The sequence below is a fragment of the Physella acuta genome, unplaced genomic scaffold (assembly GCF_028476545.2).
Source record: "Physella acuta isolate Inbredline_101_S28 unplaced genomic scaffold, ASM2847654v3 ptg000489l, whole genome shotgun sequence".
NCBI classification, from domain to species: domain Eukaryota; kingdom Metazoa; phylum Mollusca; class Gastropoda; family Physidae; genus Physella; species Physella acuta.
This window is the reverse complement of record NW_026732008.1, coordinates 134,919-266,489: the sequence shown is the minus strand read 5'-3', so window position 1 is coordinate 266,489 and position 131,571 is coordinate 134,919. Positions and strand designations below refer to the sequence as shown.

General features: G+C 34.6%; 8 protein-coding genes across 12 annotated transcripts; all 8 read left to right on the top strand.

Annotated features, from left to right (window-relative positions):
• Positions 1 to 10,842: 10,842 nt before the first annotated feature.
• Positions 10,843 to 14,075, top strand: LOC131944329 (uncharacterized). The gene is made up of 5 exons (XM_059304885.1): positions 10,843 to 10,931; positions 12,399 to 12,544; positions 12,694 to 12,762; positions 12,959 to 13,024; positions 13,153 to 14,075. The coding sequence occupies exon 5, from the start codon at positions 13,170 to 13,172 to the stop codon at positions 14,073 to 14,075; it is 906 nt and encodes a 301-aa protein (XP_059160868.1). The 5' UTR covers positions 10,843 to 10,931; positions 12,399 to 12,544; positions 12,694 to 12,762; positions 12,959 to 13,024; positions 13,153 to 13,169.
• Positions 14,076 to 19,839: 5,764 nt separating this feature from the next.
• On the top strand, positions 19,840 to 28,059 carry LOC131944351 (uncharacterized). 4 transcript variants are annotated; one of them, XM_059304906.1, is made up of 6 exons: positions 19,840 to 20,237; positions 21,578 to 21,751; positions 25,546 to 25,609; positions 25,973 to 26,041; positions 26,370 to 26,435; positions 26,797 to 28,059. In XM_059304906.1, exons 4-6 carry the CDS (start codon positions 25,984 to 25,986, stop codon positions 27,714 to 27,716), a joined length of 1,044 nt encoding a protein of 347 aa, XP_059160889.1. In that variant the 5' UTR covers positions 19,840 to 20,237; positions 21,578 to 21,751; positions 25,546 to 25,609; positions 25,973 to 25,983; the 3' UTR covers positions 27,717 to 28,059. The 4 variants fall into 4 exon arrangements, with proteins under 4 accessions (XP_059160889.1, XP_059160890.1, XP_059160891.1 ...); XM_059304907.1 differs by having other exon boundaries at positions 19,840 to 20,318; XM_059304908.1 differs by lacking the exon at positions 21,578 to 21,751.
• Positions 28,060 to 51,652: 23,593 nt separating this feature from the next.
• Positions 51,653 to 76,379, top strand: LOC131944356 (uncharacterized). The gene is made up of 5 exons (XM_059304914.1): positions 51,653 to 51,705; positions 71,873 to 71,936; positions 72,294 to 72,362; positions 72,680 to 72,745; positions 73,016 to 76,379. Exons 3-5 carry the CDS (start codon positions 72,305 to 72,307, stop codon positions 73,951 to 73,953), a joined length of 1,062 nt encoding a protein of 353 aa, XP_059160897.1. The 5' UTR covers positions 51,653 to 51,705; positions 71,873 to 71,936; positions 72,294 to 72,304; the 3' UTR covers positions 73,954 to 76,379.
• LOC131944328 (uncharacterized protein K02A2.6-like) lies at positions 56,823 to 58,583 on the top strand. The gene has a single exon (XM_059304884.1). It carries the CDS (start codon positions 56,823 to 56,825, stop codon positions 58,581 to 58,583), a length of 1,761 nt encoding a protein of 586 aa, XP_059160867.1.
• A 5,600-nt stretch (positions 76,380 to 81,979) lies between the features above and the next one.
• On the top strand, positions 81,980 to 87,245 carry LOC131944357 (uncharacterized). Of its 2 annotated transcripts, none has more exons than XM_059304916.1 (3): positions 81,980 to 82,027; positions 85,314 to 85,559; positions 85,733 to 87,245. In XM_059304916.1, the coding sequence occupies exon 3, from the start codon at positions 85,750 to 85,752 to the stop codon at positions 86,644 to 86,646; it is 897 nt and encodes a 298-aa protein (XP_059160899.1). In that variant the 5' UTR covers positions 81,980 to 82,027; positions 85,314 to 85,559; positions 85,733 to 85,749; the 3' UTR covers positions 86,647 to 87,245. The 2 variants fall into 2 exon arrangements, with proteins under 2 accessions (XP_059160899.1, XP_059160898.1); XM_059304915.1 differs by having other exon boundaries at positions 81,987 to 82,027; positions 85,495 to 85,559.
• Positions 87,246 to 90,619: 3,374 nt separating this feature from the next.
• LOC131944355 (perivitellin-2 67 kDa subunit-like) lies at positions 90,620 to 94,097 on the top strand. The gene is made up of 3 exons (XM_059304912.1): positions 90,620 to 90,685; positions 91,799 to 92,050; positions 92,496 to 94,097. Exons 2-3 carry the CDS (start codon positions 91,808 to 91,810, stop codon positions 93,984 to 93,986), a joined length of 1,734 nt encoding a protein of 577 aa, XP_059160895.1. The 5' UTR covers positions 90,620 to 90,685; positions 91,799 to 91,807; the 3' UTR covers positions 93,987 to 94,097.
• Positions 94,098 to 100,628: 6,531 nt separating this feature from the next.
• LOC131944360 (uncharacterized) lies at positions 100,629 to 102,574 on the top strand. Its single transcript, XM_059304918.1, has 3 exons — positions 100,629 to 100,807; positions 101,081 to 101,146; positions 101,307 to 102,574. Exons 1-3 carry the CDS (start codon positions 100,756 to 100,758, stop codon positions 101,777 to 101,779), a joined length of 591 nt encoding a protein of 196 aa, XP_059160901.1. The 5' UTR covers positions 100,629 to 100,755; the 3' UTR covers positions 101,780 to 102,574.
• A 3,247-nt stretch (positions 102,575 to 105,821) lies between these two features.
• Positions 105,822 to 112,577, top strand: LOC131944358 (uncharacterized). The gene is made up of 4 exons (XM_059304917.1): positions 105,822 to 105,861; positions 110,597 to 110,665; positions 110,968 to 111,033; positions 111,303 to 112,577. The coding sequence occupies exons 2-4, from the start codon at positions 110,608 to 110,610 to the stop codon at positions 111,770 to 111,772; spliced, it is 594 nt and encodes a 197-aa protein (XP_059160900.1). The 5' UTR covers positions 105,822 to 105,861; positions 110,597 to 110,607; the 3' UTR covers positions 111,773 to 112,577.
• Positions 112,578 to 131,571: the final 18,994 nt, after the last annotated feature.

Below are 131,571 nucleotides of genomic sequence, written 5' to 3'. Positions count from 1 at the left end.
GTCGTTTATCTATTTAAAACAGTAATCAAGTTATATGCTTTTGAAAAACCAAAGTAGAATGTTCCACTATCTGTTACCGGAAATCGCTGAAAAGTTGATACAGAACTACAAATTTGATATAATACTTGTACATGAGATTTCATCCACCTAGCTATAACAGTATTCAAGTTATCGTGTATACAGACACACATACGCACACATAGACATGCGGACATAATTGCAAAGCCCAGTTTTTCCGATTCGATTTCGCATAGATATTATTTTTTGCGAGATAAAAATATGTCCCCTATACTTTGAATGTGATGAAGTACTGAGGTGTAAATCGATGAAAAGTGTCATTTGATTTTATGTGAACGATCATAATACTTCCTCTATACTCTGTATACGAGAAAATAAAAAGGAGTACAGTCTAAGGGAAGCAACAATGAAAATATTTTAAGAGAAAAGATTTTCATGATTATCTTTCTTTTTTTCCTGTAGTGTCAATAGTTTATGTCGTAAATCTCTCTATGCTTAACACAGGAATATATTAACCTCCATCGAATTATAGGGGCATTCATATATTGTATAAATTGTGTTCCATAAAATTACATCTTCTTAATGTATTTATTGTTTTGTTTTGTCTTTGGTCATTTACTATTGGTGCCTTTAGTTGGCGCTGTCCTGTAAGATCTGCACGAACAAAGTGTCATGGTCAAAAGGAAATAACAATGAAAATATTACACATTCAATAGAATTCCATGGTTGTCTTTCTTCATATTTATTTTCAGAGCCATAATTGTGTTGCCAACGTTATAGCTAACATTAATAAAAACAATACTAAAAGTGAGGCTACCGAATCAGCACCAATGAAGTCATCAACTTGTGTCGTTTAAACCTTACTAAAAGAATCTTAAAGTGGCTATTAATACAATAGTGTGAAGCTGGGTAGCCTACAAGGTGACAAGTTATTGTACACGGTATCAAGTGCACATACCTGTTCGGTTTCTTTGATACAAAACAAGGTATTTTAAAGTTTACAACTGAAATTTTAAACACAATTTTAACACGTTTTCTCTGCCGCCCACGTATTGATTTTAAAGTCCAGGCCAGCTTAAGATGATGTAACGGGCCTGTTAAGGGAATAAAGACAATATATATTAACATGCAGACAATAGAGAAAGCTCTATCAGAAAGAGAAAAAAACGTCAGACACGATTAGACAACTACATAAAAAAAAATAGGACCGGCTCTTTGAACTAGTGTCAGTGGGTGCATCACCGATGTAGATACAAAAGAAATCTCTAGGTGTGAGCTGTATGGCAAGGAACATGTATAGTAAAATTGTCTACCTTGTTTGTCAAGTAAATTGTTTGGATTGCTTCGATTTCCTGTGGCATGGCACTGTTCCTTATGATATGACACGTACGCATCCTTAAATACCTCGTTACACTGTGATACAACACAGTAAAATGCCCTCCATACAATACACTATACCCAACACGGCGTTTATTCCTAATAAAATAACGTTCGTTTTCTACAATATTTGCAACTTGGGAAAAAAGAATGTAATGGAATTGAAAAAAAAATAGTAAAAAGGCCGGTAAAATACATTGCTGAAATAATTTTATTATTTTTGTTTTAATCAAAATGTGTAGAGATTGTATGAGCTACCAAACTTTGTGTATGTGTGTGTATATGTGTGTGTGTATTTGTGTGAGTATGTGTGTATGTTCTGTGTATCGAGCTACAGTTTGCATTTTTATCTCATCACTAGAGCTACGGCAACATCTATATTTAGCATCGATAACGTCTAACAAGGATAACGCACTTATCGGTTATTCCTAAACACCTGAAAAAGGTGTGTAGATCTATGTGTAGCACCACGCGAGGTGTTTAGATCTATGTCTATCATAGTTCGAGGTGTGTAGATTTATGTGGATATTTGCTCGAGGTTAGTGTTAAAATGATTGGCACTTTGAAAATTGTTTCATTCGAGATGTAAATAGAATGATTTATAAATAGAATTATAATGAAATTACGTCTACTTGAGCTTGGACGTTTAGCTCGTGTACTCTAGTCTATCTCTGATGGTGTCATTTGAGGGGGAATTGAGAATAATTTATTTAATAAGCTTTCCCACACAGCTGGTGTTTATAAGTGTTTCCCCAATGGTTTGGGGTCTACGATCAGAAAAGCAGCTTTGAACAATCCAGTGGTAATCGATTTTTTGATGGGCACAAAGCCTAGAACAAGCAGAATAAACTTGTCGTCGAATTTAGCTCTCTTCACCTTCAAGATTTTTAAAAATCTGACCTGCGTTTCATAAACATCAGCTCTTTATTATATTATAATTAACTGTAGGCCAACCCGAATTATTCATCCTACCCGTAAATAAATATTTACATTACATTATGTTAACGTACAAATAGAGACGATGTAAGCGTCTTGTATACGGGTCAATTACCCTATCATTTCTCTCCTATTACTCACCTCAACTGAATTATACCCATATGAATTACCCAACCCTTTCTGTTAAGTACACACATTATACCTAGTATAAGTAAAATTTAAAACTCAGAGCACTTTTTACATTCAATACATTCCGGAAAGCGTCAGGTACATACTGCTAGTTTTGTATTTTTAAAAAGTGTTTCTGCTGGCGAATGTTCATGGTTATTATAACACACTGGTGATATTCCTACAATGTAACCATTTTTGCCACCGTAACCAACACACTTGGTACTGTGACATATCTGGCCATGGTTAGAAAATACATGCGTCAGTATTTCAATTGAATTCTTGAAATAGCTAAATCTATTATAGGTCTGAATCATCACATATGTGATTGCCATATGACTACACTGTACTAAAATGAGGCTAAATTCATCTACCAGATTTTTCATAATGCGTCTCTCTGACTTTTCACTATATAACAACATAAGTTTTCATAATACACAATTTAATCAACAACTCTGTTTTGCTTTTGACAGCTCCTACGACCCAGCTGATGTCAGGTTGTACACAGCTTATATCACATGTCGATAACAGCCCACGAAACGTCATGGAGTTGATAACTTAGCCCCAGGTAAACAGCTAATTATTTGTTATAAAAAAGTTGATAGTCTAAAAGTTACCTGTGTACAGAGTTTATTTCGGGCATCTTTTCAGAGTTCAACGGGCTTCACGAAACACGTCCGCAGTCTGCCTCTCTCCTGGACGTGTTAGAGAAATGTTCAATTTACTTGGAAACTATTATACTATTATACTTTAACAGACGTAAACTATCGTCGAAACTAAAGTGCATACCATCTGAAAGCTTTAAATTTCACTGAAGAAAAATGTCTGAAATAAACACTATTAATGTACACGTGACGTGTGGTCAATCTCCATTGTGGACCAACCACCTTGACATTTGTAATAGATAAAAGGAATAATAAAATAATCTGCAAAATAAATAAAAAATCTTCTTTTTTTCTGAGGTGTTGTTTACTTTTGTATTTCTGCTGCAAAAAAAAAAGACTCTTCAAGTCCAGGTTAAATTGTTTATTATGTGGACACCAAATTTATTGTGACTTTTTAATTGCTAAAAACTTTTTATTACAATTGACGTTCAGGGTAAATCGATTTGTTTAAAATGTGTGCGTACACAGATAACCCATTTGGGCCAATTAGAAATCAATAAAGATTTAATTTTAAAACTGTGAACTAAATATTTCATCCGCTAGAGAAATCGAATAATATAATTGATTGTGTATTTTATATTCTGCTATTATTTTGCTGTCCTGTGCTCTATATTTATTCTTATATCTTATTTTCTAAATGCCACATTAACTGGAAGTATGTGAATCTAAATGTGAATCCAAAACATTAGTTAATTAATATTTCCAGCACGCTTCAGTAATACAATATTATATTAAATTGTAGCTTGCAAGCGAAGAAAAGACTACTTTAGGAGATGATGAGTTATACAATGTAGCTCTTTACAAACCAGCTTACCAATCGTCGTTATACGCTAATTGGTTTGCGAATAATGGAAATGATGGCAGAATGAGTGGCTTCATTATGAATAATGGTTGTATACATACCTTGAACGAAAGTAACAGTTGGTGGATGGTGGATCTGCTGGACATATATGTCATCAATTCAATCATTTTAACCAACAGGTGAATTCACAAAACTGGTTGTGTTAATGTAATAAACAAAAAATGTTACCTTTGTTAATTAACAAATAATATATTTTAAGCACACTTATCTAATGGAAATTGTTTGTATATTTTATAGAAATGACAACAGCGAGGTTGCTGCGAGGTTACACATTTTCCAGATCGATGTGTTCACCAAAGATCCTAGACTGGTCTCAACCTTTCCTTTAGAGTCTGGAGACATTTGTTACAACCAGACATCAGCTGCTACTATTGGAACCTTCACATGGAACTGTAGCAAACATCTTGTTGGCCGCTTTGTTCGTCTAATCCGGTGAGTCTTATCAAAACGTTTCTAACAATAGACAGAGCTAATAAGCCGGATAATATTTTGCAGAAATTTGCAATATACTTACAGAAAAAGTAAAAGTGAATCTGTTTCTACAATAACAGTTTCTTTTCACGGACTAATTCTTTAAAAAAAAATTATGACATGTTTTGTTTATATTCTTTATAGAAACTGTAAAAACATTTAATAGTGTACCAACGTCATTGTGTATGCAGATTAGAAGCACTGTATCATTTATATTTATGTTTCTAATTGTAATTTTGTTTTCGCTTTACGAGCATAGGTCCCATGCTCTTTAGTAAAGCGTGAATCTTAGTTTAAAAACGGCTGCAGTTTATAATTTTCCGTCATGATTCGTAGCTTTAATATGTTTAGCATGCGAGGTCAGCACTATCGTGTTTGGGTCAAATTGTCCCGAAACAGAAAATTCGGACCCAGGATCCGCAATTACAATAAAACAATAAACAATACTTCAAATGATATGATAGAGCAAATAGCCGTTGCTGTTATAAGCGATTCGCCGAAAAAGCTATGATAGTCGTTATATGTGTTGCATCTAAAAAAATTATCATGCGGGACTTAAAGATACTACTTTTTTACTGAGACTCCTATAAGTAGTGCGTGTTCTAATTTTCTAATTCGTGAAATATATTTAGACAACATTAGTTATGTCCCCTGTAATTTGTATTGCAACGATAACCCTCACGGATTGTATATTTCTAACAGGTACACCCATGATTTTCTCAACTTCTGTGAGCTGCAGTTGATGGCCACATTAGGAACAACACAAAACAGCGAATTTAAAATGTATGACAACCAGAAACTAACAATGACGTCATTACTTGACCTCACAGTGTCCAGTCACGTGACCTGTGGCTCCCAATGTCTAGAGAAACGTTACACAGACGGTTGTGCTTCTTTCAACTGGTTCCCTTCTACACGTCTGTGTCAACTGTTGAATGTTGATCCAAGAGATACAACTCTTCTATCAACACTTGTCGATATTGCAGACGTCCAATTCTTTATAATGATATAATATATATGTAGATAAAAAGCATTGTACTGATTGCAATATTCACACTATAGTATTTTTTTTAAAAACATTTTTAAAAACTATACCTACTTATCACTTAAAATGGGTCTAAGACATTACCCCCAGCAGTCATTTACCCCCCCCCCCCCCCTCTTTCCCCCAGAAATCACGCCCTGACTACCCGTAGGAGCAATTACGCCCTGTCAGTGACCGCCAAAACCATTACCCCAACTCAGTATGACATATACCCCAACCTCCCTCGATAGGTTTACGTTTACGAGATGAAGATTGACATGAGTTTTTAAAGATAGCAATAACTATAGATTTATTAAGTATAGAAAAGAGATGAAAATACTTATACCTAAAATGTCGCTAATTAAATGGGTTGTTTATTTACAGAATTGTATTAATTATTATATTTATTTTTCAGTACGTATGGTAATGTTGTATAAACGCGTGTGAAGAAGAGAAATGTTAGAAGCGAATGACGCAAACGTTAATCTCAAATGTGTCTGCGCTGTTTGGCATGGCCACGGAGTAGGGTATATTATTTGAGCAGAGAAGTGTTCTACACATTAGTATATAGATACTATAGTATGTATCTATTTTAAACAGAAACATTTAACAGCAGGTGTAATAATTTAGAAATGACAAAAAGCTTCGAGGCTATGGAAATTGAATTTTTGAAAGTAAATATAAGATCAAAGCTAAAAATAAAATCGAAATTGTTTTGTTTTTTTACGATTAAACACGCACCTACCAATAGCCCAATATTAGATTATCCATGTCTTATATCAGTCGATCCTCTATGTACTACACAGTGGAATTTTCATGTTTTAGTACGGTAGACTGCCCGTGTCATAGCGTAGATAGATAAAAATAAGACTACACTGGTAGAGACCAGGCCTAATAAGGACGGTGGTAACTTGACGGTAGACGATTTGGTGCGAGAGTATGTGCGCGTGTTTAGTAAAATATTTGTAGCGTGAGTGACAAGTTAGCTTGACGCGACATTGTAATCGATGACATAGGACGCAGTGAAGACATTTGGGGTTTAGTCATAGTAGAAAAAAAAAACGTGTTTTTTTATCTAGCAGTGTAGTTCTCGTTCGTTCAGTTTTTTAGTTAATAATAAAGTTAATTCTATTTTATGATCGAAGTTGTTGATGTCGTTAGAGTCGTCGGAAAATAAGAGTGTTTCCGCCACATGTTTATAGTTGGAGTATTAGTATTAGAAGATGTTATTATATATATATATATCAGATAACACGCATACAAATACCCCCATCACAAAATGCTGTCTATTTACTATCAAAATATAAATGTTTATTTTAAAATGTTATTACTACGCGGAGGGGGAAGGTTAATACAATTTAATATTTAATCTATTATTATTAAATTTTGTCATTCCGTCTTCCCCTTAAAGCCGTTGAAATATTGATTAGGTATATAGTTGATAAAATATAAAGTATCAAAATGTAAATAACCGAAAAAGTACAATGGAGTCACAATTCTTTAAAAGGTACCATTAAATTAAACGTCAGTAGATAATGTATTGATTAATTAATGGAAACTTTGTGCATATGTTGATTGAAAAATCGATATAATCTACTAATGTGCTATTTTAGTGTGTAATCAATCGGCGTAATCGTGCGTTATATTGCGTAGTAAAGAGTCATATCTTCTGCCATTAGATCTATCAGAATCGCTAAGTGTCTCTTTGGTTATAAACATGCACTACACATGCACACACAAACATATAAAAACAAACACACACACATACATCTACACATGAATAAAACAAAGAACCCAGTTATCTGTACTAGTTTCTCTGTAATAGATATATTTTCGCAAGACAAGATCATAATCTATGTACTAAAAACATTGTACCTTTAGTCGTTATGTTACCTGCAAAGATAGAACATTGATGTATGGCAAACGTTCAGTTATTGTATTGTTTTGATTTTTCAATGACTAATAAACATCAGACGTTAATTTCAGTCTTTCTTGATCAACTGTTGAAATGTGTATGTTAATGCTGTTTAGATACTTCTAAAAATTGTATTCATCTAATTTGTATTCGTAATTGCCATATAAAAGTGACCATCCTTCAATACTAAGAAAGTATGATGAGTTGATGTGTCCGACAACGCAGTACAGAAGTTTTATTTTTTGAAAGTATTTTTTATGCTTGGTTTTTTCTCGATGCCTAATATATATTTTACTTCAACATATTTAACAAGTTCATTTTAAAAAATCCAGTTAGTTTCAAATGCTTATGCAATAAACCTTGTCGTATTGATTTATCTTTCGCTTTGTTAGGAAGACAAGGTTATAGAATGTCAAAAACATAGAGCCACAACATAGTCTTTAATCGATATGGTTCACTGACAATTTTTACAGGTTATTTTTAGAGTTTATTAAAGGGTCGTAAGTAAATAAACATATATTTATTCGTGTAAGATATCGTTGCAATTTTTAATTTTGATGTTATATTTAGTGAGAGGAGAAGCATATTTAGTGCAATGTGACCTAACAGATGATACGTGCATTGAAAAAAACAATTGTGAAAATGTATTTATTATCTTTATTTCAATCGTTATATTTATCATTGTTAACACGTTTTTATTAACTCAGCTTCGCGTGTGTTTGTTTGTTGTTAAAATTGACATCGAAAATTAGCCCACTTCTGATTGCTCTAGAGATCTGAAATTTGGCATGCAGGCTACTTTCGCCTAACAATTTCAGATGCAATCATAAAAACTAGCAATTAGAGACCGTAATTAGCTTAATTTAATTACGCCCTAAGGACCATAAAATTGAGGACATGATTTCTAAAGATACCGACAAGACTGAAGGCCTATTGACACAGTTACTTCGGCCCCAATCGATGTGAGCGCGCTGGCCGTGATCGTATAGTGGTTAGTACTTCGCGTTGTGGCCGCGACAACCCAGGTTCGAATCCTGGTCGCTCAAGATTTTTAGTCCGTGTATTTATAAACACTTAGTCAAGTCATACTTAATCAAGTCATTGGATAAAGTAGAAAATAAACTATATAAAAAAACTTTTTTTAAAAACCACGTTTTTCATGTGTAGCAACGGACTAAAAAGGAGAAAATAAAATACTTTAAAAAACTTAAAAAAAAAAACACGTTTTTCTTGTGGACTAAAAAGTAGAAAATAACTATTTACATACATTTGATGACAAAAAACGTGGGTCGGGCAGATGGGTCGGGAAATTTGATGGTGAACGTACCCACGTTTTTTGTCATCAAATGTATGTAAATAGTTATTTTCTACTTTTTAGTCAACAAGAAAAACGTGGTTTTTAAAAAGTTTTTTTTTAAGTATTTTATTTATATTCTTGACCTAGCTAAGCCATTCACCCAGCAGGGTTTAACATCATTTTAGGGAGGAGGTTATGTACATATTAGTGAAGTCTGAGTTGGAGATTCTTGAGCTTGGGAGAGGGGTTAATTTTCTAGATGAGGTTGGGGGGGGGGGTTAATTGGTAAAGGGAGGGTGGAAAACTGACAGGGGGTTTATTGTTCCTAGCCCTAGCCCTAGCCCTAGCTAGGGGGGTAATGTCCTACTTGGCTGGGGGGATTTGACAGAGGTGTAATCAATCCGGGTGGGGGAGGGGGGCTAACGTCGGAATGTATATGCCCAGGGGCAACTGACGTGGGGTAATGCCATGTTGCCATATTTTAAGGTATATTGCACGTACCATAAGATAAAGGCCCAGTTAAAATACTTAATTTCAATATGCGCCACTTGTAAGAACATATTAAATGTAATACACTACGTAATGTCTTTTAGCGCGCCAGATAGTATTTAAATTCAATCAAATGAAAAAAATAGTTTAGCAATCACGTGTATTTTTCCAAATTATTCTGGCTGTTAGCCAACCGACAAGTTATGTTTCTGTTTGATTAAGGTCATTTTTATATTCCTGATTCTGGAAAAATCCCGACCTTAATAAACTAAACTCAAAGAAAAAGGTAAGGTATAATTTTAGTACTGAATCAATAATTAGCGATCAGTTTGAATTTCCGTTCGTTGGGTTATGTAAGGATTTTAAAAAGAAAAGAAATTACGTTAGTAAAAATTGCAATTTATCGAGGGTTCTCTCTCTGTAGAAGCAAGGGGTATAACAGTTTGACCAGATGGAAAAATAAAACGGCACACGAGATTTATTATTAGGACTATAATAATTTCAAGCTTAAAATTGTTGCAAAAAGGAAATACACATTTTTAAAATCATATTTAGCGTATGTCAGATTTATTGCAGTTAAAAAAACAACCGAAGGCAAATATTTAGTAATGATAATGTAATTACAGAACTGACAAAAAACAGAACTGGTAATTAAAATATTATAAAGCCAACCTGGAAATCTTATTATGATTAATTTTTCATTTCATTTTTACGTTAGCCCTAATAACATTATTTCCTACATCATGTACATATTTAAGTTTCACCAGATATAAAGATATAAATATGTACATGCATTTCGCCTAGGAATACAATGTTGGATGCACCTTCAGAACAAAAATCATAGTGTCTCCTGCAAGCTTATCGGATAAGAATATCATAATTTAACTTTACATTAAGATCCCTCTCAATCTTTCCATTTACTTGAATAATACACATTAATTATAAGCATGAAATCACTTTTGCCGTTATCTACAGAAACTAATAACGGAAACCTCAGACAAACTGAAATAAGGAAAATTGGACTCACAAAGTGGACTTGAAGGTAAAATTATATAAACATTAAATTCATTGATGTGAACTCTGATGTAAATTTCGATTGCAGAACCCCCAAATTTCTATTTGGTTTTAAACGTTTCTCTCACGGATGTGTTGCTGTACCCAGCTATCTAAACTCTTATGTCCAGGGACTATACTTCTAGAATTGCGGGTTAGCAAATGTTATTGGCTGACTTACTTGACTACTAGCTAATCAATAAAATAAGAGTTGATACTATAGAAAAAAAACAGCTCTCTCTAACCCCAGATTAAGTCAAATGTCATAGCTCCTCTCTTTGCAGTACAGTATAATTATACTTTTCTCTAAAACACAGATACAACATATCACATTTGTTAACCCGATTTACACCATCCACCGCATATGAAATTGCAATCAAATTATTTGCCAATACCACCCTCTGACTGTATACGATAACCAGCAACGAAGTCATTTTTTGTCTCTTGGTTTTTGCTGACGTCAACAACAAGACATAATTAAAGACAAGAACGGTTTTTCCCAAATATAATTAGGTCGTATCAATTTTTTGCATTGTCTGTATAGAACACTGAACAGACAGACCATCCAAGAGTCACAGTGTAAACCAAACCTACTTCAATACGTTAAGTTTAACACCTGGTATGTGATGTGTATTATTTTATTATGGAATTTCAATGTAAGTATGAATAAAATCTATATAGAATATGAATGTTGTATATTGACAATTTAAAACATTACTATTTCAGTGGTTGAATTATTCAACTTACATACTTTATTTTAATACTTTTTACTTTCTCGTATAGGCCTACGAAGTACAGAGAAATTATTGTAATAGTGCAAAAAAATCGATAAATTTTCAAATATTGACGATTTACACCTCCCTTCGTAGGAAAAGCATAGTTTTGCAATCTTGTCCGTATGTCTGAGTATATGTAAGTGTGTGTGTGTGTGTGTGTCTGTGTGTGTGTAAAAACGATGAGTACCGTTGCAGCTAGATTGATGACATTTCATTTACAAGTATTACTTCAAATTTATAGATCTGTATCAACTTTTCAGCGATTTACGATAACCAGAAGTGAAACTTTTTCTACTTTCAATTTTTCAAAGCGTATAACTTGAGTACAATTTGAGATAGATAAATAAAATTTCACATATAAGTAAAAGATCTAATTATCTGCCTTTGTCTGAATGATGAGTAATTTCAGTCGACAGGAAGTAGTAATTTTCGCTATTTCCGATTTCTCCAAAAAAAAAAACGCATTTGAATTTAAAAGTACTAATAATATTCCGCACTATTATACACATTTTGTTTGGCGTTCACATGGTGCGCAAAATTCTTTTTTTCTAAGCGATTCTATCCTATTTTAAAAGTTTAAGTAATTAATAATTAAAATTAGTTTAACAATAATGTTTTTGTCCCAAGTTGCCATCCCCCGTAGTATTATATAAGCATATTCGAGAAAATTTAGAAAAGATCCCTCCCGATTTATTTTGTCAACAATGGGAAAGTAAAACATTATGTTAAAAAGCTTGACAAGATTTATTGATGCCCTACACTTCTGTTTTGCCTTGTTGTATGTATATATAGATTGTCAACACTTAACACATTTATCCATTGTTTCACCATAAATAATCATTTAACAAGAACTTTACGTTTCTTGTGACGTTTGTGTAAAGATCTAAATGGGGCCATTTATTGCAAGCGTCCCACTTACGGGACGCTTGTTGTACATTAATAAAAGTAAGTAGTTTTAAAAAGAGATTATTTTTAACATTTTACTTCATAAAAATATTTTACTGCTACACGTTTCAAATGAGTTTTGCAGTTAAAGTTATTAATGTTTTGAAGATTGTACACTTATGTGTGCTCGTGTTTTATTTTTTCCGCTACTTTGATAAGTTTTGCGAAACCGACGTTATAATATTTTCTAAATCAAAATATAAAAACACACGCAAATGCAATAGTCTAACAATTTCCAAATAAAAGAAAAATAATGTATGTATTATAAAGTAGTTAATTAAAATAAGTATGTTTTATATAGGAAATGTGTTAATGATAAGCACTTAAGAGGTTTAAATTATTTTATATAAAATGAGTATGCATGATTGCTATGTCTACATAATCTTATGTATTGCTCCACAGTCTTAATAATGATAATCCAAGCACAAAGGCTGGACCCTAAGTTGAGAAGAGTCGAATGTTTATCATGTATCAGGCCTCCTCTCTTCACACAGCTAATAGACCCAAGGGATATGCAGTAACCCGTTGAGCTTAGAATCAGCATTAAAGTAAAGCTTTCTTTATTAAACATCATAAATTGGTATACAATTATACTGACGTAAAGTTAATTCTACAGATATTATTAAGTTTTAATCTTGCTATTTTTCATCACCTTAATTATGAAATCCTTACTTATTTTTTGTATGTTTATCTACAGAAATACTAACAACGGAAACCTTAATTAAACTGAAAGAAGGTAAACTGGACTCACAAAGTGGACTTGAAGGTAAAACCATATAAATATTAAATCATTGATGGGAACACATATTTTGGTAATAACGTTTAAAAGATAATATGACATTGTAAAGCAAATACTTTGTCGTCCATTTTTCAATAACTAAAACATTTTTGTAAAAGTAGAGTATAGATGATTTATACTATATACAATTATTGTTTTAAAATATATGTATGTGTTTTTTTAGGTGCATCATATGCTAATGGTCCCGGTAAAGTTACCGAAACTAACCCAACAGTTCTCTTTCATCCAGGTGAGATATGACAAATACAATCTCAAATCTAAACAATTGTTAATATGTCCTAGTGTAAACGTCTAGTTGATTTTATTAAATCTGATAGTGTTAGGCAATGTAACCGTTTCTTTTTTAAATTTGTGTAGGAAATCATGAAGCTCAGATGTGCTATGAAGGAGAAGGTGATCTACACAAACATGTTACTGGCTGTAAGAAGAATCCAGGTCACAAAGGTTTTATACCTCTTAAAGATTTTAACGCAAGTTGTCTCCCCTCACGTTACCATGACGATGACCTCATGTCTGAGACAATTAAAACATTTGCAGCCCTAACTGTCCAGGTAAAGACTCAATTCACCAGTCTAAAGAGACCAGAGTTTTACCCAGGTACTCAAGATCTATATCCATTTTATAATGACAAAGGAAGTCAAGTGATGAGGTTAGGGACAGGGAGGATTTGTTGGGCGGACAAGTATACAGATAGTAAAGAAACTTGTCGTTGTTCCAAGTGTCAAGTCTCTGCAACACCCAGCAAAGTGTGGGGTGAGATTTGTGTGTTGACATCCGCACACGTGGTGTTTGATGACAGTGAGGCGAGACAGACCAGCTGTATTTTAGGTTTTGATGATAATACAAGACCAGGGGTCAGTCTTGATGGCTGGAAGGTGGGTGGGGCAGAAATTGAGAGAGACAGGTGTGTATTGATTTATGTAACATGTGACTCAAATGCCTTAGAGCTGGTTGATGAAATGGACACGGTGTGTCAGCGCTTCTATAGTCTTTGTGAAAAAGTAAAGGACAAATACGGGAGATTTATTGATGACGACAAGTTGACCGTTATAGTGTCACATCCTCATGGCTGTCCTAAACTGGTCTCTGTAGGACAATGGACACGCAAAGAAGAGAGGGTTGATGGCCATACCTGGACCAGGTACTGGTACACAACAAGCACATGTCCTGGCTCCAGTGGAGCGCCTATATTCATGCTGGGATATTGCGGGAGGTTGTATCGACATTCCCACAGTGCATCAAACTCGGAAGGAAATTATAGTGGGGAGTGGAGAGGCTGATGTAAATGACAGTTCCTTCCTGGTGTCTACATAATTTAAACACACATATTGGTGGGACTTATTATTTGATTGAACTGTTTCTGTCATAACGTTATGTTATTACATATAAAACTAATTTAAACATGTTGTAATTGTTATAAATTTATTATCTATCATTCTATTTGGTGTTACAAATGTTTTATTTTTAGTATAAATTATTTTTCCTTAACTAATATCGGCTAATTGTTTTCTTAGAAATTAACCTTTTTTAATTGGTTAGCCTAGTGTACCCATTAAATGTCTTGTATTTGTCTTAACAAATTGTACATACATAGCATTTTAATACTTAAAAAATAAAACATATTTCCTAATTTTTGGTTCAATTATTTTTGGCTTAACGGTTTGTTGAATTATAAATGATTTTAATATATATTTCTAAACAATTAATGTTTGGACAACTGTAGCTCTATATATTTTAAAATAATTTTAAAAATAAAGTTCATGTTTAACATTTAAGAAAACAGCTTAGGAAGAAAAAATGTAACAACACAATAATATCTTCTTACTTTATTCAAACTACGATCTGGAGTCGAGGAATACGCACTTAAGAATTATAAATGGTTCTTCTACTGTCTTCTAGCGCTGAATTTAATTAATCAGGCTTAATGAGATGTCCTCATAACAAGACAGGCCTTCACCTGGAATCCACAAGGCAGGAGGAGGAGAGGCAGACCAAGAAAGACCTTGAGACGTGACCTGGAAGAAGACACCAAGAAGATTGGATACACCTGGGGACAGTTGGAGAGACTAGCCCTGGACAGAGACGTCTGGAAAGCTCTTGTCAGCGGCCTATGTCACAGTAGGGACGACAGGCAAACCTAACCTAACTAACCTAATGATGTCCTACCATTCAATCATAGTTGTTACATCACATCTACCTGATATTTCACAATAAGTCTACCTGTCTTGTCACTTTATAAGATCCTGAATTCTCACAATCTCTGATATACCACAATAACTTTAAGCTGTCATAATATATCTACTTGATATGTTCAAATAGGGCTACGTGGTTTCTCACGATACATCTGTCATATTTAACTCTGTTTTAATATACTGTGTTTCAAAGTGTGTGGAATCTTCGTTAACATGTTCAAGTACTTTCATTCATTGTTTTTGGCAACATTCTAGTTAACACAGTTAAATCAAGTATCTATCTGATAGTCAGCAAAAGGTGCTATAACTGGAATCTTGTAATGTTCTGGTTGGTAGTTAACAGCAAGACAATTGCTAAGTGAGGGAGGATTTTATGTTCTCCTTAAAGTTGTTAAATATAATTTATAATTAAATCTTTTATTATTTTATTTTGTTATCCCGCCTTACCCGTAAATTGCAGTTGATATATTGAGTATATAACTGATAGAATAAATACATTTTCAAAAGGTATATACCTTATAAGGTTACATTTAAAATAATAGTCTGTTGAAAATGCTGTATTAACAAATTAATGGAAACTTTATTTTATGCACACGTTGTTTAAAGCATAATAAAAGCTATTAATGTTTCTATTTCTTGTGTAACCAGCGTAATCGTTTGTTATATTTGTTGGTAAAAATCCATATATTCTGCCATTAGATCTATCAGAATCAGAAAGAGTTTCTCTTTGATTATAAACATGCACAAACGCACACAAACTCACGCAAACACAACAAACACACACAAACACATACAAACACACAAAACAAGTACACACAAACACACACACACACGCGCGAATAAAACAAAGTAGCTGGTCAAATGTACTGGTTGCTCTATAATAGATCTCTTGTTGCAACACAACTCCAAGGAACTAAACAACATTCTTATGTAAGCCTTTAGACATATGTCTATTGAATTGTATGGATTTTTCAAATGACTTAGCATTTAATTTTTGACTTTCTTGATCAACTGCTTAAATGTGTATCTTAAAGCCTAGATGCGTTTAAAAATTGTATTCGTTTAACTTGTATTCGTAATTATAATATATCGGCAATCCTTCAACGTTATAAAACTATTACTTGTCAAAACTTTATGCCATGTACAGCCAGTAGACTACACCATCAGCCGGTTTTGTATTCTGGATGTTCTTCCAAAGCAGTAAACTGCTCAAGAACAAACTTTACGGTCAAAGTTGTTTTGTCTCGGAGTTTCATCCCATAGATGGTTTGCTCGCCCGAGGTAAACATGCCTCATATGCTCGGGGACTAAACACGGGACTTTTGGACTTATTTATTTTCATTTTCATTTAAGCATTTTTACTTTCTCGTATATACGAAGTTTAGAGAAAGTCTTGTAATCGTGCAAAAAAAAAAAAATCGAGATTTTTACAAATCTCGACGTTTCACACCTCACTGATACGGAAAAACATAATTTTGCAATCTTGTCCGTATGTCTGTGTGTCTGTCTGTGTGTCTGTCTGTCTGTCCGTGCGTAAACACGATAACTTGAGTACCGTTACAGCTAGGTTGATGAAATTTCATATATAAGTATTTAATCAAAATCGTAGATCCGTATCAACTTTTGAGCGATTTCCGATAACCGGAAGTGGTACTTTTCCTACTTTGAATTTTTCAAAAGCCTATAACGAGTACTATTTCAGATAGATAAATGAAATTTCATACGTAAGTAAAAGATCTAATTCTCTACCATCTGTTAAATTTTGAGTCATTTCCGTTGACTGGAAGTAGTACTTTACGCTACTTCCGATTTCTCAAAAAACTAATGTAAATTTTAAAAGTAATAATAATATTGCGCACTATTATGCGCTTTTTCATTTGGCGTTCACTTGGTGTGCAATTAATTTGTCTACGAGATTTTATTCTATTTTTAAAACTTTAAGTATTTAAAATGGATTAAAAATCATGTCTATAGCCCGAGTTCCCATCCCCTGTTATTTTATATAAGAATATTCGAGAAAGTTTAGAGGAGATCACTCCCGGTTTATTGTCTATATTTTAGGACATAATTTGTCTTGTTTATTTACTTAACCATATTCATAATTATTTAAAATGTTTATGGAATAGAACCGATTTGTTTTTTCTTTTCGAAGAAGATAAGGCTATAGAATGTCTAACACATCGAGCCACCACATAGACTTTAATCGATATGGTTCACTGCCAATTTTTACATGTTATTTTTAGAGTCCATTCAAGGGTTGGCAGTAAATTAACATATATTACTATTAATTCGAAGGTAGGGGGGGGGGGGAGAGGGAGGGGACTATTAGGGGTGGAACGCCTCAACCAACGAAGTACGTGGTGGAGAGGGGGCCCTGGGTGAGGAATATTACGAAATATTTATTAAGATTTTCTTAAAAAAGCATTGCAGATATTAGATATCGTTGCAATGTTTTATTTTGTCGTTAGATTTAGTGAGAGAAGAAGCATATTTAGAGCCATGTGACCATATAGATGAAATGTGCGTAGGGAAAATTTGTGGAAAAATTATTTATGCGATTTATTTGAATCGTTAAATTGGTTATTATTTATATGATTCACCCAGCATGGCCACCCACACCCAGCAGAGCTGGACATCATTTTATGAGAGAGGGTTATGTATACGTTAGTGAAGTCTTACGACAATGAGGTGAAGTCAAACTGGTTTGTACAACTTAACGTTATTAATAAAATACATTGTTAAGAAACAAACTACAGAGACACTAAAAGGTTTATTTCTAGATAGGTTCGACATAAAATTGAGACAATGTAGTGGAAAGACAAAATTGGTACGATTTTATAAATGCTTTCGTCTAAATTCATTTTTAAGCTTCTTTTGCAAATCGCCCACTTTATGTTTTAAGCTACGATTAGCAGTGCTTAAAAATATGAATATTTGTGTATGTATGTTTTAATGTGCGAAACTATGTGCCATACGCAATTACTACTGCAGATGATTACAGACTGTTTTCTTTATTAACGACTTGACATAGAAGTGTCACATTTAACCTTAAAAAACTCTTGTTACGTCTTCATAGTAGTCTATATATTGTAAAACACACCTTTCTTAATATGGTGTTACCTTCGGGAATTCCAAACAACTAATTTATTTTTTGTAAAGATTTATTTTTAGCTCGGTGCTGGCAGCGTTTGTAGCCTAGAGCTACAGGTAAACAGAACACCCCCACCCCACTACGTCACCTAAATCAATGAGTACTAGAACAATAGGTGTTTCAATTTACAGCTATTGACAACGGTGTGCCTGTTGCTCCAGCTTTATTCTTGATAAGTTTTAAACGTCTTTTATATTTTAAAATTTAGTTATTATATATATATATATATATATATATATATATATATATATATATATATATATATATATATATATATATATATATATATAAATATATATATATATATATATATATATGTTTATGTGTATATTTTTACAATATTTTCCTTTCAACGTCTCCATTTAACAGTAATAAATTGCCCAGTAGTTTTCTCTCTATAATTCTTGAGTAACTGATTTTAAAAATAATGCCTAGAAAGGCTCGCATTCTATCATTAAACAATTTGGTTTTTGCTAACACGAGTGTGGACTGCATTTTAGGTCATATCATAATGACAATAATGAAATAACATCAATAATTTGTAATCAAGTATCACATTCCCAAACAATCCAGAAGATAAAAATTTTAGAAAGATGAGATAAAAAAACAAATTAACATTATATGTCCTTATGTATTTAACTGTTTGTTTTAGTATGTTACACATATCTTAAGATGGTGCGAGGCCCTTTGACCACATGTGTTTTGACCATAGGGGTTTGACCATAATCGCTTTTGCCACAGTGGGCTTTGACCATAAGAGCTGTGACTACATGGGGTTTGACCACAGGTGTTTTCTCCGCAGAGGGTCTTTGATTACATGTGGTTTGTCCAATGCGGGCGTTTGATAACAAACGCCTTGTCCATATATGATAAGGATTAATGTTAAACATTGGAATTAAATACACATGATTGGCGATGGTTTAGTACGAACAAATATCATTTGTGAAGGATAGCATTACATCCTACAGTCGCTCCTCCAATGTAGCCCCTATGGTCAAATCCCATCTGTGGTCAAAGCCCCGCTGTGGACAAACCCCTATGGTCAAATACCCTATGGTCAAAGATCCGCTGTGGTCAAACCCCTTATGATCAAAGCACCTGTGGTCAAAGCATCTAAATAAAATACTGAGATTTCAAAATAACAAACGCTTTTGTAAGAGTATAAATATTTACAATTTAAAAGTAATACACTATTTAAAACTTGAAATCAATAAAATGAGAAAAACAAATTGGCACAAACATATATTTTTTACAAATTCCCCTGGCTGTTTGCCAACCGACGAGTTATGTCCTCTTTACGTTACGTCAATGCTTTTATTCCCAACTCTGGGACAAGTACGATCTTAATACATTCAACACAAAGAAAAAAGTAAGATTTATTTTTAGCAATGGATCAATAAGTATCGATCAAGTTGAACTTCCATTCGTTGACGTAAGTAAAGATTTTAAGAACAGAATAAACTATGACTGAAGGAGTCTAATTTATAGACGGATCTCTCTCTCTCTCTCTCTCTCTCACTGTAGTGGCATGTTGTACAAGAGTTGGAGCTGATCGAAAAATAAAACGATACATAAAACGTATTATTATGACACGAATAAGTTTAAACTTTATGTAGTCATTAGAAGAGAAAACGCATTTGTAAAATCGCATTGCAGTCGACATATATAAGATGAAAGAGTCTCATATGCCCCGGGCCGAGAACTCAATAATGGCGGGTCAGTAAATGTCTTTGGCTGACTAGTGACCGCCATTCAACCAAACAAGTATTGACACTACAGAAAGACCAGCTCTCCCTCACTTCACCCCCAACAAAAGAACATTTCATAGCTCATCTCTATGTACAACATGCTACAGATCTTAGCCTTATTATCACCATCCACCACCTATTGTCACTCAAGTCATTACCCACCCCACCTTCTACTTTTAACGGTGTATGACGACGTGAACACCAACAAGAAAGACAAGCAGGGATTTCCCCAGATCTATGCAGGTCATGTCTATTTTTAGAATCGTCTATTATACACAAGCCTAGAAACCAAGAGCTACCAGTACACATAGCAGACAGAGCTTTGAAGCTGTGTAAAGCAAACATTCTCTGGTATGTAAAGATACGATATCCAGTTTTAGTGTGTGTATTTTTAATTGTATCGTCTAATGCCACTATAGCGGATATAAAATGGTATGTCTTTTTATTTTAACCCAAAAAAATATGCTCATGTCTCGAAGAAATGTTAATGATTTTATTTAGAAAATTTAAAACATTATTATTTCAATTCTTTCTTTATGTTATAAACATTACGTATTTTATTTTTTATTTTCTTAAGCTCGTTAAATTTAATAGCATTAAATGCTTTTTACATATTTAAAAAACAATATTGTTGTATCGCTTGTACAATAAGGGGGGGTCATCCATAAATGACGTCACGCTTTTTTTTACTATTTTTACCTACCCCCTCTCCTCCGTCACACATCGTAACAAAAAGCCAGACCCCTCCCCCCCCCTAAAAAGACGTTACACCTCAGCCTACAAACACCCCTCCTCAAAATCGTAGTTGAATTTTTTGAAAACATGGATACTTTTCCAAATATTTGTCTGAACTCTGTCAAATTAGAATATTAGAATCTATATCAATTCCTACTGCAATTTATTAAAAAAAAATTCTAAAATGCGAAATAACGTCTAAAATTCGTTTTCTAATATTGCTTTTTATTTTCTCGTATATACGAAGTATAGAGAAAGTATTGTAATCGTGCAAAAAAAAAATCGAGATTTTTACAAATCTCGACGTTTTACACCTCACTGATACGGAAAAACATAAATTTGCAATCGTGTCCGTATGTCTGTGTGTGTGTGTGTCTGTCCGTGTGTAAACACGATTATTGAGTACCGTTACAGCTAGGTTGATGAAATTTCATATATAAGTATATATCAAATCGTAGATCCGTCTCAACTTTTGAACCATTTCCGATAATCGGAGGTGGTACTTTTCCTACTTTGAATTTTTCAAAAGCCTATACCTTGAGTACTATTTCAGATAGATAAATGAAATTTCACATGTAAGTCAAAGATCTAATTTTCTACCTTCTGTTAAATTTTGAGTAATTTCCGTTGACCGGAAGTAGTAATTTACGCTACTTCCGATTTCTAAAAAAACTAATGTAAATTTTTAAAGTACTAATAATATTGCGCACTATTATGCAAATTTTTATATGGTCAAACCCCCTATGATCAAACCCCCTATGGTCAACGCACCGCTATGGTCAAAGGCCCGCTGTGGTCAAACCCCCTATGGTCAAAGCCCCTATGGTCGAAGCTCCGCTGTGGTCAAACCCCCTATGGTCAAAGCACCCGTGGTCAAAGGTCCGCGCACCCCTTATTATCACCATCCACCACCTATTGTCACTCAAGTCATTACCCACACCAACTTCTACTTCTAGCGGTGAATGACGACGTAAACAACACCAACATGAAAGACAAGCATATATTTACCCAGATCTATGCGGGTCATGTCTATTTTTAGAATCGTCTAGGTAAACTTAATCCTAGAAACCAAGAGCTAAGAGTACACAGACAGAGCAACATTAGAAGCAGTGTTAACTTAACCTTCTCTTGTAAGTAAACATACTATAACCAGTTTAGCGTGTGTGTTTTTAATTGCACTGTCTAAGCCACTATAGTAGATATACAATAGCATGCCTTTTTATCTTAACCAAAAAGAGTAGGCTGTGTTCAAATCTTTTAGAAATGCTAATGATTCTATTTTGACAATTTAAAACATTAATATTTCAACACTTTCTTTATTTAATAAAGATTACGTATTTTGTTTTAATTTATTATTTTTAAAGCTATTTAAATTAAATAACAGTTACAAGCTCTTTACATATTTTAAAAACAATATTATTGTGTCGCTTGAATGATAACCACAACAGACGAAAAAATGTTTGGGGTCATCCATAAATCGCGGCACGCTTTTTAAAACAACGTTTACCTACCAATAACATGCTGTTACAGGTCGTCACAAAAAGAAACAGATTTAGTAGGAGACCACAAACAAATGTGGCCTGTAATGGATTGTACAGTACAACTTTAACTTTAGTATATATATATATATATATATATATATATATATATATATATATATATATATATATATATATATATATATATATATATATATATATATATATATATATGTATTATATATATATATATATATATATATATATATATATATATATATATATATATATATATATATATATATATATATGCTATTATTATTGCCATATCAAAGCAGTAATTTGTGCCTCTTTTAGTAAAGTATCCATTAAAGCCTGACAGTCCATAAGGCAGATAAAGTGCAGTGTTTCTTCCAGACTTTTTTCACCGTGGGGGGGGGGGGGGGCTGGTAGACTTTCTTAGAGGAGATGCATGGAAGAAACTCTGATAAAGTGGAGTTAAAATATTTCATTGACCTCGGCATATGAACAGTAGTGTAGCACTATGTCCAGCAGTTTTTACTTTCACCATCGTAAGTCAGGTACCCATCACAAGCGGGTGGAATAAAGGACGTCATATAGTCAAATGTCCGAACCAAGATTGGAACATCAGATCATTTGACTGGCAGCCAGTGTTTCTCCCAGACTTGAAATTTTCGGGGGGGGGGGGGGCGGTAGACTTTCTTCGGGGGGGGGGGGAGCTCAGGAAGAAAGATGCCTGGAAGAAACTCTGCTGGCAGCCAAAATAATAGGGGGGACACTGGTAGAAGTATATATTTAATATGCAAAATCTATTTCATTCATGGATGGAGGCGGTGAAGTCGCATGAGAGATGCCTGAAAGAAACTTTGTTCTTTCTTAATAATAAATAATGTAAAGCATTATTCTAGCTTGCCTACTGTTTTCTTTCTTTAAGCAAGGAGGATCATCTATGTGCCTGAATGGATTATCCAATCTTTATATTATATTATAATATAAATAATTATGTAAATATTTAGTCTTTGTAAAATAGTTTAAACAAAACATTCTATTCTAGCTAAATCTACGAATTACACTTTATACATCTTATAGATCCATAGACGACTACACTAATATATATATGGTTAATTTAGTATTTATTAGTAGACATACAGGTTAATGTAAACTTAAATTCAACACACAATCGACAATAGATTAAAAATTTGGCAAATAAAACTTGTAATGTCGATACTAAAAATGGAAGCGAGTGAAAGCATTAGAAACAATAGTATTAGATTATGCAAAACTAATAAATAAAAAATATTGATGTTTTTTGTATTTGTTGTATATCTGGCATGCATTTAATTAAATAACTCAATTTGTAATTAAAAATCTAAGTAGTTACAACTTGAAGTCTAGTGTTTTTATCTTAGTATCGATGCTATTATGTTCAGCCTATATAAATAAGTAATAATTTGTAGCAGACGTTCGCACATCCTTTATCGCCCTCCACTAAATGCTAATGGAGCTGCCTTCAACTGCGGGTTCAGTCGGATTTAAAAATAAAATGAAACCCAGATCTTCAAAGTAATAACCACGTAATACTGATCAATTAAGAAATGGGAAATGTTAAATTTTAAAATTTTAAAATAATTGTATCATTTTAGTAATCTATTGCGAAAATTGAGATTCTAGACTAGATATATATTTTTCTAGATCTAGATTCTAGATCTAGAGAATCTAGATCTAGATCTAGAATAATTTAATAAGATCTACATCTAGATTGAGATCTAGAGTGCCTAGCAGAGGCGTAGCGAGGGAGGGGGGCGGGGGGGGGGGACATATGTCCCCGGGCGCCGACCTTAGGGGGGCGCCAAATTGAAAGTTTGAGGGGGGGAGGGGGTGCAAATGAAAAGTTCGAGGGGGGGTGCAAATCGAAAATTGGCTCCCGATGGGGGCGCCAAATTGAAAGTATGTTCCCGGGCGCCGGGAAGGGTCGCTACGCCTCTGGTGCCTAGATCTAGATATCTAGATCTAGAATATAGTCTAGATCTAGAAATCTAGATCTACTTCTAGATTTACTACCTTTCTAGCTTTAGATCTAGATTTTCTAGATTAGAATAAAATCTAGACTAGACCTAGCTTCTAGATTAGATCTAGTTTCAAGATAGTTCTAGATCTAGATCTATATCTAATTAATTATAATTTAGATCTAGAATCTAGTCTATATGAAGATTTCTATATCAAATGAGTCGGGAAATGACAATACTTTAATTAAGACAATTATGCTATAGATCTAGACTAGATCTATCTAGATTTAAATTTATCCAGATTTGGATAGGCCTATAGAATCTAGGCCCTACATTTTTGAAAAAAAAAATAGTCCAGGAATCTAATTTTTAATTTTAACTAGATCTAGATCTAAATCTAGATCTAGTACAGTCACTGATCTAGATTCTAGATGTAGACAAGGATGACCAGCTAGATCTAGCTCCTAGGTACACTTTTAGACTGAATCTAGATCTAGAATCTGTATGATATCTTCCTAAGCAAAATACAATTTACATTATTCATAACAATATATTTTGAATATATTTATAATAACAAACTAGATGTAAGTCATGTAGATCTAAGTCTTAAGTCATTTTACATTGTAAATCTAGAGTTTTCTAGTACTGAAGCCTAACATATAAGGCCTTTATTTGTGCAAGATGGCATTTTTGAGATTTATAGGGGCTGATCTTTCAATTTTGATGTAGATCTAGATCTAGAATCTAAGTATTTTGTTTCAATAATTGACTGTGTTAGTTGGCTATCAATAAGTGGACCTAGATCTACATCAAATATGAATGTATATAGGACAAATTGATTATCTTTTCAATGTTGATCTTGATACATTTTATTTAGGCCTAACAATTCATTTGAAATACTAACCATTTTTAAGTCACTACTGTTATTGCATGAACATGCTCTATTCACTTGATGTTCATAATAGTTCAAAGTTAAATGTAGTACCGAACAAGATTCTTTTAAGAAATATTTTTATTTTAAATGTGTTTTAACTTTATCTGAACTTAAGTGTATTCTAAGCTAAGTAGGTTAATAAATGTATCCACAGAAGATGTTGAAATTTACATTGTGTATAATACTTGTTTAAATAACTTACAGTTCCTAGTCACCATTTTCAATGTTTAAACACAACACTTGATATAGTTATTAAATATAGTGGAGGAAAATTTACAGCATATAAACTGATAAGGTTATTGAGACTATATGGTTTACTAAAAATTGCAATTAAACTCAATATTGATTAGCTTACATTTAACTTAAACTTTCTCTTCTACTTCTAGGCTCACACTCCTGACTTTTATGAAAATACATTATTTTTTTAAATTAAATATTGATCAACATTATTTCCATGAAAATAATCAGATGCTTTTGTTTTCAAGGCTTAGTGGACAATTGTGAGTGACAGCTGGTTGATATCCAAACATTTGTAGACAAGTTAAGCAGGTAATTTAATTAAGTGTTGCTGCTTTTTAAGGTCTCATTTTCAAATATAACTCCTTCTTAAGAAAAATAAATAGTTGAAAATCACAAATAATTTATTAAAATCTTTATCAAAAGCTAATATCAAATAATTAATAAGCTTGTATGTGCTATGTTTATAGCCAAAAAATTATCAACAGTGTTTTTATTTGTGGTATCCATTTTAAGTAGCTTTTTCACTATTTTGTAGAAACAAATATATTTTAAGTTACAATACTACATGTTTATTAAACTTGAGCAACTTTTATCTGCAGATGTAATATTAATTCTGCACTTATTAAGCCCTAGTTACTATTTTATATTAATGATCTATAATCATATCTACAGTAAAACAAACCATGAAAACCCCAAACAAAGTGAGAAAAAGAAATTTGGAGCCATCATGTACACCTGAAGGTAGAGCCAGATAAATGATAAATCATTCTTTTGACCAAATCTTTAAGTAACTTTAGCTAATTTATAAATTATTGTGGCATTTTTAACATTCAAATACTTTAAAAATCAACTCCTTAATAACCTATATGTAATATTTATTAGTATTAGTGTAAAAACAAAATGCTCAATACCCAATGAATTCTATGAAAATGTATTTTCTTACATACCTGACTATGTACTATAAGAGGGTATTAATCAAGCTATAAGAGTTTATCTCAGTAATGCCACATTTCCTGTCACTGTAATTATAAAATAATGTATGTTTTATTTTCTTATTATTTTATTTTAGTTGTGTCATACTGTGAGAGTCCAAGTAAAGTTATCAAAAGTGACCAAACAGGTGTCTTTAATCCAGGTGAGATATGATAAACATAAGTCAACTCTAGTCTAAACAATTATAAATCTGTGCTAGTATAAACACGTAGATGACTTTAGTACAGTAAATGTAAAGTTGATGAAATGAAGGACATGGTAAAAGTTTAATTAATATATATATATATATATATATATATATATATATATATATATATATATATATATATATATATATATATATATATATATATATATATATATATATATATCAGCTTTCTAAATGTTAAATCAAGTGTTATTGTAAATATAGTATCGCTAATGAAAATACATATAGGTGCATTTTATATCAGTGTTTAAAATTGTTAGGCTGTTTAAACAATCTGTTTCCCCTATTCCTGTAGGAAATCATGAAGCTGAGATGTGCTATGGAGGAGAAGCTGATCTACACAAACATGTTACTGGCTGTAAGAAGAATCCAGGTCACAAAGGTTTTATACCTCTTAAATATTTCAACGCAAATTGTCTCCCCTCAAGTTACCATGACGACGACCTCTTGTTTGAGACAATCAAAACATTGGCAGCCCTAACTGTCCAGATAAAGACTAAATTCACCAGTCTAGAGAGACCAGAGTTTTACCCAGGCACTCAAGTTCCATATCCATGTTATAATAACAGAGGAAGTCACGTGATGAGGTTAGGGACGGGGAGAGTGAGATATGTGAATAAGTACACAGAGAGTGACATGGGAACTTGTCGTTGTGCCAAGTGTCAAGTCTCTGCCACACCCAGCAAAGTGTGGTTGTTGGTTGGTGTGTTGACAGCCACACACGTGGTGTTTGATGACAGTGAGGCGAGACAGACCAGGTGTGTTTTAGGTTATGATGACAATAAAAGTCCAGTGGTCAGTCTTGATGGCTGGGAGATGGATGAGGCAGACATTGAGGGAGACATGTGTGAGTTGAGTTATGTGACATGTGACTTAGAGTTGCTTGATGAACTGGACAAGAAGTGTGAGCGCTTTAGAGATCTATGTGGGGAAGTAAGGAGATTTAATGATGTGAATAAGTTGACCGTTATAGTGTCACATCCTCATGGCTGTCCTAAACAGGTCTCTGTAGGACAATGGACACACAAACGTCAGAGGGATGTTAAACGAACAAACTGTACCAGGTACTGGTACACAACATGCACCTGTCCAGGCTCTAGTGGAGCGCCTGTCTACAGGCTGGAATCTGACGGGTGGTTGTATCACCATCCCCATAGTGGATCAAACCCTGAAGGAAATTATAGTGGGGAGTTCTGGTACTCAGATGACTGTTAGTTCTCTCCCCTTGTCTACATAATTTAAACAAACAAAATGGCGGAACCTTTTCCGTCATTAAACTGTTTGTGTAAAGACGTGCATATGTTGTAAATATTTTATAACATGTAAATTGTTAAAACAATTGTTTTGATTGATTCAAACCGTTTAACCGTTGTAATTTGCATCTACCATATTGTATTTTACGCAGTTAACATGTTTAATGTTGTAGACATTTTGTGTTTAACACATGTCGGCAAAGTTCTTGTTCTAATCTTACCATGAATTGTATCTTTACATATTTCATTTCTTGCTCTTCTTATTTGTTTACAAAATTATTACATACTAGAAAATAAATGCCCAAGATAAAACTTATTTATTTTGTTTTCTTAATTTCATTTTTATAGACTAATTAGAGTTAGCAAATTGTTATCAAACAACTTTTTGATACTGATGTTGGTATTACCGTCATGCTGTCGTTGGTTTTAAAACATTCCCAATTCATTGTAACGACAAGGCCGACATGTAGCCTATATATGGATAAATAATGTCTAGTAATGATCAATTTCAATGAAGTGAAGTTCAAATAAACTTAACTGATACCAGACACAACCGTTAAGATCTACATCTTGTGTTGTCCTACTCCAATAGAAATGTTAAGTGAGATCGGAGTTTGTCGCTCTGATAGACTGCCACTTGTGTAAACATTTTCTTTATTCTTATTTCTTCTAAATACTTTCAACAACTGGTGATAGAACACTCGCATGTTGAAATGTAAGTCTCTCGTTCCTGAGTCCATCCAGCTCTAATGGGTACCTGAATAAAATTGGGAAATATAAACCCGGCTGTGACCACACAGTTGATTCATAAGTCATGTTGAAAGAAATATATTAAATCTATTTCATCTGCTAGATTGACCTTCACATTTTAAAGATAACGTAACTTCCTTGGATTTTATGTCAAAACTTTGTAAATATTTGTAACATTACAAACAATGTAAACAAAACCAACGTTTCATATTGAGCTCACAAAATATTTTAAGATTGAACGGATATTTTTTATTTATAGAATATATTTTAGACTTATTTTGATACAACGGAAGTTGCTTAAACTTTGACAGAAAGCAGAGAATTATATTGTTTAATTACATGTGAAATTTCGTTTATCTAAAACAGTAATCAAGTTATATGCTTTTGAAAATCCAAAAGTAGAATGTTCCACTATCGGTTACTGGAAATCGCTGACAAGTTGATACAGAACTACAAACTTGATATAATACTTGTACTCTGAAATTTCATCAACCTAGCTATTACAGTATTCAAGTTATCGTGTATACAGACACACATACGCACACATAGACATGCGGACATAATTGCAAAGCCCAGTTTTTCCGATTCGATTTCGCATATATATTATTTTTTGCACGATAAAAATAAGTCCCCTATACTCTGTATATGATGAAGTACTGAGGTGTAAATCGATGAAAACTGTCATTTGATTTTATGTGAACGATCATAATACTTCCTCAATACTCAGTATACGAGAAAGTAAAAACGAGTACAGTCAAAGGGAAGCAACAATGAAAATATTTTAAGAGAAAAGATTTTCATGATTATCTTTCTTTTTTTTCCTGTAGTGTCAATAGTTTATGTCGTAAATCTCTCTATGCTTAGCACAGGAATATATTAACCTCCATCGTATTATAGGGGCATTCATATATTGTATAAATTGTGTTCCATAAAATGACATCTTCTTAATGTATTTAATGTTTTATCTTTGGTTATTTACTATTGGTGCCTTTAGTTGGCGCTGTACTGTAAGCTCTGCACGAACAAAGTGTCATGGTCAAAGGGAAATAACAATGAAAATATTTCACATTCAATCAAATTTCATGGTTGTCTTTCTTCATATTTAATTTCAGAGCCATAATTGTTTTGTCAACGTTATAGCAAACATCAATAAAAAAATACCAAAAGAGTTGCTACCGAATCAGCACCAATGAAGTCGTCAACTTGTGTCGTTTAAACCTTACAGAAAGAGTCTTAAAGTGGCTATAACTACAATAGTGCCAAGCTGGGTAGCCTACAAGGAGACAAGTTATTGTACACTGTATCAAGTGCCCAATCCGTTTGGTTACTTTGAGAGAAAGCAATGCATTTTAAAGATTACAACAGAAATTTTAAACAACATTTTAACACGTTTTCTCTGCCGCCCACGGATTGATATTAAAGTCCAGGCCAGGCTTAGATGATGTAACGGGCCTGTTAGGGGAATTCAAGACAATATATATTAACATGCAGACAATAGGTAGGCCTACAGCTCTATCAGAAAGAGAAAAAGACGTCAGACACGATTAGACGACTACATAAAACAAAATAGGACCGGCTCTTTGTACTAGTGTCAATGAGTGCAACACCGATGTAGATACAAAAGGAATCTCTAGGTGTGAGCTGTATGGCAAGGAATATGCATAGTAAAATTGTCTACCTGCATCGTCAAGAAAATTATTAGGATTGCTCCGATTTTCTTTGGCATGGCACTGTTCCTTGTTGATGTAAAGTACGCATCATTAAATACCGCATTCCACTGTGATACAACACATTAAAATACCCTCCATACAATACACTATACCCAACACGGCGTTTATTCCTAATAAAATAACGTTCGTTTTCTACAATATTTGCAACTTGGGAAAAAGAATGTAATCGAATTGAAAAAATAGTAAAAAGGCCGATAAAAAAACACATTGCTGAAATAATTTTATTATTTTTCTAACAAACCTTTGAATATAATATCAAAACGGAGTGTGTTTTATTTTGTGTATGTGTGTGTATGTGTGTGTGTGTGTTTGTGTGAGTATGTGTGTATGTTTTGTGTATCGAGTTACATTTTGCATCTTTATTTCATCCCTAGATCTATGCAACATCTATATTTAGCATCGATAAGGTCCTACGGGGATAACGCACATATCGGTTATTTCTAAACACCTGAACGAGGTGTGTAGATCTATGTGTAGCACAGCTCGAGGTGTATAGATCTATGTGTAGAACAGCGCGAGGTGTTTAGATCTATGTGTAGAACAGCGCGAGGTGTATAGATCTATGTGTAGCACAGCTCGAGGTGTGTAGATCTATGTATAGCACAGCGCGAGGTGTTTAGATCTATGTGTAGCACAGCTCGAGGTGTTTAGATCTATGTGTATCATAGTTCGAGGTGTTTAGATCTATGTGTATCATAGTTCGAGGTGTGTAGATCTATGTGTATCATAGTTCGAGGTGTGTAGATCTATGTGTATCATAGTTCGAGGTGTGTAGATCTATGTGTATCATTGCTCGAGGTGTGTAGATCTATGTGTATCATAGTTCGAGGTGTGTAGATCTATGTGTATCATAGTTCGAGGTGTGTAGATCTATGTGTATCATTGCTCGAGGTGTGTAGATCTATGTGTATCATAGTTCGAGGTGTGTAGATCTATGTGTAGCACAGCTCGAGGTGTGTAGATCTATGTGTATCATAGTTCGAGGTGTGTAGATCTATGTGTATCATTGCTCGATGTTTGCGTTAAAATGATTGGCACTTTGAAAATTGTTTCAGTCGAAATGTAAATAGAACGATTTATAAATAGAATTATAATGAAATTGCGACTACTTGAGCCTGGACGTTTTGCTCGTGTACTCTGTTCTATCTCTGATGGTGTCATTTGAGGGAGAATCGGGAATAATTTAATTTCAGCAGTTTTTCCCGCTTTATATTCCCCATGATCAACAAAGCTGGTGTTATAAGTGTTTCCCCAATGGTTTGTCGTTTACGATCAGGTAAGCAGCTTTCAACGATCCAGTGATAATCGATTTGTTGATGGGCACAAAGCATAGAGCAAGCAGAATATACTTGTTATCGAATTTAGCTCTCTTCACCTTTAAGAGTTTTTAAAATCTGACGAGCATTTCATAAAAACCAGCTTTTTATTATATTATAATTAACTGCAGGCCAACCCGTATTATTCAACCTACCCATTGTCGTAACTAAATATTTACATTACATTATGTTAACGTACACATAGAGACGATGTAAGCGTCTTGTACACGGGTCAATTAACCTTGCATTACTCTCCTATTACTCACCTCAACTGAATTATACCCATATGAGTTACCCAACCCATTCTGTTAAGTACAAACATTATACCTAGTATAAGTAAAATTTAAAACTCAGAGCACTTTTTACATCCAATACATTCCGGGAAGCGTCAGGTACATGCTGCTAGTTTTTTATTTTTTAAAAAATGTGTTTCAGCAGAAGAATGTACATGGTTATTACAACACACTGGTGATATTCCTACAATGTAACCCAACAAACTTGGTACTGTGACATATCTGGGCTAGGGTTAGAAAATACATGCGTCAGTTTTTCAATTGTATTCTTGAAATAGCTAAATCTATTATAGGTCTGAATCATCACATATGTGATTGCCATATGACTACACTGTACTAAAGTGAGGCTAAATTCATCTACCAGATTTTTCATAATGCGTGTCTCTGCCTTTTCACTATATAACAACATAAGTTTTCATAATACACAATTTAATCAACAACTCTGTTTTGCTTTTGACAGCTCCTGCGACCGAGCTGATGCCAGGTTGTACATGTAACTCCTCTCTCTTGGGTCCATTAGTTGAGTTGATTGATGTGACCTGATGCAAGGGTGATAACTGACTCTTCTCAACTCACTAACCAGATATGTTTTATGTAGCTGCAATTATTCAATATTCTGTCACATCATAGAGCTAATTACTATAATATTTAACAATTCTTACAATTATAATTGTATTCATGTATAGAGATGTAAATGTATATGTATAGGCTTTATATATATATATATATATATATATATATATATATATATATATATATATATATATATATATATATATACATATATATATATATATATATATATATATATATATATCAGGGGCGTAGCGAGGGGGGTCGGGGGTTGCGGACAGCACCGGGTGACACCATTTAGGGGGGGGGGGGGGTGACACCAATGCAAAAAATAGCAAAATATATAGAGAAAAACTTGAAGGGGGCGTGCAAATCGAAAGTTTGAGGGTGGGGGTGCAAATCGAAAACTTGAAAGTTAGTCACCGGGAAGGGTCGCAACGCCTCTGGGGGAGGGGGGTGACACCATTAAGTGCCGCACCGGGTGACACCCGACCTTGCTACGCCACTGATATATATATATATATATATATATATATATATATATGTGTGTGTATGCGACCATTCCCGGCGCCAGGGGACAAACTTTCGATTTGCACCCCCCCCCTTCAAACTTTCAATTTGTTTTTCCAACCCATTTTGGCGACCCCTAACGTCGGCGCCCGGGTACAAAAGGCCACACCCCTGCCCTCCCCCTTGCTACGACTCTGTAGATATTGTGTACATATGTGTGTAGATGTGTATGCGTTTCGTTTTTTTTATTACATTTCAGGGCTAGGTAAAAACAAGTAATTAAAAAAAGTCTAGTGACAATTTTAGCGCAATTTCCTTATGTTAACTAAAAATAGCTCTGTCGTAGCGTAAATCAAGAGCAGGGTTACTAAAACCATTGGTTAGTTATTAAAACGTTTTTTATTAATTTTTTTTTCAGTATTTTGCATGTTTTATTTACAATAGAGTAACATGACTAAAAACCATTGCGCGCCTAGCTACCGATCGTGATGTCGCAGCTATTGAACGTGATGACGCGTGTGGTGTGGTTGCATAAAATGCCTACTAATTCGGTCCAAATTTTAATTAATTCAAAAAAAAATGTTGTGACCAAACGAAAGGATATTTTTGAAAACTTTCTACGGCAATATTGTTCTAATTTATGGCAGGAATCGATTGGTACATGTTTCAAGTCGCTAAGTGGTCTGGTTGCCGAGATATGGGCCAAAAACTGCATTTTTTCGATGTTTTTTGGCTTTTCTGGGAAATCCATGATAGAAACCCGGAATTTTTATGGCCTATGTTCATCCTCGTAACTTGCTTAACATAATTATTTTTGTAACTAGTCATCGATATTGCTTCGTTGAGGAGGAGATACGACTTAAAGCTGCGGACACACATCCATCCATCCATTCCCAGAAAAGACGAGTTAATAAACGCAATTCTCCAGAATGGAAATTGCGCTAAAAATAAACAAAAGAGATATCTGAGTACACAATGTATTTAATATGTATTTTTGCGTGTTTCTTACAGTATTATTGCACTTAACTGATGTTGTGGAGATGCACAATTCCTGCTACTGTGACGGCTTTTGTGGTTAAAAACAAATAAAGGTATAGTTCAACACCGTTATAAGCCATTGTTGGGTTTTCAGTGGCCAAAACGTGCAGTCTAATGGGCTATTTACAGTTTGAGAGGCCTTGATATGGCTATAATTTATCGATGACTAGAAATTAATATGTATTAGTTACTTTAAGACTAGTATTCGTGTACATATACAATGAATAACTTCAATGTAGAAAGGGGTTTTATCTTTTCTAGGAAATTATTTATATCAGGCTAATTTTCTACGGCCTAAGAGAAATATCTTTATAAACATGATAAATTAAATTAGCTTAGGCCCAAATGTCAAGAAGTTACACATTATCGGCCGACATAGATGACATCCATGAATGGTGAAGACTAACCTCGAATGATCACTGACTCACACAGCTTATATCACATGTCGATAACAGCCCACAAAACGTCATTGAGTTGATAACTTAGCCCCATGTTATCAAAAAGTTGATAGTATAAAAGCTACCTGTGTACAGAGTTTATTTCGGGCATCTTTTCAGAGTTCAACGGGCTTTACGAAACACGTCCGCAATCTGCCTCTCTCCTGGACGTGTTAGAGAAATGTTCAATTTACTTGGAAACTATTGTACTATTATACTTTAACAGATATAAACTCTCGTCGAAACTAAAGTGCATACCATCTGAAAGCTATAAATTTCACTGAAGAAAAATGTCTGAAACAAACACTATTAATGTACACGTGACATGTGGTTAACCTCCATTGTGGACCAACCACTTTGACATTTGTAATAGATAAAAGGAATAATAAAATAATCTGCAAAATAAATAAAAAATCTTCCTTTTTTCTGAGGTGTTGTTTACTTTTGTATTTCTGCTGAAAACAAAAGACTCTTCAACTCCAGGTTAAAATTGTTTATTATGTGGACACCTAATGTATCGTGACTTTTTAATTGCTAAATACATGTTACCGTAATTGGCGTTGGGAGTAAATCGATTTGTTTGAAATGTATGCGTACACAGATATCCCATTTGAGCCAATTAGAAATCAATAAAGAATTAAGTAAAAAACAGTGAACTAAATATCTCATGCGCTAGAGCAGGGGTCTCAAAACTTTTCAGTCCGAGGGCCCTCATTAACTATAAAATTTCAGTTCGGGGGCCAGTTTCTTCCAGGTATGTCTTTGATTTTTCTGGGCAAAGTTCCTCAGCAATCACCGACAAACGATTTTCCTTGGACAAAAAGGTCTCCGCGGGCCGGATGAGAGGACTTCGCGGGCCGCATCCGGCCCGCAGGCCGTAGTTTGGTGACCCCTGCGCTAGAGCAATCAAATAATATAGTTGTATGTGTATTTTATATTCTGATATTAGTTTGATGTACTGTGCTCTATTTTTATTCTTAGATCTCATTTTCTAAATGCCACATCAACTGGAAGGATGTGAATTTAAATGTGAATCTAAAATATTAGTTAATTAATATTTCCAGCACGCTTCAGTAATACAATATTAAATTAAATTGTAGCTTGCAAGCGAAGAAACGATAACAATGTATAGCACAGCTTTAAATGTAGCAATAATGGTTGGTCTGTTGATGCACTACTTAATGACTACTTTAGGAGACGATAAATTATACAATGTAGCTCTTTACAAACCAGCTTACCAATCGTCGTTATACGCTAATTGGTTTGCGAATAATGGAAATGATGGCAGAATGAGTGGCTTCATTATGAATAATAGTTGTATACATACCTTGAACGAAAGCAACAGTTGGTGGATGGTAGATCTTCTGGACATATACGTCATCAATTCAATCATTCTAACCAACAGGTGAATTCACAAAACTGTTTGCGTTAAAGTAAAAAACAAAAAATGTTACCTTTTTCAATTAACACATAATATATTTTAAGCACACTTATCTAATGGAAAATGTATATTTTTTTATAGAAATGACAACAGCCTGGTTGCTGCGAGGTTACGCAATTTCCAGATTGATGTGTTCACCAACGATCCTAGACTGGTCTCAACCTTTCCTTTGGAGTCTGGAGACATTTGTTACAACCAGACAGCAGCTGCATCTATTGGAACCTTCACATGGAACTGTAGCAAATCTCTTGTTGGCCGCTTTGTTCGTCTAATCCGGTGAGTCTTGTCAAAACGTTTCTAACAATAGACAGAGCTAATAAGCCGGATAATATTTTGCAGAATTTTGCAATATAATTACAGTAAAAGTAAAAGTGAATCCGTTTCTACAACAACCATTTCTTTTCACGGACTAATTCTTTAAAAAAAAATATGACATGTTTTGTTTATATTCTTTACAGAAATTGTAAAAACATTTTAATAGTGTTTCAAACATTTTATCATTTCGCCTTGCTGGTAAATCAAAATACTCCTGATGCCTCTTCCAATTACATCTAATTATAAGAAATATATAGGCTTATATTTTAAATGGTCACAACCTACAATAAATGTACGCTGGAAAAAAAATAACCTTCGAACCTGCGATTGGAATTGGACAACTAAAACATACCAACGTCATTGTGTATGCAGATTAGAAGCACTGTATCATTTATATTTATGTTTCTATTTGTAATTTTGTTTTCGCTTTACAAGCATAAGTCCCAGGCTCTTTAATAAAGGGTGAGTCTTCGTTTAAAAACGGCTGCAGTTTATAATTTTCTGTCATGATTCGTAGCTTTAATATGTTTAGCATGCGAGCTCAGCACTATCGTGTTTGGGTCAAATTGTCCTGAAACAGAAAATTCGGATTCATAATAAAACAATAAACAATACTTTAAATGATATGAGAGAGCAAGCAGCCGTTGCTGTTGTAAGCGATTCGCCTAAAAAGTTATGATAGTCTTTATATGTGTTGCATCTAAAAAATGTATCATGCTGGACTTCGAGATACTACTTTTTTTATTGAAACTCCTATAAGCAGTGCGTGTTCTAATTTCATAATTCGTGAAACATATTCAGACAACATTAGTTATGTCCCCTGTAATTTGTATTGTAACGATAACCCTCATGAACTGTATATTTGCAACAGGTACACCAATGATTTTCTCAACCTCTGTGAGCTGCAAGTGATGGCCACATTAGGAACAACACAAAATAGCGAATTTAAAGTATATGACAACCGGAAACTAACCATGACGTCACTACTTGACCTCACATTGTCCAGTCACGTGACCTGTGGCTCCCAATGTCTAGAGAAACGTTACACAGACGGCTGTACTGCTTTCAACTGGTTCCCTTCTACACGTCTGTGTCAACTGTTGAATGTTGATCCAAGAGATACAACTCTTCTATCAACACTTGTCGATATTGCAGACGTCCAATTCTTTATAATGATATAATATATATGTAGATAAAAAGCATTGTACTGATTGCAATATTCACACTATAGTATTTTTTTGAAAACATTTTTAAAAACTATACCTACTTTCACTTAAAATGGGTCTAAGACATTACTTCCAGCAGTCATTTACCCCCCCCCCCCCTCTTTCCCCCAGAAATCACGCCCTGACTACCCATCGGAGCAATTACTCCCTGTCAGTCACCACCAAAACCATTACCCCAACTCGGTATGACATATACCCCAACCGCACTCGATAGGTTTACCTTTACAAGTTGAAGATTGACATGAGTTTAAAAATAGCAATAATTATAGATATATTAAGTATTGAAAAGAGATGGAAATACTTATACCTAAAATGTCGCTAATTAAATGGTTTCTTTATTTAAAGAATTGTATTTATTATGTTATTTATTTTTCAGTAATTATGGTAATGTTGGATAAACGCTTGTGAAGAAGAGAAATGTTAGAAGCGAATGACTTAAACTTTTATCTTAAATGTGTCTGCACTGTTGAGCATGGCCGTGGAGTAGGGTATATTATTTGAGCAGAGATGTGTTCTACGCATTAGTATATAGATACTATAGTATATATCTATTTTAAACATAAACATTTAACAGCAGGTGTAATCATTTAGGAATGGCTAAAAGCTTCGAGGCTATGGAAATAGAATTTTTTTGAAAGTTAAGATAAGATCAAAGCTAAAAATAAAAAGGAAATTGGTTTTTTTACGATTGAAAACGAACCTACCAATAGCCCATGTCCTACCATATTAGACATGCCATGTCTTATATCAGTGGTTCCTTCTGTACTACACAGTGGAGTGTTCATGTTTTACTACAGTAGACTGTCCGTGTCATAGCGTAGATGGATAAAAATAAGACTACATGGGTGGAGACCAGGCCTTATAACTTGACGGTCGACGATTTGGTTCGAGAGTATGTGCGCGTGTTTAGTAAAAAAATTGTAGCGTGAGTGTGACGTGAGCGTGACGCGACATTGTTACCGATGACGTAGGACGCAGTAGTGAAGACAGTTGGGGGTTAGTCATTGTAGGAAAAAGACGTTATATATTTTGCAGTGCAGTTCTAGTTCGTTTAGTATTCGTAGTTAATAATAAAGTTAATTCTATTTTATGATCAAAGTCGTCGATATAGTAAGTGCCGTCGGAAAATAAGAATGTTTCCGCCACATGTTTATAGTTGGAGTATTAGTAAAAGAAGAAGTTATTATATATATATCAGATAGCAAGAATACAAATTCCCCTATCACGAAATGTTGTCCATTTACTATCAAAATATAAATGTTTATTTTAAAATGTTAATTTTGCTTCATTTAGTTGTATATATATATATATATATATATATATATATATATATATATATATATATATATATATATATATATATATATATATATATATATATATACATATATATAAGGTTGTTACTTGACATGGGAGAAGTAATTTACAGGGTAGTTATTACTACGCGGAGGGGGAAGTGGATATTGTCTTGCTCCCCTTAAAGTTGTTAAATACAATTTAAATTTCATTCTATTATTATTAAATTTTGTCATTCCGTCTTCCCCTTAAATGGCCGTTGAAATATATTGAGTATATAGTTGATAAAATATAAAGTTTCAAAATGTCAATAACCGAAAAAGTACAATAGAGTCACAATTCTTAAAATGGTACCATTAAATTAAACGTCAGTAGATAATGCTATATTGATTAAGTAATGGAAACTTAATGCATACGTTGATTGAAACATCAATATAAGTTATTAATGTGCTATTTTAGTGTGTAATCAATCCGCGTAATCGTGCGTAGTAAAAAGCCATATCCTGCCATTAGTTCAATCAGAATCGCTAACTGTCTATTTGGTTATAAACATGCACTTCTCATGCACACACAAACATATAAACACAAACATACATACATACATCTACACATGAATAAAACAAGGAACCCAGTTATCTGTACTTTTTGCTCTATAATAGATCTATTTATGCTAGACAACATCAGAACCTATGTACTAAAAAAACATTGTAACATTAGTCGTTATGTTACATGCAAAGATAGAACATTAACGTAAGGCAAACGTTCAGCTATTGTATTGTTTTGAATTTTTTAATGACTAATAAACCTCAGATGTTAATTTCCGTCTTTTTTTTATCAACTGTTGAAATCTGTATTTTAATGCTGTTTAGATGCTTATATAAATTGTATTCATCTAATTTGTATTCCATATAAAAGTGGCCATTCTTCAATACTAAAAAAGTATGATAAGTTGATGTGCCCGACGACGCCGTAGAGAAGTTTTATTTTTCGAAAGTATTTTTTATGCTTGTTATTTTTCTCGATGCATTATATATATTGATTATTTTACTTCAACATATTTAAAAATTTCATTTTAAAAAATCCACTTCATTTTAAATGCTTATGCAATATAACCTTGTCGTATTGATTTATTTTTCGCTTTGTTAAAAAGACAAGGTTATAGAATGTCAAACACATAGAGCCACTTCATAGTCCTTAATCGATGTGGTTCACTGACAATTTTTACAGGTTAATTTTAGAGTTTATCAAAGGGTCGTCAGTAAATTAACATATATTTAATCGTATAAGATATCGTTGCAATTTTTGTTGTTATATTTAGTGAGAGGAGAAGCATATTTAGTGCCCTGTGACCATACAGATGAAACGTGCATTGAAAAAAACAATTGTGAAAATGTATTTATGCTCCTTATGTCAATCGTTATATTTATCATTATTTATATTTTTAACCCAGCCAAGCCATTCACACCCAGCAGGTTTTAACATGATTTTAGGGAGGGGAATATGTGTATATTAGTGATGTCTAGAGTTGGAGATTCTTGAGCATGGGATAGGAGGTTAATTTTCTAGATGATGGTGTGTGTGTGTGGGGGGGGGGGGGTAATTGATAAGGGGAGGGTGGAAACAATTAGCAGGTTTATTGTTCCGAGGGGTTATTTCAAGTGGGGCGAATGTAATGGTGGTGTAAGTGATAAGGCTGGGGGGAGGGGAGGTAATGTCCTAGACGCAAATAAATATAGACAGATTAGTAATTATAATTATCTTATGTTTTTCATTACGCTTTCCTTGAGAAAAACCTAGCCCTAGCCCTAGCCCTAGCCCTAGCCCTAGCCCTAGCCCTAGCCCTAGCCCTAGCCCTAGCCCTAGCCCTAGCCCTAGCCCTAGCCCTAGCCCTAGCCCTAGCCCTAGCCCTAGCCCTAGCCCTAGCCCTAGCCCTAGCCCTAGCCCTAGCCCTAGCCCTAGCCCTAGCCCTAGCCCTAGCCCTAGCCCTAGCCCTAGCCCTAGCCCTAGCCCTAGCCCTAGCCCTAGCCCTAGCCCTAGCCCTAGCCCTAGCCCTAGCCCTAGCCCTAGCCCTAGCCCTAGCCCTAGCCCTAGCCCTAGCCCTAGCCCTAGCCCTAGCCCTAGCCCTAGCCCTAGCCCTAGCCCTAGCCCTAGCCCTAGCCCTAGCCCTAGCCCTAGCCCTAGCCCTAGCCATAACTGTTCCTTACGCTATGTTGGGAGGGGAGTTAATATCCTACGGGGCGGGGGGATTTGATAGAGGTGTAATCAATCCAGGTGTGGGGGGTTTAACGTCGGGGGGGGGGGGGGGGGTTAATGTCGGGGGTGTATATGTCCAGGGGTAACTGACGGGGGGGGGGAATGCCCTGTTGCCATATTTTACGGTATATTGCACGTACCATAAGATAAAGGCATAATAAAAATACTTAATTTTAATATGCGCATCTTGGAAGAGCATGTTAAATGTACTACACTACGTAATGTCTTTTAGCGCGCCTGATAGTATTTAAATTCAATAAAATGAGAAAATAGCAATCATGTGTATTTTTCCAAATTCTTTTGGCTGTTAGCCAACCGACAAGTTATGTTCCTGTTTGATTGAGTTCATTCTATTATTCCCGATTCTGGAAAAATCCTGACCTTAATAAACTAAACACAAAGAAAAAGGTAAGGTATAATTTTAGTACTGAATCAATAATTAGCGATCAGTTTGAATTTCCGTCCGTTGGGTGATGGTAGGGATTTTAAAAAGAAAAGACATGACGTAAGTAAAACAATATAATTTATCGAGGGTTCTATCTCTGTAGAAGCAAGGTGTATATCAGTTTGATCAGATAGAAAAATATAACGGCACACGAGATTTATTTTTAGGACTATAATAATTTCAAGCTTAGAATTAATGTAACAAGGAAATACACATTTTTAAAATCATATTTAGAATATGTCAGATTTATTGCAGTTAAAAAAACAACAACCGATGGCAAACATTTAGTCATGATAATGTAATTCCAGAACTTACAAAAACATAACTGATAATTAAAAAATTATAAAGCAAACATGGAACATCTCATTATGATTTTTTAATCGTATTTTTTTACGTTAGCCCTTAACACTATTTCCTACATCATGTACATATTTACGTCTCAACAGAAATAAAGATATAAATATGTACATGCGTTTCGCCTAGGAATACAATGGATGCACCTTCAGAACGAAAATCATAGTGTCTCATGCAAGCACATCGGATAAGAATATCATAATTTAACTTTACACTAAGTTTCCTCTCAATCTCTCTATTTACTTCTATAGTACAAATTAATTATAAGCATGAAATCACTTTTGCCGTTATCTACAGAAACTAATAACAAAAACCTCACACCAACTGAAAGAAGGAAAATTGGACTCACAAAGTGGTAACACCATATGAACATGAATTCATTGTTGTAAACTCTGATGTAAATTTCGATGGCAGAACCCCCAAATTTCTATTTGGTTTTAAACGTTTCTCTCACAGGATGTGTTGCTGTACCCAGCTATCTAAACTCTTTAGTCCAGGGACTATACTTCTAGAATTGCGGGTTAGTAATTGTTCTTGGCTGACTTACTAGACTACTAGCTAACCAATGAAATAAGAGTTGATACTATCGAAAAAAAAACATATCTCTCTAACCCCAGATAAAGTCAAATTTCATAGCTCCTCTCTTTGCAATAAAACGTAATTATGCTTTTCTCTAAAACACTTATACAACATATCACATTTATTAACCCTATTTTTACCATCCACCGTATATTAAATTGCAATCAAATTATTTGCCGATACCACCCTCGGACTGTATACGATGACAAGCAACGAAGTCATTTTTTGTCTCTTGGTTTTTGCTGACATTAACAACAAGACATAATTAAAGACAAGAACGGTTTTTTCCAGATCTAATTAGGGCGGATCAATTTTTTTTTGCATTGTCTGTATAGAATACTGAACACCGACCACCAAAAGTCACAGTGTAAACCAAGCCTACTTCTATACGTTACCTGACATATGATGTGCATTTTTTATTATGGAATTTCACCGTAAGTATTAATGAAATCTAATGGCTTTTTATGTTTTAACATAAATACTAAAGTAAAATCTATATAGAATGTAAATGTTTTATATTGACAATTTAAAACATTACTATTTCAATGGTTGAGTTATTCAGTTTACATTATTTATTTTAATACTTTTGACTTTCTCGTATACGAAGTACAGAGAAATTATAGTAATAGTGCACAAAAATCGATATTGTTACAAATCTTGACATTTTACACCTCCCTGAGTCGGAAAAACATAGTTTTGCAATCTTGTCCGTAAGTCTGGGTGTGTGTTTAAACACGATAACTTGAATACTGTTACAGCTAGATTGATGAAATTTCATATTTAAGTATTATATCGAATTTTCAGCGATTTCCGATCACCAGAAGTTAAACTTTTGCTACTTTCAATTTTTCAAAAGCCTATAACTTGCGTACTATTTCACATATAAGTAAAATATCTAATTATCTGGCTTCGTCTAAATGATGAGTAATTTCCGTCGACTGGAAGTAGTAATTTACGCTGTTTCCGATTTCTAAAAAAAAATATGTGAATTTATAAGTACTAATAATATTCCGCACTTTTATAGGCCTACACATTTTGTTTGGCGTTTACATGGTTCGCAATTCTTTTTTTCTACGCAATTCTATTATATTTTTAAAAGTTTATGAAATTAATAATTAAAAATCGTTTAACAATAATGTCTACATCCCATGTTGCCTTCCCCCATAGTTTTATATAAGAATATTCGAGAAAATTTAGGAAAGACCACTATCGATTTATTTTGTGTAGTGTCAACAATTGGAAAGTAAAACATTCTGTTAAGCTTGACGAGATTTATTGATGCCCTGCACATCTGTTTTGCCTTATTCTATGTCTATATAGATTATATATATATATATATATATATATATATATATATATATATGTAGAATGGATATATACATATATTTAAGGAATCAATAAAATATGGAAAGAGCTTTTAACTGCTTTTAAAAAGTGAACCAAATAAAACTTATTAAAAGCTTGAGTTTTTTATATGAAAAAAAAGTTGAACAGTATTTTGTTGTTTACAACATTTAATATACGAATTTTTTACCTAAATAGCGACCATTATTATTACATTCGTTTGTTAAAAATCTAATTCTTGTGGCTGATGAATTTAAAGAAATACAAAATAAGTATTTTTAATGGTATTGAATTCCACAGTAAGAGTAATTATGACTCCTAAGATTTCAAAACAAATTCAACTTTCATAATTTTAGACTTAAATATATATCTAATGTGACGGCTTGGTCTAGCGGTAGAGAGCTAGACTGCTATCTCAAGTTTGAATCCGGGTTTAAGTCAGTGGTTCGTCCCTGAGTACACCCAGCGCTGATGGGTACTTAGTTTATGTTAGTGCTGACAACACTATCCTTACAAAATGGGTTAGTTTTGATAACTTTACCTGGACCATTAGTATATGATGCACCTAAAAACATATACATTTTATTTAAAATTATATTAAAACAAAAATTTTATATAGTATAAATCATCTATATTCTACCTGTACAACCATGTTTTAGTTATTGATAAATGGCCTCTGAAGCAGATGAACTTTACTTCATGTAACAGACTGAATTATCTACACTATGTGTCTTGGGCACAAACAAGAAATGATGATGATATAACTAATATAAAGGTCAATGCTATAATTACTATTTTATAAATACTAGTTAACACCCCAAAGTCAACACTTACCGCGTTTATCCATTGTTTCACCATAAATAATTATTTAAGATGAACATTTACGTCTCTGTTTCTTGTGACGTTTGTACAAAATTCTACATGGGGCCATTTATTGCAAGTGTCCCACTTATGTGACGCTTGTTGTACATTGATATAAGGAAGTGGTTTAAAACAATATTATTGTTGATAAAAATGTGTTAACGCTACACGTTTCAAATTGTTTTGCAGTTAAAATTATTATATTTAAGAAGATTTTACACTTATTTCTGCTTGTGTTTTATATTTTTCCCCTACTTTGATAAGTTTTGTAAAACCGGCGCTATACAGATGTTCTAAATCAAAATATAAAAAAAACACACGCAAATCCAATAGTCTAATCATTTCCAAATAAAAAAAAATAATGTGTGTGTAATATTGTAGTTGATTAAATTAGCATTTTTTATATAAGAAATGGTTTAATGATAAGCACTTTATGTAGTTTAAATTATTATTATATAAAATGTGTATGCATGATTTCTGTGTCTACATAATCTTATGCATGGCTCCACAGTCTTAAAAATGAAAATCCAAGCACAAAGAATGGACCCTAAGTTGAGAAGAGTCGAACGTTTACCGTCTATCAGGCCTCCTCTCTTAGCACAGATAGACCCAAGGGATATGCAGTAACCCGTTGAGCTTAGAATCAGCAGTAAAATGAATATTTTTCTATATTAAACATGATAAATTGATATACAATTATACTGACGTAAAGTTAATTCTACAGATATTATTAAGTTTTAATTTTGCTATTTTTCATTACCTTAATTATGAAATCCTTACTTATTTTTTGTATGTTAAACTATTTTTACCTTTATTTACGTAAACTAACAACGGAAACCTCAATCAAACTGAAAGAAGGAAAACTGGACTCACAAAGTGGACTTGAAGGTAAAACCGTATAAATATTAAATCATTGATGTAAACACATATTTTTGTAATAACGTTTAAAAGATAATAATGAAATTGTAAAGCAAATACTTTGTCGTCCATTTATCAATAACTAAAACATAGTTGTAAAGCTAGAATATAGATGATTTATACTATATAAAATTATTGTTTTAATATAATTTTAAATAAAATGTATATGTTTATAGGTGCATCATATGCTAATGGTCCAGGTAACGTTATTAAAACTAACCCATTAGCTCTCTTTCATCCAGGTGAGATGTGACAAATATAATCTCTAATCTAAACAGTTGTTAAAATGTCCTAGTGTAAACGTCTAGTTGATTTTATAAAATCTGATAGTGTTAGGCAATGTAACCGTTTCCTTTTATTAATTTTTGTAGGAAATCATGAAGCTTAGATGTGCTATGGAGGAGAAGGTGATCTACATGGTGCTGGCTGTAAGAAGAATCCAGGCCACAAAGGTTTTATACCTCTTTAAGATTTTAACGCAGGTTGTCTCCCTTCACGTTACCATGACGACGACCTTTTGTCTGAGACAATCAAAACATTGGCAGCCCTAACTGTCCAAGTAAAGAATAAATTAACCAGTCTAGAGGGACCAGAGTTTTACACACGCACTCAAGATCTATATCCATGTTATAATGACAAAGGAAGTCACGTGATGAGGTTAGGGACAGGGAGGATTTGTTGGACGGACAAGTATACAGATAGTAAAGAAACTTGTCGTTGTGCCAAGTGTCAAGTCTCTGCAACACCCAGCAAAGTGTGGGGGAGGTTTGTGTGTTGACAGCCACACACGTGGTGTTTGATGACAGTGAGGCGAGACAGACCAGGTGTGTTTTAGGTTTTGATGACAATACAAGACCAGGGGTCAGTCTTGATGGCTGGAAGGTGGGTGGGGCAGAAATTGAGAGAGACAGGTGTGTATTGATTTATGTAACATGTGACTCAAATGCCTTAGAGCTGGTTGATGAAATGGACACGGTGTGTCAGCGCTTCTATAGTCTTTGTGAAAAAGTAATGGACAAATACTGGAGATTTGATGATGTGGACAAGTTGACGACTGTTATAGTGTCACATCCTCATGGCTGTCCTAAACAGGTCTCTGTAGGACAATGGACACGCAAAGAAGAGAGGGTTGATGGCCATATCTGGACCAGGTACTGGTACACAACAAGTACATGTCCTGGCTCCAGTGGAGCGCCTATATTCATGCTGGGATATTGCGGGAGGTTGTATCGCCATTCCCACAGTGCATCAAACTCGGAAGGAAATTATAGTGGGGAGTGGAGAGGCTGATGTAATTGACAGTTCCTTCCTGGTGTCTACACAATTTAAACACACATATAGGTGGGACTTATCATTTGATTGAACTTTTTCTGTCATAACCTTATGTTATTACATATAAAACTAATTTAAACATGTTGTATTTGTTATAAATTTCTTATCTATCATTCTAATCGGTGTTAACTAATATCGGCTAATTGTTTTCTTAGAAAATAACCTTTTTAATTGGTTAGCCCAGTGTTCCCATTAAATATCTTGTATTTGTCTTAACAAATTGTACATACATGGCATTTTAATACTTAAAAAATAAAACATATTTCCTAATTTTTGGTTCAATTATTTTTGGCTTAGCGGTTTGTTGCATTATAAAATGATTTTAATATATATTACTAAACAATTAATGTTTGGACAACTGTAGCTCTATATATTTTAAAATAATTTATAAAATAAAGTTCATGTTTAACATTTAAAAAAACAGCGTAGGAAGAAAAAATGTAAAAACACAATAATATCTTTTTACTTTATTCAAACTACGATCTGGAGTCGATGAATACGCACTTAAGAATTATAAATGGTTCTTCTAATGTCTTCTACCGCTGAAATTAATTAATCAGGCTTAATGATGTCCTCATAACAAGACAGGCCCTCACCTGGAATCCACAAGGCAGGAGGAAGAGAAGCAGACCAAGAAACACCTGGAGATGTGACCTGGCAGAAGACACCAAAAAGATTGGATACACCTGGGAACAATTTGAGAGACTAGCCCAGGACAGATACGTCTGGAAAGCTCTTGTCAGCGACCTATGTCCCAGTAGGGACGACAGGCAAACCTAACCTACCTAACCTAATGATGTCCTACCATTCAATCATAGTTATCACATCAGATCTACCTGATATTTCACAATAAGTCTACCTGTCTTGTCACTTTATAAGATCCTAAATTCTCACAATCTCTGATATGCCACAATAACTTTAAGCTGTCATAATATATCTACTTGATATGTTCAAATAGATCTACGTGATTTTTCACGATACATCTGCCTTATTTAACTCTGTTTTAAAATGCTATGTTTCAACATGTGTGGAATCTTCGTTAACATTTTGTCGCATTAATCTATCGTCATGTTGTTCAAGTACTTTACTTCATTGTTTTTGGCAACATCCTTATGTGTACAGTTAAATAAGTATCTAGCTGATGGGAGCTGGAAGATTTCCTGATAGAGACTTGCCCGAATGCCGTTTGCCCGAAGGCAGATTCCCCGAAAGGACACTTGCCAGAACACAAGAAATGCCCGAAGGGACACTTGCCCAAATACGACAAATGCCCGAATGAAACGGCATTCGGGCAAGTGTCTTTCGGAAATTTTTCGTAGACCCCTAGCTGATAGTCAGCAAATGTGCTATAACTAAAATCTTGTAATGTTCTGGTTGGTATTTTACAGCGTGGTAATTGCTAAGGGGAAACTTAAAGTTGTTAAATATAACTTATAATTAAATCTATTGTTATCAAGTTTTGTTATCCCGTCTTACCCTAAATTGCAGTTGATATATTGAGTATATAGCTGATAAAGTACTTATATTTTCAAAATGTAAATACCCTATAAGGTTACGTTTAAAAGAATAGTCTGTTGATAATGCTGTATAAACTAATAATGGACAGTTTACTTAATGCACACGTTGATTAAAACATCGATAAAAGCTATTAATGTTTCTATGTCTTGTTTAACCAGCTTAACCGTTAGCTATATTGGGCAGTAGATGCCATATCTTCTGCCATTAGTTCTTTCAGAATCGCTAAGTGTCTCTTTGATTATAAACATGCACAAACACACACAAACTCACACAGACACATACAAACACACACAAACACATACAAACACACAAACACACGAATAAAATAAAGTACCCTGTCATATGTACTAGTTGCTCTATAATAGATCTCTTGTTGCAACATAACTCCAAGGAAGCTAAACAACATTCTTACATAAGCTAATAGACATATGTTTATTGTATTGTATGGATTTTTTAAATGACTTAGCATTTAATGTAAGACTTTCTAGATCAACTGCTCAAATGTGTACCTTAAAGCTTAGATGCGTTTAAAAATTGAATTCGTTTAACTTGTATTCATAATTATAATATAGTGGCAATCTTTCAAAATTATAAAACTATTACGTGTCAAAATTTTATGCCATGTACAGCCAGTAGACTCCACCATCAGCCGGTTTTGTATTCTGGATGTTCTTCCAAAACAGTAAACTGCCCAAAAACAAATTTTACGGCAAAAGTTGTTTTGATTCGGAGTTTCATCTCCTACATGGGTTGCTCGCCCCAGGTAAACGAGCCTCATATGCTCGGGGCCTAAACTCGGGACTTTTGAACTTATTTATTTTCATTATTATGAAGCTTTTTTGTCTATATTTTTTAGGTCACCATATTTAAAATTATTTTAAATGTTTATGGAATAGAACCGAGTCGTATTGATTTGTTTTTTTTTATTTTCGAAGAAGATAAGGCTATAGAATGTCAAACACATAGAGCCACCACATACACTTTAATCGATATGATTCACTGCAAATTTTACGTGTTATTTTTAGAGTCCATTCAATGGTTGTCAGTAAATTAACATTCGAAGTGGGAGGGAGGGGACTATTTTGGGTGGAACGCCTCAACTAACGAAGTACGTGTTGGAGAGGGGACCCAGGGTGATATTCATTAAGATTTACATAAAAAGTCATCGCTGATGTTAGATATCGTTGCAATGTTTAATTTTGTCGCTATTTTTGTGAGAGGAGAAGCGTATATAGAGCCATGTGACCATATAGATAGAATGTGCGTGGGGAAAATGTGTGGAAACATTATTTATGCGATTTAAGTGAAATTGATCATTATTTATGTTCTTCACCCAGCATGGTCACCCACACCGAGCAGGGTTGGACATCATTTTATGAGAGAGGGTTATGTTTACATTAGTGAAGTCTTACGACAATGAGGTGAAGTAAAACTCGGTTGTACAACATAATGTTATTAATGAAAGGACTTGTTAAGAAACAAACTACAGAGACACTATAAGGTTTATTTTTAGAATAAGAGAAAATGGACTGGATTTTATCGAAAGCTTTTGTCTAAATTTATTTTTTAGCTTCTTTTGCAAATCATCCACGTCTTTTTTTAAAGCTGCGGACAGCAGTGCTTAAAAATCTGAATGTTTGTGTATGTGTGTTTTAATGTGTATTTGCAATAAAGTATTTGCAATACGCAATCACTACTGCAGAAGATTACAAACTGTTTGCATTATTAACGACTTGACATAGAAGTGCCACATACACTTTTCTTAACATGGTGTTACCATCGGGAATTCCAAAAAACTAATCCATTTATAATGTAAAGAATTATTTTTAGCTCGGTGCTGGCAGCGTGTGTAGCCTAGAGCTACAGGTAAACAGTAACCCCCACCCACTGCAAACTCCCCCACCCCACTACGTGCCCTCAATCAACGACCACCAGAACAAGAGGTGTTTCAAGTTACAGCTATTGACAACGGTGTGCCTATAGCTCTATGTGTTTATTCTTTACAAGTTTTAACCGTCTTTTATATTTTAAAATTTAACTCTTAAAATCATTTATATATATATATATATATATATATATATATATATATATATATATATATATATATATATATATATATATTTGTTTGCTTATGTGTATATGTTTGAATAATATTTTCATTTTAATATCTTCATTTTACAGTAACAAACTACCCTGTAGTTTTCTCTCGATGATTCTGGAGTAACTGATTTTTTTAAAAATGCATAGAATGGCTGCCTTTCTATCATTTAACATTTTGGTTTGGCTAACATGGGAGTTGAATGCATTGTTAGGTCATATCATCATGACAATAATGAAGGTAACATCAAAATTCGTAATTAAATATCACACACCCAAACATTCCAGAACATCACATTTTGACAAGAATGAGATAAAAACAAAGGAACATTTTAATTGAATATGTATCTGTTTGTTTTCTTATGCAACACATATCTTAAGATAAAGACCTAAATAAATAACAACATACGCATTTTGTAAGAGTATAAATATTTCCGATTTATAAGTAATACGCTGTTTAATAGTTGAAATCAATAAAATGAGAAAAAAATCTGGCAAACACGTATATCTTTAAGAAATTATCCTGGCTGTTTGCCAACCTTTACGTGACGGTAATGCTTTTATTCCCAACTCTGGAATAAGCCCGATCTTAATACATTCAACACAAAGAAAAAGGTAAGATTTATTTTTAGTAATGGATCAATAAGTATCGATCAAGTTGAACTTCCATTCGTTGACGTGGGTAAAGATTTTAAGAAGAGAATAAACTATGACTGACGGAATCTAATTATAGACGGTTCTCTCTCCGTAGTGTCATGTGGTACAAGATTATATGGACATGATTGAAAAATAAAACGATACATAAAACGTATTATTATGATACGAATAAGTTTAAATTTTATGTAGTTGTTAGAAGACAAAACTCATTTGTTAAATCGCATTGCAGTCGACACATCATAGAGTCTTATATGCCCCGGGACAAGAACGCAATAATGGCGGGTCAGTAAATGTTTTTGGCTGACTAGTGACCCGCCATCTAACCAAACAAGTATTGACACTACAGAAAGACCAGCTCTCCCTCATTTCATTCCAAAAAAAGAACATTTCATAGCTCCTCTCTATGTACAACACGTCACAGTTCTTATCCTTATTATCACCATCCACCACCTATTGTCACTCATGTCATTACCCACACCACCCTCTACTTTTAACGGTGTATGACGTCGTGAACAACATCAACATGAAAGACAAGCAGGGATTTCCCCAGATCTATGCAGGTCATGTCTATTTTTAGAATCGTCTATTATACACAAGCCTAGAAACCAAGAGCTACCAGTACACATAGCAGACAGAGCTTTGAAGCTGTGTAAAGCAAACATTCTCTGGTATGTAAAGATACGATATCCAGTTTTAGTGTGTGTATTTTTAATTGTATCGTCTAATGCCACTATAGCGGATATAAAATGGTATGTCTTTTTATTTTAACCCAAAAAAATATGCTCATGTCTCGAAGAAATGTTAATGATTTTATTTAGAAAATTTAAAACATTATTATTTCAATTCTTTCTTTATGTTATAAACATTACGTATTTTATTTTTTATTTTCTTAAGCTCGTTAAATTTAATAGCATTAAATGCTTTTTACATATTTAAAAAACAACATTGTTGTATCGCTTGTACAATAAGGGGGTCATACATAAATGACGTCACGCTTTTTTGACTATTTTTACCTACCCCCTCTCATCCGTCACACATCGTAACAAAAAGCCAGACCCCCCCCCCCTAAAAAGACGTCACACCTCAGCCTACAAACCCCCCCCCTCCTCAAAATCGTAGTTGAATTTTTTGAAAACATGGATACTTTTCCAAATATTTGTCTGAACTCTGTCAAATTAGAATATTAGAATCTATATCAATTCCTACTGCAATTTATTTTTAAAAATTTCTAAAATGCGAAATAACGTCTAAAATTCGTTTTCTAATATTGCTTTTTACTTTCTCGTATATACGAAGTATAGAGAAAGTATTGTAATCGTGCAAAAAAAAATCGAGATTTTTACAAATCTCGACGTTTTACACCTCACTGATACGGAAAAACATAAATTTGCAATCTTGTCCGTATGTCTGTGTGTGTGTGTGTCTGTCCGTGTGTAAACACGATTATTTGAGTACCGTTACAGCTAGGTTGATGAAATTTCATATATAAGTATATATCAAATCGTAGATCCGTCTCAACTTTTGAACCATTTCCGATAATCGGAGGTGGTACTTTTCCTACTTTGAATTTTTCAAAAGCCTATAACTTGAGTACTATTTCAGATAGATAAATGAAATTTCACATGTAAGTCAAAGATCTAATTTTCTACCTTCTGTTAAATTTTAAGTAATTTCCGTTGAACGGAAGTAGTAATTTACGCTACTTCCGATTTCTCAAAAAACTAATGAAAATTTTTAAAGTATTAATAATATTGCGCACTATTATTCACATTTTTATATGGTCAAACCCCCTATGATCAAACCCCCTATGGTCAACGCACCGCTATGGTCAAAGGCCCGCTGTGGTCAAACCCCCTATGGTCAAAGCCCCTATGGTCAAAGCTCCGCTGTGGTCAAACCCCCTATGGTCAAACCCCCTATGGTCAAAGCACCTGTGGTCAAAGGTCCGCGCACCCCTTATTATCACCATCCACCACCTATTGTCACTCATGTCATTACCCACACCAACTTCTACTTCTAGCGGTGAATGACGACGTAAACAACACCAACATGAAAGACAAGCATATATTTCCCCAGATCTATGCGGGTCATGTCTATTTTTAGAATCGTCTAGGTAAACTTAATCCTAGAAACCAAGAGCTAATAGTACACAGACAGAGCAACATTAGAAGCAGTGTTAACTTAACCTTCTCTTGTAAGTAAACATACAATAACCAGTTTAGCGTGTGTGTTTTTAATTGCACTGTCTAAGCCACTATAGTAGATATACAATAGCATGTCTTTTTATCTTAACCAAAACGAGTAGGCTATGTTCAAATCTTTTAGAAATGCTAATGATTCTATTTTGACAATTTAAAACATTAATATTTCAACACTTTCTTTATTTAATAAAGATTACGTATTTTTATTTTTTATTTTTAAAGCTATTTAAATTAAATAACAGTTACAAGCTCTTTACATATTTTAAAAACAATATTATTGTGTCGCTTGAATGATAACCAAAATAGACGAAAAAATGTTTGGGGTCATCCATAAATCGCGGCACGCTTTTTAAAACAACGTTTACCTACCAATAATATGCTGTTACAGGTCGTCACAAAAAGAAACAGATTTAGTAGGAGACCATAAACAGATATAAGGGCTTGTAATGGATTGTACCATACAACCAGGGGCGTAGCGAGGGGGGGGTGCGGATCGCACCGGGTGACACCATTTAGGGGGGGTGGGGTGACACCAAGGCAAAAAGTAGCAAAACATATAGAGAAAAACTTGAGGGGGGTGCAAATCGAAAGTTTGAGGGGGGGGGGGTGCAAATCGAAAGTTTGAGGGGGGGGGTGCAAATCTAAAACTTGAAGGGGGGGTGCAAATCTAAAACTTGAAAGTTTGTCCCCGGGGAGGGCCGCAACGCCTCTGGGGGGGTGACACCATTAAGTGCCGCACCGGACGACACCCGACCTCGCTACGCCACTGCATACAACCCTAACTTTAGTATATGTATAATATATAGGCCTATATATATATATATATATATATATATATATATATATATATATATATAGGCCTATATATTTATATATATATATATGTGTATTGTTATGATGCATGTTAGGATCTATGCTATAGATCAGAGCGAATGAATGTTGGTGCGAAAGGTATGTTGAACGCAAGGAATGATGACGCGTATGGTGCGACAGTGACGTTCTGGTGTAGAGACTGGTTGCTAGGTATTGTGCGTGAGTTAGGATGATTTTCTTCGCCTTGGTGAAAGGATGTATGTGAGTTGAGGGTACAGAATTAAAGATAAGAAAAGAAGCCTGCGTTCCTCTTATTGATTGTTGGTCGTCCACGTCGTCTTAGTGAATGATGGTACGATGTATGTCTGTGAACACAACATCTCCACATGGTAGTGGTTAAGAAAAAATGGTATTGGATCAAATAACCAAAACCCCTCACTCAGCGTAACATGGTGGAGTAGCCAACAACGTATACCTGATATAACAAGAGTATAACAAGGTGAAGCAGCTTGAAAGAACGTGATATATGGACTGCTATTCTGAAAATCGTGTGTGAAGATCCTGGCGTGAAAAACCGTGTGGAGTATTCGTATCTACCTTTGAAAACCCATCTAGATAAGAGGAATCGGTTATTGCAGTTTCGAGCTGGGAAGATCAGCGGAAGTATAGACACCTGAGAATTAATTTTCTATATCGTGGAACATATCAGTACAGCACATTCTACTGATAGAACATACCTCTGGAGCGTACAGCGAATTGTTCAACAACGGAGAAAAACCAGCTGTTTTCCCATCCTCCGTCAGCCGTGTATGTAACATTGACACAATCTTCATCGTGAAACGCCAGCAACACGGCACCGAAAAGACGAAATTGAAAACTCGAAGACTTGTTGAACCTCATAAACATTGGATCCGGAATAATCGTGGAACACCTCGGGACATTTGTTGGGAACTACAAGTCAAGGGGATCTGTGTAGCAGGACGAGTTGGACAAGTCAAGGGGATCTGTGTGTCGGGACCAGTGTGTGAATTCGTTAATTAAGATAAGTACCACCATTTTAAAATTTTATTAGCACATTTGTGGTAGGTTCATAATTTTATTGTAATAATTGATCCAGAAGTTGCCATAGTGTATAGATCTAGATCTGTTATACACTAGTGAACCAGAATTGTAGCTAACCTGGCTGAAAATAATTGTTCAAAAGAAACAAAAATGAGTGCCGAGCAAACAAAGAAGCTGCGTGAATTGGGGCAAAGTTTAGATTATAGGGGTGAAGAACTAGAAACATGGGTAAGGGAACAATTAAGGTTGTTAGAAAAATTATCCCTGATTCCCACTGAATTGGAAGCTTCAAAATTAGAAGTAGAGAAGGCTAAAGCCCAAACTGCAGATCTAGATAGAATTAGAGTGCAGGCTGAGGAGCAAATGAAACTAAACATAGCAAGAGTCATAACGCAGGTTGAAGAACAGGCTAGGGTAAGCATGGGACAAATGAAATTAGATTATCAAGCAAAACTGGAATCGGACCAATTAGGAATTACTAAGACAGCAATTAACATGGACAGGACCCATACTAGTGATGCAAATATATTGGGGAAAATACCTAAATTTGATGAGCATAGAGATAATCTTGACTCCTATATTAAACGATTTGATACCATAGCGAAAACCACCAACATTCATGAGCCTCAATGGGGCACACACCTACTAATACTGATCGGAGGAAAGGGTTTGGATGCCTACCAGTGCCTAAATGAGGAGGAAGTGAAGAATTATCGGACCTTGAAACAGACACTATTGGAATTTTACCATCTGACCGAGGAGGCGTATCGAATTAAATTTCAGGACGTACTCCCTGTGAATAATGAGGACTTCAAAATATACAGCAACAACATCAGGACAGCTTTCGATAAGTGGTTCGAAGCATCCGGGCTGGAGCCGACTATGCAAAATTTAAAGGAATTGATCCTAGTTAATAAGGTCCTGACATCAGTGGACAAAGGTCTGTTCAGCTACCTGCAAGAACGGAAACCTAGAACCCTGGATACTGTGACAGACCTATGTCAAAAATATCAGGCGGCTCACCCTGACAGACCCATTGGGAGAATGCAGGACCATAATATCTTTACTGCACAAGCCCAGAATGGTAACAGGGACAGATGGTCCCTTGGAGAGGGTAACCGTCACATGGAGTCTAACATAAATAGAAGGAACCCTATACCAGGACAGAGATATTGTTCCCGATGTGGACAGTCAGGGCACACAACTACAAGCTGCAGATATAGAGGGGCAAATATGGACAGGACCATTCAATGTTTTGAGTGTCAAGGATTTGGTCACTTTAAGAGAGACTGCCCAAGTGGGAAGGGGGTATGTCCTCCAGGGGGATCAATCACCTTAATAGTGGTAGATGACTATCATTGGTTCTAAACATTAGTACAAATACTAGATTGGGTACAATACAGTGCTGGGTAGGGGATAGACTTGTTAAAACACTTTGGGATACTGTAGCAAATGTTTTTGGAGTTAGAAGAAATTTTGTACAATCGCATCTATATACAGGGGGCAGAGTAAGGGTAGAAGGGTTCGGGGGAATCGTTCACTCGTAGCCCATCGCAATTATCAATATTAAGACACCTTACTTTACGGGTAGTGTTAGGGCTTCAGTCTTCACTAAAGGACCATACGATTTTATTCTGGGGAACATAAAAGGGATATCGAATCCATCTGATAACCAGATTTCAGAGTGGATGACTAGACATCACATAAACATGGTACAGACTAGGAGACAATCTAAGGAGGAAATTATAAAGGAAATGGGAGCCATGAAAATTGAGGGCGGCCTAAGTGAGAAAAAGATAAAAGAAGAATCGTCAACCGTTCAGGAATCATTGAATAATGCTAGTCTGTGGACCCCTACACAATTTCAAGAGGAACAGAGAAAAGACCATAGTTTAGAAAAAATATTTAAACTAGCTAAGAAAAACTCGAGAACGTTCTCTAAAACAACAGAACATGGATTTATTGTTAAAGATAACACGCTAATGAGAATATTTAGGGACCATACCAAGGAATACAAACAATTGGTGATACCACACAGATATAGAAACATTATACTCAGTCAGGCTCACGATCTGTGTCTTGCTGGACACATGGGTAGAAGGAAAACAAAGCAGAGAATTCAGTCAGCCTTTTATTGGCCTGGAATGGATAGGGATATATCAGAATACATCCAATCTTGTAAGCTCTGCATGAACAAAACTAGGACGCCCCAGTTGGCACCTATACAGAAAACTGATTTGGTTTGCAGACCATTCGAAAAGATAGCAATAGATATAATTGGACCGTTACAACCAACGTCCGCAAGGGGACATAGGTTTGTCTTGACCGTTGTCGATCTCGCTACGAGATGGCCTGAGGCATTCCCTCTCAAAAATACAACTTCTGAGGACACTGTGAACTGTTTGATACAGGTGTTTTCAAGAGCGGGATTCCCCGATACAATACTCTCTGAAAGAGGACCCCAGTTCACATCAGAAATTACTAGGCAAATTTCATGCTTGCTGGGGATCAAACAGACCTTTACATCTCCATACCATCCCGAAAGCAATGGTATATGTGAACGCCTGAATGGCACGATTAAGACAATGATGGGAAAAATTCCTAAGAGGAATGCTAACGAATGGGACTTATATCTACCTTGCCTATTATTCGCATACAGAGAAGTGCCTCACTCTATAACTGGCTTCTCTCCATTTGAACTGGTTTTTGGTGCCAACCCAAAAGGTCCTATGGATATCATGAAATCTTTACTTGTGGATGACCGACTGAACCCTGAGATGAAGTCTACATATGAACGAGTGATAAATCTGAGACATCAAATTATTGGGTCATGTGAGATAGCTAAAGCATCTATAGAGGATAAGGCTAATCGATATAGATCTAAAATGAACGTCGGTAGACATGTAAGAAAATTTAAGGTTGGTGACCAGGTTAGGATACTACTACCCTCAAGAGAAAATAAATTACAATTGGCATGGATGGGTCCCTATACTATTTCTAGAATAGTGACGAATGTCGATTACGAAATAATGATCAAAGACAAAAAGAAAATTTTCCATGTGAATATACTTAGTCCTTTCCACATGAGACCCTCTGATTTAGAAGTACCGGAATATACAGCTACCATCAATTGTGCTGTGGTTAGTGATGACACTGATCAGGATGATACGTACGAAATTCGGACGATACCCGTTAACAACGAATCTTTTCGAGACATAGACTTAAAACATATTCCAGAAGAATTCCAGGAAAGGATAGAACAGTTATTATCAAAATATCAGGAGACATTATCTGCTGTTCCCGGCAGAACCAACACGATCGAACATGAGATTAAAGTGATATCGGACACCCCCATTAAATTAAAACCATACGAGATACCCCTACATTATAGAGATCAAGTACAAAAGGAAATCAACGAACTAACGGAGACAGGCACAATTGAAATGTCGGATTCGCCTTATGTGTCCTAGGACCTTTGACCACAGGTGCTTTGACCATAGGGGGTTTGACCATAGGGGGTTTGACCACAGCGGAGCTTTGACCATAGGGGCTTTGACCATAGGGGGTTTGACCACAGCGGGCCTTTGACCGTAGCGGTGCTTTGACCATACGGGATTTGATCATAGGGGGTTTGACCACAGGTGTTTTCTCAGCAAAGGGTCTTTGATCACAGGTGGTCTATCAACGGGTGTTTGATCACAAGCGCTGTGTCCGGCTTTGATCATAGGTGTGATACAATTAAAACGATTTTATACATGTTTCCTGAGAGTACGTTAATAGAAATTAACATGTATTTAAAAAAGCCAAGAACTATATTTTAGACTCCACATAAAGGCTGGTGCTAGGCCTCATAGATTTATTTTAAATATAAATGGAACACAAATAATGCGACATATAACAAGTTTCGTACACCGCCAAACGCGTGACCAGTCCTGGCGCTCTCTGTGTAACCAAAACTCGTGGCCACGATACAACAAAGTTCTTTTACCTTTTTTTGACGTGCTATACTCTCCACGATTCTCCATGGTTTTGACATGGAGTAGTTTAGCTGACTTGTATTTATACATGATGATTTAACATATTATTACATCATGTCGAATTTTAAATATAATTTAGCAACTTTTAAAATAAATCCTTACCATACAAAGACCCTATGTGGACAAAACACCTGAGATCAAAGACCCTATGTGGACAAAACACATGAGATCAAAGACCCTATGTGGACAAAACACCTATGATCAAAGCCAGACACAGCGCTTGTGATCAAACACCCGTTGATAGACCACCTGTGATCAAAGACCCTCTGCTGAGAAAACACCTGTGGTCAAACCCCCTATGGTCAAACCCCCTATGATCTAACCCCCTATGGTCAAAGCACCGCTATGGTCAAAGGCCCGCTGTGGTCAAACCCCCTATGGTCAAAGCACCTATGGTCAAAGCTCCGCTGTGGTCAAACCCCCTATGGTCAAACCCCCTATGGTCAAAGCAGCTGTGGTCAAAGGTCCGCGCACCGCCTTATGCTGCACCAATTGTATTGAAAAAGAAAAACAAATGGTGAGATTAGGCTATGCGTGGACTATAGGCAACTGAATAAAGTAACAATACCTGATGCTGAACCCATGCCTAGTCAGGAAGAGTTATTCATAAAATTATCTCAGGCTAGAATTTTTTCTAAATTCGACTTATCAAGGGGTTATTGGCAGATTCCCATTAAGGACTCATCAAAAAAATATACATCCTTCATTACACCTTATGGATTGTACCATTGGAACTTCATGAGTTTTGGCCTAATTAATGCACCGGCCACATTCAACAGACTCATGCGGAAGGAGCTAGCTAACAACCCTGACACTGTTGCATACCTGGATGACATCTGCTTGTTCTCTGATACTTGGCAAGAACATATAAAGGGGCTGGAGGCGTTATTAAAAACATTAACGGACACACCTAGTAAGATTGAAATTGGCATGCGTGAAATCCAGTTCCTGGGCCATGTTATTAGCCACCAGGTTATAAAACCTGTGGAGGAAACTGTAAACCAGATATTAGATCTACAGATCCCCAAAACAAAAAAAAGGATGTTAGACGTTTGTTGGGACTGTGTAATTACTATAGAAAATGTATCCCAAATTTTGCTAGCCTACTCCATCCTATTACCGAACTGACAAAAACAAAGAGCGCTGCTGGGAACAGGGCAATTAATTGGAGTAAAGAGTGTGATGACACTCTAAATTATCTGAAAAACTGTTTTACACAACAACCTATATTGAGATTGCCTGACATGAGTAAATCATTTAAATCATTTACACTAACAACGGATGCATCTTCTTATGGTATAGGAGCCTGTTTAATGCAGGAAGTAGACGGACACTTACATCCTGTACTGTACATCAGTCGGAAACTCTCTCCGGCAGAAAAGAACTATGCCATAATAGAAAGGGAATGCTTGGCAATAGTTTGGGCAATAACCAAGTAATCAAAATATCTATTAGGGGCACCTTTTACGTTAATGACTGACCATTCAACCCTGGTTGCCTTGGAAAGGAAAAAATTAAGCAATGCTAAATTAACAAGATGGGCATTGCTACTACAGGACTACAAGTTTAACATAGTCTATATCCCAGGTACACAAAATCAGATAGCTGACATTTTATCTAGGTCATAATAAAGCACATATAGGTTCTGTTGAGGCATGAAGATACTGATAAAGGTCATACAAATATGACTAGAGATACATATGTATTCTGGTGAACTTAGTGGGTTGTATAAGAAATGTTTGGTGTGGGATGATGAAGTACTGGATTACAATGTGAACTACGCTAATTGAATGGGAGTGTAAGGAACGTATTTGGAATGACTTTTAGAGATATGATTATTATATGATTACTTTCAAAATTGCCTAGTTATTGAGTGATTAAATATGAAACAATATGGTGTGAGATAATATGCATGATTCCTAACTAGTTAATAAAATGTGATAGACCACATATTCTATCATGAGGTGTTTATAATTACGGTTATGATGTTGAAGTTAACGTTTACATGTTGTAAGATGTGTTGAGTTCATAATATAGTATGTTACCAAAGATATTTTGAATACATGTTGTTTCTAGGTTGTTGATTTATCTGATATACTTGTACGGACATATTGTGGAGATAATGAGATTCTGTGTGTGCAGGGCTATCGAGTGATATGATATTAGGACATGATACTTAATTTTTTTTATTTCAGAATATTGGAACTGATTATGATATTGACATATTATGATGTTTTTATGTTATAATGAGAACAACCACAAATGTGCCAAATGGTGGTACTGTGGCTCTGTTCGCCATCACAAATATTGCTGGGTTAAACTAATGTGGCGTTTGGTTTTATATTTATTTTAGCAACTGTTTGGGAGAAGATGGACAATGCCGATGTGATACCCGATACCTTGTTTGGATGGACTGAGATTCTAAGACCAACCATTGATATAATATGAATGCCAGTATATTTGGAATATAATAATCTGTTGTGAGAGTAAAGCTAAAAGCTTGAATATATGAATTAATTAGGAGTTAATAATATACTGACGTAGTTGATATTGTTAGGTTAAACAATGTGTTATACTTAGCTACGTGAGTAGAAGCTAATACTATTAGCTTCAGTGGGAGAGGGGGGTAATGTTATGATGCATGTTAGGATCTATGCTATAGATCAGCGCGAATGAATGTTGGTGCGAAAGGTATGTTGAACGCAAGGAATGATGACGCGTATGGTGCAACAGTGACGTTCTGGTGTAGAGACTGGTTGCTAGGTATTGTGCGTGAGTTAGGAAGATTTTCTTCGCCTTGGTGGAAGGATGTATGTGAGTTGAGGGTACAGATGTAAAGATAAGAAAAGAAGCCTGCGTTCCTCTTATTGATTGTTGGTCGTCCACGTCGTCTTAGTGAATGATGGTACAATGTATGTCTGTGAACACATCATCTCCACATGGTAGTGGTTAAGATAAACTGGTATTGGATCAAATAACCAAAGCCCCTCACTCAGCGTAACATGTATATATATATATATATATATATATATATATATATATATATATATATATATATATATATATATATATATATATATATATATATATATATATATATATATATATATATATATATATATATTAATACTAATAGTTTCGCTGTCCGTCTATCTGACAAGAACGCTCTGTCTGACAAGAACGCTCTAGAGAAAACACAAGGAAATTAAAAACATGCATAGTATTTCGAAAAACGAAGTATGACGTCGACACATTTAGCACAGAGTAGAAAATAATCTCAAACCGGAGAGTAAACATTGAATAAAAAGGAAATTTTGCGTGAAGAGTTTCTTTCATACAATTCTTCGGGTAGGGGCGAAGCCCCACCCCCGCGTAAGAACGTCTGAGTCCCCCCCCCTCCCTAACTCAAAAGAAATTTCTTCATCGATACTCTATAATAAAATTACCGCCTAATTAATGTGTCTAATCTAAAAAGTGGTTTTCTTGCAATTTCTTTAATGCAATTCTTCGGGTAGTGGCTAAGCGCGACACAGTGTTTCTTTCAGACTTTTTCCTCCCCGGAGAGGGGTGGGGGTACTTGAAATTTTCGGGGGCAGGGGTAGAATTTTCTGGGAGGGGGCGGACACTGGAAAAAGTATATCATTATATTTCGTTGAATGGGACGGTAGACATGTTTTGGGGTGGGGGGGGGGTGGGGTGGGGGATGGGGTGTGGTGTGTGTGGGGGGTGGGGGGTGGTGTCTGGGGGTGGGGGTGGGTGGGGGGGGTGGGGGTGGGGGATGGTGTGTGGGGGGGGGTGGGTTGGTTTTAGTTTAGAGAAAAGAGACAGCACTATCAGCCTAGCGCCCGTTGTACCCTTCCTCAACGGGCCATTTTTCTCGTATATATATATTTATACAGGGTCGTCCATGAATGACGCGTCACACTCGTAGGGGGGAGGGGGGGTCCTTAATTTTGTGACAGTGTGTGATGAGGGGGGAGGGGGGGGGGGTTAGATGGTGTGACGTCACTTTTTTGCATTATAAAAAAGCAATGTTAGAAAACGAGTTTTAGCCGTTATTTAGCCTTTTAGAAAACGGTTTTAATAAATTGTAATAGGAATTGATCAAAATACTCTATGTTGGCAGAGTTCTAACAAGATTTTGGCAAAATTTCGATGTTTTAAGAAAAATTCAACAGAATTTTGCGGGGGGGGGGGGGCTGCAGGCTGAGGTGTGACATCATTTTAGGGGGAGGGGGGGTGGTCTGGCATTTTGTGATGACGTGTGACGGGGGGGGGGGGAGAGGGGGAGGTAAAAATCGTCAAAAAAAGCTTGACGTCATTCATGGATATATATATATATATATATATATCTATAATAATAGTTTCGCTGTCTGTGTATCTATCTATCTGTGTATCTATCTATCTATGTATCTGACAAGAACGCTCTAGAGAAAACACAAGCAAATTAAAAACATGCATAGTAATTCGAAAAACGAAGTCTGACGTCGTCATATTTAGCATAGAGTAGAAAATAATCTCAAGCCGGAGAGTGCACACAGTAATATGACGTCATTGATTCTCGAGTAAACATTGAATAAAAAGGCAATTTTGTCTAATCTAATCTAAATGGTTTGCGTGAAGAGCTTCTTTCATACAATTCTTCGGGTAGGGGCGAAGCCCCACCCCCGCGTAAGAACGTCTGAGCCCCCCCCCCTCCCCAACTCAAAAGAAATCTCTTCATCGATACTCTATAATAAAATTACCGCCTAATTAATGTCTCTAATCTAAAAAGTGGTTTTCTTGCAATTTCTTTAATGCAATTCATCGCGTAGTGGCTAAGCGCGACACCAGTGTTTCTTTCAGACTTTTTCCTCTCTTCCGGTAGGGGCGAAGCCCCGCCCAGATTCTTCCTTTAGTTTGTATGATATACAAATGCGACCAGTGTTTCTTTCAGACATTTTCCTTACCGGCGAGGGGTGGGGGTACATTAATTTTTCGTGGGGCGGGGGTAGAATTTTCTGGGAGGGGGCGGACACTGGAAAAAATATATAATTATATTTCGTTGAATGGGACGGTAGACATGTTTTTGGGTGTGTGTGTGGGGGGGGGCGGAGCCCCCTCCTCCCAAGTAGAGTTGCCTGAAAGAAACTCTAAATGCGACTTGTGTCATGAATGAGATTAGGTGCATGGTTTAGGGATATGCCCCTATGACTATATTTTGTATAAATTAAAGTACCAATTCTGGATAAAAATCCGTTTTCAATGTCATTTTTTGTTTCCAGTTAAATTGAATTAAGATGGTGATTTTGGTTTTGGTTTTAGTTTAGAGAAAATAGACAGCACTATCAACCTAGATTACCCTTATGTTTTCAAGTTGATAGCATTGAGAATTCATGTGCCAGAAGGGATGATACAACTTTCAACTATAATACATAAATAATTATTAAAATATTTAGCCTTTATAAAATAGTTGAAACAAAACATTCTAGCTATGAGGTACATATTAAACAGCTTATGGACACATAGACGACTACAATTATATTTAACATCAATTCAATATTTATTAATAGTAGACGAAACTTTGAATTCAACACACAATCGTCGGTAGATTTAAGATGTGGCAATTAAAACTTGTGAAATCGACGCCCCAAAAGTAATCGAGTACTATCATCAATAACGTTAGGTTTAGATTATGTAAAAATTAATAAATAAAAATAATGCATGTTTTGTAGATAGTTTTTATATCTGGCATTTATTTAGCAAATCATCCTAATTTGCAATCAACATTTGAGTTGTTATTACTTGATAAATAGCGTTCGTGTCTTTTTATCGATACTATAATATTTATAATGAGGAGCAATCATATGTAGCAGACGTTCTCACTTCCTTGGTCGCCCGATTTGTTTTAGGAGCTTCTTTCAACTCTCGGGTTAGTCCGACTTAAAAATAAAAATTCTTAGCAGATGTAACAGTCTTATCTGAGTAATAGATTCTAATGATCAGTTTGGTAACTTTTTAAATAATTTTATGAATTTATTGGGGCCCAAATGCCAAATAGGCCTACATTTTATGATTTTAAAGATTCTAGAACTAGAATCTAGATCTAGAATCTAGTCTAGATCTAGATTCTAGATCTAGATTCTAGATCTAGATTATCTAGATCTAGAATCTAGATCTAGATAATCTAGAATCTAGAGTATTCAAGAGTAAGACTCTAGACCTAGATATAGAGTCTAGATCTAGTCTATAAGTCTATAACTCCAGATCTAGAATCTAGAGATCTAGATCTAGAGCAAGTTCTAGTCTAGAACTCCAGATCTAGAAATCTAGATCTATGATCTAGATCTAGATCTAGAAATCTAGAGCAAGATCAGATCTAGATCTTGAGGAACTAGTCTAGAATTTAGCTAGATTCTACTTTTCAGTTTTCTAGATCGACATACATATAGATTCTAGATCTAGAAATCTAGATCTAGATCTAGAGCAAGTTCTAGTCTAGAACTCCAGACACTTTTTGCGAAAAAAATTTTTTCCTTTTTTTCCCATCTTTATTTATTTAAATTATTCTTTTTTTAAAAAAAATAAACAAGCATTTAGCCATACCCTTTAACACGAGTGTTGTATGTTGTTATTTTTCATCTAGATACTAAGAAGATAGATAGATCTATATCAATATCTAGATCTATCTATTTAAAAATCCTAACATCGTTGCTGTGCTACTGTCATCGCCCGCTCTTATTAGCGAGATGAAAATCCCGTCTCAGTCGGCATTAATTTAAAAATCTAGCCCGCTCATGTTTATACAAACAATTGTGAATTGGTATAATCTTGTCAGCAGGAGAGATATTTTGCAACATCTATTTATGGATTTTTGTACTTGCAAAAAGTGTAAAAGTATAAACAATTCTTAAAAGTGCAATTTATTTTTTTATTAAGTAAAATTACAAACAAAATTTACAAACAAAATCTTCTGAAACAGTCCTCAAACACACCTCGTGACACCATCTTTCACACATAGTACACCCAACCCAGTTTATTAGACTCCCATTTATACATTTTTCTTTTGCTACTTCAAATCCACATTCACAACATTTCACATTCTCATCACAGTTGGCCTCGTCCATCTTACAAACAACACTGGCATCCATGTTCTCATCATCATCATCCGCACGCACAACATCTGTTTTCCGTTTTTTATAATTTGTATTTTTTATCATTTCTGTAATTTTGGCAATGTCTTGCTCATTGTTGTCACCAGCAGTTGAGTTTTTTTAAAACATCGATATTTTCCCAAAATCTTGTCTAATTTCGGTCAAAATAGAGTATTTTAATCAATTCCTATTACAATGTATTAAAACAGTTTTCTAAAACGCGAAAAAACGTCTAAAATTCTTTTTCTAACATTGCTTTTTTATAGCGTGACTTCACATATAACCCCCCCCCCTCCTCCCCCTCATCACACATCGTCATAAAATTACAGACCTCCCCCCCTACGAGTGTGACGTTATTTATGGAAGACCCCAAATAACACCACCACTAAAACCAAAAAATTCGGATAAGTTCAACTTGGTTTTAAAAATATTTGAAGTAGGCCCATAGCTTACGACATAGCACGAGCAACTGATTTATATGGTAAAAAAGCTAGAAAAAAATCGTAGGCGGCGGCTATAATACAAAATTTCTATGCAACAATAGAAAATATGTTTGCGGCGGCAGCGGATTCGGGCACGGCGATCTTCAAAGACGGTAAATCAGGCGGCCTCGGCGTTCCACACAAAAGACAGAAGTTGATCTATCGTCGGCGGTATTTCCGTGGTATTCTAAGTCGACACAAAAGATGGGGGGAGTTGACAAATCATCAGTATGTCTAGCGACGGAAAAATCGGAAGTTTTAACAATGTAAACGAAAAGTCTTTGAAGTCTGGACCAAATACCACTGAAAATCGGGTGCGGTAAATTTTTCGCAGAAATCTTCGCATTTCAACACCACCCAGCGTAAGTATCGGCTTGTGGTAAAATGCGAGACAAAAAAGTCACGTGACCGACCGTTTTCGCGCCCTTCTCGCATTTTCCCGCCTCGCCATTTCGCTTTTCGCGTCTCGCAATTTCCCCACACCCATAGAGCCCAAATAGAGCTAGATCTAGATCTAGATCTATGTTTTTTTTTTTGAATTCTAGATTCTCTAGATCTAGAATCTAGATCTAGATTCTAGATTTCTAGATTCTAGATCCAGATCTAAATGTAGATCTAGATCTAGATCTAGAATCTAGATTAGATATTATCTAGATCTAGACTAGGTCTACAACTAGATCTAGAGTCTAGACTAGACTCTAGAGAAGAGAGATCTATTCTAATTTCCAGACTCTAGCTAGCTAAATCTAGGACTGACTAGATCTAGACACTCTAGAATACTAGATCTAGATCTAGCTAGAGTCTAGCTACTGCTAGAGAATCTAGAGTTTAAAAGTATGTTGAGTCTAGAGATATTTCTAGAATCTAGATCTAGACGTGTCTAGAACTAGATCTAGATCTAGATTCTACTTTTCAGTTTTAGATCAAAATCTAGATTAAGTCTAGAATCTAGATCTGGATTCTAGAGATCCAGTTTCTAGATCTAGAGATTCTAGATCTAGATCTAGATTCTAGATCTAGAGTTAGAGATCTAGCTAGAGTCTAGATCTAGATTTCTAGATCTAGACTTAGGCTATAGATATAGATCTAGAATCTAGTATAATATATCTAGATCTAGACATAGACTCCATGGCATAGAGCTAAGAGTTTTAGTCTTCTAGAGTAGTACTTAAGTAGACCTAGCCTAGATCTAGAAATCTAGATTTAAATCTTAGGTAGTCTAGATCCAGGATCTAAATCTAGTAGTAATAGATATATCTAGATCTAGATCTATATTATGTTTTAAATAGTTTATATTATAGTTATAGTATAAGTATAGTGACAATCTAGATCTGGAAAAGGATGATATATCTATTTAAAATCTATTCTAGATCTAGATTTATAATATCTATTCTATAGGCCCTACATCTAAGGCCAAGGCTATTCCTAATACTGCTATTCACAGTCGAATGTGAATAGACACTCCGAACATCTAATGCAGAGGCGTATCCAGGTTTTCGTTGTAGGGGGAGCGAAAAGAGCAAAAAAAAAGGCGCCGAATTTTTAACACGTTCTATAAACGTGTACTATATATATATATATATATATATATATATATATATATATATATATATATATATATATATATAAAATAACTAGCGGTATGTCATTACTTCGCTATGATGCAAAATAAATTGAAAGTAGTACTCTGAAGAAATAAGAAAAAACACACAATGTAGGCCGACAAAAGAAAATTTTTATCAATCTAAACAATATATATATATATATATATATATATATATATATATATATATATATATATATATATATATATATATATATATATATATATATATATATATACACACATTCGAACCAAAAACAATGAACGAAACACAATCTGTTTTGTAATTCTTGTAAAAAAAAATTCTTACATAATAATTCCTGCGAAATAATTTAAGAAAGTGAACAAGGGGAACTAATCAATCTCTTAATATAAATATGTATCTATCTACACATTTAATTATAAATGTTTAAACAAATAAATAATTACTTTAGAATATAATAAAATTGTTTAACACTATTCGTGTTTACACAATGTTTTTGTCTATAATCAGAATTTAATATATCGTCATCAAAAATGCTAAAGTATAACAGCATAATGAAAGTTTTTAAAATCAGAGTTGGTATAAGACCACGCTTTTCGATATAATTGAAAAACACTCGGAATAACAGTCTACATTTAATTACATGTTGGTCTGTTAGTTCAGATTTAATTTAAATTAACTACTGCTTCTTTATGTTCTTTAAAGATCATTTTTAACATAGAGATAGGTATGGGTTAGATCTCTGTATTGATCACACCTTTTTACTGGTAAATGCAAAAACAATATTCACAGAGTTTTACGTTTAAAAAGATAATTTTCTGGCGGTATGGTACTCTGGTACATCACTTCGCGTTTTTCTACATGTACTTAACAGATCAGTTGGGGGTGGGTTGGGGGGGGTAGGTTTAACTTCATTCACCACTGTCCGGTCTCTTAGGTCAATTATCCAACCCAGTGTATACCTAGGTGTGACATTAATGTCGCTCTACACCAGGGGTCGGCAACCTGCGGCTCGCGAGCCGCATGCGGCTCTTTTGATATCAAGATGCGGCTCTCCAGCTCCTTGCACAAATACTAGTAATCTTAATCAAAAAATAAAATATTTGAAATAAAAAAAATGTTAGTGGCTCTTTAATACCAGGGAAATTTTGAAAATTTTAACTTTTGGCTCTTCCGCTTCAAAAGGTTGCCGACCCCTGCTCTACACAATTGTGGTGGTGAGGTGTGTGTGTGTGTGGGGGGGGAGAGATAACCAACTCAGAGTGAACATAGCGTCAGTTTTTAGATGACTATTCTAAACATACATATATATTACACAAATGTATATTACACAAATATATATTACACAAATATATATTACAGAAATAGATTTAAATAAGTAGCAGTGGTATTATGACAATATTTTTTACAGAGGGGTCCATGGGGGAAGGAGGTTGTAACTGTTTCAAATAATTTGTTATCGTAATCACTATCGCCCAAACTGTAAGAATACTACTACTTCATCGTGATGACGTTGTTGACCTTGTCAAAATTTCCCCACCACTACGCAGTTTGCTCATAAGTAAATTAAAATAGAGGTGCCACATCAGTTGTATTTGTTTCTGTATTGTAATTTTTTTTAAAAATGAATCACATGATTCAAACTGTATATATAAAGTAATTATGTGTGAAGTTTTATGTATAACATTTTCTAAATCAATTATTCGTAAGCAAATACATTATACAGTTGCCTTAAACTTAACACCCCTCTTGCCAAGTGGTACTACCCGTAGAAGTTTTTTAAACATTGCAATGCATCGTAATGGTTATTTTTAGAATGGCAAACTGATGCAGCTGTTAAACGTGTTGTAAACGTAGACACTACTAGACTAGTACAGTAATGCTTAATTGCTGCATGAAAAGAAATCTCATGATTTACATAGATGTGCCGACCAAAAATATTTTTTTAACAAATATCATTGTTTAAAACTTTGAGTTTAAAAAGTTTCCAAAAAAGGCGCCACTTTGCTGAAAATGGCCAGAGGGGGAGCGGCTGCTCCCCCTGCTCCCCCCCCCTGCGTACGCTACTGATCTAATGATATTGATCTACATCTAGAGTCAAATAAAAGGGTGGAGGTTAACATTTAGATTTTAGATACATAATTTGACCAATAATTATAAAATAAAAATAATGCAAAGAATATAAACATTGAACCAAGTAAATTTAAGTAAATTAGGCTATAACAAATAGAAGTAAGAAGCGGTACCATTTTATTTTTAAGCAGTAAAAAAATTATCTTAAAGTATTTAGTATGAAGTCTGTAAGAAGACATTTTTGGGATTAATAGAGGAGTATTTTCAATTGTTATGTAAATTTTTTGTTTTAATAATTAACTATATGCTATAGGGCCATAAATAAGTAGATCTACAACAAATATGTAACTATAAAGGACAAACTGATTATCTTTCAAAAGTTAATCTTTTTACATTTTATTAAGACCTAAGAATTCATTTGAAATAGATTCTACTAATCTTTTCTATGTGACTACTATTCTCTTTATATTCATAATAGTTCAAAACTAAATGTTATAACTGATTTTTATTAAGCTCATTAAAGATCCAGGCTAATTAGGTAACTTATTTGCTGTAATTACTACTAAACAAGATTCTTCTGAAAATATTTTTATTTAAAGTGTGATCTGAACTTTTGGGCATGGGAATATTCTAAACTAATTAGATTAGGCAATGTATTTACAGAAGCTGTTGAGCATTTACATTGTGTTTAATACTTGTTTCAATAAGTTACAGTTTCTGCAAACTTAGTTCTGATGTGTTAATTGGTATTGCTAATTACAATACAACACTCAATATAGTTATTAAATATAGTTGAGAAAAATTAACAGCAAATTAGCTGATAAGCATATGAAGGGCTCAGTGGAAAAAGTACTTAAGTTACATTTTTTCAAAAATGAGTTAAGACCGGTATATTATTTGATTACCTATCCTTAACCATCCCTGTTACTGTTTGTCTTTATTTGTCTAATCTGTAATCACACTGTTGTGTGCTGACGAAGACCTTGGGTCGAAACGTCCATAGTACTTGTAACTGTCTTTAACTTGTGAGGCAACTAATACTATTTGTTTTATTACTAATTACATTAACCTCACTGCAGGTACCATTTGTTTTTTTAACCATCCCTGTAAATTTGGGCCATGGAAAAAGTACCGAAGTAGCTTAATTCGAATACTTTGCATCAGCTGTTTTGGTATTTCAGCTTCAATTTAAAAACTGCGCACTCATTTTGCTCAAAACTCTCAAAACACACTTAAGTACTTTTTCCACTGAGCCCTTCATATTAAGTCTATATGGTTTACAAAAAATTGCAATTAAACGCAATATTGTTTAGCTTAGATTTAACTTAAATTTGCTCTTCTACTTCTAGGCTCACATTTCTGACTTTAATTAAAATAAATTATTTTTTTTAAAGTAACATGGATGAATATTGTTTCCTTGAAAATAATCAGCTGCTTTTGTTTTCAAGGTTTAGTGGACAACTGTAAGTGACAGCTGGTTGATATCCAAACATCTGTATAACAGTTAAGCAGGTAATTTTATTCTGCATTTTTAAGGTCTCATTTTCAAATATAACTCCTTCTTAAGAAAAATAAATAGTTGAAAATCACAAATAATTTATTAAAATCTTTATCAAAAGCTAATATCAAATAAATAATAAGCTTGTATGTGCTATGTTTATACGCAAAAAAATTATCAACAGTGTTTTTATTTGTGGTATATATTTTAGGTAGCTTTTTCACTGTTTAGTAGAAACAAATCTATTTGAAGTTACAATACTACATGTTTATTAAACTTGATGAACTTTTATCTGCAGATGTAAAGTTAATTCTGAATTTATTAAGCCCTATTTACTATTTGATATTAATGATCTTTTTTCATATCTACAGTAACACAAACCATGAAAACCCCAAACAAAGTGACAAAAAGAAAATTGGAGCCATCAAGTACACCTGAAGGTAGAGCCAGATAATTGTTAAATCATATTTTTGGCCAAATATTTAATTTAGCTAATTAAAAAACTAGTATGGCATTTTTAACATTGAAATAGTTTAAAAATCAATTCCTTAATAACCTACATGTGATATCTATAAGTGTAAAAACAAAATGTTCAATACCCAATAAATTCTATGGAAATGTATTTTCTTACATACATGACTATGAACTATGAGAGTGTATCAATAATACTGTAAGAGTTTATGTCAGTAATGTCACATTTATTGTCACTGTAATTATAAAGTAATGTATGTTTTATTTTCTTATTATTTTATTTAAGATGTGCCATACTGTGAGAGTCCAAGTAAAGTTATCAAAAGTGACCAAACAGGTGTCTTTATTCCAGGTAAGATATGACAAACATAAGGCAACTCTAGTCTAAACAATTATAAATCTGTGCTAGGGAAATCATGTAGATGACTTTAGCACAGTAAATTTATATTTGATTAAATGAAGGGTATAGTAAAAGTTTAATTTATATCTAGATCTATATCAGCTTGCTAAATCAAGTGTTAGTGTAAACATACTATAGCTAATCAAAATAATAATAGGTGCATTTTATATCAGTGTTTAAATTTTAGGATGGCTAAATAATTTGTTTCCCCTATATCTGTAGGAAATCATGAAGCTGAGATGTGCTATGGAGGAGAAGCTGATCTACACAAACATGTTACTGGCTGTAAGAAGAATCCAGGTCACAAAGGTTTTATACCTCTTAAAGATTTCAACGCAAATTGTCTCCCCTCGCGTTACCATGATGACGACCTCATGTCTGAGACAATTAAAACAATGGCAGCCCTAACTGTCCAGGTAAAGACTAAATTCACCAGTCTAGAGAGACCAGAGTTTTACCCAGGTACTCAAGTTCCTTATCTATGTTATAATGACAGAGGAAGTCACGTGATGAGGTTAGGGACGGGGAGGGTGTTTGGTGTGAACACGTACACAGAGAGTGACAGAACTTGTCGTTGTGCCAAGTGTCAAGTCTCTGCCACACCCAGCAAAGTGTGGGGAGAGGTTCGTGTGTTGACAGCCACTCACGTGGTGTTTGATGACAGTGAGGCGAGACAGACCAGGTGTGTTTTAGGTTTTGATGACAATAAAAGTCCAGTGGTCAGTCTTGATGGCTGGGAGGTGGATGAGGCAGACATTGAGAGAGACACGTGTTGGTTGAGTTATGAAACATGTGACTTGGAGTTGGTTGATGAACTGGAAAAGATGTGTGAGCGCTTTTATGATCTATGTAGGGAAGTAAGGAACAAATACAGTAGATTTTTTGATGTGGACAAGTTGACCGTTATAGTGTCACATCCTCATGGCTGTCCTAAACAGGTCTCTGTAGGACAATGGACACACAAACATGAGAGGTATTATGATGATGATGATGATGATGATTATGACACCTGGACCAGGTACTGGTACACAACATGTACATGTCCAGGCTCCAGTGGAGCGGCTGTCTACAGGCTGGGATATGGCATGTGGTTAAATCAACATCCCCACAGTGGATCAAACTCTGAAGGAAATTATAGTGGGGAGCTTTTGTGGGACTGATGTAACTGTTAGTTCTCTCCCCTTGTCTACACAATGTAAACAAACAAAATGGCGGAACCTTTCCCGTCATTAAACTGATTGTATAAAAGGGGGCAGATACACCCAGAACATGGTTACCTTACTAAAAAATTTACCAAAAAAAACTATTAGACTTACAGATGCCAAATTTGGTACCAGTATAGCTTACATAGTCTATTATATGGCAAATGTAAGGAAATAAGTTTATATATGGAGTAAAGATTTTTTTTTAAAATAATTTTAAAATGTAAGTCATCCGCAATATTAAAAAAATGACCCCAACTGTAGAAATAATTTAAACCAAAGTATCAAGTACACAGCTGTAACACTTTCAATGCATCTAAAAGACATGTATGGCTATGGTATGAACCAGTCTCATGTTACTAACCATTATGGTTTGTCCATGACACAAATTTGAAAAATGTGCTAACATTTTGAGAAAACAGCAGAACATAGCCCTACATATCTAAAAAAGTATAATACCTAGGTAAAAGATTTTGATTCATACTATAGCCACTATATCAGGGAATGTGTGTGCAAAGTTTTATCACAATCGAACAATAATTATGGAAAATAGCTGGAAGACAATTTGCAAACATGTCGTTTTTCGCAAACTTTTCCTATACTAAAAAAAGTCGATTTTCTTCCATGAAAACAGGCTATACACTCCAGCTTAGTAAGGATGGCACTGTTTTCAGATTCTTTCTCCTCAGCACCTAATTCCTAGTGCTTTCTGACCTGACAAAGAGTCTTGAAAGCCCAAAATGTCTGTTTTTTTTGTTTTTTGTAACATACGACACATCGGCGGTTTTGCAGAATTCTAACAGAGTTGTCCTGGATGTATGTCTATCACCCTCAGCAAACCATCAGAATAGTGTTCCATAACTAAATATAGCTTCTGCCATTGCTATAGAAGTCTCCAATTATTACAGAATGATTCTTTTCTTTTGGAATTACTTCCCTATCATGTCGCTGAGTGACTCATTCTGGTTGTGGGTGTAGCTATTGAGTCAATTTGTTACCTCCCATGTCTTAGCAAGGACTTCTCCAGACTGGTCTTACAGCTTCAATGAATTCTGTAAGGAGGTAATAATGTGTTCTATATGATATGACCATTGGCATTGGTGTTTTTACTTTATGCAGGTCCATTATAAGGCAAAAAAACTAATCTGACCTTTCCGCGCCTCAGCTTTGCATCACAAATGCAGTTCATCTGTTCACAATATTTTTAAAAAATACCAACAACTGAGAGGATAAGCTTAGAAACAACCAGATTATCTGTTTCATTTTGTATTATTACAATTAAATATGCATGAACTGGCTAGCCCCTTTCTTTCATTTCAACAAGTGCGATGAAATAGTTTCTCAGAGAATCGCTGTCTATACTAATTTATTATCACATTATCTATCTACATAATACATAATTTTCCAGATGATTGACTTTAATATTTAGTTTTGTTTTATTCAGAATCACCATTGAGAAGTACTTTTCCTATGTATCATTCTATTTAGTAGAATATTGAGTCTGCATCAATGTATATTATATTTTTTGTTTTGACTTTGTGGGTGTGTCCACCTGGTTACCAAATGTAAACAAACTTTTTATTTATTTATTTTTATTACTATTACTGTTAGTCAGCAAGAAGGTAGTCTGTTTTATTTTACATAAACATAATCTATGTCTTTTTCTAGTTTCACTAGCTGTAGATTGCATATAATAACTTAGAAAACTCACTTTCTATACTAGTTTAGTTTTAGTAAATTTTAATACCTCAACCGTGAAATGTGCCATTATTCCAAGTATAAAATAATAAAAATATTTAATAGGAAGTAGATCTATTTTGAAATAGGGAGTAGCTAATTATTCTAATAGTAAAGGGAGTGTTTATTGTTTATATTTATTATTATATCGTTCGTTTCCGAGTATTGTAAAAGGCTTGCCGTCCGACATTTTCCCTATTTTTTACATTCTGACGGACTACCCCTACCCACTTTAGAAGCTAATAACTAAAAAACTACTTCACTCAGGTCAAATTAATGCATACAGACGGATAGAGAAATGGATTCTGAATAAAATAACATTCACCATACAACAATATTCGAAAAAAACGATTTTTCAATGATTCTGGGTGTACCTGCCCCCTGACTTGCATGTCTTGTAAACATTTTATTATATTCAAATGACTAAATCAAATCTATTGATTGATTTAAACCGTTTAACCGTTATAATTTGCATTTACCACAATGTAATTTAAGCACTTTACTTGTTTAATGTAGTAAATATTTTGTCTGTAACAAATGTCGGCAACATTGTTGTTCTAGCCTTACCGTGATTTGTCTCTTTATATAATAAATTTCTTGCTCTTCTTATTTGTTTACAAAATTATTATATACTAGAAAATAAATGCTCAAGTTAAAAAAAACGTAGTTATGTTTTATTTTTACAGACTAATTATAATGTTGTCTAATTATAAAGTGTCAAATTGTTGTCAACCAACTGTTGTTACTGATGTCAATATTTCCGTCAGGATGTCGGTGGTTTTAAAATAATCCGAATTCAATGTAGCGACAAAGCTGAGAGGTAGCATAATAAATACGGATAAGTAACCTACTAGTAATGTTCAATTTAAATGAAGAGAATTTTAAAGAAGCTAAACTTATTCAAGACACGACCGTTAAGATCTACATCTTGTGTTGTCCTACTCCAATAGAAATGTTAAGTGAGATCGGAGTTTGTCGCTCTGATAGACTGACACTTGTGTAAACATTTTCTTTATTCTTATTTCTTCTAAATACTTTCACCAACTGGCGATAGAACACTCGCATGTTGAAATGTAAGTCTCTAGTTCCTGAGTCCATCCAGCTCTAATGGGTTCCTAAGTAAAATCGGGAAATTTAAACGCGGCTCTGACCACACAATGTATACATTCAAAGAAATAGATTTCATCTGCTAGATTGACCTTCACATTTTAAAGATAACGTTATTTTATCATACTTTATGGCAAAAAGTGGTACATATTTGAAAATTTTTAAAACAATGGTTTATGTACAAAACCCAAGAGAATCATTTAAACATTATAGTTATATGGTCATCTTTTAAATAATAAAAGAGTATATTTTAGAGCTATGTTAATGCATGTAATATTGATCAAAGTAATTACAAGCTGTACTGGTAAAAATATATACCAGGCATTTGGTCTGATAACAAGTGCGAGTTCTTTAATTTTTTTAGAAGGAACAGTGATGATTGTTGAAATTGAACTGAAAAACTTTTATGGTCAAAGGGAGGCAATAATGAAAATGTTTTAAAATAATAGTTTTTTTGTATGATTATCTTTCTTTTTCACATATTCCTATCGATATTTTATGTGGTAAAACTGAGGATCATGAATGATATATATTTATATATCTTTTGTAATAGAAGAAATCATTTTTAATTTTTTTCTACTTTTAATATATGACAACACGTTAAAGAAGAATATACGAATACGTCTAAATAAGCACCATAAAAAAGTAATATGTAGGCACCTATATTAAAAGATCTTTTTTAAGCATACTTCCTTTTATGCCGTTGTTTTTTTTTTTAATTTTTAATTCTTCTATCTCTCTAAGTAAAACTGCTTTATATTGCTATAAGTATATTTCACCTACACCGCTGGGTAACCAAAAGCTTATTTACAAATTTCAAATATTTAAATAGAAATAAACAATTTATTACACTAAAATGGTATAGGCCTAGTTATGTTATAAATATTATATTAGCAAGATAAATCAATGTACGTTATTTTAGAAAAACGATTTTCGTAACGTTTTTGTTTATCAGTTGTATCTTTAAAGTAAACAAATGACTGTGTAAAGTAATGAAACAGCTGTTACATGTTTATCTCAAATGAAACTTTGGGCTAAATTTATCAATTAGCGAAGAATTTTAAACTAAGTCACTAAACTTTTAAATAGAAGAGAATCAAATTCAACATGAACTAAAATGTAATTCTTTATTATCCTTGTAAAATTATTTTCCTAAGGAAGATTAAATGCATACGTTTTCAAGGTGATGGTATATTAAGTTTTGCGATCTGTAACAATTGTTTTTTTCCTAGAGCACTGACTGTTGTACCACATCTAAGATACTCAATAAAAGGGAAGTTGCTATATGCGTTAATATAAATCTCTTAATTACCTGCAAATTGTTGATCGCAAAATATTTAGCAGCAAACGAATCCATCTAATCCAAAATAAGCCACTGTATATTATTCCTTAACTACAACTCTACCCATGCTTGCTGCTCTAGCTGTACTATCATTCACTACATCAGACTTTCTTCTCCTCGACTATACCTGACTTGAAATGTAGACATTATCAGAATTATCTTCACTGTTGTGACACAATCTAACATGTAGTATAATCAGGTCGTAGTATACCTTAGCCATAGGCTAGTAAGAAAGGCCTAATTGGCAATGAGAAGATTTGTTGTAGCCAGTGATGGCGAAAGACAGCAACGTGTCTAGACTCATGGTAGGCAAATCAGCTTCTAAGTAGCAAATCAGACATAGTTTAACGATAAGACTTAAAACAATGCTATTACACTAAGTGCAGTATTTGGAGGTAAAATGTATAACCAGTTTGAAAATTCTAAGCAACATCGCAATATAACAATAGTACATTTTAAAAACGTATTGAATATCGGTATACTCAATAATGGAATATATTACCTCTTTTTTTGTGGCCAAAGGGAAGTAACAATGAAAATATTTATCCCACAATAAAATATCATAGTTGTCTTTCTTCTTAACTATATTCAGAGCCATAATGTGTGTTGCAAACGTTATAGATATGAATAAAAACAATACCAAAGAGATGCTACCGTATCAGCACCAATGAACGCATCAAATCGTGTCTTTTAAACCTACAGAAAGATTATTTAAGTGGCTATAAATATAATAGTGCCAAGATGGGTAGCCTACACGGAGACATGTTATTGTACTCGGTATCAAGTTCCCACACCGTTTGGTTGTATAAGAAAATAAAACACACACGTTTCAACTTAAAGTCAACAGCACTAACAAGAATTACATTTTTTAATGTAACTAAACGCAACATGAAGGACATTGTTGGTTAAGTATAACATTAAAACAAATAAGTAAGTAGCTGGGAGGGAAACACGCCTAAGAAGTCTCGAAATCGATAGGTCTACTCGGGGTAGTTGAGGCTAGTTAGCGAGAGATAGCAAACCATCTATAAAAGAATCTTCCGGAAACAGAGAGGTGTTGGGTCTTTTTAAAAAAAATTAACAGAACCTCTAAAAATGGCAACAATCTGCTACTTGATTAACTCTCCTACTGACAAACACTACTCACCCTGTAGATTATTTTGTGCCATATGCTGTCATTCAATCTCTGTTCATGTGCTCTAGCTGGAATATATATTTCAGCGCCCCTATTTGGACAGAAGATCTTGTAGTTTAGTAAACCGTTCTTAAGATAGATGGCAATCATCTTCTCCTTCCTATCTTTCACCTTTCCACACAGAAGTATACCGTTCGATGAACTGGTCTTGAACTGAAATGTAACTTCTAACCTGTTGATGTGGGTTTTTTCAATTTGTATATACATGTTTCACAAAATCTCTAAATCCATTTCAGTAAACTTTTAAATTGCGCTGACAATGAAACCTAATTGCATTAAACTATAATAGTAAAGGGCATACATTACGTGTAGTTTATACATGCATACTGGAACGATAGATCATAAATGCATTTATGATTATTTAGTCCTACATTACATGTATGTCATACTTGCATACAGGGCGTGTAGGTCATACAGTCATGCATGACTTGCACGCAGTTTGGCTGGGTGTTGTTGAACCGATTGTAGTGTGGCTGAATGTAGTGTGGCTGGGTGTAGTGTGGCTGGGTGTAGTGGGCCTGGGTGTAGTGTGGCTGGGTGTAGTGTGGCTGTGTGTAGTGTGGCTGGCTGTAGTGTGGCTGGGTGTAGTGTGGCTGGGTGTAGTGTGGCTGGGTGTAGTGGGCCTGGGTGTAGTGGGCCTGGGTGTAGTGTGGCTGGGTGTAGTGTGGCTGTGTGTAGTGTGGCTGGCTGTAGTGTGGCTGGGTGTAGTGTGGCTGGGTGTAGTGTGGCTGGGTGTAGTGAGACTGGGTGTAGTGTGGCTGGCTGTAGTGTGGCTGGGTGTAGTGTGGCTGTGTGTAGTGTGGCTGGGTGTAGTGTGGCTGGGTGTAGTGTGGCTGGGTGTAGTGTGGCTGGGTGTAGTGTGGCTGGGTGTAGTGTGGCTGGGTGTAGTGTGGCTGAGTGTAGTGTTGCTGGGTGTAGTGTGGCTGGGTGTAGTGTGGCTGGGTGTAGTGTGGCTGGGTGTAGTGTGGCTGGGTGTAGTGTGGCTAGTGTGGCTGGGTGTAGTGTGGCTGGGTGTGGTGTGGCTGGGTGTAGTGTGGCTGGGTGTAGTGTGGCTGGGTGTAGTGTGGCTGGGTGTAGTGAGGCTGGGTGTAGTGTGGCTGGGTGTAGTGTGGCTGTGTGTAGTGTGGCTGGGTGTAGTGTGGCTGGGTGTAATGTGGCTGGGTGTAGTGTGGCTGGGTGTAGTGTGGCTGGGTGTAGTGTGGCTGGGTGTAGTGTGGCTGGGTGTAGTGTGGCTGGGTGTAGTGTGGCTGTTTGTAGTGTGGCTGGGTGTAGTGTGGCTGGGTGTAGTGTGGCTGGGTGTAGTGTGGCTGGGTGTAGTGTTGCTGGGTGTAGTGTGGCTAGTGTGGCTGGGTGTAGTGTGGCTGAGTGTGGTGTGGCTGGGTGTAGTGTGGCTGGGTGTAGTGTGGCTGGGTGTAGTGTGGCTGGGTGTAGTGTGGCTGGGTGTAGTGTGGCTGGGTGTAGTGTGGCTGAGTGTGGTGTGGCTGGGTGTAGTGTGGCTGGGTGTAGTGTGGCTGGGTGTGGTGTGGCTGGGTGTAGTATGGCTGGGTGTAGTGTGGCTGGGTGTAGTGTGGCTGGGTGTAGTGTGGCTAGTGTGGCTGGGTGTAGTGTTGCTGGGTGTAGTGTGGCTGGGTGTAGTGTGGCTGGAAGTAGTGTGGCTGGGTGTAGTGTGGCTGAGTGTAGTGTGGCTAGCGTGGCTGGGTGTAGTGTGGCTAGCGTGGCTTGGTGTAGTGTGGCTGGGTGTAGTGTGGCTGGGTGTAGTGTGGCTGGGTGTAGTGTGGCTGGGTGTAGTGTGGCTAGTGTGGCTGGGTGTAGTGTTGCTGGGTGTAGTGTGGCTAGTGTGGCTGGGCGTAGTATGGCTGGGTGTAGTGTGGCTCATTTAGTTATCCGTGTTGATGGGGATACAGTTGAAATAATCGAGTAATAAAGTGGCGTATCGTTTTAACTGCAGAATCGTAGATTATCAGTTTTTAAGGTTCAGATCATTTTCCTGAATGGTTTCTCTCCTGCTTGATTTTTTTTTCCCCAGATGGTTTGCTGTACCCAGGTAAATAGCACTGTTTGATCTGTACTCGGTACTGTTTGTGCTAGCAGTCAATCGCTCACAACTGACCAGGTAGTATTTTATTTAAATGAATATTTCTTTCATTAGTTATTTCCATTTTGCTTGCTTACGTTAGCATTTGTAAATCTATTTTACCCTGCTGTAACTCTAAAACATTCATTTTGAATTGTTGTCCTTTAATTATAACTCGTACGTTTTATTTAGCATTTCTACATAAACTAAACATTAAATTATAGCGCAGTATCCTTTCACTTTGCAAAGTCAAATGTAAAAATAAACAAGAATACCTTACTTTCTGGTCTAGATATACATTCACACGTGAGTAAACTACTAGACAAGGTACCATCATCAATCATGTGCTGTAGCACGCAGTCCTATACTGTAACTAGCGAGTATAAAACAATCAACCCAACAACCTCAAATTGGAGAGTCCTTGTTGTGTTTCACTCGGGTCGTACTTGGCACAGTTTTTCTACGCTATCTAGGTGTTGACATCACCAGAGACCTTCAGTCTGTGATAAACTTAAAACTTTTTACAAACATTGAAACTTAAACTTCAGAATGGATCCACGGATATCAATAACACAAGGTAATTACAGTTATAAAGTAGTTTTATTGTCTCATGTATCCACCCTTTAGAATCTGACAGTTCATGTGACCTCGACAGATGTCGTCAGTCGATTCCACATGCGCTTTTAATTTTTCTATAACGTGAATTAGATTCAAATTACTTTGGTGAATTCGGGCATGCTCTACGGACTTCTCTTGAATTTGAATCTGATGCTTTCAGATTATTAGATATGTGCTCTAGCTCTCCTCCGCTAGGCTATTCTTTTAAAAAAATAAATTGAAAAGCTTAAGAGAAGTAGACAATCTCTCTAAGGCAGCTATTTAGGATTTTATTAGTTTTGTTACTTTTTGAGACCTATTTCTGGGTAGCCAGGAGCAGCTTACTCCACTTACACGTACGAAGCCATTTGTGCCTGTATCACATGTTCTTCAAATCTAACGTGTAGACAAGTCTTACATTGAAGATGATTTGTTCAGTTATGACTAAATTTTTGCTTCAAATGTGACTGCTACAGTTTTGACGAAGTCTTAGCATTAACTATGTGGCTGTTTATGGTCTTTTACTAGCCTGCTAGGTACATAATTGCGAATGTTAGACGTTTACAAATTTTATCAGTCACAAGGTATTTTGCATGTGATTGATTCCACGACAAAAAAATCTTTTGTCCTGATATCATTTGTCCATAAGACATTTTATCGGGGATATTTGTCCTGAGATCATTTGTCTATGACATATTTTGTCTTGGATATTTTATTTTCTGCGATCATGTATCCTCTTTCACAGTGATGTGAGTTCCTTTAATAAGTATAACATAGAACTGGAGCGTACTTACGTTTTATCTACACGACTTTTTCACCAATTTAATTGAACTATATATTCTTCTTTCTTCTTCTTCGTCCTTAATTTAGTTTATGTTGGAGAATTTAAACAACACGTCCAACTTCGAGCATGAAATGGACTGCGGTCCCAGTTCTGCGGGTACCCCATATAGTTTTTCCGTCAGTAGGGTGTATAGGGGTCAGTGCTTAAATCGCGCATGGCTATATAAGGAACAGTCGTGAAGTACGTGCTCTGTATTCTCCGGGGCATGCCACATGGGCAAGTTTCGCCATACCCAATTTTAATTTTTTATGCAAGTGCTGTTTTTGTCTATTGTGGCCTGTTTTGAGTCTGAAGATATGTACTCTATATAGTGTAATCGTGTAATTAAAATCTCTGCCAAAAAAAAAAAACTTCAAACTTTTACACTGGACTCAGTGGCACAGATCACACGCCAATCTTTCCCCTTTTATACCTTACTGTTGCTCACCAATGTCAGTGAAAACAATCACGGAAAGCATGCAAAAATAATTCTAATGAATCGCTCAGGTTATAGTTACAAAGACGTTTGGTAAAGGACTCACTGCCACATGCCTCACCATATCTATATTCAATACCTTTAAAACAACAACAAAGATTATACTTTGGTCTGCATACGGCGCTGTTGTTTTTCAAATGTACTTGCGACCCATGATATCTTTAGAGAATGATAAAGTTGATTGCGTCTGTGAATTGTAATCTTAATATATAATGGCCCATGTGCGCACTTCTCTCTCTCTCTGTCCGCAAAATATTTTCGCCGGACATCACATCAGAAACTGCAGCGATATATGAAGAACTTTATACGGACTTTTATTAAAAATAACATGTTAGATGTTTTAAATGTATAACCACAATTTTATTTTAAGAAGAAAAATAAAAAAAATAAAGGCGTATTCGAATGTAGAAAAACAATTTTAATTATGCAACCGGAAATGTCTTTAAACTTGGGACAAGAACGCATTTAACAATGGCGTCGCTTATTGTTTACACTAAAAAAGAGCACGAAATTGATGACGTCATCTTCCGAGTATAGAATAAAAAGAAATGAACTATTTCATACAAATATTAGCTAGATCTACGTACGCTATAAAATTTATACAATACAATTTTGCATGGGCTAAACTTTAAAAAGAAATTCTATTAGGATTCTAAATCTAGATATTCTAGATCTAGATATTCTAGATCTAGATCTAGATCTAGATCTAGATCTAGATCTAGATCTAGATCTAGATCTAGATCTAGATTATCTAGATCTACGGAAAAATTAGACTTACACAGATGTAGACCCTACCTAGATCTAGAATCTATTCAAATAATACAATTCCATACTAAGGTATTTCAGGCCTTAATTACTTTATTGAAATCTTTGTTTACCTATGCAATTTGCTAACCTCTACAATATACAAAGCAAAATTGTCGGGTGCCCGATAGGGCACTTCACGGCGCCGCAGAAGCTTCAAATTTGGCAGGATCTTGCCTTTGGGCGACAGAACACGGGGGCCGGTTGGCCGAAAAGTCTACGATGTGGGGGTCAAAACTTACCTCGACTGTCCGGCGCCTTATATGAGCTATAAATCGAAAAGAATGTCCACGTAGGAACTTCTTCATAACTCCTGAGGTCTTAGACCGACCCTCGGGTGAATTAATTATGCATACAAATTCTCAATGTTTTCGAAAGCCTAAGCGAAGCTGGGCAGCATGCCTAGTATCTATATGGGGGCTTACTGATCGGCTGGGCTGAGGAAGGGACACCTGGTGCCACTTTTCAACAAAGCTAACTTTTGGCATAATTTTACTCAAATATTCGTTGAAATCAAATTAGTACAAAATATTAACACATAATTCACTTACATCGCAACATGAATACACATTTTATCCTAACCATGGTATAGTTAGGATCAAGAAAATGATGACCATGTCCAAAGTCTTGTGAAGATATTAAATAATGTTTTGTATGCATTTTTCTGTATAGCTCAACTATAGATTTTTTTTAGCACAGGAAGGAAGTTATTTAATAAATCTTCGCTTGCATTTGTATGTTTTATTGTACATTGACAATCTACCAACATAAAAAATGGAAACAATCATAGCCGTAATAATGCTCTGTTCCACCTAACTCTGTCACAGCTTCTCCTTACTCTCCTCTTATAATATAGAGGCCTATCGACTTATTACGCCTCACAAATGAAAAATCAAATAGCAAATTGTCAATCCTCTCAGGAAAACAATAGGCCTTTAGACTTCAGTACAAATTATATGTTTTAATAAATGGTTATTTAGTTTATAATTAAATCGAGAATTGTATGTCAATTTAGGTCTTTAAGCCCATCTTACTGGACTGAGACATTTCCGTTTACCAGTAGTAGTACTTTTTGCTATTTCTAATTACCCTCAACAAAAATCTAGTACGTGCACTATTTGAGTTTGGTTTTTCACCTTTCAGGTTGAATCACTCCAGCTGCCTAAGAGAACCCTTTTGGAAACTTTAGCAAAAATCCCCCCAAAAATAGTTAAGAAGAAATGTAATTTTAAGTCCTTAAAAATGGTCAGGTAATTAAACAGCAGATAATATCATTATGTATTACTTCCGGATTGCAATGTGATATACCCACAAACTGTTTCAGATATGGCAATCTTCTATTATAAAGTAAAGATATAGTAATTGCACAACCAGGTGCGTTTTTTCCAGGTAAGTTACACTATAAAGATGTAAATATATTTAACGAAAACATAAATATGTAATAGATTTAATATCTTAATGGTTTTCTGTTAAAAAATATTCAAATTAAATGCAAATTAACATTACATAATGTAACATTTCCTTGGATATATAAATAATGTTTTGCTTTTTTGTTCTTGAAGGAAAGCATAATGCTGAGATGTGCTATGGAGGAGAAGCTGATCTACACACACATGTTACTGGCTGTAAGAAGAATCCAGGTCACAAAGGTTTTATACCTCTTAAAGATTTCAACACAAATTGTCTCCCATCATATTACCATGACGACGAGATCGTGTCTGAGACAATCAAAACATTGGCAGCCCTAACTGTCCAGGTAAAGACTAAATTCACCAGTTTAGAGAGACCAGAGTTTTATCCAGGCACTCAAGTTCCATATCCATGTTATAATGACAGAGGTAGTCACGTGATAAGGATAGGGACGGGAAGGGTGTGTCGTGTGGACAAAAGAATTGAGAAGAGGGGAACTTGTCGTTGTGCTACGTGTCAAGTCTCTGCCACACCCAGCAAAGTGTGGAGGGAGATTAATGTGTTGACAGCCACACACGTGGTGTTTGATGACAATGAGGCGAGACAGACCAGGTGTGTTTTAGGTTTTGATGACAATAAAAGTCCAGTGGTCAGTCTTGATGGCTGGGAGATGTTTGGTGGGGGAGACACTGAGAGAGACTGGTGTCGGTTGAGTTTTGTAACATGTAACTTAGAGTTGGTTGATGAGTTTGACAAGATTTGTCGGCGTTTTATATATCAATGTAGGGCAGTTAGCAACAAATACAGGAGATTTGATGATGTGGACAAGTTGACCGTTATAGTGTCACATCCTCATGGCTGTCCTAAACAGGTATCTGTAGGACAATGGACACACAGACATGAGATTGATGACACCTGGACTAGGTACTGGTACACAACATGTACATGTCCAGGTTCCAGTAGAGCGACTGTTTATAGGCTTGGATGTGGTGGTTGGATGTCTCATCACCATCCCCACAGTGGATCAAACTCTGTAGGAAATTACAGTGGGGAATATATGTACTAATGTAACTGTTCACTCACCTCTCTACTTGATGTAAACAAATGAAATGACAGAACATTTCCCATCATTAAACTGTTTTTATAAGATTTTATTACATAACAATATCGTTAAATAGAATGATAGGTTTTTTTGTTTTTTTTTAAACAATTTTTAATTTCTTACTTTTTTATGCCATATTTAATCTTTTTTTTTTATTACCTTTATGAATGTGTGCAAATTGTTGTCCTATAAAAGTGTTAATTTAGATGCTTAGGTCTAGATGGTCCTATCAGTAATCTTCACAAATTGTACATAAACAGAAACTAAATTCTAAAAGGAAAACATCTTTGTCCTTTTGCCACTTTCACGATTTCAAGAACAAGTCAAACGGTCAGGACGGAATGAAACTTTTTTGTATACCTTTATCAATAAATTTTTATTTTAAAAAGTAGAAGATTAGTACTTCGCCCAGAAAGAGTGCTCGAGATTCATCGATTTTTCCCTTTCGTGAACAAGATACATGTGACAGATGAAGTAGAGTTGTGTGGTTCATTGATCTCGGCGTAAGAGCGAATGATGTTGTTAGCGCTATGTCTTTGTTTCTCTAGCTTGAGCCCAGTGTTTCTTCCAGACTTTTTTCTCCGGGGGGGGGGGGGGCCCTTGAAATGTTTAGGGGGGAGGGTAGACACTGTTAAAAGTAAATATTTTCTATATAAATTATATAAATTTCATTTCGTTTGGGTGGGGGGGGGGGGGGGGCGGTAAAAAATTTTCGGGGGGGGGGGGGGGGGAAGAGCCCCCCTGAAGGGATGCCTGGAAGAAATTCTGCTTGAGCCTGGTGCTCATTAGATAAGAGCCTTTGATTTGAACACGTGACTTTCGTATTAGCAGTCTTAAGTCATCACCATTGACTATTTTATTTTACTCCATCATTGCTTCTAAGTGTATAATTATGTATTCTGTACCAATCAAGATGATGTTGGTAGTGAGTGTACCAAATAAAGTAAACGTTAAAATTGTGGAAATGTAGCCTGGCTTACTTGTATAGAATGTAATATCACAGCATCGGCATCATCAAAGCTAACCATACCTACATAACGTTATTCAAAAATATAATTCCACCTTAAAAAAGCTGTTCATATTTTATTAAAAAATTTAGTAATTCGATATTTCGATATTGTTTTTTTTTTCTCTCTGACCCTTAGGTTTACGGCCGGCAAAGAAAAATATGTAGTATATAATAATGTATAGTTTACTTTTCCGTGGCTGATCATATCAATAGGTAAGGTCTAACGACAGGAGAGCTAAGTCACGACAGGAAAAAAGTTATATAGCAGGTAACTGATATGTGGAACTACATCATGGACAGGATTATTTTAAGTCATATAGATATTCGACTATTCAATTGCCCTGTATGCTAAAACACGGGTAGTGTGAAAGCGTTCACGGGAGTGGTTGTGGAACTTTGTAGCACCAATATAGACACACCAAACATAAAACGCTTGAGTTAAGTTCAGTTTAATCTGATACATTTACCTGTTCCTAATCACAGCCAAGCTACATATCACTTCCAATCGTGATCTCAAACTGCCATCTACATTTACCGATATACACTATTATATAGCTTCTTCCTCTCGCTCACAACACGCCCGCTGTCACTCGGCCAGTAGCTTCCCGTGTTACCCTCGTTCACTCTGTACAACATACATGTTAACACACCCGCCTCGCGCTAAATACCACGGTGTACACGCTCATGCGAAGAGATCCATCCCATGCACACACCTTTCATACACTTCACATCACTACAGACACACTGTAAATTCTAATTAACTAAACCAGGTAAGTTATTGAATGTTACGTGAACTAAGTCACAAGCAACGTAACAATGTTAAATATATAATTAATAATGCAGCGTATTTAAAAAAATGTTTTTTTTTATTAAACCGGCTTGATACAAGCAGAATCCAATATCATGAATAACAAAACCAACAGTGAAATTAACAAAGTGAAACTAAACTTATAGCACCTAAGAGCAGGGGATCTTACAGCAGAAAAGTGAGAGAAGTTTTACAATTACCGACATTAATCTCAGCGTTAGACTTTTAATATAAGCCTTTATACGTAAGGCAAGAAAAAATAGCACATATTCATGTGCCTGCAAAGATATAGTACAAAATATAGAACATTGTTTTAACAAACCATAAGTCAATAATAACTGCAAGTATGCAATAATAAGCAAAGTTGCCGTCGACATTACTTGTGAAACCCAAAACAAATGAAAAATTGTAAGAAATATACCATGCAAGGCAATCATGAATAACAGCAACAGTACAATTGTAATTCTATGTGTTGTGACAACAGTACAATGTTTCAACACACATTTTTTTAACATTGCATAAAGCTATAAAAAATTCCCAAATTATGGATCCCAACTTCTAACATAATCTTATCTATACAAGCAACGAGAACCTGGGAAAATATTAAAAGAAATAAAAGTATCTTTTTAAAAGATTAATGGAACCATGTTGGCAATGTTACATTTGATTTTTTTTGGAAATAATGTGTCTTTTTATATAATATTTAAGTAAGTCATAAACAAGCTTCAATATTGATTAACTGAGCATCTTGCAGCAATTAATAGCAAAGCTGGTTTTAAGCTAATTTAATTATATATGCAATGACCAACTAAGAAATTCCACCTTCTGTCTAAGTTATGCTAAGTGACTGGTGGAAACTAAAAATCGTGTTGGTGGCAATTAGCGGTATATCACCTATAAAGCAGACAGCTTATCTCCTAAAAATGTTGCTAGTAATATTGGAAGGTAGCTTCATCAATGAGGGTGTAGGTGGGTTGAACTTCAGACGCGTCTTATTCGGGCCAGGTACTTAGTAAGTGAGAGTGTGGGTGGTTAGGTGTGGTAAGTCCGATTCGGTCTGTACGGGGCGAAAATTAGATTTTGAAGATAATAAAAATATTGCAGACTGTGTCAGATGCACATCTGCACTATTTTTCGTTGTGTCAATCAGTTGAGAACCAAGAGGAATTTTTCTCTCACAGGCATATATATTATCTTTTGTCACGGGCGAACACTTCAGGTTTACATACAATGATTGAAAGTGTGGGTCTCTGAGCTTGAGAGGCATCTTTTTTATTAACGTTCATTAAACTTTTGCACCCCTTTAGAATAATCTCCCTATAAAAAAAAGCAACCTGTTTTTTTTCAATTTCCAATTTCACTTTTGAAAAACTGTCGATTTGCTGATCACTATGGAGGTGCTTATTTTTAAATATTGCAACATATCGCAACAAAGGGTACTGAATTAGTCTCTGTAGCCAAATGTCTGCAATACTCATTTTTTCTAAGTTATTGTCAATGTATTTAGCTGTATACAAAGAAGAAAAAAAGGCTATTATAGCTAATTACTTCCTAAATTACTTTGTTGAGAAGACTTTGTTAAGATGTTAAAAATTAAATTTCTTTATTTCATGACTGGCAAATAATTGACTTGTGTAGGTGTTAAAAGCCTGTTTACATTTATTGTATTCTTTTCTGATACTTCTCACTTTCACAACTCTAACAGTTTTTTAACACAGTAACTGATAAAGACTTTATTCTGCTATTTAAAAAAAAAGATTTTTTAAATTCCGATTTATAGTTCAAAACGTTTCTAACTATAACATTTGTATAGGAAATTAAATACATAATTTGCTTGGTTTTATTAAGAGTTGCCCTGTACAAATTAAATGTGACTGTTACTTCTTGTTTACAAACATGTAAAATGATAAAAATTACAAGCAAAGCACCATACAATTGAAATGAGTAAAAACTGTATAATTTACATAGGTGTTATGTAATAGAATCTGTCTTGCAACATATTGCAAAATCACAATTGGTTTAGGAGGATTGCAAAATATCTCGCCTTGAACTGTTAGAAATAATATAATACCTGCCAGGCCTGTAATTGCTGTATCCACACCTCGTGTGACATCAAACCTATTTAACAATGCAGCATTAAATCTTGTTCATAGAAGGTTACTTCATACCGACAGTCCATCGAAGCAGTGAGTTTTAAAAACATTACTAAATATGTGTGCCTTAGCTTATAACATATGTTGCTCGTTTGTGATAGTGTTTTGTATATACTAGCGTACTCGTTGCGCGTTTGTGCAATCTAGTTGTACACAGCTAAGTGACACAGCACTTTCTGCGAAGGGTTTTATAAACGCTTTACCGTTTGTGTTTTATTTAGTTTTCTATAACTGAGTTATGTAACTGTAAACAGTGCATGCACAATATTTGATCTTTACTGTTGGTTAATCCCCCTCCGTAAAGTGATGTGTCAAGGGTGTCACTGGGTGCTCTCATGAGCCACCGGTTAAACTACACCACGTAGGCTCTGTGCATCCCCTGATTCATTTTAGTCATCTAAAAGTGGGCAACTGTGCCACTGTTGTAATGTACTCTTTTACTGATTTCAATTGTATGATACTTTGCTTGTATGGCTATGGCTATGGCTATGGCTATGGCTATGGCTATGGCTATGGCTATGGCTATGGCTATGGCTATGGCTATGGCTATGGCTATGGCTATGGCTATGGCTATGGCTATGGCTATGGCTATGGCTATGGCTATGGCTATGGCTATGGCTATGGCTATGGCTATGGCTATGGCTATGGCTATGGCTATGGCTATGGCTATGGCTATGGCTATGGCTATGGCTATGGCTATGGCTATGGCTATGGCTATGGCTATGGCTATGGCTATGGCTATGGCTATGGCTATGGCTATGGCTATGGCTATGGCTATGGCTATGGCTATGGCTATGGCTATGGCTATGGCTATGGCTATGGCTATGGCTATGGCTATGGCTATGGCTATGGCTATGGCTATGGCTATGGCTATGGCTATGGCTATGGCTATGGCTATGGCTATGGCTATGGCTATGGCTATGGCTATGGCTATGGCTATGGCTATGGCTATGGCTATGGCTATGGCTATGGCTATGGCTATGGCTATGGCTATGGCTATGGCTATGGCTATGGCTATGGCTATGGCTATGGCTATGGCTATGGCTATGGCTATGGCTATGGCTATGGCTATGGCTATGGCTATGGCCTATTTTAAACGTCGGGAAATTAAAGCGATGATTTTGTTGTCATGTTGATAATTTACAGGTCACAGAGATGTTTAAAAATTTACTTTTATGGTTCCCTGTTGTCTTGTCGCTAGCAGCGGCTAAAAACTGCACCAACTTACCACCTGGGCTGTCAAAAATAACCAAAGGTGTTGATATCTCGAAATTTGAATTTTTTCCACTCGACATTGCTCATGACGACGGTTTGTTGAGTCCAATCTTTCAACTGACATGTGACCAAGAAAAGCAATGGCTGAGTCCTAAAGGCGTAACGTACGATATGCCTGATCAGGTGTGTCACACAACAAACTCTTGTAGTAAATAAATCAGATTTCACTCTGCGAAATTTGAAAGTATTTTATATTATACATCCAGTTAATTAATAATACCTGCTTGTTAATATATAATATTTTTTTCTCTTACATTTTACTTAGAAATGTATTAGTTATCACATAGCAAATTTAAATTGATTAAGATTGACTATTTAGTAATTTATATCATGTTAACATTTTTCGGGCCAGCGGCCTTCATACAAGTGACTGTCGGGCATTTGTCGCATTCGAGCAAGTGTCCATTCGGCATTTGTCCCATTAGGGAATATGTCAATTCGGGCATGTGTCGCATTCGGGCATTTGTCGCATGCGGGCAAGTGTCCTTTCGGACATTTGTCGCATTTGGACAAGCGTATATTTGAGAAATCGGCTTAAGTGTCATATTGTTATTTTTATTTTAACCAGATTTGGCAAATTAATTCTGATCCCGGTGGATACATGTCATCTGAAGTCACCTCCTACACGTCCTACACTGAAGTCAGAGAGAGCATGAGTTCTAATGCAGGTCTAGACGTTAATATCGGAGAATTTGCTTTCTCAGCAAGTTCTTCCTTCAAGACGATGCAGAGCTACATCACCAACGATTCTAGATATTTGACTGATGTTACGTCATTTGTCGGGGTAACCTATATGAATGTCAACCCACCTGAAAATTTGACGTTAGACAACTTTCCCGAAACCTACATTGACACAACCCTCACTGGGACCTATGAAAGTAACCCTAGCGCTTACAACAAATTTATTGAGGTTTACGGCACGCATTATTTTTCAACGGGAAAGTATGATGGTTATATACGAATGTTGTTTGAGACAACGAAAGAATATTTTTTAAACAAAACGGAAGACAATATCGAGACCAATGCTAAAGCTTCCTTCAATAAAGCATTTTCTGCCAGTGCTGGGGGCTTAAACTCAAATGTAAACGTGGACGAAACGTTTAATTCGAACACCAAGCAAATAAGTAGATACTATGGAGGCGACCAGAATCTCCAACAAAACGCTGATGGTTTCTCACAGTGGCAGCCGACAGTAGAGAACGACCCTTGGCTTTGCTCTGGCAAGTTGAAGCCCATTAGTGACTTAATCAAAAACGAAACAAAAATGACATCCATGGAAACGGCCGTCAAAAACTATTTGATAAGAAGCTACCTTGGAGAACTGGAGTCTCTCATCTATGCAGCTAAAATAAAGTCTGATAATAGCATAATCAGTACATTTTTGGGCCGACTCAACGATCTGAAGAACAGCAAAGAAGTCAGTGAAAGTGCCGTTGTTGCATTGTCTAGCGATATTGACGAATACCTTAGTGTTCCTAATTGGTTTATATCGACAACAAAATTATGTATGCATTGGTCGGGAACCTTTGACGGGTTCCAATGCGGTGGGGGCGGCGTTACTCCTCAAGACCTTTGTGCCGACGTCAATCAAATGACCCCTGTATACAAAGACTGGACGGATTGGAGGTGGGGAGGCTGTAAGATGCAATGGGCGATCTTCACAAATTGGACCAACCCCCCTGCATGGATGAATCAAGTAAAGATGTGCTTTCAGTGGCACGCAGAAGACGATATTTACCAATGCGGAGGAGATGCTGGTGAAATATACTGCGCTCCGATAAACCAAAACACTCCTGAGTATTTTGATGACACAGGCAGTCGCAATGGTGGATGCCAAATGCGATGGATGATTCAAGTCCCTGACAACGCACCATACTGGATGAAAGCCGTACAGATGTGCTATGAATGGGCAGCAGAAGGAGACGCTTCACAATGTGGTGGTGACGCTCCATCACACCAGTGCATCATCGCCAATGAATGGACCCAGTACTATCGGGATCAGACTGACGACCGATGGGGAGGCTGCGATATGAAGTGGGGCTTGAAGACATCATTCTAACTTCAAGACAACGTTTTGACTTTCATTTCTAATTTTATTCAGATCTGCGTTTTCTTCCTAAAGCCTGAACCAGTTGTGGTTACCTTTCAACTTAGCAAAATAAAGAAAACTAAATATTGAAATTTTGATTTGTATATGTGTCACACACACACGTACGCACACGCAAACACGCACACAGACACACACACACAGACAACCAAACTTACAACATTTAAATTAAAGATCTTTTTCATTAAAATACACGTCACCTACATATACATGCACGCACACACACATACACGCCTGCTCGCATGCACACACACTAAGATGATACTTTAAAGTACACATCACGGTAGTCCAAACATGACATCAGTTGCCATCGTAGACTGTAACACAGCAGGTCATTTGTAAAACTAATTAGCCCTAGACTGTAACACAGCAGGTCATTTGTAAAACTAATTAGCCCTAGGGAAAACAATTTAATACTAGTATTTTATTCAATCGTAGTAGAATAATAATTCTAAACTAATGTAGTACAATGCACTAATCATTAAATACTATAGCGCCTTTTCCTTAAACATAATTGTTGTACATTCTACAAAATAACTGGCTTAAGTAGTGTTTTAGAAACAAAAATCAATCACGATACTTTATTATTACAAGAATCTTTAATTCAAGTTTCATACACAATTTATTATCGTTGTTTCGCATTACGGGATATTAAACTCCTCAATTCACAACCATGAACTTGACATCTATTGAGATATCCCACACAGCAAATCAAACTACATCCACAATCTGATAAATAAAAACTGTATCAACTAAGTCGACTACCTAGAGATAAAGCAACAGACCAATGACCAAAACGCACTTTTTGATCTAGAGAAAACATCAATAGTCGCCAAAAGTGATTTAGCACTATGCTTCTGGGTTTTTTCCAAGTGCCACGAAAATCAAAGCTCATAGAACCTATTTATAATTTTAAATTTAAAAACCAAAGCATTATAACGTAACATCTTGATTATAGTCAGTAGGCCTATTCATAGTTCATAATTCATCTTTATCAATTTTACGAATAGCTACAAGATTTTAAATGATTTGAAAATTTAAAAAAAAAACCAATTTGCTTTCTTCTATAAAATAAGCCGAAAGTGATCTCCCCCAAACTTTCTCGAATATTCTAATATAAAAATACGAGTGATTGCAACTCAGGACATAGACAATAATTGTAATCCATTTTAATTACTTAAACTTTTTATAATAGAATAGAATCTCGTAAAAAAAAAAGAACTGCACACCAAGTGAACGCCTAATAAAATGTGCATAATAGTGCGGGATATTATTAATACTTTATAATTTTACATACGTTTTTTGAAAAATCGGAAATAGCGTAAATTAGTACTTCTGGTCAGAGAAAATTACTCAAAATTTGACAGAAGGTAGAGAATTAGATCGTTTACTTACTTGTGAAATTTCATTTGTCTAAAATAGTACTCAGGTTATAGGCTTTTAAAAAATTCTAAGTAGAAAAAGTACCACTTCCAGTTATCGGAAATCGCTCAAAAGTTGATCAGGATCTACGATTTTGATAAAATACTTATATGTGAAATTTCATTAACCTAGCTTTAACGGTACTCAAGTTATCGTGTTTACACACAGACACACACACACACACAGACATACGGACAAGATTGCAAAATTATTATTTTTTTTGCACGATTACAAGATTTTTCTCTATACTTCGTATGTACGAGAAAGTAAAAATGTGTAGCTAAAATACGTCAATGATCTCATGTGAGACATAGGCTTTTTTTTAAATAAAGAATGCCAATTAGTTCTATTTTTTAAATTTTCAGTACATTTATAATCTTGTTGCAATTAAGGTTTTAATATTTTTTTAAAAACATATGTTTAATTTTAGTTATTCCTAATTTATGAAGTCGACATGACTAAAATAATTGCTTTGAAACACCATTAGTTGCTCATGATATTTAAAATACGATTATCTGCCCAGTGAAAAGCATCCGTCTTTGATCACAATTTACAGAGACAAAGCGAGGTGTAGTTCTTAATCTTGCTAGCTCCATTGGTTTCAAATCGTTTGAAAACTATATTATCTGCCCTTAATAGCCTTCACTAATTCTACCACGCTCTACGATTGTAAACATTTAGCGTGAATCACAGCTCATCTGACTGGTCGTGTGATAGTGTCTAGCTAGTTATCTCCCATTCTGCCAGTGAGTGTTGTTAGTGTTAGCAATCTATTGATCGCAAACATTTAATCTTGTTATGTCCGGTTTTATTAATTTTAATGACTAGTTAATCATCTAATTAAATTAGATATCCATTTATTGTTCTCGATGACAAAGATGTTTAGAAAATTTGAACGAAATAGCTGCAATAGAAAATTGTCAAATTTGAGATACAAGGTTTGACACAAAACCACAAACGGAAGTTGTGAACAAAGCAAAATCTTGTAAAAACAGATATCCTGCTAAAACATGTAATAGTTTGTGTTTCTTTTTGTTCTAAACAACAGTAGGCCTACACGCCTACTAAAATCTATATATATAAAAAGCAATGTATGTGTGTGTGTGTCTGTGTGTCCTTTATGAACTACTACACCTCTCATCACATCGCCGTGAAACTTTGGGAAGTTGTTGAGAATATTCCTGGGGAGGTTTCTGAGAAAAAAAAAATTTCAAATTCGCAGGGGTGGCGCCCCGGCAGGGCGCGATTTGTTTTTCTCTATATACGGTATATAAAAATAAAAGTCTATTTTGATTTCACACTGTTCATCCGATAGCCATGAGACTTTGGGGAGTTCATTATACCACTCTAGGGAAGGGTTCTGTAAAAAAAATCATTTTTAATTTCGCAAGGGCGGCGCCAGGGGAGGGTCCGATTTTTCTCTATTTACGGTATATAAAAATAAAAGTCTATTTTGATTTCACACTGTTTATCCGATAGGCATGAAACTTTGGGTAGTTGATTAGAACACTCTAGGGAAGGGTTCTGTACAAAAATAATTTTTAATTTCGCAAGGGCGGCGCCACGGGAGGGTGCCATTTTTCTCTATATACGGTATATAAAAATAATAAAAGTGAATTGCCGTGTCACCGTTCACACGATCGCCATGAAACTTTAGGAAGTTGTTGAGAATATTCATGGGGAGATTTCTGTGAAAAAAAAAAATTTCAAATTCGCAGGGGTGGTGCCCCGACACGACGCGATTTGTTTTTTTTTCTATATACGGTATATTAAAAAAAACCTCGATTTTGGTTTGGCATCGTTCATCCGATAGCGATGAGACTTTGGGGAGTTCATTATACCACTCTAGGGAAGGGTTCTGTAAAAAAATAATTTTTAATTTCGCAAGGGCGGCGCCACGGGAGGGTCCGATTTTTCTCTATTTACGGTATATAAAAATAATAAAAGTGAATTGCAGTGACACCGTTTATCCGATAGGCATGAAACTTTGGGGAGTTCATTATAAAACTCTATGGAAGGGTTCTGTAAACAATAATTTTTAATTTCGCAAGGGCGGCGCCACGGGAGGGTGCGATTTTTCTCTATATACGTTTATAAAAATAAGTCGATTTTGGTGTGACATGATAGCCATGAGACTTTGGGGGAGTTGATTAGAACAATTCAGGGAAGGGTTATGTAAAAAAAAAAAAAACTTTATTAATTTCGCAAGGGCGGCGCCACGGGCGGCTGCGATTTTTCTCTATATGAGGTTTATAAAATTTCGTTTTCACACCGTTCATCCGTGTACCATGAAACTTTGGGGAGATGATTAGATCACTCAATGGTAGGGTTCTGTAAAAAATATTGTTTAATATTGCAAGGGCGGCGCACCACCGGGGGGGGGGGGAAGCGATTTTTTTTCTCTATATACGGTATATAAAAAAAAAACTCGGATGCGGTTCATCCGAGTACGATGAAACTTTAGGAAGTAGATGAGAATACTCCCGAGAATATTTCTGCGAAAAAAAAACTAAAGTTTCTTACGGGCGGCGCCATATAGGGTACAACTTTCGTCAATACACGGTTTGGCGCCCAGAGTTTTAGAGCGACTAAGTTGGCACTTGGCATCCGTTAATCGAGCGTCCTGTAAAGCGAGTAAGGGGTACTACTATATTCAGCGGTAAAACTACAACAGGCTTCTAAAAATAACTTTGTAACGCGAGGAAATCCTGTACAGTTTCGTCACTTTGCGAATGATGCAATAAGCATCTATTATTAGACGATCCAGGCCGAAATTGAGACCGAGCATCTAATAATAGACCATTAGTAACGCTAGCATATTGCATCAGTCGAACTGATGTTTAAAACACGTCAAATAATTTTTGTATGTGTTAAAGAAAAAAATCCTCTTCATTTGTGTCACTTTAGCGAATGACGAAATCGGCATCATTGTTTACAGGATGCTATTTGGCACGCTGGGTTATCCTATGAGCACGATGGCGCCTGTTAGTTTTAAGGAGCCAGGGGCCTTACGCTGCGCCTCTGCGGTAGTGTAATCGGGGGGTGGGGGGGGGGTGGGGGGCTCCTGAGAGCGCCCCTCTACGTCCCTGACATATAGGTGGTCATTGAAGTGTGTTCTACCTAATTATTTCGGTGAGTGATTAATATACACTCAAGATTTTCATGCAGTAGTGTAGGAAAACCCGTGTCCCGATAATTATTATCCAAGCGCAGGCAATGTTGACATTTAAATAACACAGTTTTAGAAAACAAGGTGATGCGTCTAAGAACATATGATTGGTAATGCATTGGTGATATCCTTCTAATATATTTCGTCAGACTTTATTCTATCCCCGCGGCAACGCGCGGGGGACGGGTACGCTAGTATTTAATAAAAAGATGTAATAGTTTTCAAATTACAGAAAACACAAGTCCCACAGTCTTTACTTGTCTCGTGGCCAGTATTTGACAACACACTCCCCGCATACTTTACTTGTGTCCTGGCCTGTATTTGATAACTCACTCCCCACACACTTTACTTGTGTCCTGGCCTGTATTTGACAACACATACCCCACACACTTTACTTATATCCTGGCCTGTATTAGAAAACACACGATCGACACTTGTCCCCTTGTCTTGGCTTGTCCTTTACATATATGTTTTCGACAATTAAACTATTTAGTTGATTACTTAATAACCAATATTCTCCACTGTTATATTTAAAATTTTCCAAGTGTAAAAACACTCGGTTGTTTTGATCTGTATACAATGCTCAGTGAGCTTTATTGACACAAATTTATTTTAAATACGCATATAATAAATAAATATATATTGTTAATCATACTTTATCCACGTGAAAATTTAGGTGCATTTGATAGCATAGTTAATATACGTGATATTTGGATTATTACTCTGACATAATGTCATAATGTGACCTCGTTCTGTTTGGTCTTAAGCTGGTAGTTTTCCACAATAATAATACGAATGCACAAAGCTAGTTATTTTATAGACAGAACGGCGGATATGTCAGTTATATAAAACAACGAGTAAGTATCCAACTACTTCACAATTCACCTAGAAGTGGCCGAATGTGACTTGGATAATATGATTTATTAGTGGATCTAGTGTTTATGTAATCTAATGAGTCAAATCTAAATGTAAGAGTGACTTGTACGTGTATGTATATTATTATTAATATTTTCGAGTCTTGTTTACCAGGAGTGTTATCGCCTGCTTACATAAAAACAGATGGGGAATTCCTGATTAAATGTTGAGCTGATGTTTCTTATTATAGTCATGGTTTATATATAGATACGTCAGAGTGTCGGACCAAATTAAGTAGCGACTTTGCTACTAAAATATACTCTAATTTTGATTCATCAGTTTCAAGGGTTCTAACAGCTTTTTTAACGAAATCGTTTTAAAAACACTGAAAAAACTAAGAATATAACGTGTTAGTATATATTTAATAACCACTTTAAAACTTTATCATTCTAAGTGTGGTGATGTAATGTGTATGAAAGGTGAATACGTGGAACGGCTCACTGCGTGTGTGTATGTAGCTTGTAGTGTGACGCGAGGCCGGGTGTGTTGACGTGTATGTTGTTGTACGGAGTGAACGAGGGTACAAGGGAAGCGACTGGTCGGGTGACAGTGGCTGTGTTGTGAGCGGGAGAAATGTGGTGTGTAGGAATGAATGCGGCGGGCAGTTGAAGGTTGGGCACGAAAGAAGGCAGGTTGATTTGGTGACTGAAGGATAGAGAAATAAAGGACTGTGATATCTAACTGCAATTGTGTTGTGCATTTCTTGGATATTCATCAACCCTCACACTAAGCAAGTGCTGTTTAAATTGTAGTCATGCGCTTACTGTCGCCCCCCCCCCCCCCCCCCGAAATTTTTTCCGCCCATCCCCCGAAAAATGCAAGTGCACCCTCACCCCCACCCGGAGAAAAACGTTTGGAAGAAACACTGCAGGCGCTGCTCTCTTCAATGCTACTCGTTTATTTTTTAATATGTTTATCTTGTCAATTCATCATTCAATATATTTTGATAGAGTTAATGTAAAAACCAGTCCCAGTCAACCCAACAACCATAAATTGTGAAAATCCCTGTAGTGTGTCATTTGGTTCGTACTTGGTACAGTTTTTCTACTCTATCAAGGTGTTGACATCACCAGAGACTGTTATATGAATAAAGCTGTCTGCAAACACTGAAATTTTCTATAAACAATATTTTGAATGAATGAAAGTCTTAGATAATCTTTAAGCCCTTTACTAGTTTTATAAGGTACATATTTTATATTATCAGCAGCATACGTCATGGGGAACTTTTACAGAAAACCAAAAAGAAAATGGGTGTCACCTAGTACCGGTAAGAAGACATAATAAATTTCATTGAAAAAGTGATGTAATTTTTTAATTTTTTGTTTAAATTGTGTATTTGTTAACTTATCTATGTATACAGTTACACATTTGTTTTGTACTGTAAAGAGAAAAAATACATAGTTACACTGTATCATTTTTTAGAATTCAGAAAGTGTATAGCTTTTTAAATTTAAATGACTCTACTGTGTTATTTATATAGCGACAGTATCATTATGTTTTACTGCATGTTGAAATCTAACATACTCATGCAATGTTTCAGATCTGGTACGCTATGATCGTCAGACTAAAGATAAAACAATTGACCAACCAGGTGTGTTTTGTCCAGGTAACATACAGCATAATACTAGACGAATATAATGTGACTAAATATTCAAATGTGCTAGGTTTATAAAGCTTAAGTATAGCTTGCTCCAAAACATGGCAGTTTAGCATTACATCCAGTATTTCACTGGCTGCTTCAATAATGTGTTGTTTGTTTTTTATAGGAAATCATGAAGCTGAGATGTGCTATGGGGGAGAAGCAGAAATACACAATCATGTTACTAGCTGTAAGAAGAACCCAGGTCACAAAGGATTTATACCTGTTAAACATTTCAACAATAAATGTCTCCCCTCACGTTACCATGACGACGACCTCATGTCTGAGACAATCGAAGCATTGGCAGCCATAACTGTCCAGGTAAAGACTAAATTCACCAGTCTAAAGAGACCAGAGTTGTACCCAGGCACTCAAGTTCCATATTCATGTTTTAATGACAGAGGAAGTCACATAATGAGGTTAGGGACGGGGAGGTTGGTGAGTGTGTTGAAGTATACAAATGATGACAGAAAAACTTGTCGTTGTGCCAAGTGTCAAATCTCTGCCACACCCAGCAAAGTGTGGGGGAGGTTTATGTGTGGACAGCCACACACGTGGTGTTTGATGCCAGTGAGGCGAGGCAGACCAGGTGTGTTTTAGGTTTTGATGACAATAACAGTCAAGTTGTCAGTCTTGATGGCTGGGAGGTGAAAGGTAAGGCAGATAATCAGAGAGACTGGTGTGAATTGAGTTTTGTAACATGTGACTTAAAGATGGTTGATGAACTGTACAAGTTATGGCGACGCTTTGATGATTTATGTGTGGAAGTAAGGAAAAAATACAGGAGATTTGTTGATGTGGACAAATTGACCGTTATAGTGTCACATCCACATGGCTGCCCTAAACAAGTCTCTGTAGGAGAATGGACACACAAACGTGAGAGAGATGGCTGGACAAGGTACTGGTACACAACATGTACAGTTCCAGGCTCCAGTGGAGCCACTGTCTACAGGCTGGGAGAGGACGGGTGGTGTCAACATCCCCACAGTGGATCAAACTCTGAAGGAAACTATAGTGGGGAGTATATGGACTGGATGCAACAGGTAGTTATCAACCATTATCTACGCAGTGTAAACAAATAAAAGAGCAACTTCTACCTTATTTAAACTGTTTGTGCTAAAACTTGCATGACTTATCAACATGTTATTACCTTTCAAAGATTAAAACGAACGCATTGGTTCTTTATACTGATTAACCGTTATAACTTGCTACATACTTGGTCGATGGTTGGCGATTTTCTTTTTAAAACTTTCAGAAAATTTTCCGTAACACCTGTAGGCAAAAAAAAAATGGTTAAATGGCTAACTATATATCATTATACGATGAATTGTAAAATTCTATATTAAATTTGATCTTGCTTGTATTTATTCACAAACCATTTACACAATAAAAATCTAATGCTTAAAAGAAAACAGTTATGTTTATTTGTTACTTTCATTACATTTCTATCATTAGTATGTTGTATAATTGTAAAATGTTTGTTTACATCTTGTCTTGTATTATATAGTATTATATTATGTCGATATTTTAAGCATTCTTAAACCAACATTACAATTTAGCTCAAATGTTTAATATTTATAGATAACAGTTTAGTAATAATCAATTTTAATAATGTGAAGTTCTAATAAACTGAACGCAAAAGACAATTACGACACATTTTACATGTTTAAACTACGAAAAATGCACAATACCAATGACATCATCTTCCAATTTTAGAATATGAAATAATGAATTTTTTCATTCCAATTTGAATTTGATGTATATATCCACTATTAATTTGTAAAATAATTCAAACTACAAGATACACAAAAACAGCTCATAGATCCGTATGTGACTACAATTATATTTCATTGTAATAAAATCTGTTAGAAAATCTTAATGTAAAATTGAATTATCACACAATCGTCTGAAGATTAAAAATTTGGCGATTGAAACTTTTAGTATCGAGATCGATATTTAAATAAGAAATCGAGTTCTTGCCTTTAATAAAAGTCATCATTACAAAATTCACAATTAATGAAAATTGCAAAAATTAGTATAGTGTTTTTATAATTCATTTTATGCCTGGCATTTGTGTAACCAATAAGCTTTATTTGAAAAAAAAATCTAATATATGATGACAATTTGGCGAGAAAAGTAGTTTTAAATCCTTGACAGACTTGTGAAATTCTCAAAACCTACCCCGGATAAATGTGTTTCCATACAGGCAATTCCCTCGTATCATAAAACATGGCTACATGTATAATTGTTTTAAATTCCGACATAATCTGTTAAAAGTGCCTAGGTAGAATCAAGGTTTTTTAAGACTCTTTCAATATTATATAATATATTGTATTGTCAATATTTACATGTAATTATTATGGTGTAATATATTATCCATTTTTTGCAGTTGCTTTAAGTTTAGTTACAATAATACGTGTTTAGTTTTATTTTTGCTGTATGTCGCCGCATAGTATTATGATGTATTATAACTATTGATTCATGATTATCGCTGTAAAATGGACAGGTGTATGTCTGAAATATCAAGCATAGAATATTAATTTAAAAACTGCAAAAATGCAACATCGTATTTTCTTAACTTTATTCCTCTCACTCTCTGCCACTTATTGTGACAGAAATCAAATTCCTCCCCCCTTCACTCACTAAGCTTTATGTGACAGAAATTGAAGCTATTTTCACATATAAAAATACACCAAAGAATTTAACTTTACAGATAAATTATCATTCTAATATTATTTTTTGTACCGCTTTTCAACACATCATTTAGTTATTGTATTATTATTATTATATTATAACATGTTTGAGTGCATTGTGCACTTTACTTGTTGGTGGACACTATTTTGTGTATTTAAACGTTGCTGGTTCTGTCATAAACTCAAAGAAAAAAAGTATTATATAACTCATTAAGTTTTAAAAGCGTTGACGTTTGTAAATATTTAATTGCTGTATAAACTAATTTAAAACTTATTTAGCTCTACATGTTACAGTGTTTTAAAATACAGACATTTAAATTAGTATAAATTAGTTCGAGAAACAAAAGCACACATTTAAACCTAGTGGAAAAAGCATGGTAACCATGCGTCATTTCGGAAATTCCTGATCTGATACAGTATAACACGGCGCTTGCGTGGCCGTTGTAATGTATTATTTTTGAAAATTGATCATTCTCTGTTTTGTAAACGTAATTTAGTCACCAAAAGACAAAGCTACGAATAATTTGTAATTTATTTTAATTCCTTTTCTGTATTTTTCTAATGTGTTTACCTGCTTGCTAAAATACTGACATCACAGTAAGAAGCTAATAGAAAACAGCTGGAATAACCAAGGAGCTAAAGATAGAGCATTATGTATTTCCTTGATATAGGCCTACATATATATATATATATATATATATATATATATATATATATATATATATATATATATATATATATATGTGTGTGTGTGTGTGTGTGTATGTGTGTGTGTGTGTGTTTGTCTGTGTGTGTATGTATGAGTAATTATTTGAACAAAATATTTGGCTACACTGATCTATGAAAGTATGTTTGGACGTTTAAAAAACACTCCAGTTGTGTGTGATTAGTTCAACTTCTTTAAGCTGATTGCCTCAAAGAACTTGCGACAATTAAAATGCGTTTGTTTAAATTACCTAAAAAAAGCCTATAAATGTTAAGAGGTCAGAAATGCATAATACTTTCGTAGGACATAAACGAAAAGCTGCATATACGCGAATGCTGACAAAAACGAGAAAAATGGAAAGATTTCTTAATAAACAAATTCAAGACATTTAACATCACATTAAGGCGGTGTGTCATGTGTGGTTAATTAAACATTTCTTTGATTGCATGGGGTTAAAATAATAAAGGTGAATGGAAGGTCTAATACGGGGATAGCCTTAAATAGAATTAAATAAAGACTGAAAATGGTGTAACTCTTTTTTGGAACACTATGATATTTTAATGCCGAAATTTGAAATGAATATGTGAACAAGTAAAACAGCGATACGGGTCAAGGAAGACACGCTCTTACTCTCCAACACACACGCACACACACACACCAACATACTAAAAAGAATACTGAAATTCGCATTCACACTCAAACACACACAAACAAGATAATAAAACTTAGTTTATCCTACTCAGGATGAGTAAACATTTGGATAGTTTTCACGAGCAAAACACTACCCCTGTTGGCCTATAAATGAAAGTAAATATTGAATTGCTAACATTCTTCATACCCCCGAAAACATACTTACACCTATGCGTAACTTCAATTTAAGATAGCTTGGGGAAAAGAATGTATACAATTAATTAGCCTATTTCATCAGACATTGTCTTGTTCATTTCCTTTTTCTGTTTGAGATGCATCGTAATCAGAGTTTCTACCAGGCATCCCTTAGGGGGGGGGGGTTCTTTGCTAAACACGGGTACTTCGCTACTTTCAATACCTTAACGGTGCCTTAACCCTACATATTTTAAGTACATTTTACATCGTATAATCTTGACTTAAACATTTTCGACACAAATAGACCACACGTTATTTAACCAATGCGTTTTCATAAATTCCATACACAAGTAATAGCGGGAAAATCAGGCAACCGGGATATTTTATAGGTTATAAATAGAATTTCGTAGTACCTGGCTGGACGGCCATTTTGAAAACATTTTTATTCGCAGCTGAAGGTAGAGTTTAAGTTTGTTGTTGATGTCTTACTTTTATAAGTCTTTATAATAAAGGTCTATATTTATAGCTGTATTAATTGGGATCATTCTATTAAAAACACAACTGAAAGCAAATTAAAGAAATTAAGAACAGTTATTTTCTAAGTGGTTAATCTATATTTAGGGTAATCTATCGTTTTGGGTACGTAAAATCGCCCGCGGCTATTAATGTACGAAAACGTTACCTCATTGTCAAGGCTGTAATAGAAGTATATTGTGATATGTGTGTGTCAAATATTATAGATAAATGAATAATAAACCTAAATCAATGGCTAAATACATAAATATAGGCCAGAAATTAACTTTAAACAGCAGTGTCTGCAAGCAAGATTTGCTATATGAACAGCAGCCAGTTGTAAAATAGTATGACTTCCGCCTGAATCTCGCGCTATAAGTCTATAAAAATAAAACTTTAACAAAATGGCTGCTATAGTAAATGAGCATGGTTGTATCTGTTGGAAACATCGCTGGTGTTCATTTATTACTGAAAAGTTTTAATTCAATTGTTTAAAAACAGGTACATAAATGAAACAAGGAAACATTTTTGTATTTTAAAAAATATAAATCCTCCTCAAAATGTGAAATAATTATTAAAATTTAAGGAGTCACCTGGTTTTCACATTACAAGTCGCGGGCGATTTTACGTACCCAAAACGATAGATTACCATATTTAGTTACGTTAAGACCAGTGCTTCTTCCAGACTTTTTCCTTTGGGGGGGACACTTGAACATTTCGGGGTGGTGGGGGGGGGGCGGTAGACTTTCTTCGTGGGGGGGGGGGGGGCGGACACTGTTAAAAGTAGGCATATATATTTTCTATATAAATTATATAAATTTCATTTCGTTCGGGGGGGGGGGGCGGTAGAATTTTTTCAGGGGGAGGGAGGGCTTTGCCCCCCCCCCCCCCCCACCGAAGAGATGCCTGGAAGAAATTCTGGTTAAGACTAGTTTTGAGTGCAAAATATCACTTCTTATATGAAGTTAACACATTTTACCTAGTTTATAACAGCTATAGTTTTAGCAACAATTTAGAAACTGTTCGTAAAATGTTCTTGTCCTTTAATTGATTTAGCTGCATTCTTCTGCTTCTAGTTTTAACATTAATTAGAGATAATGAATTAAAGGCAATTGTTTGAAGAACATTGTTGAAAATTTTCATTTAATTATCGTATATGTTTGTGATGTATAGATATAATTGTAGATGTATCAAATAAATTTTTTCCCAACATACTAGAAACAACGATATACATGTTAAAATGCTAGAGGAAACAAAACAAAATTTTCAGTCAAGTTATTGATTCGTAGCCCAAGTTTAGGGTTGTGTTGCTCTAAAGCATTCAGCTCACATCCCATACAGTGAAGTAGGTGGGCGGCTGATGTAGAATAGCACAACACGTCACCACCCGTCCCCTCCCCGTTATCTGTCCTTGGAGGGAAAGTGGGTGTCTTGTGGTGTTATGGTACTTCATTCAGCAGCTTATATGCGACCATTGAAGTGGTAGGACTTTACAAAATTATGTGATCGACACTGAATTTGCAGCATAGGCTACTGACTGATAGAGAAAGCGATGCCGTTAAAATATACGGCCAGTTTTAACCGTACCTCTGATCTTAATGGTAAAGTTTTAGTGCGAATTGTTACTTGGTTGGGAATATTTGTACTTTAACCACGTGACGACCTCACATGTAAGCACCTATCATACTGCTGATTTAGTTAAAGGGGGTGGGGGGGGGGGAGAGACTTGCCTGAGTGGGAGCTTTTCACATACCCCCTCTATTCACCCCTTAAACAATGTTCTTTCTTAATAATACATAACGTACCCTTAAGTTTTCTAGTTTTGAGTATATTGATGATCCATGTGCCAGAAGGGATGATACAACCTTCAGCTATAATCAGAGGCGTAGCGATGGGGGGGGGGGGGGGGCAGGGGGGTACATATGTCCCCGGGCGCCGACCTTAGGAGGCGCCAAAATGGGTTGTAAGAACAAATTAAAATGTCATTTTAGCGGCAGTTTTGCAGTTTGATTGGGGGGGGGGGGGGTGCAGATCGAAAGTTTGAGGGGTGGGGGTGCTAATCGGAAGATTGAAGGGGGGGGGGTGCAAATCGAAAGTTTGAGGGGGGGGGGTGCAAATTGAAAATTTTCTCCCGAGGGGGCGCCAAATTGAAAGTTTGTCCCCGGGCGCCGAGAAGGGTCGCTACGCCTCTGGCTATAATACATAAATAATTATCAAATATTTAGCCTTTATACAATAGTTAAAACAAACATCTAGCTATGAGGTACACATTGAACAGCTTATGTACCCTTATACGACTACAATTATTTTTAACATTAGGGCCTAATTCAATAATTAATAGTAGACATACAGGTTAACATAAAATTGAATTCAACAAACAATCGTCAGTAGATTTAAAATGTGGCAATTAAAACTTGTGGTATCGACGCCCAAGAAAAAATCGAGTACTAGCATCAATAACAATAGTATTAGATTATGCAAAGTTAATAAATAAAAACAATTTATGTTTTGTAGATAGTTTTTATATCTGACATTTATTTAGCAAATTATCCTAATTTGCAAACAAAATTTGAGTAGTTATAACTTGATAAAGTGTTCGTGTCTTTTTATCGATACTATAATATTTATAAAAACGAGCAATCATATGTAAGCAGACGTTCTCACTTTGTTTTAGTGGAGCTGCCTTCAACTCTCGGGTTAGTCCGACTTAAAAATAAAATTCATAGCAGATCTTACAGTCATATCTTAGTAATAGATTCTACTGATCATTTTGGTAAACATTTAAAGAATTGTATTAATTTATCGGGCCCAAATACATTTATGATTTTACATATCTAGATCTAGATTCTAGACATCTATCTAGTATAGAACTCTAGATCTAGAATCTAGATCTAGATCTAGATTTAAATCTAGATCTAGATCTAGATCTAGATTCTAGATCTAGATCTAGAATCTAGATCTAGATTTAAATCTAGATCTAGATCTAGATCTAGATCTAGATTCTAGTTTTAAACTGGATCTAGAAATCTAGAGATATAGATCTAGATCTAGATTCTAGATCTAATTCTAGATCTATACAACTTCCAGAACTGAATCCAATTTAGAACTTCTGTCTAAGAATGTATGGTCATATAAAAGAGTGTGGGTTAAAATTAAAATGCAGAATTCGACCAATAATTATACAATAAAAATAAAGCAAAGAAAATAGTTTCTAAACATGGAATAAAGTAAATTTAAGTAAATTAGTCTATAACAAATAATAGTAGGTGTATCATTTTTAACGTTTTAAAGTATTCAGTATGAAGTATAATGAAGTCTAAACCACCTAACCAAATGTTTGGTACTAATAGGTCATTTTACAGTGTAGTATTTTAGCCTAATTTATTATTGCATATTAATGCATTAATAAGTATAAACATCATTGGGGATTTATAGAGGTGTATTTTCAATTTTTATGTCAATTTTTTGTTTCAACAATTAACTATGCTATAGAGCTATTCATAAGTAGATCTACAAAAAAATGAATATTGAAGGACAAATGGATTCTCTTTCAGAAGTTAATCTTCATACATTTTATTTAGGCCTGAGAATATATATGAAATACTAACCATTTTTATGTGACGACTGTTATTGCATGCACATGCTCTATTCTATTTTTATGTTCATAATAGTTCAAAGTTAAATGTTATAACTGATTTTTATTAAACTCATTAATGATCCAGGCTAATTAGGTATCTTGCTGTAATTACTACCAAACAAGATTCTTCTCATAAAATATTTTTATTTGAAATGTGTTTTAACTTCATCTGAACTTTTGGGCATGGGGATATTCTAAATTAATTGGATATAGGCAATGTATCCACAGAAGCTGTTAAGTATTCACGTTGTGTATTATACTTGTTTAAATAAGTTACAGTTTCTGCAAACTTAGTGTAGATGTTTTAGTTGCTATTTCCAATTTTTAAATAAAATACTTGATAGGTATATTTATTAAATATAGTGCAGGAAAATTAACAGCAAACAAGCTGATTAGGATATTAAGACTATATATTTTACAAAACAGTGCAATTAAACTGAATATTGATTAGCTGAGAATCAATTGGAATATTTTTTCTAGGTTAACACTTCTGACTATTGAGAAAATAAATTATCTTTTGAAAATTTGACAATGATTTAACTTTATTCATCAAAATAATCAGATACTTTTGTTTTCAAGGGTTAGTAGACACTTTTCAGTGACAGCTAGTAAATATCCCAACAATTGTATCAAAATTAATCAGGTCATTTATTATGTAAGCTGCAATATTAAGGTCTTATTTTCCAATATAACTCATTCTTCAGAAAAATAAATTTTTGATAATCACATTTAATTAAAACTATTAACATGTTTATCAGAAGCTAATATCAAATAAATAATAAGTTGATTACCATAGGTGCTATGTTTATAGCCAACAATTATCATGTTTTTTTTTTTCATTTGTAGTATTAATTTTATGTGTTTTTCACTACTTAGAAGAAACAAATCTATTTCAAGTTACTACATGTTTCTAATACTAGAGAAACGTTGATATGCAGATGTAAAGTATATTCTACAAATTCTTTTTTGTATACATTTTTTATTTGTGCACTTATGAAACCTAGTTACTATTTTATATTAATGTTCTATAATCATATCTACAGTAAAACAAACCATGAAAACCGCAAACAAAGTGAGAAAAAGAAAATTGGAGCCACCAAGTACACCTGAAGGTAGAGCCTGATACATGATAAATCATTCTTTTAACAAAATCTTTAAGTAATTTAGCTAATTTATAAATTATTGTGGCATTTTTAACATTCAAATACTTTAAAATCAACTTCTTAATAACCTATATGTGATATTTATAAGTGTAAAAACAAAATGCTCAATACCCATTGAATTCTATTAAAATTTATTTTCTTACATACCTGCCTATGAACTTTATGAGGGTATCTATCAAGCCATAAGAGTTTATCTCAGTAATGCCAACTTTCTTGTCACTGTAATGATTTTCTAATTTTTTTTATTTTAGATGTGCCATACTGTGAGAGCCCAAGTAAAGTTTTCAAAAGTGACCAAACAGGTGTCTTTATTCCAGGTAAGATATGACAAACATAAGACAACTCTAGTCTAAACAATTATAAATCTGTGCTAGTGATAACATTTAGTTGACTTTACTATAAGTAATTTTATAGTTCATTAGATGAAGGAGTTAATAAAAGTTTAATTTATATCTATACCAGATTGCTAAATCTAGTGTTAGTGTAAACATAGTATAGCTAATCAAAATAATAATAGGTGCATACTTTTATATCAGTGTTTAAATTTGTAGGCTGTTTAAATTATTTGTTTCCTCTATTCATGCAGGAAATCATGAAGCTGAGATGTGCTATGGAGGAGAAGCTGATCTACATAAACATGTTACTGGCTGTAAGAAGAATCCAGGTCACAAAGGTTTTATACCGCTTATAGATTTCAACGCAAATTGTCTCCCCTCACGTTACCATGGCGACGAGCTTGTGTCTGAGACAATCAAAACATTGGCAGCCCTAACTGTCCAGGTAAAGACTAAATTCACCAGTCTAGAGAGACCAGAGTTTTACCCAGGCACTCAATTTCCATATCCATGTTTTAATGACAGAGGAAGTCACGTGATGAGGTTAGGGACGGGGAGGGTGTGGCTTGTGAACAAGTACACAGAGAGTGACAGAACTTGTCGTTGTGCCAAGTGTCAAGTCTCTGCCACACCCAGCAAAGGGTGGGGAATGATTGAAGTGTTGACAGCCACACACGTGGTGTTTGATGACAGTGAGGCGAGACAGACCAGGTGTGTTTAGGGTTTTGATGACAATAAAAGTCCAGTGGTCAGTCTTGATGGCTGGGGGGTGGATGGTGGGGCAAACATTGAGAGTGACAGGTGTTGGTTGAAATATGTGACATGTGACTTAGAGTTGGTTGATGAACTGTACAAGATGTGTCGGCGCTTTGATGACTTATGTAGGGAAGTAAAGGACAAATACTTGAGATTTGATGATGTGGACAAGTTGACCGTTATAGTGTCACATCCTCATGGCTGTCCTAAACAGGTCTCTGTAGGACAATGGACTCAGAAACATGAGAGGTATGATGATGAGCATTATATCCCCTACACCAGGTACAGGTACACAACATGTACATGTCCAGGCTCCAGTGGAGCACAGGTCTACAGGCTGGGAAATCGCGCCTGGTTTTCTAACCACCCCCTCAGTGGATCAAACTCTGAAGGAAATTATAGTGGGGAGATATTTTTTGATGTAACTGTTGGTTCTCTCCCCTTGTCTACACAATGTAAACAAACAAAATGGTGGAATATTTCCCGTCAGTAAACTGTTTGTGTAGAGATATGCTTGTCTTGTAAACATTTTATTACATTTAAATGATTAAAACAATTGTTTTGATTGATTCGAACCGTTTAACCGTTACAATTTGCATCTACCATAATGTTTTTTAGGCACTTTATATGTTTATTGTTGTAAATAATTTCCTGGTACCAAATGTCGGCAAATTTGTTGATCTATTCTTTCCATGAATTGTAATTTTACAAATCAAATTTCTTGCTATTTTTATTTGTTTACAAAATTATAAAAAATTAGAAAATAAATGCCCAAGGTAAAAATACTTTGTTCTGTTTTTTATAGACCAATGAGTATGTTCTCTAAATATCAAATGTGCAAATTGTTGTGAAACAACTTTTGTTAGTTTTATTTTGTTACTGATGGAGGTGGTTTTAAAATGACAAAGCTGCCATGAAATCTATATAATATATAAGGATAAATAAATGTCTAGACCCTAGTAATGATCAATTTCAATGAAGTGAAGTTCAAATAAACTTAACTGATACCAGACACAACCGTTAAGATCTACATCTTGTGTTGTCCTACTCCAATAGAAATGTGAGATCGGAGTTTGTCTCTTAGATAGACTGACACTTGTGTAAACATTTTCTTTATTCTTATTTCTTCTAAATACTTTCACCAACTGGTGATAGAACACTCGCATGTTGAAATGTAAGTCTATCGTTCCTGAGTCCATCCAGCTCTGATGGGTTCCTGAGTAAAATCGGGAAATTTAAACGCGGCTCTGACCACACAATGTATACGTTCAAAGAAATAGATTAACTCTATTTCATCTGCTAGATAACGTTACTTTATCATACGTTATGGCAAAAAGTGGAAAATATTTGAAAAATTTAAAAACAATGGTTTATGTACCAAACCAAAGCGAATCATTAAAATATTATAGTCATAGGGTCATCTTTTATATAATAAAAGAGTATATTTTAGAGCTATTTTAATGCATGTAATATTGATCAAAGTAATTACAAGCTTTACTGCTAAAAATATACCAGGCATAACAAGTGCAAGTTCTTTTTTTTTAGAAGGACCAGCGACGGTTGTTGAAACTGAACTGAAAAACTTCAAAACTTTAATGGTCAAAGGGAGGCAACAATGAAAATGTTTTAAACTAATAGATTTTCATGCTTATCTTTCTTTTTCACCTATTCCTACCTATATTTTATGTGATAAAACGAGGATCATAAATGTTATAGTTATATTTCTTTTGTGATAGAAGAAATGTTTTTGAAAATTATTTTTCCACTTTCAACATGTGACAAATGTTAAAGAAGATCATACGAATACATCTAAATAAGCATCATATAAAACAGTAGTATATCAAAAGCTCTTCTTTAAGCAAATTTCCTATTATGCAGTTGTTTTTTTATTTGTAATTCTTCTATTTGTTTAAGTAAAATCGCTTGATATTGCTGTAAGTATATTTCATCTACACCGCTGGATATACAGAAGCTTTTAACACTTCACATATTTAAATTGAAATGAACTATATACAATTAATTAGACTAAAATGGTATAGTTATGTTATAAATATTATATTAGCAAGATAAATTAATGTAAGTTATTATAGAAAAATGATTTTCGTAATGTTTCTGTTTATTAATTGTATCTTTAGAATAAACAAATTACTATGTAAAGTAATGAAACAGCTGTTACATGTTTATCTTGAATGAAACGTTGGGCTAAATGTATAATTTAGCAAAAAATTTTAAAGTCACTAAACTTTTGAATAGAAGAGAATCAAAGTCAACATGAACTATGATGTAATTCTTTATTGTCCATGTAAAATTATTCTAATGGAAGGTTTAATACGTACATTTTCAAGGTGATGGTATATTTAGTCTTGCGATCTGTGACCATTTTTTTTTCCTAGAACACTGACTGTTTTGAACACAACTAGGATACTCAATAAAAAGAAGTTGCTATATGCATTAATATAAATCTCTTAATTACCTGCAAATTGTTGATGGCAAAATATTTAGCAGCAAACGAATCCATCTAATCCAGAATAAGCTACTGTATATTATCTATTTACTACAACTCTACCCATGCTAGCTGCTCTATCTGTACCATCCACTATCATTCACTAGACTTTCTTCTCCTCGACTATACCTGATTTGAAATGCAGACATTATCAAAATTATCTTCACTGTTGTGACACAATGTAACGTGTAGTATAACCAGGTCGTAGTTTACCTTAGTCATAGGCCAGTAAGAAAGGCCTAATCAGCAATGAGAAGATTTGTTGTAGCCGATGATGGCTAAAGATAGCAACGTGTCTTGACACATGGTAGGAAATTTAGCTTCTAAGTAGCAAATCAGACATAGTTTAACGATAAGACTTAAAACAATGCTATTATATTAAGTACAGTATGTGGAGGTAAAATGTATATCCAGTTTGAAAATTCTATGCCAACAGCGCAATATAACAATAGTACATATTAAAAACGTATTGAAGCTCTATATACTCAACAATGGAATATATTAACAAATTTTTATGGTCAAAGTGAAGTAGCTATAAACATATTTCTCCCACAATAAAATATCATACTTTTCTTTCTTCTTAACTATATTCAGAGCCATAATTTGTGTTGCCAACGTTATAGCAAACATGAATAACAACAATACCAAAAGAGATGCTACCGTATCAGCACCAATGAACGCGTCAAATCGTGTCGTTGAAACCTTACAGAAAATGTTGTATGTGGCTATAAATACAATAGTGCCATGCTGGGTAGCCTACACGGAGACAAGTTATTGTACACGGTATCAAGTTCCCACACCGTTTGGTTGTATAAAAAAGAAATAAAACACACACGTTTCAACTTAAAGTCAACAGCACCAACAAGAATTACATTTTTTTTTAAAATGTAACTAAACGCAACATGAAGGACATTGTTGGTTAAGTATAACATTAAAACAAATAAGTAAGTATCTAGCTTGGAGGGAAACATACCCGAAAAGTCTCGAAATCGATAGGCCTACTCGAGGTAGTTTAGGCTAGTTAGCAAGAGATAGCAAACCATATAAAAAAGAATCTTCCGGAAACAGAGAGGTGTTGGGTCTTTTTAAAAAATTAACAGAACCTCTAAAACTGATAATGAAAATTGTGACAATATGCCACTTAATTATCCCTAATACGGACAAACACAACTCACCTTGTAGATTATTTTGTGCCATATGCTGTCATTCAATCTCTGTTCATGTCCTCTAGCTGGAACATATATTTCAGTGTCCATATTTGGACAGAAGATCTTGTAGTTAAGTAAACCATCTCCTCCTTCCTATCTTTCACCTTTCCATACAGAAGTATACCGTTCGATGAACTGGTCTTGAACTGAAATGTAACTTCAAACCTGTTGATGTAGGTTTTTTTTTTCAATTTGTATATACATGTTTCACACAATTTCTAAAACCATTTCAGTAAACTTTTTAAATGCGCTGATAATGAAACCTACTTGTATTAAACTATAATAGTAAAGGTCATACATTGCGTGTAGTTTATACATGCATACTGGAACGGTAGATCATAAATGCATTTATGAAGATTATTTAGTCATATATTACATGTAGGTCATAAATGCATACATGATGTTTAAAGTTATACAGTCATGTCTGACATGTTTGTAGTGTGGCTGGGTAATGAGGCTGTGTATAGAGTGGTTGGGTGTACTGTGGCTGATTCAGTTATATGTGTTTATGGGAATACAGTTGATAGAATTGGAGTAATTAATAAAGTGGCGTAGATTATCAGTTTTTGGGGTTCTGATTATATTCCTAAATGATTACTCTATTGCTTGATTTCGGAGGTTTTTTTTTCCTAGTTGATTTGCTGTACAAAGGTAAAGAGCACTGTCTGGCCGGTACTCGGTATTAGCAGTCTAGCGCTCACAACAGACAACTTAGTATTTTATTTTAATGAATATTGCCTTCATTAGCGATTTTCTTTTTTGTTGTTGCTTTCGCTAGGATTTGGAAATATATTTTACCCTGCTGTGGCTCTAAAAACATTCACTTTTACTGCTTGTCCTTTAATTATAACTCGTATGTTTTATTTAGTATTTCTACATTAAACAGCAAAATAGAGCGACATTTTCTTTCACTTTGAATAGGCTAACTGAAAAAAAGACCCAGAGTACCTTACTTCTGGTCCAGATATAGGCCTACACACCTGAATAAACTACTAGCTAGGGTATATATTTTTATTGTGTTTTGTGTTCTTCTCGGATTAATTGTGTTCGCCATACCTGGGAAAACCTCGTAAAGTTATCAAAATTGACCAGTTATAATTGACCTTATATAATTTTGTAATTTATGGGAAAACAGAGGGTAATTTTAACAAAGAGTTTAGGGCGGTTACTGTTTGTATATCTGGCTAATGTTTTGCATACTACTTTTAAAATGGATAGGTCTTAGGAAAAACTGTCGGTTTGACTCAAAGCTCTCGACAAAGGCTAAACAATGACCGAGAGTTAAATTTTCCTAATTTAAGCTATAAAATGAAAAAAAATGTGCCGAACGTCAACACTTGATAGTTTGTTGGGTGGTAGGAGAACAACGGGGGTGTCAGAAAAAACTCGCCATACACAGAAAAAATCTGGAAAGTGGTCAAAACTGACCAGTCGTATTTCACTATATAATCATTGTAATTTATGTGAAAAACAGGGTAATTTTAACAAAGGTTTTAGGGCACTTACCCTTTGTATATTTGGCTATTTTTTGTATGCACCTCTGTAAATGGCTAGGCCGTACGGGTAAACTGCTGGTCAGACTCTAAGCCCTCGATGACGGATACAAAGTGCCCGCAAGTAAAATTCACCTGATATGAACTATATATTAAAAATTGCCGAATGATCTCCCTAATATTGTGTGAGGTCGTAGACCGACCCTGGAGGGTAACAATTTTTTTTTATTCATGTCTGAAAAAAACCATAGATTTGTCTAGATGTTGTATTTTCTTATATATACAATAGTTTTAAAGAAAAGGAAACAAGACTAAGTGGTTTTATCTATGTACAAGTGAGGTAACTTTATAGTAATATTTTTAAAAATAATTAAAAAAACAAAAACAAAAAACAGAAAATAAAGTATAGCATTTTTATAAATAACATTTTCGTTATAATTAAATTATGTATCGTTATTAAATTGTAACGGTTAATTGCAAAAGTTAATTTAGAATAATATTTGAGTTATAAATTTTAGGAAGCTTTTGCAGTTCTAATCCCCTTGCAAATAATAATTATAATTTTGCGGATATTCCACCTACGATTTCTTGTCATGAAATTACTGTTTTAACTTAACTTAAGCACCCCACATTACATTCATCACATTACACTCATCACCAATTAATTATTAATTTGGATTCTCAATTTTATTTTTGAAAACCTAAACGAACCTAAGCAGTATTCCTACTATGTTCATAAAGCTAAATCTATGAAAATCCGCAACTGTTTATTTTCCCAGGAGAAGAGAATATTTGTCACAAAGTTCTATATTTCTATAGACCGATAACACTTGAAAAGCTACCCTATTGTTATAAAATGATACGAGAATGTTTAAGGGGAGATCACTCCTGCTTTATTTAATTAAATGTTAGGTTTTTTACTCTATAAGTGTAGTGCGTTAAAGGATTCAGTTGATTGCAAGATTAGTATAATACAAAATGTTTTCAAATAGCTAACATGTTAACAACGCCAATTAAGATTAATGTCGTATGTGTCTACTCGTAGGTTTACGGAGTATTTAAATAAGAACGTGGAGAATACCTCCCATTTTAGTGACACTGAAAATATTATTTTATCGTTGGAATTCCCGAACACCAGCAAACTGGATATCTGACGTTGACGTATGTGTCATTCGTGTGTATCTAATACTTTATCTAATACTCAAGGGCCTTTTAGTTTATTTACGTCAATACTTCGACCACGCCCCAGTTATCAAACAGTCAAATAGCGTCTAAAAAGAAATTTTACTTCCTTGTTGTGGAAAAAAAATATTTAAAAAGTCACGTACGCCATTGCGGTGAATAGTTAATATCAGTATTAACATAATAAAATAAAAATTACACACCCAAAACACGTCCAATGCAAGGATATGCAGTTAGATTACCTATACAAATATAAAAATAGTCTGTTTAAAATTAGAAAGCTAATCATAAAAGATATGTAAGAGACAACAATATACGTTTTATACGCAGATTTTGCGAGCCTGTAAACGAATAAGAGTTATCATATCTTTTTAAATTCTTGGTGACTTTTTCTAAGTTTACCATACCAATTTCAATGTTTCACACTTTTATAATTTTTACAATTGACAATTTGTAAGGCAATTATAATTATATGTTATTCAAAATAAAAATAGCTAACGTCATTTAAAGTGAAGTTAGCTCTCCCACCAAAGTTTGATGAAGGAAATTTTAGAGTGAAAGTGTCAAGTAGCAAGAGCAGTATAAACAAATCTTTATCGTAAAAACAATAAGTGACACAAATTTCAATCTTTTATTATGGTTTTACTTTTATATATAGTTAATTATATTATTTACTCATTTTCGCTAAAACTTATTTAACCTTTAGCTTTTATCTAATTCACTGAATGATCTATCCGCTGTGTCGTCCCCCGATGCTCTGTTTTAGACCTTCATTTATACAAGCATGAATACTATATCAGTTCGTTTGTTCTCGTAGCATTTTCAACAGCGCCGTTTGTTATCCATACAAATAACGTAAAATATTGAATTATCTTTAACTTCAATATCACAATATAGCAGGTAGAACTTCCCCAAAATGCGTTAGGAATCAATAATTAATAGCAAGACTTTCGGAGTTTATTAGTAGGCATAAAAAAGTTACTATAACTACATAAGCTAGAATAAACAGTTTATTGAACACAGTTCCGGAAGTCGCGCAAGATCGACATTCTGCTTTCAGGAATATAAATTAGCTATAGACTATGTAGCGGAAAAGACGCTTGTTAAAGAACAATATAAAAACAATGAAAACATAAACATAGACCATATTTTATTGATTTCAAAATAACCTGTATATTGAAATGAATGCCTCAGATGGAAGTTAATCGACAATCTAGCCGATATTAAATACGGCACATGTAAAAAAAATGTTGATAACAATGAATATAGTTTCTGAAAGCAACATTTCGCGTCACTATGCGCTGCTGACGATAAGAGGGAGAAAAAAATGGTGTGACTCAGGGTATATACACATCCTGTTTTACTTCCTACACGACCTGCCCTTATCGCTGCTCGACCCAGATGAAAATGAAATGTTAAGACGGGTGGTCGAACTACAGTTGGCTTAGACTATCACCAGACAACACAACTATATTGTCCAAACAACTACTTACTTAGTAATTGTCAACTTCTAGCGCTTTCTTTATTAAATAAACGGTAAGTTATTTTTTATTACTAAGACTAATATTTTAAAAAGCACATTTTTCAAATGTCATTTTTCTTTTTCAAATTTAGGCCGAGTTACCTTTGACCATGTCAAAGGTGGCTGTATTTGCGATGGATGCCTTGTTAGTGTGAAATAGCTTTAATTTCCTCATCTCAATCTACAGTAGTTCTAATTTGCTTGTAATTTTATTTTGTGTTGGTTGTTTTGCCCCCTGTCATCCATTTTATCTTATCAACTTTTCTCCTTATATTCCTTTGCTTTTTGTTTACACTTTTCTTCCCGTTACTCCTCCGCCGTCAGTTTTCTTTTTACCTGCTCCATTGCAAAACCCACTTTTAAAGAATTCCTTACCTTTGTAACCGTACCAGCAAACTTCCGTTCTCATTTCCGCCGCGTAATCGCGCTAACAAATCTAGACGGGCGGTTGTTCCCATCTCCTTGTTAAATCTTAACGGTCGAGCTGTGTAGCTAGGTGGTTTGTGCTGTCATTCAGGTGTCAGTGTTTTAACGTTAGCTATCTTGCGATTTACCATTTCGACGCGAATTCGTGTGACCAGAACCAAAAACAGAATTGTTTTCGACCCTACCTATCTATATATATAATTCTCTTCAGGGAGCCGTTAGAAAACAAGCTGCAAGCGTCTCCTTGCAGTCCCCTCTCTTTCTCTCTATCACTATCACTACCACCCCCACCCTACCCCATATGCTCTGGTGAGCTGTGGTCACAATAAATGTTTACAAATCGTAGAGCCGTAGAGCCAGGTTTCTATTAGGGGCAGATAATTTAGTTCCACTTTAAACTTACAGAAGGTAACTAAGAGAAGGCTGCTTTCACGGGGGGGGGGGGGGGGTGTAGGGTCGGGGTTAGGGGAAAGGGGGGGGGGGGTTAGTGTCTTAAAGCAAATATTTTCAGTGGCAGCATTGGTACTGTCGAATTCACAAATTATGAATTACTGAAAAGTAGAAAATAAAACAACTAAATAGCTGCATATTATACGCTGCGGGTCGGCTCGTATATCCTAATATATAAAAGCCCATGTGTGCATTTCTCTCTCTCTCTCTCTCTCTCTCTCTCTCTTTCTCTCTCTCTGTCTCTCTCTATCTCTCTGTCCGCAATATTTTTCTACAACGTCATCAGTATGTTCAGCGATATATGGAGAACTAATAGATACGGACCAGAGGCGTATCCAGGTTTTCAGTGTAGGGTGAGCGAAAAAAGCAACAAAAAAATGCGTCGAATATGTAATATGTTCTATATACGTATATATATATATATATATATATATATATATATATATATATATATATATATATATATATATATATATATATATATATATGTCATAGTCTGTTTTTGGCATCCTCCTACAATTTACTTTATAATAGCATTATGTCTTCTAAAAATTGGAATGCATAAGACGTGTAAATGATGATATTTTTTTGCCTAATCAGTTGTACAAAACGGTATTCATTTTAAATTAAAAAAGAAACAACCATAACTTACTAAGGCCTATGTAACACGTTTTATAGCAATTTTGTTTTATCCTGTACTCTAGAACTTTTTTTAGAAGTACAACATCCTTTTTCGTCGAGGTTTCATTTTAGCAAAATGATCAATTACGTCTTTTAAATCAACATCGCTAATTGTCGTTCAATTTTAATCAGGGCGAAGCTGTACAACCTATCTTCGTTCATAGTAGAGCAGGATGTATGTTTTCAGGAGTTTAAGACGGCTGAAGGATCTTTCTGCTCCGGCACTGCTTATTGGTAAAGTCAGAAATATACGATACAAAGTGGCCAGGTTTGGATACATAGAACACAAGTCATTAGCTATCATGAATTTCAGAATGCTGTTTACTGTCACCGCTATTTCCAGAGGTTCTTTTTCAGTTGAAACTCCCTTGTTTGACACTGCTTACACTAAATACTTCTTGGTAAAATGTTCTAAATGATACGAATTCCTGCACTACATCAGTTACACTTTCAACAACATCTGAGTACGTCACTGCTAATTGCTCCCACTGTATTAAACTGTCATCTAATGCTAAATGTTTTGGGTCTAAGCACTATTTGTGTTTGTACTAGTTATGACAGAGTCAAGTGACACTAAATAAGTTTGAACAATGAATTTTTTACTAGAGTCAGATATCTGAGTATCCTCTGCTCCTTCGTCATGGAATCTTTTCCGTTTGTATAACCTGTGTTGCTTATACTTCGTACAAATATCACATTTCTCAGCGAGCTCAGTGGCTTCGTTCTCAATCTGCTCAAATTCTGATTCAAATTCATTTCTCCAGCTACTCATCTCATTTTCAAAAATCTGAATTCATCGAAAGGCTGTTAACATATCAATGCTACTCTTCTGTAAATAAATATATACGTTAAAAGTCTTATGCAGAATTTTTTTCCAGAACATTAAAACAACTAAAAACTCAAAGGTCTCTATTGTAAAAAGAATTCCCTTTCCTTCGGCAATCTGTTTAGAAGTAGAGTTTATAACTTCACCGTCAACTATTCTTCGCAATGCAAGAACTAGTGCTGGTAAATTCTGCAATATAGAATCTATTGCTGTCTTTCTAGAAGTCCATCTTTTATCACTAAGTCGTTTCAGTGTTAATGAAAATGCTTCTATGTCGTTGCGTTGCTCCTCTTGAAATATAGAAAGACAAGGTAGACTTCCGGTAAAAAATGTATAAATGCTTTCCAGACCTCAAAAAAACAGCTGTGTTTGAATATTAGATGAAACAGCATAAATGAGAATTAAATTTAAATTATGAGCACAGCAGTGCGTGAAGAGTGCATGTGGAGCTATTTCTCTAACTTGTTTTTGTAGGCCTAATATTTCACAGACATGGTGTTTGCTCTATCGTAGGAATGACCATAGCGCATGGTCATTGACAGCCCTAAGTCTGTGACTGCTGTGAGAAGCGTTTTAAAAAAAAACCTCTGCACTAGCTTCAGGAAGCTTTCAAAATTGAATAAATCTTTCGATGGCGTCTCCATGTTCAGTAACATATCTGATTGACAAAGAAAATTTATTCATTCTACTAATGTCGATAGTTGAATCTACAATCACAGCGAAATACCTAGCTATCTTAATTTCACCTACTATCTTCTTTAAAATTTGGGCTGATATAGACTTAATTAACCCTTTTATCTACTGACGATACTTATAAGTACCACTTTAATTAGGCGCCTGTATTATTTTTAATTTAAGACGAATTTTGAAAATTATTGATGTAATTGATAGTATTATCTCCCCCGAGTCACAGGTAGGTGGAGGTATCGATTTTTTTTAATATTTCTGGTGTGGCGCCATTTTCAATCTCTACCTGAATCAGTAGTTCACAATCGTTCTGTACATATCTCACATGTGTTCCGGATTTCCCTTTGTTTTACCTTATTCTTCAAGTTTTCAACACCGAATATTTTTATTGGCATCTTCAATAGTCACGTCAATGTGTTTAGCTTCTAGTTTTACAATTTTAATCCAATTTGTTTTGTATTAGATCGATGTTTACAAGTGGACTTGTAAGTACCGTCAGGGCGCACGGTCATTTTTTTTAGGATTTCTTGGAAATTGCAGATTTTTTATGTGGAGTGACATAAATATTATTTTGATAATTAATTATCGAAATGTACTTACACAATTATATTTATACATTTATAAAAAGGTTAGCTTAGGGTCTACCTCAGAAATATTGTAATTAATTGCAGATTTCTAGTAGTAAAATATTAACAAGAATAGAGGTTTACTGGGTTTAGTACACGTTATTTGTATACCAAAGTCTAGTTCTATAAATAAGATTTGTTAGTTATATTTATTGCACAAAATGTCTTGTCTACAATAGCTAGCGTGTACGTAATGTATACATGTAGACTTGTAATAATTCATACATCTGCAAGTAATTTAGATCGTTTTGTAAATTTTAATCAGTAAACTCATAGGCCACTACGGCTTTCCTAAGCACATTGAGTTCACTTCTATGTATGAACTTTACATTGTAGTGTACACTTGTCATAACATTCTAGTAGGCTACAATTATCCTAGTATTACTAGTAGGTGTGCACTGAACGACTAGGCTTTCATTTTCAAACTATTTGTTTATGCGGCTCATTGTAATAGCTATTGGAAGATTTCAGCAAAAGCAGGTTCAGTCTGGTAACTGTTGCCACACCAGAAAGACGACAAACAAAAATGTATCAGAAATGAGGAATGAGGGAGCATGACATGTCGGCACCTTTTGCTGTGTTTGAGGTCTAAGTTGTGTTCCGATAGAAAATCCAGTAAAATTTTTACTCAAAATATACGTTTGTGCTGTGTTTATGTGTGAAAATTACAAAATATTATTGGTATAATGATTGCAATGTTATTAGTTAATAAGTTGAATCGTTTTTCCTGTTTTGTAAATTTTTTAATTTTTTGAAAAAATGTCCTACATTCCTGACAGTACTTATAAGTATCAATACATGTTTGGGGCACTTAAAAATTTATGAAACAAACTTTCCTTCGACATATGCTTTAAGTGTGCCAAAAGCTATATGATAACACATTGTTTAAGAAAAAATGTCATTCAGAACTTAATTCCGTAAATAAAGGGTTAAGCCGTTGTGCATATCCGGATTTAAGTATGTTGCATTTCTGTCACCGAATAGTAAATGTTGTTATAGCAAATCAGCTTTCTTTGAAATGAGTTTAATAAGTTCCAAAAAAGTTGCCTTCAATTAATGTAGCTTCTCCTAAACCTTGGGATTCACGATGGCCACTAAACGCCAATTCCTGTTTTCCTAAATAGAGAACTACATCTGTAATACTTTCAATTTTGTAATTAAAAGTTCTCTCTCTCTCTCTCTCTCTGCAATCTTGTGACTTTCAGAGTTTTTATGTTTGTTAATTTTGTCGGGACCTTTTGCAAAGTTCATACAACCCAATTTTGGATCGCCCCAAGTGTCTGACTTGTGTTTAAAAAGCCAACAAGCAAAACAAATCATATTATTTGCCTTGGGCGAATATACTAGCCAGTGTCGTATTATTTCCCTGCCACATTTCGTATGGGTTTTTTTTCTTGTACCAACTTGCACTAAAGTGCCGACAAGTTAATTTTTTTGGGAAAATCTTTATAACTATCTTTGAGGCCTGGTTGACAAGAGCCAAACTCAAGTAATGCACGTACCAGATCCGGTGTTACGGGTGTTTCACAAAACAAATAAACCGGGTGTGATCTTCCCTAAACTTTCTCGAATATTCTTAAATAAAATAACAGGGGATTGGAACTCGAGCTATAGACATGATTTTTAATCCATTTTAAATACTTAAATTTTAAAAAATAGAATAAAATCTCGTAGACAAATTAATTGCACACCAAGTGAACGCCAAATAAAAAAGTGCATAATAGTGCGCAATATTATTAGTACATTAAAAATTTACATTTGTTTTTTGAGAAATCGGAAGTAGCGTAAATTGCTACTTCCGGTAAACGGAAATTACCCAAAATTTAACAGAAGGTGGAAAATTAGATCTTTTACTTACATGTGAAATTTCATTAATGTATCTGAAATAGTACTCAAGTTATAGGCTTTTGAAAAATTCAAAGTAGGAAAAGTACCACTTCCGGTTATTGAAAATCGCTCAAAAGTTGACAGGGATCTACGATTTTGATAACATACTTATATATGAAATTTCATCAACCTAGCTGTAACGGTACTCAAGTTATCGTGTTTACACACGGACACACACACACACACACACACACAGAGAGAGAGAGACAGACACAAAGACATACGGACAAGATTGCAAAATTATGTTTTTCCGTATCAGTGAGGTGTAAAATGTCGAAATTTGTAAAAATCTCGATTTTTTTTGCACGATTACAAGACTTTCTCTATACTTCGTATATACGAGAAAGTAAAAAGGATCTGTAGGATATTACAAATTTGTATCGATTATAGCATTAAGTTTGACTGGCAGTGTAGGCCTACTGTTAATATCCTCTTCTAAATGGGTGTCTTCTAAAATGTCTATAGACATTAATACCATATTGTCTTGAAACTCGACGACTTGATTCTGCATATGAGATGATGTTGTTGCTTGATATATTATGTACTTGTATTGTTGTAGCAGTTAAAGGCGTGTAGCTTGAAAAATATGTATCCAATTTGACACATTTGGATGACGATTGTTGGCGATCTGAAATTTCTTTTCGTCTCTAACCCCGAATATTTTTTTCTTTTCTGGTTTCCTTTCTATTTAATAACCTCTTAACTAACGAATTCTAAGTGCAAGTGTTGTCTTAGTCGCAATATAGGATACACCAAATAATTTAAATGGTGCGATTACTTTTTAATGATTACTAACTATTGGAAACAAATTCAAACGATACAACAGCTGAGCGAATAATTAACTGTGCTATCAGGGTTAGTTTAAGTTAAGTTGTTTTTTAAATACAAAATACAGCCTTATTCTTATTTAATATAGATCTAGATCTAGTAAACTAAAATAATAATTAATATAAAGTTGATACTGTTTCGTATAATTTATAATCGTAATCAAACTGTCATAATACTACTACTTCATCGTGATGACGTTGTTGACCATGTCGAAATTTCCCCATCGCTACGCAATTTGCCCATACGTAAATTTAAATAGAGATGCCACATCAGTTGAATTTGTTTCTGTATTGTAATTTTAAAAAAAAATAATCACACGATTCAAACTGTACATGTAAAGTAGTTATGTGTGAAGATTTATGTATAATATTTTCTAATTCAATTATTCTTAAGCAAATACATTGTACTGTTGCCTTAAACTTAACACCCCTCTTATCAAGTGGTACCACCCGTAGAGATTTTTTTAAACATTGCATTGCATCGTAACGGTTATTTTTAGAATGGCAAACTGATGCAGCTGTTGTAAACGTAGACACTACTAGACTAGTACAATAATGCTTAATTGCTGCATGAAAAGAAATATTGTGATTCACGTAGATCTAGATGTGCCGACCAAAAATATTTTTTAACAAATATCATTGTTTAAAACTTTGAGTTTAAAAAATTTCCAAAAAAAGCGCCATTTTGCTACAAATGGCGAGAGGGGGACGACCGCTCTCCCTGCTCCCCCCCCCATGCGTACGCTACTGATAAGGACTTTTGTTGAAAATAATATGGTAGAAGTTATAAACGTATAAACAAAAATTTATTTAAAGAAGAAAAAAAACTAAGGGCATATTCGAATGTAAAAACACATTTGTAACTAAAGCGTTTATTGTCGTGAAAAGAACGCAATAAACAATGACGTTACATGACACTTTTTTAAACAAAGTCTAAGGAAATAACACAAAAATAATGGCGTCATATTCTAATTTCAGAATATATAAAGAAGTGAACGGTTTCATTCAAATTAGAGTTAGATCTACTCACCATTTAGACGTACGCTATGAATTGTATAAAATACATTTTTTTTGGCCTAAACGTTTAAAATTTACTGTATCTATTAGCATTCTAGATCTAGATCTAGAGCTACGGAAAAAAGTAAACTTAATAAGCCAGCCGTATATTCTAGATCTAGATCTACGAAAAATCTAGACATATTCTAGATCTATTTCTAGATCTAGAATATATTGCAACTAGCGAGATAGAAGAAAGTATGACGTGATATTTAAGAGGGTCTTATCATTGCATTACTAATCCTATATTCTTAGACGTGTAACCTTGCTTTCTAAAACTGAGTTATTTAAATGAAAAAAAAAGCCTACCCTTGGATAATATTTATCGGGGCAGGGTTTACCTACACTACCGCATAAAAGCATTTAGTGCACGGTAATCACTATCCGTAACAGTGAGTAAGAACACACTTTGGTGACCGCCCAGGTGTCAGAGACGTAGAGGGGCGCCACTGCGTTAGAGTAATCGTGGTCCCCGAGAGCGCCCATTTACGTCCCTGACACCTCAGTATTTCTTATATATTTCGCTAAATTTTTTTTCTATCCCCACGACAACGCGCGGGTACGGGTACGCTAGTATATATCTATATATATATATATATATATATATCTATATATATATATATATATATATATATATATATATATATATATATATATATATATATATATATATATATATATATATATATATACATATATATATATATATATATATATATATATGAATATATATATATATATATATATATATATATATATATATATATATATATATATGAATATATATATATATATATATATATATATATATATATATATATATATATATATATATATATATATATATATATATATATATATATATATATATATATATATATATATGTATATGTATATATATAAAAGAGAGAGAGAGAGAGAGAGAGAGAGAGAGAGGATAGAAAAAGAAAATACATTTGTAGTTGTGACATAAAATTCGATTACATTCCATTATATTCTAAACATATGTATTTGCTAGAAACTGTTTTTTCCTTTATCAATTGCATTTAATTTGTTTAAACTAATCCTTAAATGTATTCAACTTACATGTACATTACAAATAATCACTGCTTATCAATAAATCTTTAAAATATCTTTAGTTACGCAAGCCATGGGAAACTCCAACAAAAAGACACACATTCCGACAGTTAAAGGTAAACGACATTATATTAATAAGTATGTTAGTGTTAGGACTGTCGCTTGTCAGCTTTGTTTTTGAGGGCTTAACCTAGAAACACACACCTTTTTTACGACCATGTCTTGATTCAACCCACTAAACTACCATCATCTGACAGAAGTATTTATTCCTATCCTTTAATTATTTTTACAAGTTGAAAGGACTGTCGGAAGGCAATCACATCAAATAAATTTTTAGATATATATTCAGTTATCTAGGCCAGTTTGAAGGATGCATTTTATGGTAATATTTCTCATGAAAAATGCAAAATCTTGAACAAAAAATATGTTGTTGCCAATTATTCACTACAAAGTAATAATCTAACGAAATAAAAATCAACTCGGTTTACTTTACAAAGAATACTGATTATAAACATAATTTAAAACATTTTATGCAACCCGCTCTATTTAATATATATATATATATATATATATATATATATATATATATATATATATATATATATATATATATATTTTAAAAAGTTTATTTTATGTATATTTTAGGTAATTCTACATTTATTCATGATGCGTATAAGATTATAATAATATACATTCATTTTTCTTCAATATCAAATGTATGTATAAGCCAATACCACATTATCCCCACCCTACGAGAAAAACAGTCCTTTAATTTGTTTTTTCTACAACATAATATTAAAGCATTTAACCCTAGTTAATAAAACAAAATGTGTACGTTTAAATTAAAATTAAAATTATGTTTTGATTTTTTTAGTATAAGTAAACCAATTTCAATGAATGAAAGTAATGTTTGAAATATACATTACTATTGTAACTCTGTAACAGTCCTCAGAACCCTAAGATGAAAACTAGAATACTGAAGCGAAAATGACACTGTAAATAAAGCCTACATTGCTGGGAAAATAAAGAAAAATAAAAAATAATAATTAAACGTAAAAGGTAAAAAATACACCTTTTTATTAGATTTAAAGATGCTAACGAGACGGCGCAAGTGGTGGCGATTAATCTTTAAAAAAAAAATGATTATCTAAAGCCCCAATTGCAAAACCGATTGGCACTACACAATTGAGGTATGTCGTATTGAAGCCTTGGAAAGAACAGGAAAAGATAACCAAAAACGTAGAATACAGGATAAAATAAACCGGCAGTGTTCTTCTCTATACTTTCTCGAATATTCTTATATAACACTTCAGTGGAAGGCAACTCGGGATATAGACAATATTTGTAATCCATTTTAATTACTTAACCGTTTTAAATTAGTATAGATTCTAGTATAAAAAACTGAACGCCAAACAATATGTGTATAGAAAGTGCGGACTATTACTAGTATTTTATAAATTCACATCCGTTTTTTTTGAGAAATCGGAAATATCATAAATTATTACTTCCGGTCAAAGGAAATTGCTCAAACATTTAAAAAATGCGGAGAATTAGGTCTTATCGGAAATCGCTGAAAAGTTGATACAGAACTACAAATTTGAAAAATACATATATGCAATTTCATCAATCTAGTTGTAACGGTACTCAAGTTATCGTGTTCACACACATACACACGTACACACATATACACACAGACATACGGACAAAATTGCAAAACTATGTTTTTCCGACTCAGGGAGGTGTAAACATCGAAATTTGTGAAAAACTCTATTTCGATTACAATATTTCCTTTATACTTCGTGTACTAGAAAGTAAAAAAAAAAAAAAACCTGTAAATCAGTCATAGGGTTTGAATAGCTATTTGACGCGATAAGGACGTCAGCGCATGATATAATATTTTGTTTACCATTTATTATGTTTAGCAAGTAGTTCAAGACCCCGTTAGATAACACATGAATAGCTTACAAATACTTGAGCTAGAAAATAGATAATCTTCTGTTTGTCCTTTCATCTGTAGTGTTACTGTAGTGTTGTAGAACCACGAAAGCAAAGCTTCAAAATACCCATTCATAAAAGTTAGTCATTAAGCAGGTGTAGCAGAGTTATGTACCTCTATTCCTAAGCTAATAAGCTATAGTTGTAATGATTTTTATAAGTGAATCTACATCTCTTTGCCTGTCCGGATGATTAGTTTTTGATATTCTATTGTTTGTGCGTGAACATTTAGAGAATCACGTGAGAGTAAAAATAGTAAAATGACCCGTACTAAAAAAATACTGTTTAGACCATACGTGCATAATGTCGTGAATTCGTGACATACCCTAATTAGCATAACAAATAAGTCTAAGTATAAAAACAGCTATATACCTAAAATTCAGTGTCAGAATGCTGAGAGTAAGTCAGCACAAATAATTTTTACGCGCGTGGAACATAATTCAGTCATTAAGGAGTTACACTTTTATATAATAGAATAAAATCTCGTAGAATAAAAGAATTGCGCACCGAGGGAATAGCAATTAACATTTTTATAATAGTGCCGAATGTTACTAGTCTATCTATATATATATAAAGCAAAGTGGTAGGGTGCCTGATAGGGCACTTCTCGGCGCCGCAGGCGCGTCAAATTTGGCAGGATCCTGCCTTGGGTTAATATATCACGACGCCGGTTCCGGTTTACCGGAAAGTTCACAAAGAGAGGTTCATAACTGACCTCGACTGATCGGCGCCTTATATGGGCTATATATCGAAAAAATTCCCACGTAGGAACCTCTTCATAACTCCTGAGGTCGTAGACCGACCCTCTGGGGTTGCAAAAAAAAAAACTAAAATATGTTCCGGAAATTTCCGGAAGACCGTTAGAACTGACCGGTCCAAATTTTCCCAATATTAACATTGTTAATTTTCTAAAAATATGATGACTATTTTCAAAACTATCTTTTGGAACTTTGGCTCTGTACATAGGGCTCATTTTTCCCAATCACCTTGGTAAATTAATCAGCCTTACGGATAAACTATCGGTCAACCTCTGTTCGCACGTCGAGGGCTAAAAAAAATCTAATAGTGAAATTCTCCTTATATGAGCTATATATCGAAAAAAAAATGTAGAAACCCTTTAAACTCTTGTTGATGTACATCTGTCCAAGGGAATCAGTAAAAAAGTTGTGCTATCCTCCGGAAAATTCCGTAACAATGTTTTAACTGACCAGAGACCATATTTCCTTATATAAACATAGTACTGTTTTTGTAAATAACAAATACAAATATCTGTACGTACAAACCCATTCATAACTCCTGAGGTCGTAGATATATCCGC

Excerpts from the sequence above, each read along its gene's own strand:
- LOC131944329 (XM_059304885.1), top strand. The coding sequence starts at position 13,170 with ATGTGCTATGAAGGAGAAGGTGATCTACACAAACATGTTACTGGCTGT.
- LOC131944351 (XM_059304908.1), top strand. The coding sequence starts at position 25,984 with ATGAAAACCCCAAACAAAGTGAGAAAAAGAAATTTGGAGCCATCATGT. Across the intron at positions 26,042-26,369 it reads GCCATCATGTACACCTGAAG|TTGTGTCATACTGTGAGAGT; the intron begins GTAGAGCCAGAT and ends ATTTTATTTTAG. Across the intron at positions 26,436-26,796 it reads AACAGGTGTCTTTAATCCAG|GAAATCATGAAGCTGAGATG; the intron begins GTGAGATATGAT and ends CTATTCCTGTAG.
- LOC131944328 (XM_059304884.1), top strand. The coding sequence starts at position 56,823 with ATGGTACAGACTAGGAGACAATCTAAGGAGGAAATTATAAAGGAAATG.
- LOC131944356 (XM_059304914.1), top strand. The coding sequence starts at position 72,305 with ATGAAAACCCCAAACAAAGTGACAAAAAGAAAATTGGAGCCATCAAGT. Across the intron at positions 72,363-72,679 it reads GCCATCAAGTACACCTGAAG|ATGTGCCATACTGTGAGAGT; the intron begins GTAGAGCCAGAT and ends ATTTTATTTAAG. Across the intron at positions 72,746-73,015 it reads AACAGGTGTCTTTATTCCAG|GAAATCATGAAGCTGAGATG; the intron begins GTAAGATATGAC and ends CTATATCTGTAG.
- LOC131944357 (XM_059304916.1), top strand. The coding sequence starts at position 85,750 with ATGTGCTATGGAGGAGAAGCTGATCTACACACACATGTTACTGGCTGT.
- LOC131944355 (XM_059304912.1), top strand. The coding sequence starts at position 91,808 with ATGTTTAAAAATTTACTTTTATGGTTCCCTGTTGTCTTGTCGCTAGCA. Across the intron at positions 92,051-92,495 it reads CGTACGATATGCCTGATCAG|ATTTGGCAAATTAATTCTGA; the intron begins GTGTGTCACACA and ends TATTTTAACCAG.
- LOC131944360 (XM_059304918.1), top strand. The coding sequence starts at position 100,756 with ATGGGGAACTTTTACAGAAAACCAAAAAGAAAATGGGTGTCACCTAGT. Across the intron at positions 100,808-101,080 it reads ATGGGTGTCACCTAGTACCG|ATCTGGTACGCTATGATCGT; the intron begins GTAAGAAGACAT and ends GCAATGTTTCAG. Across the intron at positions 101,147-101,306 it reads ACCAGGTGTGTTTTGTCCAG|GAAATCATGAAGCTGAGATG; the intron begins GTAACATACAGC and ends TGTTTTTTATAG.
- LOC131944358 (XM_059304917.1), top strand. The coding sequence starts at position 110,608 with ATGAAAACCGCAAACAAAGTGAGAAAAAGAAAATTGGAGCCACCAAGT. Across the intron at positions 110,666-110,967 it reads GCCACCAAGTACACCTGAAG|ATGTGCCATACTGTGAGAGC; the intron begins GTAGAGCCTGAT and ends TTTTTATTTTAG. Across the intron at positions 111,034-111,302 it reads AACAGGTGTCTTTATTCCAG|GAAATCATGAAGCTGAGATG; the intron begins GTAAGATATGAC and ends CTATTCATGCAG.